General features: G+C 41.9%; 7 protein-coding genes across 13 annotated transcripts; 2 read left to right on the forward strand and 5 right to left on the reverse strand.

Annotated features, from left to right (window-relative positions):
* Window positions 1-25,346: 25,346 nt before the first annotated feature.
* On the forward strand, window positions 25,347-42,054 carry thrap3a (thyroid hormone receptor associated protein 3a). Of its 3 annotated transcripts, none has more exons than XM_078287358.1 (11): window positions 25,347-25,467; window positions 30,864-31,008; window positions 34,372-35,304; window positions 35,851-36,546; window positions 36,887-37,059; window positions 37,577-37,688; window positions 37,995-38,079; window positions 38,850-39,031; window positions 39,171-39,354; window positions 40,165-40,302; window positions 40,439-42,054. In XM_078287358.1, exons 2-11 carry the CDS (start codon window positions 30,887-30,889, stop codon window positions 40,667-40,669), a joined length of 2,856 nt encoding a protein of 951 aa, XP_078143484.1. In that variant the 5' UTR covers window positions 25,347-25,467; window positions 30,864-30,886; the 3' UTR covers window positions 40,670-42,054. The 3 variants fall into 3 exon arrangements, with proteins under 3 accessions (XP_078143484.1, XP_078143485.1, XP_078143486.1); XM_078287359.1 differs by lacking the exon at window positions 25,347-25,467 and adding an exon at window positions 30,634-30,742; XM_078287360.1 differs by lacking the exons at window positions 25,347-25,467; window positions 30,864-31,008 and adding an exon at window positions 33,062-33,134.
* Window positions 42,055-43,264: 1,210 nt separating this feature from the next.
* sh3d21 (SH3 domain containing 21) lies at window positions 43,265-56,563 on the forward strand. Of its 3 annotated transcripts, none has more exons than XM_071904551.2 (17): window positions 43,265-43,455; window positions 44,055-44,212; window positions 44,334-44,391; window positions 45,050-45,159; window positions 45,842-45,926; window positions 46,048-46,109; window positions 46,195-46,240; window positions 46,785-46,879; window positions 47,337-47,438; window positions 47,853-47,904; window positions 50,649-50,699; window positions 50,808-50,925; window positions 51,961-52,111; window positions 53,180-53,260; window positions 53,493-53,689; window positions 55,031-55,094; window positions 55,244-56,563. In XM_071904551.2, exons 1-17 carry the CDS (start codon window positions 43,452-43,454, stop codon window positions 55,274-55,276), a joined length of 1,467 nt encoding a protein of 488 aa, XP_071760652.2. In that variant the 5' UTR covers window positions 43,265-43,451; the 3' UTR covers window positions 55,277-56,563. The 3 variants fall into 3 exon arrangements, with proteins under 3 accessions (XP_071760652.2, XP_071760651.2, XP_071760653.2); XM_071904550.2 differs by having other exon boundaries at window positions 43,266-43,455; window positions 51,961-52,123; XM_071904552.2 differs by lacking the exon at window positions 53,180-53,260 and having other exon boundaries at window positions 43,266-43,455; window positions 51,961-52,123.
* Window positions 56,564-58,172: 1,609 nt separating this feature from the next.
* On the reverse strand, window positions 58,173-73,026 carry eva1ba (eva-1 homolog Ba (C. elegans)). 2 transcript variants are annotated; one of them, XM_071904555.2, is made up of 4 exons: window positions 72,767-73,026; window positions 61,787-61,954; window positions 60,010-60,105; window positions 58,173-59,850 (listed from the first exon to the last, which is right to left on the reverse strand). In XM_071904555.2, exons 3-4 carry the CDS (start codon window positions 60,074-60,076, stop codon window positions 59,420-59,422), a joined length of 498 nt encoding a protein of 165 aa, XP_071760656.1. In that variant the 5' UTR covers window positions 60,077-60,105; window positions 61,787-61,954; window positions 72,767-73,026; the 3' UTR covers window positions 58,173-59,419. The 2 variants fall into 2 exon arrangements, with proteins under 2 accessions (XP_071760656.1, XP_071760657.1); XM_071904556.2 differs by lacking the exon at window positions 61,787-61,954.
* A 24,515-nt stretch (window positions 73,027-97,541) lies between these two features.
* stk40 (serine/threonine kinase 40) lies at window positions 97,542-115,862 on the reverse strand. The gene is made up of 11 exons (XM_071904573.2): window positions 115,679-115,862; window positions 111,986-112,112; window positions 111,413-111,498; window positions 110,609-110,752; window positions 109,260-109,484; window positions 108,852-108,904; window positions 104,609-104,724; window positions 102,650-102,794; window positions 101,951-102,070; window positions 101,620-101,704; window positions 97,542-101,317 (listed from the first exon to the last, which is right to left on the reverse strand). The coding sequence occupies exons 2-11, from the start codon at window positions 112,101-112,103 to the stop codon at window positions 101,099-101,101; spliced, it is 1,311 nt and encodes a 436-aa protein (XP_071760674.1). The 5' UTR covers window positions 112,104-112,112; window positions 115,679-115,862; the 3' UTR covers window positions 97,542-101,098.
* A 2,239-nt stretch (window positions 115,863-118,101) lies between these two features.
* oscp1b (organic solute carrier partner 1b) lies at window positions 118,102-124,681 on the reverse strand. 2 transcript variants are annotated; one of them, XM_071904562.2, is made up of 11 exons: window positions 124,500-124,681; window positions 123,628-123,669; window positions 122,875-123,029; window positions 122,182-122,349; window positions 121,631-121,711; window positions 121,366-121,469; window positions 120,621-120,749; window positions 120,288-120,357; window positions 119,808-119,947; window positions 119,622-119,685; window positions 118,102-119,252 (listed from the first exon to the last, which is right to left on the reverse strand). In XM_071904562.2, exons 1-11 carry the CDS (start codon window positions 124,609-124,611, stop codon window positions 119,133-119,135), a joined length of 1,185 nt encoding a protein of 394 aa, XP_071760663.1. In that variant the 5' UTR covers window positions 124,612-124,681; the 3' UTR covers window positions 118,102-119,132. The 2 variants fall into 2 exon arrangements, with proteins under 2 accessions (XP_071760663.1, XP_071760665.1); XM_071904564.2 differs by lacking the exon at window positions 123,628-123,669.
* A 7,836-nt stretch (window positions 124,682-132,517) lies between these two features.
* LOC144541928 (cornifelin-like) lies at window positions 132,518-134,453 on the reverse strand. The gene is made up of 4 exons (XM_078287160.1): window positions 134,143-134,453; window positions 133,242-133,393; window positions 132,934-133,070; window positions 132,518-132,647 (listed from the first exon to the last, which is right to left on the reverse strand). Exons 2-4 carry the CDS (start codon window positions 133,351-133,353, stop codon window positions 132,543-132,545), a joined length of 354 nt encoding a protein of 117 aa, XP_078143286.1. The 5' UTR covers window positions 133,354-133,393; window positions 134,143-134,453; the 3' UTR covers window positions 132,518-132,542.
* A 288-nt stretch (window positions 134,454-134,741) lies between these two features.
* Window positions 134,742-142,474, reverse strand: mrps15 (mitochondrial ribosomal protein S15). The gene is made up of 9 exons (XM_071904571.2): window positions 141,371-142,474; window positions 137,092-137,160; window positions 136,885-136,960; window positions 136,671-136,719; window positions 136,401-136,485; window positions 136,184-136,242; window positions 135,406-135,597; window positions 134,936-135,046; window positions 134,742-134,895 (listed from the first exon to the last, which is right to left on the reverse strand). The coding sequence occupies exons 1-8, from the start codon at window positions 141,531-141,533 to the stop codon at window positions 134,942-134,944; spliced, it is 798 nt and encodes a 265-aa protein (XP_071760672.1). The 5' UTR covers window positions 141,534-142,474; the 3' UTR covers window positions 134,742-134,895; window positions 134,936-134,941.
* Window positions 142,475-142,624: the final 150 nt, after the last annotated feature.

Genomic DNA, 142,624 nt, shown 5'->3' on the forward strand with positions numbered 1-142,624 from the left:
ATCAGGGCTTCTTTCATTGGGGAGCTCCAACATGTGTGTGTGCAAAAGACTTCAAGTCAGAGAGAATAGTGGTCTTTGGACCCACTGATACATTGTAGCTTGGCAGTTTTCAGTAGTAACCATGCTAGTGCCAGTTCTGCTCCATGGATGCTGCTAGGTAATTGTATGCAGGATGGGAAATTATCCCCCAGCCACCAACCAAATGCTAGTTAATTTAAGCTGTGGATAGAGCATCAATCTACTTTACCTGCTGCTTTTGCAGATCACCAACCAACAAAGTTTAGAATAGTTTTTATTTGACCTGAAATAATGGGGCAACACCATCCCATAGCCAAAATCAATCTGCAACAGCCAGTTGTCATTGCAAGTTTCCTTGAGCAAGACACCAAACCCATACCTGCTCACTAATTGTAAGTTGCTCTAGATAAGATGGTCAGCTACATCTAAAATATAAATCTACCTCACTGGTTTAGCATGTGGCTACCTCAGTTGCCCACACTAGAATAGCCTTCTGTTGAAAGCTGTATTCATCCACCCCACCAGAGGGTGCAGCACTGCAGCACTGAGGTGTTACACCACATATCAAATTTCCTTGGACTCAAGCCTGTTCTCAAGCCCAGTGAAGATGGTGTGTCAAACACTGAGATTTCTCCCATACAAATCTATATGTCCTCAGAATAGAACTGCATATATATATTTTTTTACTTCATAATCCATCTGTAGTTTTTGACCCGGTTGATCTGCTAGTCAGAGCCTTGTTATGTGTAGTACTTCCCAGAGGGGACTTGAGGATTAGTGGACACTATTTTTAGGAAGGTGTCAGCAGGGCAATGCGCAATAGCAGGGTGAGCACTGCCAAGTTGCTGAATTAATTCACACAGAATGAGGAGTGAAAAAAACAAAGGAGGAGGAGTAGAATTAGGAGTTGGGGAGTGGGAGTTTTACAAACAATTAACGACATGGTTGAGAATAAAGGTCCTGCCAGTCAAAGTTTGTGGCTGTCAATCAGACGGTCCTGGAATAGCCAGGCTAGCTGGCATGGTAGCGCCCCCGTGTTTACGTCACTGTGATTGATGGATGTATTATCTCTTCAGGGACAGCCTGCAAGCGTGCTGATAGGTGTGTTGGAGGTGTTGCCATCCCAACTCTATTCTTGGCTTACTCTCGTCCCCACTGGGCGAGGAAAGATAAGTTCTTCTTGTTGAGGTTCACAGTAAAAAAAGAACTGGCCACATCCTGCCATGTGTGAGGACTTTATGGGCGCGTAGCCGCACATATGTGTTAAAGCGACTCTTGTCTTACAATGTGCAAAGTCCACCGCCAGGCCAGTTTTGGACATACGCTCACTGTTGCTTCAGTCGTAAAGCCCTGCACATCAGGACCGCATGGAATCTTGCAAATGTTATGGAATGGCAAGAGTGCCGTCTGGGCCGTCATTTTTAACGAGATATGGGGGTCAGCGTGGGGTCAGCGGCGGGGTCACACCGCAGACTGAGACCACCACTGCAACAGATATGCAGCCATCAAAGCCCAAGAGACCAACCTCTGTTTAGTGTTTACGCTCACACACACTCTCCCCCCCCCCCCCTCACATTGAGCTGTCTTTATCTGCTCAGCAACAGGGCCTCTTAACACAGCTGCTCTCTGATGGCAAAACATTAATGAGCGGCCACAGAATGGCAGGCACTCAGAGCAGAGCCTGTTTCTTGATCCCTGTCGGAGCTGTCAGAGCGGGCCAACCTCTCAACTGTTCCGACGGGAGATGCAAGATTTAAGAGCCGCCCCCGGTCGCCCGGCCCGCATCCCCCGTGCAGGGCCTCTGTCCCACGGAGCTGCGCTGTGAAGTGGCAGAGAGCACCCGAAGGCCTCTCCTCACCGTCAGGGGTGGCCGCCCCGGGACGAACAGCAGCTGAGTCTTAATCGGCAGCTGCTGGAACCATTGTCAGAACCTTTCAGATACCCATGTAGACCCCCTTGTGGGCGCTGTATGATGAGATCCCTCCTGAGTTTATGATGTTCCATGAAACCTCAAGTATTTCAGGAGTCTGACATCAGCGTTGCCCTCTGCATTCACATTATTGTGAGCTGAGGGCACGCAGTGTTTCCTTTGGGTACTTGTGAATAAAAGCATGCAGAGGGAAAGTGGGAACAGATTTATTGGGTGAGTAGGCATTTTCTTTATGGGTGCATCTGCTCCGCTGTTGACTGGTGCGGAGATTCCTTTGTTAATGGCTATTATCAAAATGGAGACTTGAGAGATGGTGACTGAATGTCTGAGTCTCTAACGAACCTTGCTTTGATTATTTTGGACTTGCACCAGGTCAACGACATTGATATCATAGTATAAACTGAACAGAGTAATTTACTATTCTTCTCTGCTACTTGCTTCTTCCTTCTTATCAACCTCTTAGAAAACAACAGCCATGGATTGCTGAAATCCCGGCCAGAGTAATATGGAAAGAATGAACAGGAAAGCAGATATAATTCAGTGAAAACCGGTGTGGAGATATGAAACGGGTGAGAATGTCCAGTAATTTTTGAGACCAGCATCTTGAGGAAACAAAATGGAGGTCCGTGTGCAGATCAGGTGTCAAAACATGTCACAGGCACACAGTAAACTGTGGTATAACAACACCCTATACCGCGGTGTTCAGAGGTTTCACATTCAGACAGTGACACAGGCTTGATTTGCTGGATGTGTTGTCTCTTCATCTTGGAGCTGACAGTAGACGTGTTTTACAGCATCGCCCCCGGGCAGCACAGAGGACAGCGGCTTCAATTTTGCCAGCTTGCAGGCTCGGTTATTTTCAGTTCAAGGGATAGCTGACGATTAATCCCTGGTGCATGGCAGTTGCCAGCTACAGTAGAGGCCCTTGGGTCTTCTTTTTGTTCCATTTGGAAGGAAAATACTGAAAAGAGGGACCGTGAGGAGTAACGGCAACGGCCAAATGCGTGTATAGTAGAAAGGGGATCCTCCGCGGTGTAGGCCTGTGTTGTTATTGGCTAGGTGAGGTAGGCCCACCTTACAGTAGCTATAATTCATGGAGGTAAAAGAAACAGACTTCCCTCTCTGTTTTACAGGCAACACCTGCAGTGTGTACTTTCTCTGCGAAGCATATCCTCACTCCACTAACATGTTGGGTCTCGGTTGCTGCGACACCATGGAACATCTCAACCGCAGGAACAATCAGCGAAAGACACACTGAATCACATCTTTTCCATTTGGAATTGCTGCCTGTCAGATTTAATAGCTGTGAGATATTCTCCAATATAAAACCCCTCTTTGGAGTTAAAATGTGTCTTCTCACATTGTCTGTATCTCTGTAAACCTTATGACCCCATTACAAGAGCAATTTTTCAAATTGGTTTGAAAATGATCACCCGACACTTAGCAAGCTTCAGCCGGTTTAGATCATGTTGCTAAGGCTCTAACTCCTGTTGTTCTTTATTTATCTTGCCAGGAAGAACTACATGGAAAGATTGCCATTTTAAGATTGCGTTCATTTATTCCCAAGGGGTTAATAATGTGTGTGTGTGTATGTGTGTGTGTGTGTGTGCGTGTGCGTGTGCGTGTGCGTGTGCGTGCGTGTGTGTGTGCATGAGTGTGTATGTGTTTGATTTATGTATGCATGCGTGTGTGGATGTGTTTGCTTAAGTGGGGGAGTGTGTATGTGTGTGAGACAGAGAAAGAGAGTAAGCAAGCGAGTGTGTTTGCATGACACATGAGAACAGCCGTCCTGGGACCTTGAGGAGCATGAGAGAGCAGCAGGGGGGGCCGAAACTACCGTCCGCCCGGCGACAGTGGCCCTGAGTTGTCAACACTGTCAGGGTGAAAGCATTTGGGTACTGGGAGGAAAGTAAAAAAAAAAAAAAAAGAAAAAAAAACTGTGACACATATTTCTGTTTCACACCATACCAGGCCCAGAAACTAAGAGATGAGGGTGTTTGTGAAAAAGAGATTGAAAATCAAATGATATTTGCATGAGTTGCCATAAAACCCCAGGTGAGCATTCACTGATCTTGAAAAAAAAAAAAAAAAAATCAAATCCAAAGCACCTGCACTGAGACTTTGAAGGTTGTTTTTAATGAGCCATGTATTTAATGAGCCAATATCAAAATTCTTTCTGAACATTTTTCTTCCTCTGTGGTGTTCTCTCTACATGCTGTGATTGTTGGCTTCTCATTAGTTTTCTCAGTCTGTTCTCACAGACAGAAAAATAGTGAAATGGCCTTCAGTCTGGAGCTCTTGTGGAAGCACTGTGACTGTTCCTCTTTTCAGGAGAACTGAAATATGTTAAGTCCTGCTACCTCAGTAACAAAATGCTCATGTAAAAGAAAAGCTCACCAAAAATATTCAAGTAATATTGTCATCTTCCTCCCCCAGAATTGTCAAATTATCTGTTTTGTCTACAAATAGTTTGCTGGCTTATCTGCCCAAAAATATAATTTATAGTATACCCACAAAGCTGAAGTATAAGTTATGGGAGGTAAGTGTAAACATGAAAAAATACTTAAGAGTAAATGAGAAAAGCAGTGTTACTACCGCAAGTCACCGGAGTAGTTCCTATCTCTCCGTCTCTGCTTTCATGTTATCTAAACCTCTGGGACTGACCTTCACTCTGACCTGCGCTTTTACGCAACTGATCTTCATTGCCCTTTCACTCTAAAAATTTAAGCGACACTCTAAATCATTCAGAGATTTGTTTTACAATCTCTGCATGGGGGGGAAAGGTTAAGGAGCTCAGTAGGTATGGCTGAGGTTACTGATATTTTCCTTTATTCTTCACTGATTTAAACTGAACTGTCTGCTAAACACACAGAGCAGTTCCAGCTGTGTCGCTGTGAGGCTAACATGAAAGAGTGTGAGTGTGTGTGTGTGTGTGTGTGTGTGTGTGTGTGTGTGTGCATGTATGGTCCTACTGCAGCCATTAGAGAGTGAAAACAAGAAAAACAGACAGGAGATATAGCGTGACAAGTGTGTAAAACAAAAAGCAGAAGTTTACTTTTTTGTAAGAATGTCTGAATTTCCTCCTATCAGCACATGAAACACATTTCAACAGTGCATCACAGTTAAAGAAAAGAAGGTGTAGAATCAGGCTACATCCTGTCCTTCACCTCCTCCAACGATCCGCGGAGAAGTCCCTCATTATCGTTGTCCCTCCTCTCTCCTGATTTACATTTTCTCTCTCCGTTTTCCCGATGGGGGAGTCAGGCACAGATGGTTTTCACTCTGAGAAGTGGAAAGTCCCCTCTGCATCATTGTGCTCATCCCGTTTCTCCGTTTCTTGCTCTTTCCTTTCTCACATGTGAGAGGAAGCCAGCGCACCGGTGGATTTGACTGTCTGGGTTCTCTGGTATGGTGCTGGGGCTGCTGGGTGTGACGTGGCCGGGCCTTTTTACATTTGTCTCTCTCCAGATGACTGAGGATGACTGATGGCGTCTGGAGGTGTCTGTCACTGACTGGCTGCCATATTGTTGTCAGCGGCTTCTCTCAGAAGGACAGACAATTGGGGAAACGGTTTGTTATACAGTAATATCTCATATGTGTGTCTCAAGAAGCATTTTTCTTCTTTATATTTGACTTAGAACTGTTACATCTTGGTGCTGATGTATCTGATGTATTTTTAGATCTTTTTATGTACCGTTATCCTGTCTACTAGTCTGTGCCCATATAGTGAATTGAAAACAGATGCTTGCATTCATCCTGCTCTGTGGCCCCTCACTGTCTTCAGCATGTCTTTGCCTCAGGAATGGGCAGAGAAGGGAGGAAGATCCAGATAAAAGAAGATATACTTTACTTAAACTAAGCATGTCTTTGAACAAGGAAGCAACATTAACATCAACAAAGTCCTTTAGGTCCCTACATGCTATGGACATTCAGTACAGATGGACACAATATACTGTATAATGTAGCTCTGTCCTCATGGCGCTGACTGGAATGGCATACCTGCATACCCATGCTGCATACACACAGACACATGGTGGCTGCGGTCAAAATGTTCTCCCATCTATCTTTCATTAGCCCAGCTGAATGTACTCATCACGTAAACCACTGGTCCAGAAATCTAAACATTTTGCCTTGCATAGCTATTTATCGGCTGCCCATTGAAGAGGCCCGTCCACGCCGAACTCCCTCCGAGCGACACTTCAGGCCGTTTTTCTCCTCCATCCTGGCAGGCCAGCGTTAATTAAAAATAAACAGCAGCTGCCTGCAGGACACCCACCAGGCTGATGATTCCTGGGGCCATGAGATCGGTTTCTACCATCGTGGAGACAAAAATGCCTGCACCCTGCCTTTGCATTTGCAAGTATATTATGGGTAGAAGCCGGTGTTTTCAGAGAAATGTCACAAGTACTCCCACTGCAGGGTTCTGACCCCGGGCCATCTATTTTACTCTCCGCCTCTGTCAGCACCCTTGCCCACTTTCCTATGTTCTCCGATTCTCATTTTGGAGGTGTTTGTTCAGCAATGTGGCAGCTGACCTAAAGTCAACAGCAACTTCTCCTACATAACCAAGTTTGAGGCATCAGCCTCCATTTTGAGTGATGAAGTGGTATCAGGTTGCATAACCACTCCAAGTGGCTCCAGACGCCTTGGTTTTAAAGCTGATTTGTGCGTAAGTTTTGTTCTACCGCTGACATTGCCAAACAAGGAAATAGCTGCCGATGGTTGGCATTATTAAAGCGGTGGGGTTGGCATGGGGCAGAGTAAGCTGGTCCTGGTTACTTGCAATCGCTTTGGACTTGATTTAATCCATGAACTTGCATAACTCATATCCAAAAACAATGGTACAGCCAAGATTGGTTACAGAGTGCCAGTCTGGAGCTGGTGCCTGGGTGTGCATGCAGAGAGACATTCTCATACTGTTACGGCCTTGGCCGTACCCCCAGAAGTTTCCCTAGTGTTTCCTTGTGTTTCCTCTTCCCTGTGTTCCCAGTGCTCCCCTGTCTGTCTCTCTCTCGTTCTATGTTTTGTTTGTGTGTGTATTGGCGTGGGCGTGGTCTCCCTTCCTCGTTCTCCTGGCTCCCGGCTCTGCTCATCCTGCACCCCTGTCTGCAATCGGCTCATCACCTCTCCCAGTCTGCTCACCTGCCTCTCATCAGCTCACCTGCCTGCAGTATATCTGCCCCGGCTCTTCAACCATTCTTCGCCAGATTGTTGTTTCAACCTCAGTGGATCATCACCCGCCTGCCTGTCCTCCTGCCTGTCTCCCTGCCTGCCTGCTAGCAACCTCCTAGCCTCCAAGCTGCCCCTGCCTGCCACGCTTCCCCTCATCCCACGCTCACGCCAAGCCCCGCTCCTCTTCACCATCACTCCCCCCTGCTGCCACCGGATTCCCATTCCCTGCCATCAGCCCCTCATCCAGATCCTCCCTTACAATAAACCTATATCCTTACCAACACCACTCTGTCCGTGTCCTGCGTTTGGGTCCCTCCTGTGTCCGTAACAAACACACACACACACACACACACACACACACACACACACACACACACACATAGATGTTCTCATGTAGGCCATGTTGGTAGTGCTGCATCTGTCAGTTAAAAACAGAATATCAGACTTTCTGCTGAAGAAGCAGTAGATTGCAATAGATCACAAGGAGGAGCACAGCGAGTTTCCATGTGTATCTGATTCTCCTTACACAACAAACACGAAATGACTTATGTAACTGGGGGAGGCTGATTATAGGTTATGGGAACTTGTAGCGTTTTCTTCGCTGGGTTCAGCTTGCATTGTTGGAAGACAGTCGTGCAACAAATAAATTGCTGTGTAATACAATTGGCAATGCTTCCTGGTGACAATTGCTTTGTGGGTGCAGATTGCACATTAAGGTCAGCATAGAGCACACAATATTGTCCGGGAGAAATGAAGGCCATTATTCCTTCTAAAGCACCAAGCTAAGCCAAACATTACCAAGTGAAACACGTCACACGTCAAACACAACACTGCTTGGTCAAGTTCATGAGGCAGACCTTCTGAGAAGCCTGTTGAATTTCTTAGGAACCAGTCCACACAAACTAATTGATGTTTATTTATTCCTTGTTAAAAAAAATGGCCATGAGGAAGTTTTACCTTCTGTACAAAAGAGGATTGTTCTGTCCTCTGTTTGTCTTTTTCCATCCCCAAAACAAAAAAAAGACATGGGAAACAGGAAAACCGGAATTGAAAGTCATCTACATGTGTTCTTCATCTGGTGTGAAAATGGCACTAAATCAGCCGTCTGTAGATGATCTCAATAGGCTTTGAGACTTGAGGGAAAATGAAAAAACTTGATGAGAACAGTTGGATGAGGATGGGAATTGAGATCTGCAGGCCAGGGCAGTTCCTTATTATAGTGGTCCCCCGCAAAGCCAAGCATCTCTACACACAGTGATCATAAAATGACATTTGCCTTGCGTAAAGACCGGTCCTGGATAAAGACACGTTCGTTAGGCCGCAGTGGAGATGTCCAACATTTGTGCAACATTTTGCATTTCATCGGGATCAAGGGATCTGAGTGAAAGTTTGAGAACTGGAGGGAGACCAGACTCATGTGGATCTCAGACTCTGCATCCTTTAACAAAGCCAGATCTCTCAGATATACTCAGATTGACAAATTAATAGTATGATCAAGTTGCACAAGGCAGATGTCCATTGCATGTGTAGGCCACTTTAAGCTAGAGTGTGATTTCACAAACACTGTTGCGCAATATAATAATAAAAAAACCCATCATAAAGATTGTCTGGCTTTTGATATAGACTCATTACGCCAATATTGTACCAATGGGGTCTATGAATCGGATATTATGGAGATGAAAGTTGTGGAAGAGTTGGCTGTGCTTAAGTGTTGTTTTGAGGTCCGAGAAAAAAGAAAGCATTTAATAGGTGTAGGGGTGAGAAAATGTAGGAAGAGGTAAAGTATGTGCCCTTCTATTGAACCTGATACGATTTCGTCATTCAGAGCTTTAGGTTGTTTATGAGAGGAACAATTTCAGAGTGCCCTGCGAGTTTACAACGGTGTTGCATGTCGCCATTGCTATTCCTGAAAGCCAAAAGCTCTCTGAGTTGGATGTGATGTTGACAGACAGCTTGCCCTCTCCCTCTGCCCCTCAACAGTCCCTCCTCCCAGCACAGGCAGGGAGGAAACTGTGAATACCTCTGTTGGCTTGAACGTGTCAAAAAAAAAATGTGTGTTTGTGAGCTGGTAGGCAGCGTGTGCGTCAGTGTGAGTGAGAAACTGAGAAAACACTGTCTATGTTATGTTATCTAGAGACTATGTGGCTGCTCTTTGCATTATGTGTATAAGAGAGTGTGTGTGTACAGATCGTGCGTGTGTCTGCAGCAAAGATCAGAGGGGGAGAGGGGGAATGGGGGGAACACTGCTTAACTGAACTTTGGACTGGAACCAAAAACCACAAAAGTAGCTCTGGATCCAGCATCCCCGAGTCCTGTTGAGACGTCGAGCAGGACAGAACAGAGCAGAACAGTGCTTCTATTCAAACCAAACCATTTTTCCCTGGCACTACTCTGGACGGGTATAAAATGAGATCACTCTTTTTTTTTTTTTTGCGTGTACAGAGACGTCAAAAAAATAAGAAGAAAACGGAAAATAAAGTATTTTTCTGCCTTCCAAAACAGCTGAGGCTGCTGTGTCTTGCAGTTTGAAAGTAATACAGCTATACAGTATAGGTATGAAGGTTGCAGAAAAAGAAACAAACATTAGTTTGGGTTGTATATATAAATGTTAGGTGGAACCTGATGGGGCCTCATTCTTTCCTGGTTGGGTCGTTTCTTTTCGGAAGTGGAGGAGACAGGAAATGTTTCCAGAGAGGGCAGCAGAAGAATAAATTCTTATTGCTATAAGTTACGATTCCACTTTGATCCTCTGCCTTCCTTCCGTCACGCCTGTTCTTCACATGCCTCACGCCTCTCTGGGCAGTGTGTTAGCAAGAAGGTTAGACTTATCTTGCAACTGGAGGATTGTTGGTTCTCTCTGACTCACTGGGAAAAGTAGTTTGAGCACAGACATACACACATCTCAGTGGGTGGAGAGTGAAAAACAAATAGTCTTCCCTCCTCAAAAACCACTGTGGAAGAGTAACAAGCGCACTTGCCTGATTAAATTGACCCCATGAGAGAAAACAGGATCTTGTTGATCATGGTGGCCTGGCTCATCACAAGTTCACTTACTGAATGATCTCAACAGACAACCACAAGCTAGCTTTCCTTCCAAGTATTTTAAGCTAATTATGATATATTGAATTTGGAAGGCTCAATAAATGGCAAATTTAAATTCAATTTCCTGATCAATTGCAAAAGTTTTTGTGCTCGCTTGAGATGGAAAAGTTTTTGTTAGAGAAGAAATTATGCAATTAATAGTGATGGAAATGCATTTGTTGAATGAAAAATTGCATATAGGCTTGGCCTGATTGGCTTGGTGAATGCTTCAATCTCATTGCACAACAGTTCCAAAGAGGCTTTGGACATTCTGAAGTACAGCCAAAGGCTTTTTGTAAAATAGCTGTCAACCACAATTTCTGGAAGTGTTACATGTTGTTTCTCCCATGAATAAGGTGCCCATTGTGGATATATTAGTGGTGCAATAGAACATTGCCAGTTGTGTTTCTTTGTTTTTGTCTTTGGATGAAATTTGACAAGAACAACAACTTGCCCAATACTAATCAATTCTTGAAAGGCTTTTCTCATTCACATTTTAAGTGAATGTGTTTTCTGATCTAGATATGTTCTGAAGCCTACTTATTTGTTTCAACCCAGCACCTAACCTAACACACCTAAGTTGCATTTTGATTTTTGCAACGTTTCAAAAGTTTGCATGGAAACATAGCAACAAAAAGAGTCTGATTGCTGTCTGTGAACATCCAGTAACAACAGCTCCATCATTACAGAACACAGCTGCCAAATGAGGTGTTAATTAGTCTCAAGCCAATTTATGGTGGCAGAGGAATAAGGAATGTTAATTTGACCAAATCAGGATTTGTAATTACAATAAATCTGACAGGGATAAATACATTATTTATTTATTTATTTTTTTGCATGTACTCTCAGTTTAAGCTGTAGATCTATGGGAAATGATTATTCTCAGTTAAGTAACCAAATGTGGAGAGGAATCAAATCCAGATGGGATTCTCTGGCACTTGACTGAGGATGGGAGCGACTCCAGGAAAAGAACCGATCGCCAAACTGAATACTTGGGGTTCCTTCACTGCATCTCTTAGATGTCCTGTCTGGTTCTAATTAAACAGAGCTTCTACCAGTGAATTGTATTAAATAAAAGATTTTGTCTGATTGTCATGACCAATCTGGGTGTGAACATAAAGAGTAAAGACAGGAGATGAAGCGAGCTCCTGAAGTGTTGGGATACGGAAACATGTTTTGATGTTTTGCCTCAGTGCACTTGTGTTTATTTCACATGATACAATGATTATGAAGTTAAAGTAGTTAGAGTATTTTTCATTCATACTGGAGGAAGAGATCTAGGCTGTTTTTGTGCATGGTGTTTCACCATAAAACACCATAAATCTCCTTTCTCAACGTACTTTATTAATATTTTGATATCAGTCTCGATCTTTGGGAGTTCTTCCAGTCAACAATACAACCTCGTTGCGTTTCAGTGTTTCCTCATGAGAACTAAGCTATGGACTACACACTGCTCTAAGCTGCTCTGGGATGGTATCAAATGCATGGAGAGATAAACTGTAGTTAACAAGTAAACAAGAATCTGAGACGTCAGACTCAAACCAGCATGAATCTCTTCCCCAGTCATTTGTTGTAGAGCCATAGAGTTCCATGGAGTGGGCTGTGAAGTTTCAAATTCATGCAGTCAACAAGGAAATTGGTCAAGTGACTGAATGTGAGAATGCTTTTCACATTCAAAGCCACAAAGTAAAACATCTGTATATCTGTACAAAATTGATGATAAAAAGACATTTTTCCACACACTTAAGGTTTGGCATAAAGCCTCCAGTGAGGTTAAATTTAGGGTTAGGTTTAGGGTTATAAACAACTTTTTAGGTGGAAAAAATATGTTTTATAACAATAGCAAAGGTGCAACGTGGCGAGACAAGAGCAAAGCTCAACTATGAGAGTGGGACCCCAACATCAAAGTTTTTTCAAAGTTTAAAACACATAGACGTCTACAAGATACAAATACATCCAGGAAGACATATCTCGGTCATATGTGGCAGTGGTAGATGAGTGTGTGTGTGTGTGTGTGTGTGTGTGTATTCACATTGATGATTTCCCCTCAGACGCACTCATTAAATGTCTTCTGGGGTTAAACGCACTGCCAAACAAAACCAAGTCCAATCAGCTTATTTTAGTAGTGTGTCGGATATCTGGTAAGTGTTTCAGCTGATGGTTTTGAACAGCGGAGGTTAAATATTGCATTACAAGTAAGGGTTTCACATCCTTCCTGTAATTGTCATTCCTTATCTCCGAATTTAGCTTTCACTCCAACAGCCCTATGTTTTTGGAATGTGTACAATATAGCCAGCATGATCATCGGTCAACTATGCCTATAATATTATGCCTATAAAGCTTTCCAACTGACAGATGCTGTTCCTCGGAAAGCCTGTCATTAGGCAAATCCTTATCTTAAATCAAATCATCTTGAATATTATTCGCTACGCCTTCAGTCAGAGCCACACACTGCCGGCTCTTCCGCAGTCCCACTCAGCCATGTGAAGTTAATTAAAGTATTTGTTTTCCTTGTGTTAATAGCAAACCACGACAAGTGTCTTGTCTATCATTTCTGTCCTCAGCAGCCAGCAGAAGGTTATGTGCAGCAGAGACTGAGTGAGAGGCCGATGCTCCAGGAAACAATATAATCCCTATTGTGAATATACATCGGCTCCTACCGGCTGACTTGACAAAGTGTCAGAATTGCAAAATGCATTACGTCCCGGCAACGCAACAGTTTGGCTTTTCATTCCTATTCAGCTATCTTGGCTAAAAAAAAATGGGAACGCTATTGGAATCCCTTTTCCAAGGGTATTATTCATACCAGATCTTCTGTTTATTGCAGGCTAAAACGGCTCTTTGAAGATCAGAATTTTTGTTGACTTGGATCAGTCTTCGTGTACAATAGAGTTGCTAAGTTGACAGAAGTACAGACAGTTGTTTAGGTCTTGTGAAACTCGGCACTTGCCTTGTGCAAGAGACGTTTTTATTCTGCAATAGTACAGTTCACTCTGTACTACAGTATATCAGCAGATATCTGAGATGAGACTTATTGAATACTAAACAATACTTCAGGGGATGCTGGGGCAACCACAACTGTCACCATTCAAGTTCAAATGTATTATTATAAAGCACCATGGATATGAAATTAGATGCTTTTTACAATTGAATGCAGCCAGCATGTAGCTTAATACTGCAGGATAACATACACAGAAAGAGAGAGAGACACAGAGAGAGAGAGAGGGAGAGAGAGAGAAAGCTGTCATTTCCCACATGGTGCCTGTGCAGCACACTGCATGAGAAGCCTGAGGCCAACACAGTAAACAATTCCAGTCAGCTGAGACTAATGTCTCCTTGGTTGCAGTTGCAAGTTGTGCTCTGGCATATCCTTGCAAATCACACAGCATCCCATTCAGGCCTAACAGACAGAGAAGTCGGCTTGTGACCAGCTGGTCACTGGTTTTAATCTCCGAACTGGCGGTGAAAATCTGGGCAGGAAAGCGATTGAGTAATACTCTTTGCTCCCTCAACAGCTACCGTTGACACGCCCTTGAGCAAGGCACTTAGCTGCACCAGAGGAGCTGGTCAGTAGACAGCAGTGAAAAGGTGCGGTTGCTGGACAGTTCCCCCGTGTGAATGTGTGTAACTGTATGAATGTGGAGCGGGATATTGCTTGAAAAGAGCGTGTGTGCTGAGCAAACCTTCCTTATGTAAATAAATGTTAAAAATAATAATGGTGAAAAAAAAGTTCCTCTCACTGCATGTGGTATGAGGATGTTCATGTCACTTTTAGAAGATTTCATAACACCATTCATCAACTGTGAGGCACAGGTGCTGTGGAAACACACTTTGACTATGTGGCAAAAACATCACGTGTGAGTTTCTACTGAGTTTCAGTATAAGTTGGCAAATGTATTGCTATTCATGCCTACTTTATTTTGGCTGTGAATTAGGTCCTGAGCTCTGCTGGTGAAACAAGCCTCTGTTTTATCGTCAGGTCACAGCCTGTCCTCTGCAGAGGCCACATGCAACATCCTTATAGCCAAAATAAATGGAACAGCAACACCAAAGAGTATTAATGAGGATGGAAAAAAATCCAAATGAGCTTGGACTAAGAAGCTCTAATGCACACCTTGCACAAATACAGTAACTTTATAGATGTTCTTTGATACATGTATCTAAAGTGCAATGTTGAAGTCAAGCTTAAAATCAAAAGGCTTAATATATAACTGCATACCCTAACTGTTGTGGGATTGGCATTTCAGTCTCGTCTGGGACAGAAAGTATTTGCAAGTTGAGTAATTTTTGGCCTTCCTGCAGCATTTTGAGACCTGGCTCAACTCAAGTTGGTACAATCATGGCTAAGGCATGCTGAGGCTTTGGTCTGACCTCCTTCATCCACCCATTTCATGTTGAGAGGGAATAATTTAGCCCCTGTTAGCAGTCTGTAAAGGTCTTCAGTCCAGCATTCTTATAGCCGCTGGGCCAATGAGAGGCATCTTGTGTCCAGACAGTGGAGAAGAAACACAGTGTGCCTTGTGAAGCAAAGTGGTGTTCTGGCCAAGTATTATGACCATTTTAGCCACAGGCTAAATGGATCCACCCGGATCTCTATCTTGTAGACAAGTAGTATAGCTAGGACCTGGAAGTGTCAAACATCAACATCTTTAAGTACACATATTCAAATTATGGTGAAAAGTATAGGTTTGAAGCATGGCACAATAAGAGACATGTGTGATTTTATCATTTCCCTGTTTCTGGTGTTGTGGTGGCGTTGGAGGGACTTTTTGACCAGAAGTGACTCATTGTGGTCTTCCAAAAGTATTCCTCTGTTGCCTTGCATCTCCTGAAGGGAAATACTTTCTTTTTCTTTTTGAAAAGCTGCTAGCTGTAGAAGAAGGAAAAAACCACTGAAGCAATGCTTTTGCTATCATGAAAGATATTTACCATTGTTTGTAGGCATATCGATGGTTACAGATTTGATGCCAGTGATCGTTAAAAGCAGCTGCGCACTACTTTTAAAAAAAAAATTATTTATTTTATTGTGTGCAATTTCTTCTTTTTGTTTGTTTGTGAGCGTCTTACTTTTATCCACATCTTTATTTCTGTTTTTCTCCACCTGTACATTAAGAAGAAACCCTGCAGTAGGCATCTGTCGCCACTTAATGAATCAAAGATTCAGTTTAATTCTCTCCAAGAGGGATGTTTATCTCCTGCAGCCTGTTGTGTAATATTCAAAACAGAGTGGGTAAGGGACACCACCTTTGATTTATATGGTCAGTTTGTCTCTAGTTAAGACTTTCCCATGTTCGGATCTCACAAGCATAGTAGAAGTATCAGGTTCTAAAACTTGAGGAATTGGCATGTCTTCCTTAGTATTAGAATCAGTGCTTTCATCCATAAAATGTTGTACCTCTGATCAGATCAAATAACTTTGGATCACAGATACAAGGGGTCCTTGACATTATCACATTCTTCACATCCTCTTATCATATTTGCAGCTTTTCAAGTGTGAACTTTTCAGAGAACACGTGATCGCAAGTCTATTTGGGGTGTTATGTGTGTTTTGACCGTTGAAATGTGGAGATCGTTAGTGCAAGCGAGACCTGGTTCAGGTCTATGAATCCGGTTTAAGGTCACACTAATCTGCTGACCAAATGGCCTTAAGGGTGAGATGTCTGGCTGTGAGACCGACCTCCAGGACTGGCATACATAAAAAAAATATGTCATCCATTGATTGCTATGATTAAGTTACGGCTAAGGAGATGACCTTTAGAAAAATGCAGCCCCATAAATGCTAGCGGGAAAGGATCACCAAATAAATATTATTTATCTGATGTCGTCTACCCTGTCTGATTTTCACGGCTGTAAAAACAAGGAGCAAAACTTTTCTGTGTGAGGATGACTGAGAAAGGCATCAGTGCTCCTGAACAAAGTTTTTGGTGCTAGAAAAGGGTTGCGGGGCAAAGTCTCAAAGGTCTTGTAGTGAAAATAAACCACCGGGCATTGATATAGCATGCAGGCTATGTTTATTTTAACTTCATTTGACCCTATGGATGAGCGCATAAGCTCTTGCTTAAGCTACCTTTTTCACTGCCAGGTCATGCTTTCTGTGTGTGTGTTGTAGTAGAAGTGAATTAAAGACGCTGTATAACTCTCAGGCCTTCAGAGAGAAAAAAAATAAATTACAAGCAGAACAGCTTCTCGGGTGTCACTTGAGGCCATATGCACGTTTTATGATGGAAACTGTAGGCTCTTTCTATGCTGGCCTATCTCCCCGTCATGTTCTCAGGTTACCAGTGATACACTGGAACGCTAACTGTAAGTGAGACCGTTAACAGCCTGTAACACTGACTGACAGCTCGGGGAGATGGGGCGTCCAGGGTTAGGTGGATTTGCACAGGCACTAATTTTACCCATGGTAGACAGAAGATAGGGGGTGTGGACCACAGGAGTGCACCTGTGTTAGGATCTGCGTAGAAAGTGCGTGCGTGAGTGCGAAGCCAGGCCAAGTGTCACTGCCAGCGCTGTGTCCTTTCACCTCAGGCAAAAACAGCCCTTGTTGACTGCGGCAGAGGGAGGGAGAGGTGAGCTTGTAATGTTCTTTATTGATATAACAGATCACCAGCTTCTCACCGTGGGACCGAGCCAAGGACTAGGCACTTGGATGGCTGAGTAGAGAATGGCAGTCTCAGCTGCTCTCTAACCACGAAGCCCATCCTGTGGGCACCTAGCTGCCCCGAGGGACGCTTCCTGGGGCTTTGAGGAGTGCAGCTGTGTCGAAGACTAAAGTGTTTTCCTCATGCACGGCGAACTCCCCTGTGTATTTCACACACACAAACACACATGTTGTGTACGAGCTTGCGTGCACATACACGCGCATTTTAGACGTAAACATAAACTGCAGCTGAAGCACAATGCATTTTAACCATGTAACTTAAGTGGTTCTAAGCTAGGTCTCAGGTCTTGGCTTTGCATCTTGCCAAGGGTAAAACATGGCAAGGATATGGAGGTCTTATGTGTCTGGAGGCTGATGCAGAAGCCGTTTTATCAATTAGAGGAGTATGCCTCATCTTATTCTAATCATTAGTATCTATGTTTAATAAAGATCAGCTGGGGCAAGTCTGCAAAGTGTGTCATGCGTAGCAGAATGTGGTTTATCAGCACAATGTGGATGGAAATTTCATGTGTCAGCTGCTACGAGGGCTGAATCACACCACACATCTGCACTGTACGATCTGTGTGGTGCAAAACATCCTCAGACATGCCAAGGTGTTGCCATAGTCACCTACTACACCTAGTGAATATAATAAGCACCTCCATTCTCAGCCCATTGCGCCGCCCCTCAGTAGCCTGATAGAATATCAAACTTGAGAAGCTGTAAAGTAACAGAGGGCAATCGACAAGCTGGATCCAGTTCCTTAGTCTGCGAAGTATTTGGGGGGATGCCACAAGAGGTGTCATGTGGCCTTAGACCCCTGCTTGGTTCACTTTCTGGTCATTTATTAGCCATCGTTGGCTGTTTGAATGGCCTTGCCAGCTGCTGGCCCTTCCTGGTGAGTTGAGTTACAAACAAAGCCATCATAAATCTAATCACATTAGCGTTGAATTTGCCCCGCTCCAACGCATCCACTTGCCTAAGCATGGGAGTTCATATAGGTCACATATTTGCCTTACACTTTTAACACAACATTTTCCCTTCCGAGTCCCTCAAGTACTGATTCATCAAAACCTCATTCGTGGAAACCTTGCGCACCCCCACCAACACTCTCCTACTTGATGTAAAGGCTGCTCTTTAGCAGTAACTCCAACTGACCCAGCTGCTGCGCTGCGTGTGTGAGCAACATGCAGAGGGAGAGTTCCTCTTTTATGAGTCTGCTGTGGTGCATCATATGGGCAGTCTATTTAGGTCTGGGCTGCTGGCATGGGCTCTAAGTAGGGGCTTAAGAACCAAACTTAGTTGAGAGAAGAGGCCCGGCTGGGAAAACTGATCGCCAGAGAAAGGAGCATGGGCTCACCTTTAGTGTTTTTATTCTTTATTCAGACAGCGGGAAACAAGAGAGGGAGACAGATTAGTGGAGACACAGCAGAGAAAGCTCTGCTGGGATTTAATCCAAGGCCAGCAGGGCTACATTTGGACCCAGAGGCAGCAGATATAACCAAATGAGACTCTCTGGAAACAAAGAGAGAGGTTTTACTATGTTGCTAGATTCTCTTTCGCTTGGAAAGGGAGTGTGCAACATGTTCGAAAGTTGTCTTACAATGTGGTTTTCAATATTCTGTGATGGGGAGCTAGGAAAAAGCTGATGCGTGACTCAGCAGTAGGAAAGTTGAACAAATCCCAAGATTTTTTCCAGTTCAGCTATGGTTGTTACGGTAGTTATAGAAGTTTCATAACTCCACATGTTACCAGTCATGATGCTAAAGCTAGGTCTAATCTGACAAATATGAAATATGTGCTTCTAGTCTTGAGACAATATTACATAAATGTGCAAAAAATTCCCATTCTACTGAGTATAGCTAGACTTTTCAAAAAGCTATTTTTTTCCTTTGGCTTTTTTGCCTGACATGTGCTTCCAATGCAAAGGGTAGATTTTTGAAAACACATTAGACTCCTTGTTCAAAAAAATTTTTTTTTCAAGTACTGGCGCTTATTTGACATCTATTAGAGCTTTTCATCATCTCATAATATAAAACAGAAGCCTGAGCCTCATACATTTAATCCCAAGTTTACATTTTCCATCAGAGTTAATAACATCAAACATATCCCTTCATTTCAGCACTTTCAAAGCCCACATAATGTAGATATATTTTATATGTTTAAGAGTAATTGTTATTTGTTAAAAGATAGTGGGTGCCATTCAATGACTTCATTTCTCACTGTGCTGAATCAATGTGCCACTGAACTAGGGCAAGGGTAAGACCCACGTTTTGCTATTTTGCTCCTAGCCAGCTTGCTGGCGTGCACAATTTCAAGACTGTTTTCCATACATATGCCTATGGCTTATGTTTGGGCAATATGAAATGAAGAAAATGATAAAATACAAAATAGGTCTTCATAAAAAAACAATGTTAAAAAAAATTGTTGAGAATTTGCACAGATGCTCAGACTTTTGATAGAGCAAAGTGACAATGCAAAGTGGGTCGTGCTGATGTGCATGTACTGAAAGATCACCGGACAAAACTGCACTTACAATATCATGATTTTAAGTCTGACCCCAGGTCTAACTCATGTGAGACTTTCCAATGGTTCTATAATTCTCCCCTATAGACTATCCAATACAACAGAAATCCAGGGATACAATAATAATTATGATAACAACAGAGGAAACAGCCAACAAAATTTTATAGGTAAACTCATCAGGTTCTTCCAAAAGCATCGAGGCACTTTTATTTAAGAACATAAGGAACGGGCAGTCAGAGGAGGCTGCACTACCGCAGCAAGCCTAAAACAAAACCCAAATCACTACCATACCTTAGACATGTTAGGGACAGCCAGTACTTGCTATTTGGTTTCAAACAACTGCACACTTGTAAAGCTGTGTACCATTTTTATGGCATTTTGGCTCTCTTTATTTGCCTACTAATCACATCAGGCTCATAATCAAAGCTCCAATAAAACCCCTGAGCCAGCGGCCCCCTCTTGGGTTCCCACCTATCTGTCCGGGAGTGCTGACACTGGGGACCGGTGTGCTTCAAGCCCTGTAGAAGCATCTAGAAGGCGATAATAGGCTCTGGACAGGGGTCACGGAGCCCTTTGGAGTCACAGACAGCTGTCTTGCTTACGTTTTCATCCTCTCAGTCAGATCCAGCTCGGGTCGGCTCTGTTCACAACAAAGAGGACAAGTGAGACATCCATCTTATCTTGGAGAGGTGTCAGATGACCAGACTTTTATGGTTACGGGAAAGGACAGTGCAGATGGTACAGCCATAGCGCGTGTCTTTTGACTTTATAGCCAAATATCATCATTTACAAGGTGGGAAAGTTGGATCTGAATGGACGTACCAAAAATGAACTGACATTAAACCCCAAAATATAATGATCGTAAACACTAGCTGCATTTGACAGCGATATGAGCGTTGAAGGATTTATAATTGCTGTGTTGAAAAAGAACCTTGCATTTATTTTCCAAGAATTGATTTTCCATTGTATCTGCAGTAACATTAAACTAAACATCCAATGGTTTGCGAGTGGGAGATCTTCTTCCTCTAAAAACTGAACAGAAATCCAACTAATGCTGTCTAATTTTGATTGAGAAAAAACTGAGTGTTCCCTCTCCTCAAATCATCACAGTTGAAGCAGGACTCTCCTCCTTCTCCTTTGAAGTTGACCTTTTGGAGCTCCTTGGTCTTTGCTCATCTGCGGGGGGCTCATGTAAAAAACACCACTGATTGAAGATCAGTACTTTGTGATGGGTGGAACAGGTGCCAGGGTTGTCGGGTGGATTACAGTAAGTAGAAACTGAATTTGGGATTAATGTGGGATTTGACAGTAGTATTTATTGTGGCTGTTACACATATTTATTCTGTTGTTACCAGACAGGAAAAATCAAATGTGAGTCTAGCCATGTGCTTTTCACTAGCAGTGATGCTATTTAGGCATGGAGTGAAGAGGCTTTGGATATTTGAATATGGCTCTTGTGAAAGACAAAAAAAAAAGGATTCTGTCTCCAGAACAATAATAGCTTTATTCCAAAACAATTATGAAATTGGTAACACAGTGCCCTACAGATTAATTGAAGAATAATGCAGCCAACTGTATTATTAAGAAGAGATGTGGATCTTTCCAAGAGGTAACCATATCCAGATGGACAATATCAAACTAACATTATGCAAAAGGACTGGCAGGGACTGGCCCAACATGTTCGCCAATGTGTCATTACTCACTCTATTCTAAAACTACTACTGAGATCAAAACTACATCTAATGAAAATCAATCTCTTCCCTGATTCATCAGACTGAACTTAATGTGGCAATAATGTGGCACTTCATGTAATAGGAATATTGGAAGGGGTACTTCAATTTAGTTAGAAAAAAGTCCAGTGTACTTGATTGATTATGTGCAATCTCTTTAAATGTGCCATATTTAAGCACTGGTATTGATAATGTGTGTGTACGTGGGAGAGGGAAGTGTAATGGCACCAAACAGAGGGATGTACTGAATCTTGAGCCAACCCATTCGACAGTTGCACAATTGAAAATGTAAAAAAATTAAATAAAGGAAGGAAAGATGCTTCTCTAAAATCCTCCACATTTGAGCCACCGTGGGGAGTTTGAAGTGCACTTATTGGAGGTAATGGTGAAGGCCTGTGAGTTCTGACCTGTCAGCATGGAGACAGACGGCTCTAACAGGTGGGACGGATATACAGAAGGGCAGTAAGAGCTCTTTTATCCAGGCACAGAGGGAGAAAGTGGTGTCAGAGGGGTTGCCCAAAATAACTCGCCCGGTGTCTGGACAGTGGCGATATAATGGAGAGCTAACAGGGAAGGAGCAGTGGGATGGGGAGGGGTCAGAGGGCATCGGTGGTGAAGCCAGGGCCACTGCATACCAGGACTGACTTGGAGCAAAGCCAAAGTCAAGTTTATATGTTGTTTTGTGCAGTTTCAGAAAGATGTAGCGTCCTACATTACACATGGCATGGGATTTCACAAAAAACAAAAATCAAAATGTTTATTGCTGCTTGAAGAAATGACAATAGCTAATCAGTTATAAAGCAACTGTTAAAACAATGTGCCATATGATACTTTGAGGTCAAAGGATGTATTGACTTCATTCTTTGTGGTTAGTAATGATAATAAAATAAATAAAAACACTTTTCCAGGAGACTGGAGGAAAAAAAATCAACAAAACAAAACTGATTCAACATTGCGCTCCAAATTCTTGTCAACAACTTGTTGTAGAGTGAAAGCAGGTGATGGACCTATTAGATTAAAAAAACTTGATACTCACAGGCCGGTTACTAGACTAAATAAAGAGGCAACATGAGGTCCATTTCTTTCACTGGCACAACCCCAAAGTGTTCAACAGATAAATTTGAAAAAGCGAATTTATATTGTATTTGACGAAGATCAGTGCAACAACACATTTTACAATACAAACAGGTACTTGTTTGCAGGGGCAAAAGACAGAATGCGGTGAGAGACTCCTTACTCTGAAGTTATAAACTTAAAAAATAAAAGCATGCCACTTCCTGCTTCATCTCGTCAACATTAAAACCTCTTTGCTGCTGCTGATCTGCACTTTGCCCACATTAGCAGTCCTGTGTATTGTACTGTATCAATTTCCTGGCAATAATATTTTGAATTACTCAAATGAGCTCTATAAAGGAACTTCCAGAATATTTTTTAATGGCATGTGGTTACAGAGACATTTAACTGCATGATTGAATATATTTGCAATATGCAATACAAACTTGAACTACAGCTGTTTAAGCTGCAGGATGTTTGGATGAGTGACATGAAGATCTACAGTAACAATCAAGAGATATATTATTTTTAAGCGTTGTTGTAACATAACTTTCCAATGTGTACATTATGAGATACCATATACTGTATGTTCTCAATAGCTTTGAGGTAATTTACCATAATCCTGCATGTTGCTAAAACAATAAAAGTGCAGGGACACACACAGCAACAAGCACATATAACATACTGAGAGAGTAGTTGACTGGGCTTCATGTTGGCTCAGTTGGCTAAGATTCATACCATGTAACGACCTGGGAACTTTGCTGCATATCATCCTTCACTCTCTCTCCTAATTCCTCCCATCTCTCTCCATTGTGAATAATCAAATAAAGGTGAAAATTCCCCAAAAAATAATATAAGAAAGGAGCAGATTATCTTTCTGACCATAACCCCACACAGCCAAAAAACTTCTCTATGTGAATAAGCATTAAAGCATTCAGGTAGAATCTTTTTCAGTGAAAAGTTGTCAGGATGCTGAACAATGACCAGCAATTATGGGAAATTCTACAAATGGCATGGATACATTTTTTACACACGTTTTTACACATTGTTTTATTTTGCCGCCTAAGTCTCAAGCTCAACTTCCATACGTCCAGTACTATAACCTTATTTAGTGCTGCTTTTATCTCTCCTGCAGATAAGAATATTATCTCTCTGTACAATGTCTGTTCTATGTAAGATTAATAGCAATCACTAAGTCAACATCCCATGGGAAGCCTTTACTCATGCAGCAATCCCATAATATGTGTTTTTTTGTAGGCAGTATGCCTAGGTGGAATCTAGTAGCTGACCAGTGAGTCTATGAACTCTATCCCATTGTGATGTATGCATAAAAAAGTGTCATGACATTTTATTTCTGGTATCAGCATGTTCAACAATAGTTTTTCCAGTAGAGCTGCTAAAGAGAAGTGTGTCTTTCTAGAGTAATTTCTTCACATTGAGGCATACACAGTAGTAAAGTGAACCTTAACCTCTGGACTGTGATGCATGTACAGCATACTGATACTGAAAACAGTCCATGAAAACGAAAAGATAAGAGATCCAAGAATCATGCCTTTGAATCATGAATCACTCCAAACTGACACACACCCTTTCTGTCATAAAAAATGACTGCTGACATTAAAGTAAAACCCAAAATGGAAGATTATTAAAGGGACACTTCACTGGATAACACAGAGGATTTATTATGCACATATAACCTCACACATATCCCCCAACTGGAAACAGTCTTCCACAAAGTCTTGCTTCATTTGATTTGACTTATTGCGAGTTAAGGTTTTTGAATTTGTCTTCCGTACAATGACATCTGGTCTTCCCTGCTCTATAAAATACAGCTCAGTGAAATGATGAGGCCTCAGTGAGGGACACTGCTGTCAACATTTCCTTTTCAACTTGTAAATTACTTTTTTACCAGGGCTCTACCGACATGCGTTTTCGAAATCACCAATATTTTGTGCCGATATTCAGTATCTTTAATTTCGACCAGTTTCATGCCAAAAACTTACAAGTATTCAGTGTTTTCCCCAGAACCTTATTCTTGGGAGGGTGGAAAAGCCTCTGAAACAGCATTTAGACCATCGGACACTTGAAACCCAGACTAATGAAATTCTTTTAAGTGGGTTAGCAGCTCTTTAATGCAGGGTGAACCATCCCACCTACAGTATTGGTAGGGGAAACTGTGGGATCCATTGCTATCTGTAAATGAAGAATTAATTTACAAAAACATTACTGAACAATTGCATGGATAAATAAAATGTGCAAAGAAAATAAAGCTTTGTAGCAGGTTTTAAAGACTTTTATGTCACTGTGGTCAGGAAGGAACCTCCATCATATCGACCATGGATGTCAGCTGATATCTGATATTTAATAAAAGGCCAATATCAACCCCATATATTGGGTAAACCCATATATTGCTCTAACCCTGTTTCTCACTACAGTGAATAGCCTTTTTTGGGGAAGTCAAATCACAATTATTATAACTTATTTTTCAATGTACTAAAACCATACTAAAAACTTATATAGATGGACTGAAGGTTGGGACAAAATAGATTTAAGAGGGATTATGGGTGAAATGGCCCTTTAAAGTTATTAGTTGTTTCAAGACAATTGCCATAGTAGCCTACATTTCAGCTGTAATAACCTGGATCTTTGAATAGGCATTAAATAGGTACAGCTTGTCTCCTTAATGCTCCTTTAATCCTTAACACTTTATGAAAGAGAACTGTAATGATGCTATAATACATTTTAGAGGGATAGGATACAAATGTCATGTTAGGTTTGATACTCAGATGAACTACTATGGGTAAAAATATATTAGCCTACAGACAATATAGGAGATAAAAAGTAGGCTACAAAACTCACCACAGACACACTTTAAGCCACTAGAGGAATATTACAGGGACATTATATTTTTTTCGACAGGTATTATCATTAGGTTACAGTAGCCGATATACCAACGTGTTATAATTGGGCGGCGGGCTGACTAATAATATAAGAATCATACAGCTGACTAACAATACAAGAATCCTGTAGAACTGGAGAGGGAGTGGCGCTAAACGGCTGTCCCGCTCAGCGCCGCACAGCCTATCGAAACGTGTTTTGACAGACAGTGGTGAAGGAGGAAGGAAATATGAAGCTGGAGCCTGCAGCCAGCAGTCACACCCCCCGACTGAAGGCTCCAGCCGACACACACTCGCCATCAGCGGGACACAACACGGCATTGTACACCAGGGAGAAACTCTCTTCAAGTCATTCCTACTATAATTCTCTCACTGTGCGCGTGAATGCAACTCGTCATTACTGAACGTCAACGCCGACAGGTAGGTCGCAATAATTTTTGCTTTTTTTGGAATAATGAATAGCGTATCATTTGGTCGAAAAAGAAAGAATATACTGTATTTCAGAGGGAGTAACACAGTAGGATAAACGAAGCTTGCGGCAGGTCAGTCGAGGGAAGCTGAGCAGCACTAGGGATCCCAGGGGCGTCAGTTCACTAAATCTTAAGATATGGCTGCATCTAATATCATTTGCCACCAAAACTTCAAAACCCGAACTACATTTCTGGTGACGAGTGGAACAACTATTGATGACTGCCAAAATAATAATATTTGGTCCGTTTGATGAATTATTTGACCAAAAGTCGTCACCAAACTGTCTTTCATAGAGACAAACATCTTAAGAGTGAGCAGCTGGTTCTGTTTCCCTGTTGTGATTTTATTTTTATTTTTTTTTGGGATAATGAGGGACTTCCAGAGGGATACACTGCCTATCCCATCTAGTACTGAACATCTGTTGCGGCAGGTTATGGCTTGGATGTGTGCTTACATCTGGCATGGGGTGCTTCTGACTGATGTCATTTGAACGGGTTTAGTGAAAATATCTGTGAAATAAGAATTGGATTATTTACTGGAAGCTCAGCAATAATGCCATTGATGCATAGCCTATAAATGCCAGTCAAGAGTTACATCTTGAATAGTGTACAACAAGGGTTTCCAAAGTGGCACCACCAAGGATCCTCGAGAATCACCTAATATTGCTGATTTTTGAAGTTAGCCCAGTGAGAGAATGACTGTTGTGATTGTAGTTTTCACTCCGCTATCCCTCCACCTACAGCTATAATCCTGTACCAAGCCATATCTAACAATAAATGGGGGCTTTTAGATGTGGTTTCCTTGGAACACAGTCTTATCAAATGGGGGTTTGTGGTCTAATGTGAGTATATTTTTTGGGTCCTTGAAGTGAAACAGTGTGAGAACATCACCATGCCTCATCCTGTTGGAATCCAGGATCCTGGTTGAGGTCGATCCTCTTTAACAAACACCTGCTGCCCAAAAGTACACACAGCTAATTGATTAGGTGTGGCCACAGTCAAGGGAGTGTGCTGGCACATACTGTAGTGGCATCACAAGACATTCATTTTTCTTTTCTTTTTCTTTTTCTTTTTTTCGTCTATTTTGGTGATCATGAGTCAAAGCGAAGGGGCATGTTGAAGCAACTTGCTATGTGTGTGTCCTTTAGTTGACTTGATCACCACAGTTCCTTTCCTCCAGTTTCCTCTACTGACTCTTTTTGTGCCATTTCTTTTCAGATTATAAAATGATGAAAATGGCAAAGTCCACATAAAAGGTCAATATTGCCATCTCAATCTATCACACTCTCTCCCTCTCTCTCTGAGTGAAATAACTCTTGCTAACGTCAGCTGGTGCCTCCACAGGATTGGTGAAAGCATTCTGGATTTGCTTCATGTCTCTCATAATCAACAAGAGAAATACCAGTTGTGCCCTTGATTTTACGTAGAGAAGTTAAGGCGTGGTGCCAGGAAACACAAACAACCATTGTACACATTGTGGAAAAACAGAACTATAGCTTGCCATTTGCCGGTCTGTTCACATCTGACCAAAATAGAGAGGACCTTTTAGCTGATGAGTTCCCTCTTGATAGCAGCCGAGCCCCACGGACGCAGTGTTGACAGAAAGCTGAGAAGCACGTCAGTGTGAGGATGCTCCAGTGACGCCCTACCGTATGCCATTTTCCAGACAAAAGTAGCCTTGAATACCATGCAGAAACCCTATAGTTTCAAAAAGCGTGGATCCTTCCACAGGCTTGGATCCCAAAGGATTACCCTGCTCAGAATAGAGTGGCACTGTTAGCAAAAAGTTAGTTGCTGCTGGGATCATGTTGTCATTAAGCCTGTAGTCAACCATTCAAGTTTGATGACGACTTGAATGGTTTTCTCATCTGTCATTGTACGTGATTAGCGATGGGTAATGTTGCAGAAAAGCTCTTGGTGAAGTCGGCCAATGTTTTTTTTTTCTTTCTTGCAATTAGTGAAGCTGTAGGATGACAAAGTTCCCTGAAGACAAACAGAAGCCAACTAATAAAATAAACATTCGGACATAACTGTCAGTGAAGCAGGCTGGCTAGAAGCAGCTGTGTTTCATTTAATAACCCAAGGAGGAAGTCATAGAGTTTATCTTATCTTAAACAGCACTCTCAGTGGCTTTGCCATCCATGAACCGCCAGGGTATGTGGAGCGTCTTGAGGGAAAACTGACAGCGATGCCCACATTTCAATAACCAAAGGCCGTGCCAATGACAGTTGCTGTGGCTTTTCCGAGGGGGGGTGTTGTCTCAGGGATACATATAGATGGCAAATGTGATTCCAGCTGCCACTGTGGCATCCCGGTCTTAATGATAGGGCAGTTGATTGAGTGGAGTGTTTCTGCTTATACTCTTTGAGCTATATCGAGTTGCCCGGCCATTGTTGATCACAGCTACTTTTGCCGTTACATGAAATAAACAGGTGATGAGGATTGTACAGCTGTCGCTTTCTGCTCCCAGGGGCCTCTATATTGTGTGTGTGTGTGTGTGTGTGTGTGTGTGTGCTCTTGTACTTCTATCCTTGTGAGGACCAGTTTGCATTTTAGATCTGCAGAGTGAGGATATTTTTGTGAAGTGAGTTCATCTTGGCCAGTTCTCATTTCTTCAAGGCGCTAGTGTAGGATTAGGTTAGGCTAAGGGTTTAAATTCAAGTTAGGATTTGGGTTTATGGTTAAGATGAAGATTAAGTTTAGGGTTAAGGTTTGACATGTAGTGGTGAGGGTTAAGGTTCGGGTTAGTATAGTAAGACAAATGTGTCTGTGTTTGTGTGTGTGTGTGAGTAACTGCATTTGTGTGTGCCAATCCAGGAGTGAACGATTAAAGAACAAGCCGCAGCCTTTTTGAGAAACTAAAATGTCAGTGATTAGGCTGCAGACCACACGCTGTGACGCAAACAGCTGCAGCTGGTTATCAATCGAGTTTCAGACTGAGGCTATTGAAACAGATCCCTCCATTCCCCTCTACCAGCACTTATTGGTTATTAGATTTAGGCTACAGGAGGCAGGGAATGTATTGTGCACTGCTTATCCTTTTCAATTTCTCACTAAAATAAACAATTCACACTCTCAGGTAGAGCATTCCTTCGCTAAATAAGACTCTGTGAGTTAATAAAGCAATAAAAAAAATAGTAACACTATCAACCCCAGCTTTGCATAATTGTGTTTTGTATGCAGTTTCTGCTGACAATCTTTCAGGAGTTTCTAAGAAAGTATTTTCAGCCCTATGAAACTGACTGAAACACAGATGTGCTGGTTTTGGTATAGGCATTTTATTACAGCTTTAACAAATTCAGTCATTCATTAGAATTTCTTTTTTTGTTCGAGAATTGCCTACAAGACCACGTCCTTCTGGTGTATAAAGAAAAGCTGAAAAAGTTGTCGTAATGTCAGGGTTTATTTAATTTACTGTTTTGCTACATGCTGGAAATGGGCACATCTGAATGCCATTCTTAAAATGTGCACTGCAAGCAAAATTGTGTGTCTCTTTAGGCAGAGGCCTTCAGGAAATTATACTCTGAAAGCCAAAAACAACACGCTGCCTGGAATGAGGAGAGTGGGAAGTTCATAGAGCACAAGGAGGAGGCGGGGGAAGACAGATCCATTTCAATACTCTCCAAAATAGTAGCAAGGATACACACTGGGACCACCATGTGCTAGCGTGCACTGTTCCTGAAATCCCTGTCATGTATTAGTCGGCAATTTCCTCCTTCCAAAGCCCCTGAAGAAGCCTCTTGAAATGAAGGATCAATTATTTGATCCCTGGCATTTACTGTACTGTGAGGATCGCATGTCACAGAGAATGCCTTGTGGACACCGGAAAGGACTAGATGCTTTATCTGCAGTTAAATTAATATTTAACAAGTGAAGCCCTTGAGCAGTCAACTCTAACATCCTTTGATGAAAAAAAGTGAGTTGTTTGAGATCTGTATCCACTGATCATGCAATCCAGAGACGGATCTTCTTCCTTCTTCGCCACAGTGAATGTTAGTGCAAAAAGCCCAGAGCAGATCATTAACCGTGAGCAAATGTTGTAATGGTGAGGTATCCGTAGAGGAAATTAACTATTTTGTCATTTATCCAGTAGGATAATATTGACTGACTTCTAGCATTTATCTCTGGACTATAGTCAGTTCAAAGCTCATAATCTGGCCTGGAGAAGAGTGAGTATAAGATATATAGAGTGAGTTTTCTGTGCATTTAATCATAATGACAAGGCAAATGAAAACCAGCCTATACACTGACAAAAAAAAGAAAGAAAGAAAAAGGTTCTTCAGATGGAAAAATAGGGTTTATTTTTTTAACATTCGATGTTTTGGCACTCAAACAATCATCAGTTTTTTCAGCAGATTTTTAAAAGATTAGCAAAATCATTTAATAGTAGCACCGGGTCTTTATTCAGTCTTAAATCTCCATCTCTTGTAACTTTGTTTAATGTGGTTTTCCATCAAGCTGAAGACTGTTTTCAATTTTGCAAACATAAAACATAATCAGCTCTCTCATTACTTCCTCAGTGATATAGCTCTTATCTTCATATCTCTTATCTTTCACTTTCTCTGGTTCTCACATTCATGGAGGTTGTGTGTCAGAATTATAAAATTGCAACTAAATGCAAAATGTGGATAAATAGTGAGACTTCAGGAAACCTTTTCTTCATGTATGCGCCAATCATTCTAAGAAATCAAGTGATGTACCTTTGACTCGTAAATAAGAGAGATAGCATTGAACATCCCTTTTCTTTTTTTCCAAGGTGAAAATTCATTACCAGTTTCTTGGATAGCACAATAATCAGTGGCAAGGTTATAGGCTAGTAGTATTTAAGGTGATTGATATATTTTGACTCAAGCAATGGCCTGAATTAAAAAAAACATTAACAAAAAATAGTACACTTACTGGTAAGTGTATTTTTTAATACTACTTTGCATGCTATAGTTGGCTCAAATGTTAGGTCAGATCATGACTGAAGTGAGACTGCCTTCTATGCAAATGATCAGCGACTGAATAAGGATGCAGCTGCAGTATAATGACAGATTGCTCTCGTCCGTTCTGACTGGTGTCCGGTTTCTTTACTACTGAAGTGCCTCTTGAAGGCTTCATCTCAATCGGATGTTTTGATTTCATGGATTTTTGACTCTCAGGTCTCCTTATCTTAAATTTCTTCTTCCTCTGCACTGATTGTAAATATTCAATCGGACGCCTTCTCTTCTTGCTCTGTAAAGGTGATCGACTAGCCATTTACTGTTCATGTGTACTGTTTCTTGCGTACTGTTCCCAGTGAACTGTTCCTCGAAATACTCAGTCTACAACCCTAACCCTGACGTGCAACTCTTTGTCTGACAGTTTGAGGTGGGCTGGCTGCAGTGATGTCCAAATCCACAAGATCAGCCTCCAAGTCTCGGTCCCGGTCAAGGTCCCGGTCAAGATCCCGCTCCACCTCTCGCTCCAGAAGTCGCTCCAGATCCCGGTCCAGGAAGCATCGCTACAGGTAGATTCCATTTTCTGAACTAGTCATGTGTCTTGAGTCTACGGGTGTTTTATAGTCTTAATTTAGTTTAAAAAAGTTTCCTTTTGTAGTTATGCCCTAAAGTATATGTTAATGGAAAGTCACCAAGCCTAATATGATTGTGAAACAAACAGTATTTCCCTTGATTAGTGGAAGTTTCCCCTATTCAAGCATTGATATTTTTGTCCTGAGCCCTTGTGTATGGAAAGCACGAATTGGTGAATTGCGTTGCCATGCCTGCCAAACTGAAACAAGGTCAGGATTGCTAAGTGAGTCTTAACAGGTGTTATACATCTAGATGAAGAATGGCTTTGACCCACCTGAAGCTTAAAGTGTAAATGCCTTTGACCCAGCAAAGCTTGTTACCATGAAGAAAAGGGAAACTAGCAGGAGGTGCTGCGGGCATAGAAGTTCTCCCTCGTTATTTCATCCATACGCCTTGCTCCACTCAGTTTCTGTCTAGTAAATCTGAAGTTGTGTAATGGGAGGGTTAACCGTTAATCTATGTTGTCTTCCTTATGTTTTATGTTATCTTAGTTTGTTGTGTAAAAAATGGAGCTTACTTGTAACACTCTGGAAATGTGTCAACAATCAGTTCAATTTTCAGTTTGGACTTTGATTGTATAACATGGGCTTAAGGATAAGGGGGTTATTGTGAGCCACAAATCTGTTGATTTCCTACTCCAGAGCCGTGTCTTTCCTGCGCTTTATGAGTTTGGTTCTCATATCAACTGACAGGGCTGGTGCAGCATGCTAATGGATTTGGGCCTAACCCAAACTCTGGAGCACTTTATCCAGAGGAAATTGATGTTTGAGAGAGAAAGTTCAGCAGGTGTTAGTGCATTTGCTTCACTTAAGATTGAATGCTCGCTATTGGCTACTGCAAGCTTTATGCGACTGTGAGGTCCTCTAATAGTTTGTATCGCATTGGAAAAACACAAATTCTTTACATCATGAACATGCTGTATTAGCATACCTCAGCGACATATGGAAATATTCTCTCAAGCCACTGCATTTGTTGTTTGTTGTGTTGCCCAAATGGAAATTCCTCGGCTGTAAGGTCATCCGCTGGCTATGATGTTGTGCATTTGGAAGGCAAAGTGTGGTTTCAGTGTGATGCCACTGCTGTTGCTGGCAGAAAGACTGGCACGGCAGTAAAGTGGCATGGCAACTCATTTCCTGGCAGTGGCACGGCACGTATTTAAGACCAGCATGAAGAAGAGACTTGGATGGAACCTAGGTTATGCTTCTTGAACTCGCCTTGTACATGTGCGCATGTGCGTGTGGTCACACTGTCACACACATGCAAGCATGAATGCACACAGATACGCATAAACACTGCATGCACATATACACACAGAGACACACAGACACAGAAACACACACACAAAATCATTTCTTTGTTTCTATCTCCTGGGCAGAGCATCCCAGACACTGATCAAACACCTCTCACCGCAACATTTTGATAGGTCTGATAGTGGAAAACAGAGAAAAACAGGGGAGCTCAGAAGTGGAGATATTTCTTGACTTCCTGTGTTGCTCTTACCACTCTCACCTCACACAGGACTTTAATAAGCCATGGGAGTAGAACTGTGTCTGGATCAGTGATTTTCAAAACATTCAGCTTACTTCCTCTCTCAACATCACAATGACTTGGGCAATAAGAGATACACTTTAGCGGGTCTTGCTGAAAGCTGAAAACACATTAAGATGCCAGTTCAGCGAAATATTGTGGGATAATTAATTTGGCAGCGCTCTTTACTGAAACTGCTTGTGTGTTTGAGGAGGACATAACAGGATTTTTTTTTTAGAGGAACCACTCAATATGAATTTAGCAGTAGTCTGTAGAGGCAGTCGTAGTAATTCAGTGTGTCTTGCCCTTTTTTAGCCAAGGTTTCTAAACTGGCTGGCCTGCCTGTGTAATTGGCAAGCGTAGAGTCAAAGGATTCGAGTAGAAAATTTTTTCCCATATGGGCCATGTGACTCGGCTCTCCACCGGGGCTGGCCATAAGAGATGCAGAGTCTGAAGCTTGCACAGTGAGTGTGCAGTGCTGCTCGATGCGCTGCCTTCTTTAAACACTCTGTATTCCAATGAAAAAACGCACTAGGTGAGTCGTGTGTGTTTTTTTCAGCATGTTTTTAAGGTTTTAGAATGCCTTTGCTTGCAGTGTGTCACTGGTTTGCTCTGTCAAATGGTGTGTTATGTAGCTGTAATATAGACTTTGTATACTTCTGTAAGTAGTGCAATTTCATCAGATTTTCTTAAAGTCCTTTTCCGATTTTTCGGTAATATTGGTCTTTATATGCATCGATTTTTTTTAATGGGTAACCAACTGAGCAGTTCTTACTTACTGACTGTTTTAGAGACTGGAAAAATAAGTCATACAACCTAACTAGTTTGATGTCTGGTCTAGATTTGTCACATTCATAATTCCAAAGATACATGTGGCTAGTTTGTTGTGAGTTTTGTCATGAAATGTGGTGACACTATTGTCAAAGGGAGCATGTGCGTTGATTAAAACAGAATATATCACGTTTAGACTCTGGAGACTCGTTCAAGGTTCAGGCTTGAGTACATGGAGTTTTATCAGAGGAGCACTAGAGCCACCGTGTGGACTGGATTGACCTCACAGCCTTGTTCAGAGCTGACTCCTGTTGTGAAATGTCTGTTTTTCACCAGTGCTCCTTTGTGGGCTCCTCTCAACATGGAAGTTAAACATGAACATGTGTTTTACTAATTCCACCTGATATACAGTATTTGTTGTATGCAACTGCATTTCTGTGTTTTACGGTATTGTGGTATTTCCTTACCAGCTGTTAGGCTACAGCTTCGCTTGAGTTGGTTGTGACTTGTTGAAAGAAAACAAATAGATTGGTTTAAAGTGGTAATCCGCAGAATCTGTGTTTTTGATTTTGGCAGCATCTTTGGTGTTAAGCGCTCACTGCTGTGGTGTTTCTGCACTGCACTTCCCATAGAGCACCTGTCAATCAAACAGTGTGTCCAGCGCCTTTTTCCTTGGATTTTCTGTTGATGAAGTTTGAGTTTCTGTAGGTGGCGCTCTTTTCTTTGTCTGTTCAGCCATGGTGGCTATCGCTGCTCATGCTAACTACCCAGCTCTGCTTCTATTTATTCCAAACAAACTCCTGTTGCTGCTGCTGGAAACATGAAATGCATCATTCCTTTGCACCAGAGGATTTTTCCTGGAACAGACCTGCCTGTGTTTAGAACAGCAAATGTAAAAGATTTCATGATATGGGTATAGGATGAATCAGAACTGTGTTAAAAACTAAGGGGCACTGCCAGTTCATCCTGTGCTTTCTCTCTCCCCTTACTTTCTTTAACAGCTCTAGGTCTCGGTCACGGTCAAGATCTCATTCTCCGTCTCATAACCGGGAGAAGAAATATCCGAGGGGATACCAGAACAACCGTGAGTTCCGGGGCTACCACCGCGGCTTCCGGAGGCCCTACTACTTCAGGGGCCGTGGGCGGGGCTACTTCCCACGTGGACGCTACCAGCGTGGTGGAGGTGGTGGCTACAACAACAACTTCCGTCCCAACTGGAAGAACTACAGACAGCACCCTCAACAACAGCAACAACATCATTATCATCATCAGCAGCAGCAGCAGCAGCAGCAGCAGCAGCAGCAGCAGCAGCAAAACCATTCACGAGGACGCTCACACAGCCCCAAGAAACGCTCTGGGAGCCCTCGCCCTCACAGTCACTCTCACCATTCTGACCGGTCCTCTTCACCCATATCCAGACACTCTCAGCAGTCTTCCTCATCCTCGCACTCCTCCTCTCCAAAATGCAGGTCAGCCTTGGGGCTTGCTAAACAGAACTCCAAGGATGTGAAAGAGGAGCACTCGGCCTCCAAGGATGTCCAGAGGGGAGGAGGAGGAGGAGGAGATGGGGAGCCGGAGGAGCTTGCCGGTGTGTCGGCAGGAGGCGTCAAAGAAGGATCAGCTGGTGGAAAGACTGGAGGGAACTGGCAGGGTCTAACAGACTACAGCAGCAGTCCCAAGAGGGACGGCACTCAGGCATGCTCAGCTGTTATTGATGGTCAGATCACCCAAACTACTAACCAGTCTAGTCCCTCCCGTAAAAGCACCAATGACACCAGCAATGGTGCCCCCTCGTGGCAGATGGTGGGTAGCTCATCTTCTACCAAAAGCCCCTTGCAGGAAAGCCCCACAACTATGTTTTCCAGTTTTGACTTCTTCTCCAAAGATGACAACCTGGATGGAGATAAAGCAGCAATCTCCATTGCCTTCAAAAAGTAAGCCTGATTTTGCTCTTCTTTCTTAGTCTAAATTCCAACACTTTTAGCAAACGGAAGGGTTTATAAGTGTAGATTTCACATTATGAAATAAAACTTTATTTAGCTCTTAATTGCTTTCACATGCATTGGTCTGGGGGACTTTTATTTGCTTTCAGAAGTCAGTGTTCCCTCGTTCCTCTGATTTTTTTTTATACACCACACAATAATTTGCCCCTGGTATTTTTCCTTGGCTCTACACCCTTTGGGGAAATGATGGTAGTCATAACAAACTAAAATAAGATTTAGTGAGATGAAAAGTCATATTTGCTTTGCCAATCAGCACTGCTTTTCTTTGCCATCCCTTATGTCATTATGTCTTTATTTTTGCAGATCAAAGATTTTCCTGACATATTTCATTGCTATTTTCCAAAATGTCTTATTTGTAGAGGCCCCATTGAGACATCTTGTAATATAATGAATTCACTCTAAGTTCGATTCATGAAGTTGTTTCTTAAGTAGCATGCTCAGTTAGATACAGCTCTTTTTGTCTTTGCTATTGTTCAGGTTTTTGGAGGAGCACAATAATAAGAAAGCAAAATCTGCTTGGGAAAAAAGCAACAACATGGAAGCAAATGATGTGGATATGGAGAAAGGGAAAGCGAATGGCAAGACGTCTGCGGGTATCTGTGACTCAGTGTCAAGAAAATACAAAGAGGACTTTGATGGCGATGTATCTTTGAGCAGCTTTTTGAAAGCTTCTCCTTTTCTGTCTGGTGATGGGGAGGAAGAGGAGGAGATGATAATCAAGCCCCAGTCAAAGTCACTTCGCAAAGACTGGCACAATGGGGACGAGTCTTCCAAGCCAAAGAGCAAGGTTACTTGTTCAGCCCGTGAGCTATTTGAAGAGCGCTTTGGCAAGTGGGAGAACTTGGCCTACCCACAGGTAGCTAAAAACAATGACCTTGATGCCATGGCAGAAGAGATATACCTCAGCCGAAAGCAGGACAAAGCGGCTGCCATTGCTGCTGCCCTTGCCAAGAGGGAGATAGCAGGAATGCTTGAGGATCTCTCCCCAGAGAGAGGCTGCAAAGCCAGGAGGGTGAAATCTGCCTCTAGCCCATCTCCTACACCACCGCCAAGGAGAAACTCTGACAGGGAGATGTTTATGGTCAGGGGAGAGGACTCGCCTCTCAAGGCCGCAAGGAAAAGAGAAGCAAAATTTAATGTCAGAATGGATTTCCTTGGAGATAGCCTGATAAGGTGAGCATCATACACATGGCTTCTGATCCTCTGTTCGCTATGGGTTTCCCTCAGTGAGGAAAACCCAGAAGTCATAAATCACCAGTCATAAAGTATCTAGCTGTAGCTTAGGTCATTTTTTTTAGTAGTTGTACTTGATTTCTATATGAATGAACAAAGAACAATAACACAAAAGTTGAGACATAGTTGGATAAAAAACACTTTCTAATTTGAATGTTTTATCTTATTAGGAAACAACGTGCTCTTTGTTCTTGGCCTAATTTTGTTCAAAAAAGAAAGAAGGGCAAGAGACAAAAGCCAAAAGAATTGTCATTTTCATTTGTTTTTTTCTCATTTTCAGCCCCTCTGATGTTTTGGCTGAAGAGCGACAATTATCTCAGGATCTTGTGCAATCCTCAAAAAAGGATCAGGAGTTTCGCTCCATCTTTCAGCATGTTCAGGCTACTCAGTTACAGAGGAGTCCCTCTGAGCTCTTTGCTCAACACATTGTCGCCATCGTCCACCACATAAAAGGTGAGCCCTCTCTCTTTCCTGCTCTCTTCAGACATGTTTTTTTTTACACAGCTCAATTGAACTAATACAATAACATGCGTTTTTCAGGAATGAAGAAAAGAATGCTTATTCTCTCACCGACACATTTTTGGAATTACACTATATTTGGTTTTTAAACATTCTCAATGGCCCAAGTGTCTTGCAAGACCATGTAAATTCTCAAATCAGTGCAAAAACCAAACACAACAAAAGCTGCATGGTTTTTCCACAACAGCAGCGATATGCTTTTTTGAGGGGGATGTAAAGCAAAGCAGCAAAGGCTTTCAATATGAATCGATGCAAGCATGATAATATTGGTAACCATCTAGGCCTTCATCGGAAATAAATCAAATCATTTTCAGTATTGCAAATATTCTCATTTTCAGTACTGCAAATATTCAGTATCTGATAAGCTACTAACCAGCAGCACTGTTGGATGGAGAGGTGACTGAGTTATCAGTTTAATTGAAAGCCTTATTCTTGCTGTTTACCTGTATAGCTCAGCACTTTCCACCTTCTGCAATGACTCTAAACGAGCGATTCGCCATGTACCAAAGACAAGCTGCAGAGAAGGAAATGATGAAGCCAAGAAAAAGTCCAGAGATACACAGGTAGAGTCGCCTATTGAGTGACCCTCTCACCCTCAGTGTGCTGTGGCTTCACCTCTTCTTTTAACAGCTTTCAGGTATTTCTATTGCCTCTCCTACCTGAAAATCAACAGACTATCTTGGCTTATTTGTGTTCATGCTCAATGGAGGTCAGGTTTTTTTTTTGCTGTGCCTTTTGTCTTTTTTTCTATTTTGTTTTTGCAATTCAATTTTGTTCACATCTTCCTTTGTTTTGTTTTGGCACCTGTGCTATGACACCTCTGTATGTGCATTAAATTACCTTGTCTTGAATGTGTTTCTTTCTTGTAGGAGAATTGATGTTTCACCAAGTGCTTTTAAGAAACACTCTCAACTTTTTGAGGCGATGAAAAGCTCTGAGGATGGCAGTTACAAGGTGACTGAACATTTTGCAGTATGAAGTATATTGGAAAACGACAGCAAACGAGTGAGCCAGATGCCTTTAGACTGCATTCTCTTTAAGCCCGTGGCTTTCCTCGAAGGGAGATGCATAAAGTCTAAGAAAAGCAAATGCAAAATGAGGCACATTCAGTTTGTTGTGTGTTATATATCGCCTCCACGTATGGTGAATTGGTTATACTGTGGGTACAAGCCTGCCCAAGGCTATTGAATCAAATAATGTGAGGGGTCAGAAATGGAAGCTCCTGTGCCCAAGCTGTTCAAAGGACTCTAAGCAAATATCATAGTAAGTATTCTTTGAAAAATAAGGAACGGAAATAACCAACAGCAAGCACTACATGCACTTGTGCTTATATTTACATGCTTAAGTTTTGAATTAAATCTCATAATATTTCAGTTATTGATGCGCATGGAAACAGACACTCAAGCGTTTCTGAATGAAAAAGGCAACTATTACTAAAAAAACAGCGTGAAAATGAGTAAACTCAAATTAGCATGAATGGTCCTAGCTTGTTGTAGTTCAATATGTTTAGTGCACTGGAAAACTCATTCCAGAATGGCTTGTTTTTAGTCATGCCAGTCAAACTCCCACCATGTCCATTAAACTGGCTGTTACCAGGGTTTTCCCTTCTCCCTTGGCCCCTCTTATTTAGTTTACAGGCCAGCTTGGCTGAGAGCGGACTGAGAGCATCCCCTTGCTAACCCAAAGTCTGTCCACGACGCTGTGTTTTGTTTTGATTTGCTCAGGACGTTGGGGAAAAAATGAAGGGTGACTCAATGGACCTGCGTTTGGATATTGAACGCCGCAAAAAATACTCTGCCCATGAAAGAGATTATAATCAGGACGGGGGGAAAGATATAGGAGGTTCCCCAGATTCTAGTAGAGAGAGATCTGTGGAAAAATCCTCCAAACGCCACAAGAAGTCAAAGTATGTGCACCTGTCCTGCATTTTTTATTCTTTCAAACTATCCACAGTTACTTTGCATACTGCTGCTCATCTACCCTACACTATAAACTTACCTGTTGGGTGTTTGGGGGGGTATTGTGTGTATCATTTCTCCTTTTAGGAAAAGTAAAAAGAAGCGCTCTCGTTCCAGTTCGTCGTCTTCTTCCTCATCCTGTAAATCCCGCAGGGAAGAAGATTTCCCCCACGACAAGTCAGACCCCAAAGAGGAAGGCTTTAACAGGGCCCGATTGGGTCCAAGGAACTCTAGTGGACCTGTTGAAAGAGGGAGGCCTCGTGGAGGATTTGTAAGTCCAACTCCTGGTTTTTCTCATGGAGTTCACCCTCCTCTGTGGAGGAACATAGTTTGGAGCAATGTGATCTCATAAAAAGTTGTGAAATGAGCACATGAGAACAGATTTACATGCTGTGCACACAAATTATGTGAAAATGGCATTCCTCCACCACAAACTGGATTCTGTGACAACACAAATTGGACACGGCATTTTCAGCTAAAGGTTAGCTAATGGTTATGTTTAGAAGTAAAACAACTTTGGTTAAGGTTTGGGTTAAGGTGATGGTTAGGCAAGTAAACCAACTTGGCTAAGGTTAGGAAAAGGCTTTGCTCGTGGCTAAAGAAGAAAAACTTTAGCTAACTAGAAGGGCACTCGGAGAGCACAGACCTCCGCCAAGGTTCGTGCTATTATTGCTTGTTCGTGAGTCGGATCCGGATCCGCTCCAAAATTTAATGGGTTCTTCTTTGGCCCATGCTACACCCTTCCACGAAGTTTCATGAAAATCGGGCCAGTAGTTTTTCCGTAATCCTGCTAACAGACAAACAAACAAACAGCACCGAAAACATAACCTCCTTGGCGGAGGTAAAAATGAAAATTTCACTCACAGTAGGAATTCCCTTCATACAAACTGGGAGTTGAACCCCAGTCGCTAGCATTGAAGGCATTTTGTGTTAACAAGTCGTGTTCATTTCACATATTTTTGTGACATCAGGTTGGTTTGGAGTGCTACCTTCAACATTTATGATTCACAATGAATGTAATCTTTAGTCCACTCCATCTCAAGGGTCTTTTTCAATTCCTTGTCCTTTCCTCAAATTACAGCAATTCAGAATTCGAGGAAGGTGCTGGAACAGAGGGAATTATCAGGGAAACGGCTCACATAATAGCTCTGTGACCATGCCACCAAAGAATGAAGACTGGGACCCAGAGTACACTCCCAAGAGCAAAAAGTACTACTTGGTAGGGTTGATGCCATTCTTCATTTATTGCCACACATCTCACATGCTGCTCATATTCCGTACAATCTAGCACAAGGTAATCCTTCCAAGTATAACCCAAACTAATTTTCTGCATCCTTTCTCCGCCTTTCTCCCAGCATGACGACAGAGACGGGGAGGGAGAGAACAAGTGGCTGGACAACCGGGGGCGCGGACGGGGAAGCTTCACGCGCGGCAGGGCGCGGTTCATCATCCGCAAAGCCAACGTCGGCCCCAACAGGGCCCGCGAGAGGTTCCAGGTCAACGGGGAGCAAGGTGACGCACAGGATGAGGAAACAGAGCAGGACCATAACGAGGGAGAAACCGACGGAGGCCCAGAGAATACTTGAGCAGTGAGAGTGGGAATCCTGATCGTCTTCTGTGTCGTTATGGGATCTGGCCCAGTGATTTTATCCCTCCGCAGTGGACGGATAAATGGGAAATAGAAAGTTTTACGTTTTCTGACATTGTTATGAAAACGGAAAACTCCATGCTTTCATTTCAGTGTACTCACTTTGACTTGATACAACCATTACCCACGTCAGGGTACAACTTATATCTAGTAGAAGCACTGTCTAACGGTGAATTGCTGTTTTTCAAAGAATTTTTTCATAACCCATCTCTTTGCTTTGTATGGTAAATTCAATCCTCTCTACATTTGGGTAACATTTACACTTTCCTTATAAGGATGATAAAAAAAGTGTTTATTTTGAAGTACCAAGGAGAAATCACACATGCAGTAGATCATGTCAATTTGTGCCTTAGACCTGTGCTCATTATGAATAGGCTACCTGATAAACTACTGTAGTAATATAATATATACTGCATTAAAAAAACACCATTAGATTGACAGAAGGCATGTTGTTTTGTGTCATGTTTTGTCTGGATTATCGTGACAGTAGTTCATGTTACAATAAATAACATTATTTCACTGACGGGAGTTTAGCCAAGTCAGCACCCTACAAATGACCCCGATCTAACAATGGGACCAAACTGTAAAGGGTCAAAGGTCATGCTCTGCAGTCTTGCATTGTGCAACACCCAACAGATCAACTAGCTGACAGCATAGACTGTAAGTTTAAATAAAATAAATGTGCTTTCTTTTCACTATTAACTACCTGAACATTTATTATATTGTTCACGAAACGGTTTGCTGTCACAGATTTCTATACGTTACAGTAGCTTTCTGCTTGATCTTGGATATTACTTATCAGTGTATAATATTAATAGTAATTGTAAGTATGCAAATTGGAAGGTTTTTTTTTTTCTTCAGACATTTATTGTACTTTTTGTACTTGGCCAGATGATTAGCAAACAGCATACAACACATTCAGGATTTTGACTTTGTAAGGGGAATCTGATCTTGTTGCGAAAGATTTTGATGTGATGTTTTATTTGTTGTTTGCAAACTTCTTTCCTGTCACAACTAAGAATGATTTCATGAATTATGTACTTTGTGTGCAACTGTGTCAACATTACGGTATAAGAGGGTCAAAATTAGCGGTTGTTTAGTTTGTAGTTTGTAAAAATAGAAACATATAACGTTGCACTATACGATTTTTGTGCCTTGCTGTGGGTGCACTGTTGTTAATTGTACAGTATAGGCCTACAGATTGTGATTCCCATTTAATTGTTGAAAATGTACCTGCTAGGGGAAAATTGCTTTTTTTAAATAGGTCTTGTTACTGAATTTTTCTTAGAGATTGTAAATTAAAGAGACAATGATTTACTTTGATGTTTGCTGAATGTGTTTTATTCTAATTTCTCTTGAATATTAAAGAATTTGGGGTTGACTATTAGAGGAGCAAGCTTGCAACCGGTCTGTTTCAAATCCCTGAACTGGAAAATCTAAGTGGAAGCTGAACATACAGTTGAACTGCCTTTGGGCAAGATAGTTAATCTCCTGTGGAGTTGCTTAGTGGCCAACAGTGTGGTTGTTCTGAGCAATTCCAAGTTTTCACTGCCTTGCAACTTTTAACTGCAACAGTCAGATTGTTGCTCTAAATAAAAATGTCTTCTTAATCAACTTGTCTGGTCAATAAGGGATAAAATGTTTGTAATCATTTAAACGCAGCATCCCAAATGAGTTATCAAATCGTCCTAGGCTGGCTATATTAAGCACATCATGCAGACACACCTCTAAATTGCAGAGTTTTGATCGTGACTCAGTTGCTAATATTCAACACGGAGGACAAGGAAGTGCTTGAGTGGAACAATTCTATATTTGATGAACAACCCAGTAGCTTGAGCAAGGGAGAGGGACAGAGAGCCTTATCTACTACTACCACAGCCCATAAATAACATTTCAGTACATTTTTCTCTTCCTGTAAAAAAGCATTATGCAATTTCTTTTTGTTGCTGTGCTCTTTTCAAGCACATCATTGAAGAGGTTTTCAAATCCAGTCTAGCATAGACTCTTGTTCTGCTTTCAGTGTAAGGCATTCTATAAATGGCCAGCAACTTTGCCTCAGGGCACATACTATAACAGGCTGAGCAACAATATGGACACATACATACAATCCTTCCAAGAACACAAAACAAGCCATTGCCTTTACTTTAAATTTGTATGTGAGTGTGTGTAACTATTTGTGGGTATGTCAGACACCATATGGGGATTACATTTTAATAAAACAGGCCTGGATCAAAGAGTATTTGCAAAATACTTTCCATGGTTTGTTTTTGTCTACTAAATTGCATTATCCTCAATGTATACGGTGGCACATTCACCTTTTATTTATTTTTTTGTAGCTGCATGAACTATGTGGTCATGTTTCATTTCACGTCACCCTTGTTATCATGAAAAACCAGTCTCACCTGTTTTTTTTTCTCTCTCTTCCTTCTCTCTCTCTCTCTCTCTCTCTCTCTCTGTGTCTCTCTCTCTCTCTCTCTCTCTCTCTCTCTGACCCATCCTACTCCTTACTGGTGACTTGCCATGACTCGCCTCAGGAAAAGTTGCTCAATGTTAATGTTTGACAAGTAGGAAGAAGGGCCTTGGCTGCCATATCTCTCAGTCTTAGGCAATACGACCGTACTCTCTCAGTTCTCATTCTATTTAAGAGTTCTTTGGCTGCTGTGAGAAGAAGAGGAATTACACATTCAAGTCTGAGGGATAGAGTAGCTTTCTACGAAACCATGGGTAAGTCAGTGTTGTCACATAATTCTTACAGGCTGATCGACTTTCCTGATGTTTTCTCAGTTATCTGTTTGCTGGGAGTTAGAAGGTTTAATGGTAGTTTTGCAACCACAAGGAGTAACCGCCAAGTGATGATAGTGTGGAGCGGCTTAGTATCTGCACAGAATGCAGTTGATTTTTGCAAATATCAGTTGCATGTTTACCACTGCATAACTACTCACTTTGCATACACCTCATGAATGCATTTGTGTTTGCTGAGGTTTAGGCAAGTTAGGCTTATTTTCTTAATTTATTCAAAGCTTTTGCATTGGCTCTGGCAAACTTAATGTAACCTATTCTTAAATTGACCTTCCTGTAATGATGCTGGTTTCCTGTGTTCAAGGAGAAAACAATGATTTGCATTTGTTACATGATTAGGCAGTGACTTTAGAAACTGTATCCTTTGCTCTCCACTGCTTAGACGTCTCCCATAACAACACATACCACAGCGACTGTTGAAACAAGCGTACATATCTTCAGGGCACGTTACTTGTGAAGCAGGTAAACCAGTGTTGTCGGTGCAAAGAATCTAACTTTCTGCCCCATTTTCAAATGCGCTGCAGAGGTGCTGGTGCTGATGGACTTCGAGGGCACCATGGGAGACGAGATGACGGTGAGGACGGGGGATGTGGTCAAAAATGTCACCAAGGCCAGCGAGGAGGGATGGCTGGATGGGGAGCTGAGGGGCAAGAGAGGCATCTTCCCTGTCAACTTTGTCAAGGTTTGTTCTCATTATTGCACGTCATTGTACTGCTTTGAATTTTGTGCTCGATTAATTTGTGTATGTGTGTTCATGTGTGTCCAAGCATATTTAAAATGCTTTGTCTTGGTTTTCATTACAGGAAGTGCCAGTCTATTTGATAGGTGACAGCAAGAGGGAACCAAGAAGCTTAAGGAAAAGTAAGATGATTTCCCTTCTCTTAAAACATTAGCAGCTATCCAGATCTGGACCGAATAGTATTTGAAAATGAGTATTTGTTTGCAGAGTTTACTGCATTTTGGAATTTCAGTGTCAGGTAAGCTGTCAATCAGAGGAAATCCTATTGAATTGAATATTTTTCCTGTGAAAAAGTGGCATATGTCTGGCACTGACCTATGAGAACAACCTCACCCATCTGGCACATAAAAGGTATTTGCAAATACTGGCTGAAGCCCAGGTCTTCAGTAATCTGTCAAATATGAACTTTATGTTCCAAAATAGAAGAAGTGTTTATAATTGCGGTCAAGTGTGATGCATACACTTTGTCAGCCAGACAGTGCAGCAAGCAATCACAGTCTCACTGTAAATATATGTTGACCACATCCTTGGCAAACCAAACTTAATTATAATGTATGAAAATGGAACCGATAAAAACAAACACAGTGCCTTTGAGGGATTAGATGTGCTAGAAACATGAAGGAGCTTCTAGAGCTTTGCAGTGTCAGCAGTATCCTGTTGAGACTTGCCTACTTCGCCTTCCATCCAGCTTCAAATCTCATTTCCCTATCCGCTAACAGCAGACTTTACATGTGACATCTGTCTTGTTTTGATGTGGCTGGTGATGCTTTGTCTCTTCAGCAAAGAGGATGAAGCAGGCGAGGAAGTGCGAGGTGGCGTTTGCCTACAGCCCCATGAATGAAGACGAGCTGGAGCTGGTTGTCGGGGAGACTGTAGAGATCATCAGAGAGGTAGAGTCCGCTCTTAACGCCGCTCTAACACCCAAGTTTCAAATCAGATAACCAAGCAGTCAGCCAGCTTGCCCTGCAAACAAGCTGCTGTAGCCTAAATGGTTAGAACAGCAAGCTTGTGATTGGAGGAAACGTCGAATCCTGCTGGGAAAATCAGTGAGATGTGACATTGAACATTGAACTACTGCTGAGTTGCCCATGAGCAAGGCACTTCAGTTGCTGAAGTAGAAGAAGTCCCAACTATTATAGACGTATGTAACTGAATGAGTATGAAGCAGGGCGTCGCTGAAAACTAGTGCTCAGCAATTGTTCCCTGGGTAAATAAAGACTTTTTTTTTCATATTGTATTCATTATTTGTGTGGGTATTATTTCCCTCTATTTTTGGAAACCAGGCTTACAAAGCGTGTTCCTCAGACACATTCCAGCTTCACTGTAACACATGTGAACTGATCTGACTTGTTCTGAGAGTTTCTCTGAGTGTTTGTGCCAAGTAAGAGAAAGAACTTAAATTATATACCAGATGTTGATGTTTCATGTTTTAGCACTGCTTTGCAATGTTGCTGCACAGATCTTTAAGGGTGAATGGGAAAATAGAAGTCGCTGCACTTACATGTTAATTCTCTTGCACCCTTTTGTTTTCATCTTACATACTTTGTTGCTCTCTAATTTCCCATGTAATAGATTGAAGATGGATGGTGGATGGGGATGAAAGGCAGTAAAGTGGGAGCATTTCCATCAAATTTTGTCAAAGAAATCTTTGTTAAAGGTGGGTAAATCCAAACAATCAGATAAACTTACTGTTCTTTATTCTTTCTACATACTGTAGAATCTAAACTAATGTTGTTAAAACGGAGCTGAACTGATTAACTAACGTTAATCTTTTACAGATGCCAAGCTCAGTGAGGGCAAGGCAAGACCCAAACTCACAGATGCAGTTTTCAGTAAGGAGGTATGCAAATTTGCTGAGAAATAATTCTCCCCTAAACACATATGGATTCTCTTCCTTTGATTGAATATATTTTGTTTTCGTCCAGATAAAGCAACCTCAAAGAACAAGTGTGAGGAACAAAGCAAGAAATGGTAAGTTCACAGGCTTCCTCTTTGATCAGTCAAGTCACCATAGAGACATCCGTGTACTAATTGAGAAACCTTTGTTTGTTTAGAAGTACAATTAAATCCTTAGCAAAATCATGAACTCAACGCTAAGGCGCAACATGGATTCTATTTTTGAACCGTGTTTGAAAAGCAATTAGACCAGTTTACAACCGGACACATCACCGGCATGTGATTAGTGGGTAATTCCTGCACTTTAATCTAGAAGTGGGTGGGGTCCCACAAAAATACTCACAGTGACTTGGCTTGACGTCATACTTTACATCAGAGTGGAATATCTTCCAGGGGCCAAAGGTTCGCGACTTAATCTCCAGTTGCAATCACAACCTCTTTCCGATAATGCTTTGAGTCAGTGCTGTGAATTCCTCCCACAGCCTGCATGCAGGTCTGATGATGTTAGTCATGACATTGTTGTAGAAACCTCATATTCCTGTCACACATTTACTTTCAGGTTGTGTAATGAATGACAGAATACTACGTTACTAACTATGTTTCTGTCATGTCTCCTCAGTGACAGAGTGTTGCCAAGTCATGTTTGACTATAAGGCCCAAACAGAGGATGAGTTGGAGCTGAAGAAAGGAGACATTGTTACAATACTCAGCAAGGTTTGATCACATTGTCTTATTTTTATTTTCTAGCATGTTTCCCAGGTGCATTCTCATGGTGTCATGCTTTTGAAATGCTAAAAGTAGCTCATCTTCAGCTTTATCCTCAAACAAACCCCAGGGTATAATTTATTTTCTTTCAAAGTAGTTGCAGGTGTATAATAAAATTGTTCAGCCAGCCAAACCAGTTGTATAAGTTTGTGAGTAATTCAGGGAAAATAGGTGCCTCAGTCTATGACGCAGCAAGTAAATGTGGCACTTGTCCAAATCATATGGTATCAGTGGAAAACAAAGATTTCTGAGACAGCTTTGATGACAAACTGATAAGAACCACTGTGACCACAGGCCACCATGTTTTGCTTGACCCTTTGGTAACTTCTTATGCAGCAATTTCACGTCCCTGTGGACAGTGCGGCCTTTGAGGTTGTAATTTGACTGTTTTAATCTCCTTCTGAAGGAAACAGAAGATGAAGGCTGGTGGGAGGGAGAGCTGAACGGATGCCGTGGTTTCTTCCCTGACAACTTTGTCATGGTGATACCGCCGATGGACAGTCTGCAAGTGAGTGGACCTGAGGCACGTTCTCAACAATATCCTCACTGTATCTCTGTACTGGGGTTTAGACATTGCATTGAGCCGCCATGAAACCATGGACACGTTACAGAGTAATTGACACTGGCTATACTTTTTTTTTTTTTCTTCTGAAATGGTTCAAAATGCAAAGCTCCTTTATCTGTAGCTGGCTGACATTTAACTCTCCTGTATTCTTTGGCAAGTGTTTTGTTGCGACACAAGTCTTCTGTGTTATTGCTTCTATAATGGGCAGTGACTCAGGGTTGTCTTCAACATCCTCTGTTTTGGAGTTACTCACTGAAAATTCCCTTAGTGGAAAGAGTGTGTAGAATAGAAGTGTCTTTGAGGCACAAGGGAGACGTACTTGCCAACTTGTTGAGTTTGCCATTTCTCCTCCTCTAGCCTGGGACCACAAGCCAACTGCCTGCACGCAAAGGCAGTGAGAGACGCTCAGGTAAGAGAACAGTATCTACCGCTTTGATCAGATACATCAGTACAACAGGATCTGTGACAGGAATATGGGTTTGATATTACAGTGAGTAGCTACATGTTTTAGAGGTTCTGACTAAGGACTTCTAGCTACAGTTGTGTTTGTTTAGTCTGGCAGTGTGTTGACAGTTTGGACTGTGATGAACTCGTTTTAGCAGATGGAGAAATTGGCAGCATCATGTTTGGTTGGGTACCTTTCAGCAAAATGGTTTCCTGATAAAAGTCAATATTTCACAACCATGTGCTGCTGAAGCCCTTCAAGCCATTTTTAATACGGTTCTACATATAAATTCACTGTATTGGGAAATGATAATTATATATATGGCACGGAACAATCTGGAAATTAAATTTTACAAGGGCATTGATTAGAAAATGACATCAATGCTTCACTGGATTTGCACAGCCTGTCTATTCATGACTAAAACCACAATGTTGTTTTTTTTAATCAAACCAAATCTTGGATATTATTGTGCTGCATTACAATGGGTTGGAGTTCAAAGTGAGTTGTTAGTCTGTGTCTGGTAAGTCTCCACATGAGCCTTGGCCTCAGGGTGAAACTAAATGTCTTAAATTTAATTTATATTACATTATGGCATTTAGCCCGCACACTACAGTAACTTACAGTGAGTGAAACAGTAAAATAAACTTAAATGATTAGGTTCCAAGTTGAAAATGTTTATAAATCCCTTGTTATAGTGCATTCACTGAGTGCATCAGGAAATGACCCCTCACACACACACACACACACACACACACACACACACACACACACACACACACACACACACAAACAAAAAAGTGCTACATTTGCCCTTATGGATTATTTATGATTGTTGCATTTGCACTGTGTTGATTTTTGAAGTTGAAGCTATACTTTGAGTACTTTGCTGCCTGTTTCAAGAATTTCCCCTTTGCCATTTGATGACTTGTTAAGGTACAAAGATGGAATCGAAAGAGTGAATGCATATTAAGAACATTTAACTAAAACAAGAGGATGTAGAAATCCAATCTTTAGTCGGTCAGAGCCACAGAGCAGGATGTGGCTTATAGTCAAGCTTCATCTGAGGAGCCCCATATGCTGTCTCAGGCTTTTTTTTCTACCATTTGCAAGTTTAGCAAATTTCTTTTAAACTTCTTTTGGCTTTTTTTTTTGCACACTGTTAAAACATGTTTTTCAGCAATTCATCTGACCTAAGGGAATCTCAGCGCGGTCTCACATCTCATATTCCCACGCCATTACTCTCATTACAGCACTTTTACGCACAGTATCACTCGCAAGAATGTCACAGGAAGTCTCAGGCTATGGTGAGATGGGGGGATGGTCGGGGCGGTCATGTGACCTGGTTCAGGAGTCTTGGAGGAAGTCAGGGGATGGGGGGACTGAGGAGAGCTCTGTCACAGAGATTTTCACAGCCAGCCCAAGAAGCAGCACTGTAGCTACTACTACTGTGGATGGTTTTGCCTGAGAGGGAATGTTGCATAATGCTCTGAACACACAAGGTAGGCTGCCTCTACTCTCATTTGGTCTGTTTTTCAGCTCCAAGTCTGAGTTCATTGTTTTAGTGTCATGCGAAGTCCGGCTCTTTATCTTAAGGACTATGCAATAGAGCGGTTCTGCTCCTTAGATCTGTGTTTGTATTGATTTAGTAGGATTGTTGGCAGGTTCCTCAACTTCACCCTTTCAGAATAAGCACTTGTTTTGCATGGCAAGTAGGGAGCAAGGTAGGGCATCTCTCACACTGTTCCTCCCGTTCACTGAAGCTTCATAATTTAAGCATCTATTCTCTCAGTCTCCAAGACCAGGCCCTCTCAGAGGCAGTCACTTTCAATGTATATCCTATAAGCTGAGCCAGAGCGACTGTGCCTGGAGAACTTGTTGAGACCCTTGGGAAGGATAGCTGCAGTCCTATTGGATACAGCTGTGACCTGGTCCGCTCCAGTGATGTGCAGATCCTCGCCTTCCCATGCTACTGCTATTAAACTGGAATCCAGTTTGATTAAAGACCATTAGCGTTTTCACTCAACCACAGTAAACCATAAAGCTTGCAGTTTTAAATTCCTCTCTCGGTGTAGTAAAATACGACATTTGTGCTTGTGGCTTTTAGGAACAGTATTGTTTTGTTCTCCCAAGTCACTTCAGTGAAAACAATATGAGACTAACACGAGTGGCACTATCAACATTAGCAAATTCTTCGTAAGACATCAGTTTGGAATGGTATCATCTTAGAAAATGGATACAGTGTATCAATATTTTTTATTCATCACAATTGAAGCCATACCTGTGCAAACTGTGCAAACTAACTTTGATTTAGCCAGGGAAGGTTTGCTGAGCGTGCATTCTCTGTGACAGCAACACCTTGCTCACATTCATGTTGTTGCACACGTTCACACCTGGGACAACCACATTTCTACAGTTGGCAGCGTCACTGATCATTTTGAGGTTCAGTGCCTTGCTCTAGGGAACTTTCACTCATTCACTTTCACTCACACATTTCCCAGCTGGCCCAGGAACTCAAACCGACAACCTTCCTGTCATGAACCCACTTTGTTTAAACTTTAGGGTATCACTGCCTCACTGTGTGTCCAACAGTTCTACAATACGACCACAAACAGATAGAATATTGTTACTTTATTACCTAAAGTGCAGCCCTGTTGTTTATGTCCAAAAAGCAACATTGTGATAATTTTTCATGCACTATTCTTTTTCAGTGAAGACAGAGGCCTCAGCAATGGAGAGGGGTGCTCCAGCAAAGACAAAAGGTAGTACTACAATAGTACTAGCTTTCATTATATTTATAACACAATTGGATCATATTCCTCTCAAAGATAAATGTTGCTCTAGAATAATGCAATATGTTTGCTTTACAGATGAAAAAACAGAGGGTAAGGACCTGAGAAGCAATCCTCCAACCAAAGTCAAGCTGCCGTCTATCAACAAGCCCAGTCCACCACCAGTGAAGGACAAACCAAACAAGATTTTGCCCAAGTAAGTGACGCCAAAACATTCTCTTTCTCATTACTCATCCCCATGCATAACCCAGATTTGTACATTGTTGACTTACTGGAGAATACGTCTCTCAAATCAAAAGGGACAACTAGGGCACTCATAGTGAAACTTATTCAATTGCAAACGTTCTAATGAGAAAAGCAAAGGGTCCTTAGAAAATGTCAGGAACACTTTCTCCTCTTTCGTCTGGCTCTGGCAGCAGGGCCTTTAGATGTTCATAGTTTTGGTTGGTGCCGCTGGTTGCCATGGTGTCCTTAAAGAAGAATGCCAGGATGCCCGACCTTTAGTGGCGCAGTGGAAACTCTGGGATGAGTCAGATCAGGCCTAAACAGACGAGAGCAGCCCATTTCCTGTTTCCTGAGAAAACACACACGCACGCACACACACACACACACACGCACACAAGACTGAGAAAACAAAAAAGGCCCTGTCTTAAAGGGACTACTAATGGAGAAAAGGCCATTCTGACAATTGTTTCCAAGCCAACATGTTTGGAAGGGACAACTTTCCAACTTTTTACAGAATCATTCGTAATGTTTACAAAAGCTTAATCTCCTAGGCCTTTACCTCCAGGGTGATTATTTGTAAACTTCACATTGGATCAAATCACTATATTGAGGTTATTGGAGTTGAGATGTTCTTCCTGGCATAATTTCTTACATGTGCGGTAAAAGGGAAACATATGCCAGTCCAAAATAAGACACACACAGACGTTTCAAGCGGCAGCGCTCTGCACCTGCCCGCATCACCAAGAGTTTGCAAAACTGTAAACCACATTCAAAGTGTGCACATGACCACACTGTGAAATACAAACTGTGCTCAACAGTTTGCATGAGCTGAAGATGTTAGGGTAGAGATTTAAAGAGATAATGATTCAAAGTTTTTTTTTCTTTTGTCTCTCACTGTTGTACATGCACTTTTTGTTTGCTTGAAGTCTGACAAATTGAACATTTTTTGGGGGAAAAAGGACAAATGTTTGCATTTGATGACATTTTACTGTATTATTTTCCCTAGAGCCAATGGTGATTTGGTTCCTGTCTCACCAAAGCATGCAGAGGAGAAAGACTCTGACCAGTTTGATGGAGTGGACGTGTCTACGGATAAGCTGAGCCATCCCACAGCGAACAGAGCCAAACCCCCACAGAGGAGACCGCCGTCTGCCCCGGTCACAGCAGCAGTATGTCCACTATAGTGACACAATAATATCATAATGACTTTTTGTCCGAAGTTACCAACAATATAGAGTTCAATTTTATTGCCATGTAATCCCAGCCAGGTTTGAACCCGAAACTGTGGTATTTGAAGAGCCATTGATAATCTGCTAAACCACACAGGTTCTGGTAACCAATGTTCCTGCAGATAACCAAAGTGAGATTATCACAAGATTAACAAGGCAACTCCCTTGTTTATCTTGTGCAGTCCTGTCAGTCAACATCGCTCACATTTTGGTCATACAGTGGAAGATGATAGGCCTCCTTAGAAAACATTCAGGTCAGTCGGAGTGATGAGAGTTTTAAGGGGAAAATCCAACCTTGTCACACCAAGATATTTCCAGCGCAGCTAGAGGTTTGATAGCAGAACATTCCCCAGCTATCTAAAACATCAACGGTAAACAGGTTTTGATGTCAGTCCCTTTGAATCAAAGAGCAAGGGCTTTTTTCTAGACTCACCATTTTGCACCAACGTTTAACAATCATACAGGGAGAAATCCATTGTAGAAGAGGCAGAGATATTAATTTCTCCACCAACAGTAGCCACAATAGAGAATCTAACGCAGCCACAAGATGTGTTTGAATAAGGGGCGCAGCTGCGATCATAGACACACCCCAGTGTTCACAAACTAGTTGGCTAGCTAGTTATATTTATATGTCCATACTCCCACCTTTGATTGAAAGCAACAAGTTCACGCCCCATCTCTGGGGGTTGTCGAAAGGCATTCTGGGAAATGTAGGAAATCACTACTGAAGCAGTAGTAGACGAAGCAGATTGAGGGAAAGTGGGTACACCAAAAAAGTAAATTACAACACTTCATCACAAAATAACTCCTAGAATACGCTGAGTATCTGAGGTTGGATTTTTCCTTTAAGTGTTTTCTTGTTCCTTCCTGACCACCCCAAAGACAGGCCTGGTTGATAAATTGGCCTGGTTGACACAGAGAGTAGTGAAGGAATGTTGTGAGAGATGAGTCTTAACAGGGATCCTCATTAAGGTCATGGTCGATGCTCATCCGCAGGCTCAGACTGGCACCGACCAGGTGGAACCAGAATTATTGCCCAAAAAGCCCCAGATAGAGAAATCACCTGTCTTGCAAAAGGTTTGTTAAAAATATCACTGGATATGCGTCACATTTGCTAAATTTAGGATGAAACCATGATGCCCACGCAAATGATACATACAGTAACGAGAGCTTATTAAGGGATTATTGCTATTTTAAAATCATGAAAGAAAATAACATAATATATTTTCTATATTCCCAAGGTATAAGCATCATAGTTCCAAGGTCTGTACAATGCCTTATAATTCCAATGTCCCCTAAATCATTGTAGGGTGCAGAAAATCTCACTCCATCACCTTCCAAGCCCGATCATCTGCCCAAGACTCCTCCTCCCTCTCAACCAGCACCGCCCAAAGTAGTGGTGGATAGCAGAGCTGTGACCCATAAACAAGAGCCGTCTCTGGACAGCCTGCAGGCTGAGATCAAGGAGATGAGGATGGCTCTGGAGCTGCTGCAGGCACAACATGAGTGAGTAAACCTCATTCGGTTTATCTGACAGTTGTTTATCTGAAAATTCAAACTTCACTATTTTCAGGTAAAAATACACCTGTCTTATCAGCCTAAATCACAAAGTGGGGCTGCAAAAGAGAACAGTGTCCCATCACTCCAATTGAGATACTATACATTCGCCCAAATTTGCCCAAATTAAATTCTGGTGTTGGGTGACAAATCAAAGCTTAAAGGATAAGGCTGGTGTTTTTTAATGCATTGCTTACCGTCAACAAATCCTATGAAAATAACAAAATCAACAATGCATTTGCTCTACTCCCGTTACTTTCTGACATCCCACGTACCGTTTTTAGCCGTCAACCCGGAAGTCATTGGCTCCAACTGTAAGCTAATAACCTTGAAATACAGCTCACAAAGACATAGTTTCAATTTTAAAAATCGCTAACTGTTACCACGAAAAGTCAGGCTATTGTAGTTATTACCAAATCAAATTCAAATGGGAACAAATTCTTCATTACGCTGGGGACTATTTTCGATGCTATGGAACTACTTTCCTGAGATCGCAAATGTGTTTACAGCCGGCTTATTAACTTGTTAGAGGAAAAAGTCGGCTGGCCCGGTGCATCGTGATGATGAAATATGCTGCCAGAGCAACGGCATGGCTCTTTGACGTGTTTTTAACCATTTTTTTAATACAATGGAGTTCTATGGCTGCTGGGACATGAGGCTTCATTGGGCACCGGCTACATGGACGAGACTTGTTGGCAAAACAAAATCGTTGCTGATTTTGTTATTTTCATAGGACTTGTTAACAGTAAGCAATGCATTAAAAAACACCGGCCTTATCCTTTAAGAGTGAAATATCAATCGTCTCCTAAATAGCAGTGAGCGCTCCATCTAGAGAGACTGGTCTCACCAACATTAGATACAGTATTTAGCCTCTCTCATTCCTTTTGTATCCTTTGGTATGAAGTAATTACAGACTGGCCGTGTTGGTAAACATGATTGTAGTGTATGCAGTTTACTGACATCTTAGTCACATGGTTTCTGGGTAATTAAAGTTCAAAAATTTCAAACAGTTACCCAACGCTGCCATTTGCAGTCGCCAACATGCAAAGTTGCCTATAGTGCAGCTTTAAGGGTGTATATACGCATATGTCCATTTATGCTTCATGAAAATTATCTAAAAAATATACATCCGCTACAAGTAACTGAAAAATATCTAATTTTGGGATGAAAATTCAAATAGATTGCAATGAGATTGTAATGAATGAAAAAAAAAACTGTCATACATGTTGACCTACTTAGACGTGTCCTTGTCATTAACCTCTTGTGTTTGTTTCTGTCTCTTCTGATCAGACGAGACATGCAGGAAATGAAAGAAGAACTGAGAGAGGAGAGAAACAAACGAATGCTGCTACAGGTCAGTCACATGCGTCTTGAGTTTTGCATGCATTCATGCTTACTGCTTACCGTGCCACAACAAAGCGTACAGAAGTTGTGGTTCCCATGCTGAATGCGAATGCTGAATGTGGTGTAACTGATTATCAACAAAACATCCTTCCCATACAGGACGAGGTACATAGTTTGAGGATGAAACATTAATCCCAGCTGAAACTGTGACTGGGCTGGTTGTCTGAGATGATGCAAGGCCCTTGAACTGCAAATTTACACGGGAAGAACATTTTCCTGACACGGAGTGCAAGATGGGAGGAAAACAGACGAGCAACTTCTCCCTCCGCAGACACACAAGCGAGGGCTACATTAGAAAGTACAGCTAATCCTCCTTCGGATTGGATGAACTAGATCCTCTGAAAAGACTTTAAAAAAAAACAATGTACTGTTTTGTACATATTTTAATGCTGGAACAATATTGGGGCTAAGCGGGTTGTATTTTGTAACAATGTCTTGCATTACTTTGTTTCATGCAATTGTCTAGTTTCCCTTTTCTATTACTTTTGTCATAGGGATGTTTTATGTTTATTTACAGAACCAAGGCCTCAGCAGAATATGTAATAATATATGCAGTTGTACATAGGAGGAAATATTTTTGATGTGTCTTTTTAAAAGAACTAAAATATAATTTTGAGACATCAAAAGGGGGCGCTGTTACCATATTAATTGAAATAGTGGTCATAACTGCAGGTACATTTTTAGAGAATAGGCTGCAATAGCGCATCAATCCATTGGGGAGCACTGTATGTCTACTTTTGTACATGAAAAGAAACCCTATATGCTCCTCAATGGGTGCTGGTTTGATGGAGCTGATCTGTAGTTATCTCACATTAGAAAAAGTAAACAAAAAAGCATGAAATTTCACCCAGAAGAGTAAATGCGTTAAGATGTAATATTTGAACAGTCGACTTAAGTAAGACGGGTGAAAGTTGTGTTCTGCCTTTTATGAACTAAAAAGAAAAAAGCTTGAAAATGCTGTTAAAGAATGCCTCAGAAGTTATAACGACCAAAGTTTGTGCTTGACTGTGTTTTCTGCAGTTGGGTGAAAAAAGGTTTCTTGTGTCACTCTGAGAAAAACTGACTCACTCCGAAACTCAAAACACAGTGACTCATCGAGATGGATATAGAGAACGTGGGAAGAGAAATAATGAGAAATTCTTTGCACCCTTCGTACTTGTGACCATATTTGGACCATACCATGTTCTGAGTGAGGCGTATAGATCTGGTTTCTGGTCCAAGCGGTGGTGGTACGCTCCTGTCTCGGCCTGCCAGCGCTGCCCGCTGCACAGCAACATCTGGACGACATCTGGAGCTCATCAGAGACAGGGGGCTTCTGAAACTGCCATGGGAACGTACTATTTTTAAAAGAACTGTGTTCAATATCGGGCAAGGGTAAGGTGAAATAAACAAAAGTAAATAAAGGGTCAGTTGATGTTGCAGCATTTTCAGCACTTTTTGAAAGATGCATTAAAAAGTACTACTTTATCTTGAAGGCCTTGCAAAGACAAGTGAGCATTTTACTTCATTTCTTTCCACTAGGGGACCTGTAAGCAGATCATTAATCACGTTGATGGTGGCTGTTGCTTTCACTACAGCCCTCCTACAAATTATAATATTATATAACTTGTTACAGCTTTCATATTTGACTCATTTGGAAGTAATGGACCTCCCTTTATAAGTCTCACACAAGCTGCTTTTTTGGGAGGACAACACGCCACAGTGCGTTGTAACTGAGGAGGAAGTTATAAGAGAAGTGAGATGGAAATGCTGGGAGTGCAGAGTGATAAAACTGAAGGATGTTGGAGATCAGAGGTCAGATCGCTGTACAAAAAACAGATGAGTTAAAATTAGAAATGACGAAAGAGGAGCTGAGCTGAAAAAGAACAGTTTGCCTCTGTCAAAGGAAAGGGTTGGACGGATGCAGAGTTAGATCAGATGCTTGACCTCCGATAAACGACGACAAAGCTCCAATATGTTGCTTCTTTAATATGGAGCCTTTCACTGGTGGAATTATAATCACATGGGAATTACTCAAAGGATTGTTTTCTATCCTCAGATTAATTTCAGTTGTGACATTTTAGAAAAAGGTTCAGTTGCGAATTGGGCCATTATGCTTGTTATTGGAGCCTGGTGTGGTTCATTTAACATTTTAAAGCGGGAACTTGTGCAATGCTTAAATAGCGTGAATGTAGCTGTAGATGTAATTATTTATGAAGGGGTGTTTTCTCGAATCATCCAGAGAACCACAAATTACAGTCTTACCCCATGTATGATGTTCGTCTTTGTGGAGATGTTTCCCACGCTGCGTTGTGGCACTGAAGCCACAGCTTGCCCTAATTGGTGTTTCCTCATGTTGATGTTCTCTCAGTTTTATTGATGTATTATTTCATAACTGCATAATTACCGAGTCGAAAATACATCACTCCAAATTACATGTATGTCTTGTTTATATCCTGCAAAATGAAAAGGGGCACTATTCAAAATATTGAGTAGTGGGTGTAGTGAAACATATTGTGTCCTATGATTTCGAGGTATGACAGACACCATTCACAAGAGGTTTATAAAAATGTAATTACACAGCTACTTCAAAGAGTCCACACCATCAACGCCGCTGATTTCTGAAAGCCCATAACCACATGACAGGCTTCGCCAAGACCTCAACAGAGAAGACTTCACTGTGGGCTCTGCCGGAAAACAGACCGAGGCCCAAGGCAAACCTGAAGCCCGTCTGCTTCCCCGGCACATTGTGTACTTTGAGGACGACTCAGACATCCAACGGAAGTTCTTGGCTTTTCTCCTCTCCAAGCAAGACCTTCCTCCCTGCAAAGTTACACCAGACTCACAGCAAGAACAAGGGCATCGGAATCAAGTTTCTGGCTGCCAGGTTGGCTGGAGAAAAGAACATGGACACAAGCCATACACTGATGAGTATATTTCCCCTTTTTGTATGGCTTTATTGAAGAGCCAAGACTTCATTCTTTAACTTGTAAATCAACAGACTTGACTGACTTGTGAATATATCTAGTACAAACACACACCCAATTTGGGCTATTCTTTAAGGTTCTGTAAGTCTTTGTGGTAGCCAAATAATATATCTTCAACTTTTCTTTTCTTTTTCCTTGAAAGAGGAAAGGAAATGAGTTTCACTGTGAGTTATACCAGTCTCTGTGTTATCAGGACATTTAACTCAGATCTGCCTTTTATGACCCTGTAGGCTGCATCCAGCAGGACTTTGTTAAAACATTTACTGTCACAAAGGGACTGTATTAGAGTTCCCAGACATTTTATTATAAAACTGTATCGCTTTAACCTTTTAAGGCACACACGGGACATTGAGCATGAATAACAAATAACAAAGGACGACCTTTCCATTAATTATACTGGTAAAATGGGGCTTTCTCATGTCCTTTTAAAATAACAATAAAAAAAAGTATTTTATCCTGATTCTAAATCCATGGCCCGAAGGTATGTGGAAGAAGAGCTCTGTTGTATATTTGTCTGAGCATTAGGAATAGAAACAACCATGAATTATTTCAGCTTAATACTTTAATTCTGTCATTTCCTTTGGTGGAATTATTTCAGAAAACACAGACACTGTAGAGATACTGTATTGTACTCAAACTAAAGAATCCAATTTTAAATGTCTTGACATTATGTGTAAACTGACCCCATGAATTTATTGATATTTTCTTGTTTAAGCAATGTCATTTCCTTTAAGAGGACTCCTGAGGGTGTTTTCCTGGAGAAATTACAAGAACTGCTTTGAGTTATCCCTTTGTAAACTCAGTGATGAGGAAATATCCTCATTGCAAACACAGGGAATAACTCCCCATTGCAACATACTTGGTCCTTATTTCTGCCTTCTGTCTTTACTTAATACAGTACATAAACTTACATTTGTTGTGCTTTTCTCATTAAGCGCCATACATTCTACTCAACCCTCACTTCAGTCTTCATCAGCTCTCACATTCATACTGCATCTTTACCACATGGACAAAATTAGTCTTTAAAGCACCTTGTGGTTTCATTCCATTCAGTCAGGGGAAGGCAACAAATGGCTACGTAAGAAGTGCGACCACACAGTTCAGCTCTGACACAAAGAATCAGAGTTAAGTATATCAAATGTAGCACTGCTGACCTGTTTGCATGCTATTGTTTTGTATCTAACACATGTCCAAGTCTTATGATCAGGCTTCAGGGACACTGGACCCACCCTAAGGTCTGATTCTGAGTGTCTCTGTCATGGTTGCTGCAGTCAGCACCACAGCTGGTCCCCTTGCAGCCTTGAGTATGTTAGTAGTAATGCACTCGTCCAATAGTCCCTGTTCCTGTCCCCAGGATATCAGGCTGGCCGTTCCTCCAGATCTCACGTATGATCCGCTCCCTCTCCTCCAGCCGCTGCGCCCGCTCCAGCTCCTCAGCTGAAGTAAACACGTTCACGCTCAGCGTCCCGTCTGACTGGCTGTGATGATTATCAATGGGGATCTCTGTGCTGGGCAATGGAGCGGGCGCCTCGACCTCATCTCCTTCCTCGTCGTCTTCGTCCTCGCTCTCCTCGTCCTCATCGTCCTCGCTGATGTCCTTTAAGCGTTTTTTCTCGGGCGTGGGAGGGGCAATGTTGGTGCGGGGTTTACAGGAGATGCGGATGACCAGGAGGCAGAGCGTCAGCACCAGGCCGAAACACACTCCGATCACAAAGTACAGGCCAAAGCTCTCTGGGTTTGCTGCAGGAAGGACAAAAAAATGACATGAATTGGAGTTTATATGGTTAAAATATGTTGTTGTTGTGCTGGAGGCTTTTTGCTATTGTACTATGTTTGATAATTACTTGATTAAATACTTTTATGATTGATGATTTTGCAGACTTGCTGAGTGTGACTGACCTTTGATGTGTGCATATGCAGCAATGCTGTTGCTCAGGAGGTCCATCTCTTTTTTCTTCACATCCATGGTGAATGTTGACTCTGCTTTTTTCACACCTAGACAAACAGCGAAAAATACCTCAAACCTCATTGCACACCATATGAAGTCCCACTGTGACACCTAATGGCACAACAATCATCACACATGCTCATGTGTGCCACAGACTGGACAGTTGGTTCAAATGACACAAGCACCCAACCAATGCACTTGCAGGTGCTGCAAGTCCCCTGCTCTGTGGAATGTACTTAAAGTGTTTTTTACGACCACCCTGCCTCCGATGTCACATTCTGTGCAGCTCTTGCGCGCCAAACCCACTGACCACAGCACTTCTTCGTGTGCCTTTGGGTGGGTGGGATGAGGCCTCCGACTGTCAAACAAAAGCTCCTCTGTGTCCTCCTTAAATACTGGCTTCAACTGGGATCATCATAATGCATTTGGCACATGGCGCACTGCCGCTCCCTCTCTCTCTGAACCATGACAGGCCTCTTTAAAGAGGTCAGGGGTCAACTCTCCTAGTAGCCAACAAGGACTCCTTCCTGCATGATGAGACTCCCAGATCAATTGGTGAAGCCTAGAGGAAAAGTCCAGTGTGTTGTTTATTTTAATCTGTATCACTTTGGACTTTGTGTCCCTGACATCGAGGCTCATCTAGAGTGACGCTAGTCTGAGTCCTTTCCTACTTGCTTCCTGTCAGTTTAGCTGTATTGTGTTCTCAACCGTTCCTTTGCCCGGTTGTGACTCCTTAATTTCCCGAGGAAGTCTTTCCCACAGTAAAACCTGTGGCGCCATGCATCGGATGAGATACAAGGACAGCCAGTTCTTTTTACTTTGCAGTCTGTTTTTTGTTTTCAGTCAATTATCTATAGGCGAGCCCCTATGTTACCTCCATGCTACCTCCTCTCTCAATAGCTTTTGTCTCTAGGAGAGACAGGCTGTTTCTAATCTGAGAGAAACTTTAGTTGCATTTGCCAGCATGGAACACTATACCAGGATCATATGGCCTTGCTGGGTCTTCCTAAGTTAACCCCCCCTCCCCATCTCCACTCCTCCTCCACCCTGCCACCCTCGTCACATAGCCTTTTCCTGCTGACTCTGGCTTTTCTCCTCTGCTTTGCCATTGTTTTACCAATTCCCACCTCCCTGGCCTGATGACATCATGGTGTTGCACATGACTCAGGGACACATAGGAGCGTTGATAGCAACACAGTATGGGCCAACTCAAAGAAAGGAGGTGCCTTGAATCCTTTCAGTGTGTAAGCATTAGTGTTAGCGCCAGTTCCCTTTCTTGTTAAACATGTGCTTTGTGTTATGGCCTTATCCTGCGGAAAAAACACTCTGTTCAAATGTGAAATGACGACTGACTCCAAAGCAGTCCCACTCTAACCTGTGCACTAAGTCGAACCACATGTCACAATGCCTACACATGGATCATATGGATATCCCCAAATTGCACAAACCACATGTTTATGTTTTCATTTACCTCAAAATTGCATCCACTGATAACCTCAGTCTCTGATTTCTATCGTGATGCAAATACCTCAATGATTTATGCAGCATTTATCATGCTTATTTGTTGATGAAGCATTCGCCAAACTTGAAGCATAAAACCACACACATGTAAACCATATGTAGTAATGTGGCTCACTGAATGAACTTTAAAAACACAGCTAACGTTCTCCTGTAAAGCAGAGGTGGACAGAAAGTAGTATAGCGGTAAAGATAAGGTATAAATCTTACCACAAAATGACGCTCTGGAAATAACTCCTTAGTCCCAGTTCATAGTGCGATCAGTTGGAGGTGAATGCTGAATGATCAAGCTTCTCTCTCTTTCTCTTTATCTCTCTCTTGCTTTGGATCAGTGCCTGTGATCTTTGGTCCTCAAGCTAAACAGTTCATTTGGCCACCCTGAGACAAGAGCAAACACACACACAGACACACACACACATACAGACGTCAAGCTACATTAGATCCAAACTCACTGAGGCATTTGCAATGCAAACAATGACAGGCCTTTTGCAGCCGCCGCAGGATACACGGTCCAGAAAGAGACTAGAGGCAGGCTTTCAGCTTTCAGTTCAACTGTGCTGTCTTGAATACATGCAGGGTAAAATATACAGAGACTGCAGAAACACAGGAATGTCCAAACTGTGTGTATGGCAGTATAAAAAAAGCAAAGTGAAGAATAAAGACCAGTGACATTTCAACACGTACTTTAATATGACAGTATATAAAGTTTTCCTGGCACAGTCGAATATATAGGAGTCCCTTCACATCTCTAGCACCTCAAACCGTAACAATCTCCACAGAATACTACAACCAAAACCAAAGGCCTGCATCTAGCTGGAAGTTAGCGCTTTCCATGCCAGGTGGGGATAGAGGGCTGTGAAAAATGCTGTGCTGTGAAGTTTTCTAACTTCTCCCCTGTTTAGGAAAAAGCTCCCCTGCCAGCTTGAGTTGTTTTAGCAGAGCCTCTATGCTTTCCAGTGCAGATTTTGATCTTGCTGACTCTTGGCAGATCCTATGTACACTACAGTGCCTGACCGAGAGGGCGGCCCGCCCGGGGGCTAGCGACAGAGCGGTCGCTATGGCAACCGCTTTCCAGGCCACCCCCTCAGTCCCCACGGGAGCGAGACGATGGGCCTTTTGTTTCTGGTCCCCACCGTCTGGATGGATCAACGCACTGTCTTCCTGTTGAGCTTCCTTCCTTCCTTTTCAATTATGGACAAGGTCGTCTCCTCCTTCCCGCAGCCCCCCCCCACCCCCCCACCCCCCACCCCCCCTATTGGAGTCTATTCAACATTATCCAAGCAGAGCTAGAGAACATGGGCTTTCAATGAGATATTTTGTTTTTGTCTCAAGGGTAATAAAGTGAAAGGCTCGGATGACTACAGTTGTTCTCCAAGACAAGGTCAAAGCTAATGATTGGACACCTAACTGAGCTTCTCGCACACTGGAATGCAGCGAACCCGAGCTTCGTCAGGACTCAGGCATCTGTTACTGCTGGTTAATGACAACTGGAGACCAGTTTAAAGCCTATCTAAACACTAATTATTCTGCCCTGTTGTGTTGTTGTGTTTTTGTTTTACCCCAAGGAGGAAATTATTAACAGACCTTCTCCTCCCCAACTACGTACAATCCCATGACTCAACTTACAGTCATTTTCTCCAAGTGACCCAATTTGCTTTTCTATTGCAGATGTAGCCTTGCAAACTAGACCTCCCTTACAACGACGGAGTCATGCAATAGCAATGAGGGATTTGATCCCTCATTGCTCAGATTGTTTTGCCCAATCATAGTTTGCTCAAAGCTTGAGCTTCATGATAAATTGGTTGGTAAATATTTTGAATAAGAACCACAACAGTCCTCCCATTAGGATACTGGCATAATCAAACAATATTGACATTACTGATTTAAAAAGGCGGCATCTAGATCGGAACAAAAGCAACCTCTAACTTGAAAGAAACAAGCAAAAAAACAGGGATAGAATAGAATAGAATAGAACTTTATTGTCCACCGCAATGAAAATTTGCCTTTTGGCTTCACAGGTTGGTTAAATTATGACTCAATACAATAAATAAAACACAATACAATGCACAAAAATCAATAGACCTAGCCACCAATATCAAAACATGTGAGCAAGAATGGAGTATGTATGAGTCATTTATGGCTGTTTATACAAGCTGTCATCAATGCCTGTCATCTAGAGAGGAAAAAGTGGAGGGTGTTCAGGTCGTCACAAGAGTCGGAACTAAGGAGACAAGACAGCTGCAATGAAAATTTCCAGTGATCTGGCAGGTTTTTCATACAAAGTGAAAACATGCCACAGCACGTGTCTTCATGCCAGTTCTGGGTTCCTGTGACGTTAATGTTTAGTCCTATTTTTCGTCCCTTCTAGCTTATCATTTGCTAGTTCCTGACCTCATATCCTGAAGTCAAACAATCTGTCCAGGCATCCGCCTCCTGCATCCTCGCAGCGTGCCGACTATTAAATAATCAAATAACGCATCCTGACATGTCTTCAGCTGTGCCGGAAAAGTATGTCTAAATCTCTTTATTTCACATTATGTCAGATAAACACAATGTCAAAAGACAATCCCAACGACAAATGATGAAGAGTGCAAGTATCTTTAAATTCATCCCAGGCTCTGTGAGTCTACGATGAGTTATTTATGTAAGGCCAAAGCAGCAATTCTAATCTAACTGATGCTAACATAAACACAGTATGGTGTCATGTGGCCTGAGAAGAGGTCAGGCACTATTTCTGACTGAGTATTGTTTGCTTTTGGTTTGGACGAAGGAGCTGGGTGGAAGAAAAACCCCAAACTATCATGTTGTATGATATTTCTGTTGTCATCCACTTGAAGAAGACCACAATGGCCCTTCCTTCCCACAAGGTTTGTCCCTTTCCGCAAGGACAGTCTTAGATTGGAGTCCAGGCCAATGCCTTGCTTCCAGTTAAGAGCAGCAGCATCTCCATTGTCTGGGATTGGCATGCTGTTATTAGTAAGTAAGAAAGGATGATTGAGCTGTCTGCTGTCTGTGTGCACGGATGGCAATTGGGTGATTTATCAACCGCGTACTGACAGGGGCAGACCTCCAAGGCAAAAGTTACCACTGTTTGTCACTGAACAGAAGCCCTTTTCCCCAGATATTTGCAGTTCACCAGTAATAAACGTTTCATAAACCATCCAACCACAACACTCCTCTTCCACCATGAAGAAATCACAGTCATAACCCTTTGGTGGAATTTACTCAGGGAGTCAAGCCATATTTGAATTATAGTACGAAGATGAAAAAGTCAGATTACACGAGGGAGCAAGCCGGCCTCATTTCCTCATTATAATGACACACGTTGAACCACAGAGGGAAAGAAATATTTTTGATACCTAGAATTTCTGTGCAGCCGCAGGAATCCTGGCACAATGGATGGGCTTTCTGTGGTTTGCCTGGGACAGGGCTTCAGAGAATGAAAATAGCCAGATTCGAATTTAATCACGTTTCATTGTTTTTAAACACAAATCCGCCCACAGGCTCTGGTGCGGGAGATCACAGAGGCTGTCACTAGAATTGAGAAGAATTTATGGCATCGATCAAATTTGCCCTTGATAATCTTCATTAGAAAGTTCCTCCTTTGATTTTGTGGCTGCTACTGAGAAAAAAAAAATCCGTCTGGACTTAATGATCCATGGCATCAAACAAACCAATCTGGGTAATTTATTCACTATTTTCAGCTTGTGGAGTTCATTCTAAAACTCAACATGTGCATCTTGAATAAATAGACTGAATTAGAGCAGGTCTTGGCTGAGTTATTCTCTTTTTCACAAAGAAATTCTTTCCCTGACATTCTCTCAGTAGCTGAATAAAAGATTAATAGCTACTTCCAAGCTCCCAAATGCTTGTAACTCCAAGGAATCTGAATGTGTATCACAGAAGTATCTTTTGGATGTCTCTTTCCAAACTCTAAATTTTAATTGAAATGGTCTCTACAAGCAGTTTACCATGCACCTGTAATCAAGCCAGAGAACGCTCTCCAAGGCTTCCAGCCAATTGAAATCACCTGACCACCAACCCAGCCAACCAACCCCCAAAAAACAGCTTAATGGAACTTCAAGCTCTCCCCAAAACCACAGAGGTCCAGGCGGTTACTTTCCACTCGATAAACACGGACACATTGTCCAAACCAAATTCTCTGTTCACGGTGTCTGTTGAAGCATTCAGGGGGGGTGCATAAGGTGAAGCTAATTTCTCATGTAAGGCACAGCTAGCTTTCTTGCCAGCCATGAAGGTTGCAAAGGACATTTTTGGAGGGAAAAAAGAGTGCATTTCTTCCTTGTTACTCTTGACATGAGATCTTGGGCATCAAGCTGTGCTCACTGTTAGTGCTGTTTCCCCTTTGTCAAGGCCTGCCAGAGCATCTGACTGAGAAGAGAGTTGTTGCATTTGGAAACGGGTCAGACATGTGGTTGCCATCAGAGCAGGGACACGGTGCACCAGGTGAAGTTGACCCCACAGCAGACCGGGCTCAAATAGTAGTTCCAAATACTTTTATGTTTTATCCAGTGTTATGACCCTGGGTCATAGTTTGTGTTTGAGTGTGTGTTTTTGTTGTTTATCCCTCCCTGCCTGAGGGTGGTGGTGTTCACCCCGTTTGTGTGTTCTCCAGTTTGTTGAGTTGCAGGTGGCGGCTGGTGATTGGACGGGAGACTGATGGCGCCTATTTTAAAAAGGGCGTCTGTCCGATGCCGGCTCACTCCTTCTCCTTCCTGGCTCCCAACCGGACCGTGCTGTGCTTTGCCACATGAATACTGTGTTGACCTAGTGGTGTAGATTGACGTTGTTATTAAGAATGTAAATAACTTTTGGAAGAGCAGTCCCGGTAGCCATAGGGGTGAGAAGCCTTTTTTCTTTGTGTTCTTTTCTCTTGTTTCTGATAGGGAGGCAGGGAAGCTGATTGTACTTTTGTTTTCGTTTGCTTAAGTTAGGCAAGTTAGTTACCTTTTTTTTCATAGATCGTTTTGTTTGTTATTTTGGCTGTGCTCCCCCCGACGTTTTGCTACCGTATTGAAGAGTGATTAAATAAATCAATTTTGTTTGGACTGCACCTGCTGTGGCACTGGTCATCTTTGGGAGTTGGGAAAGAGGGGAGTCATTTTTATGCTATGCTCGGTTTTCCCCTAGGCCGGGCGTAACATCCAGATCAGTGGGGTATGCTACTGATAGTATGATGAACTCCAACAATTTGAAACAGTCACATATAAGATTTTGAGAGTCAATTTAGGAGACTTTTCTGTGACTGACAACTTCCCAAACACTGAATTGTCCTGATGTGATAAACCCCACGCATCTAATACTCCACACAGGTAGAAACAAACGTTTATTGTTTGTAAGTAATATTTGTCTGCACTAGAGTGCACTGTCAGCTGTAAAGTCAGACAGCTCCAGCTCCAGTGTGTGCAAGGTTTAAACTTGCTCAACTTTTATTGAGTTTTCTCTTCAATACGTCTGGACTAGTAGTAATTGTAGATCTAACCCCCCTCCCCGTGTTGCTTGTGCAGTATTCGAACTTGACGTTTTTGTTCCATTAGGCGATCTGATCTTATCCAAACTTTTAAGTGTTTGATATCTAGCTGAAAGAAAGCTTTGTTTTTTTTTCGTGTGTTGATGTATTTGGCTTTGGGCATGTACTTTATTTGACAGACTCAATGAACAACAGGTTTAGCGCACTGCAGCCTTCAAGGACGAAAAACAATTCTAGGAGTACACACAAAACATTCAAAATCAAATCAGCGAGGCATTCTCCGCCAGCTATTATTTGGTTTTCGACGTTGCACTTTTCAGAGAGGGAGGGGTTGCGATTTCAACATGATTGGGTCTGCCAACTTGACGCTAGCTTGGCTCACGCACAGGCTTCATGTTTTTAAGGGTGTGTAACTGCATCCCTTGGCCAAATGAAATGGGTTATCCTCATGTCATAAAAAGGGAACCACAGTGCACTACTTGTCCTGTGAAGAGCATATTTTGTGGGCTATGGTAGGTAATGGGAGGGTAATGGAGATATGGGACTGAGCCGGGGGTTAGGGCAAGTGGTTAATAGCGCCCAGATGTGTTCCTGATGGGAGGGAGAGGCAGCTTTGCTATGTAAATCAAGAGGAGATATCCCATGCACCATCTTCATATTGACTTTATCATACACAGTACAGCATCTCTTTTCTCTCTCTCTCTATTCAAGCAAATAAAACGGTGCCCATGGCGTAGCGAGCCAAATTGGAACCACAGCTCCATGTGTGTGTGTGTGTGTGTTTGTTGACAATTTTTTTGTCTGTGTGTGTGCCTCTGTGTTAAAATTTATTTGTGTGGTTGCGTGTGCATGCATGTGTTTGGCCATGCGCGTGTGTGTTGACAGTTATTACTTTGTCTGTGTGTGTCCCTGTAGGTTCAAATTGATTTGTGTGTGCGTGTGTGTGTGTGTGTGTGTGTGTGTGTGTGTGTGAACTCTTTGCCGAGCAACCATGTGATTCAGTAAAGCACAGTGAGCCTCAGATGATCCTGAACCCCAAGCTCCAAAAATAGAGCCATGATCTCACCCTTCTGATCGATCTGGGCCAGCATCCAGCAGCCGGCCAGCGCAACACACTGTACTCATTACATGGACCCTACGGATTACTCTGTGACACAAAACACGTGTTTGCCCTTTCCATGGTTGGGCGGGTAGCATTACCCCCGTCCCGTTCACCAACAGCTCCATCAGATGTTTGTGACAAACATGTTTGTGATTGTTGTCACAGATGTTTGTGATTGTTTGCGAAATGGATGGAGTTTATATGTAGCGTAAGTGAAGGCTTTTGGCATGTCAATAGTGTAAATGTTTTATCAGATTGGCTGAGTTCCTCTTAGTTTCATTAAAGTGGCAGTAAGTAATCTATGACTTCTATCGTCTATCCCACCCCCTACACCTCTCACCCCTCCCACCCCTCCCACCCCCGGAACTACGGTGGCCTGTAATTGACACAAACAATAAAGTCACATTTTCACAATAGAGACGAGTAAGTTAGTTAGAGGAGAGATCCAGCAGAAATGTCTAGTGAAGTGCAAAATACTATAATAATAATACTGATTTTTTTTTTGGCTTAAAGAGTAACTAAACCCCAAACCCAAATCTGTGGCTGATCTTTGGTTCCAGGTGATGTCATCACCTGTTGTAGTGTACAACAGGTGATGACATCACCTCAACCTGGGGGTCAGGACCCCCCAGGGGGTCGCAGGATAAATTTTGGGGGTCGTGAGATGATCTATGGGATAAGAAAAAAAACATATCTATTGTTTCTGATTTTACTCAAATTTTTTCTTTTTTTCTTGTGAAATACTGAATAATTTTAAGCCTCTGATAACTAATCAAATGATACAAGCTGAAAAGGGAAAGTCATTCTTCTTTGTTTGAACTGTTCACCACTCTGCATACAGCCTGTGACTGGGGTCGTGAGTAGGCATCGCTTCATTTTAAGGGGTCAAAAAAGCCAAATAGGATGAGAACCACTGCTCTATGGTAGGTGACATCACCTGGCATGAAAGATCAGTCAACAGCAGATGTCAATTTCAGTAGCACCTTTAGATGTCAGGCTTTACACATATTTCTTTGGTGTTAAGTTACTCTTTAAGAATGAAATGTCTGTGAATGAAATGTGATGTCGCTTGTAGCTCCGTCCTCCATTCTTCCAAAATAGAGTTTCGAAAGCCAAAAATCTCAGCACAATCATTCAGTCATTGGTATTGATCTTATGGGGCAGTAAAATATCCCATAAATGTTGAGTTGATAAGACAAAGTCGTACCTTTGTTGCTGGGGCTCTTGATCAGTGTAATCAGTGATACCACGTCCAGACTGTGACTATCTAATCTTGCTTGTGTCCAGACCTGGGTCAAATCCCCTTTGTCAATATTGCTTGTTTTAAACTGCATGGAGTACCAAATGGGCGGGGTTTATTGTCCTAGGTTGCACCCCACCCACCTGGCACTTCAGAAAAAGAAAAAAAACCTTGAAAAGTATTTTGCAAAAAAGTCTGCTGCAGACTTTATTAGATTTAAAGTGCATAAGGGTTCTGCCATGCCAAGCTTATTTTATGTTCTTGGAAGGATTGCGTATGTTATGAGTGTGCGTGTGTGTGTGTGTACGTGTGTGTGTGTGTGTGTATGTGTGTGTGTCCAAGACAGCAGAGGAGAGTAAGCTTATGCCAACCCTCTGGACTTAACATGTCAAACATCTCCCTCAGCCTAAAGAGCGGAGTGTCTGGACCAGGGAGACGCCCCTACTGGAAAGCAAGAAGCCTTGATCCCTGTAAGACAGCAGTGGTTGATGGGAGTCTTGCTAAACACAGTTTCAGAGACGTGTCATTCAGCAACCTCCTATTTCTCAATGACTCTATAATACCCTCTCGGTAACTTAATGTTGCATGAAGTTGGAGCAAGGAGGTTTTATATTGGAGCTGCAGTAGGCAGCACAGAACTTTTTGTCTTTCAAAAACTTTATGTAGACCTATTCATAATTCCACCACTTACAAATAACCCTGAGTCATATTTGAGCAGTGATTTTATGAACAGGCCCACATCAACATTAAGGGAACACCGTTAAAGGTGCAATAAGTTCAATTTTTACTGTCCCATAGCATGAAGTGTCCCATGGAAATATCATAATGAAATGATCATAATAGATCTGTGGTGCTTGTTGATCAATACCAGTGACTTAATAATTTTTTTTTGCTCACACCTACTCACATATAAAACTGCTCAACAATGGAGGATGGCACTGCAAGACTTTTTTTTTCTCAAGCAAAAAAGAAAATGAGAAAATACTATTATTACAGTATTTTGCATTGTGATAGATTACCTCTTCACTAGACGTTTCTGTTGTATCTTTGTTGTAATTAGCTAGCTTACTTGTCTCTATTGTGAAAATGTGACCTTTTAAATTATGTAATTTACAGACCACTGTAAGCTGCTCCAGAAACCTGTCGACGTTGTTGCAATTCCTTGGTCGCCGGTAGAAGTCGATAAAAGTCATCAATTAGCCTACTCACTGCCCCTTAATTGCAAAATCTCTGTGTTATTCCTGTGGTCTAAGACAGTCTAAGTCAATATTTTTGAATGTGAACAATTCTTTATATATATAAGACAACTTAAACTTGTGGAGCTGCTCCATAGAGAATCCACTGGGGAAGAGGGTAAAGGTGACTGGGAAAGCATGCATGCGGATTTTCTAGGGATAAGGGTGCAATTTATGGTTCAGAACTGACAACATTACTATAGAATAAAGCTCATTTGTAAGCCCTGTAAATCAGTCTCCCATTCATTATCTATTGAGCAGCCCCAGGCCTTATACTTGATGGCATCACATGCTTGAGTCTCAGTTCTCTGGTTTCTGTGCTTTGGAGAGAGTTGTTCTTGTTCACAAATATTGATTAGGCTGACCAACACCATAGAAATAACATCTATGAGAATTCTTAAATTAAGTGGTATTCGCCTTTAAGGGTATCTTCATACAGCGTGCATCACCCTATTCCTTGCCAGAAGTTGTGTTGATTTCTTGTTGCTATGTGTCTCTGTCTAAAAGGGAATGTTTTCTCTTGGCCTTTCCCAGCTTTGTGTTGATTGAAATGTTCTGTATCTCCCCTGCAAAAAGATTGGTACCATGGGAGTTTAGACAAGCGTTTCAAGCCAGAGATTGACCTCTGACCTCTGGGTATATAGAGTAGGTTAACAACCATCCTCAGGACAGATAAGACAGGCCCACTGAGAAATGAGTCAGTTGGATTTGGGACAGAAGAAAGTTTGCTGGGATGAATAGCTAGGAGAGGTCACCCACATGTCAGCTGTCCCCAAACAGCCTTGAAGGGGTTAGTTAGCTAAGCGTTCACACTTATCCTGCTATTTGGAAAGTTATCTGATTGACTTGAGGAGGCACGGCTAAAGTGCTGCCGGCCCACTCAGATAATGTTAATTAAAGGAGACTCTTGAGAGCAACCCAACCCAACCCACAACCCCCCCTACACACACACACACACTGCTCTTTCTCCCTGATAAGAGGTGCTAACCACAATAGTCCAATGGAGAGAGCTATGGGAGCTGAAGCATATGGTTAACTGGTTTTAGCGTGAATGCTTGTATGCGTATGCGTGTGTGTGTGTGTGTGTGTGTGAGACAGAGTGAGAGAGTGAGGGAAAGTCAAAGAGAAACAGATCCATATGCATGATATATACACGGTTCATGCCTCTTTTGGAATAATGTTCTCTTAGTCTCCACCAACACAGGACTCCACTGTACTGTGACGTCTCTCACCTCAGTTCTCTCTGATCATATTACGCCTGCTCACTCTGTCCTCAGAAAAAAAAAATACAAAAAGCGACAGGATGTTTGCTTTTATTGCGGCGAGGTGACAACTAATTAATCAACACGAGGTTAGCTAACGTGCAGCTGCACAGGAAAGCCTTACCCGGGCTGTCCTGCCCTGTCTAAGTGCTGCGTCAGCTCCTCTTTGGCACTGGCTCCTCAAATACATGTTGCAAACACGCATATTTAGCAGGACTACACTATGGTGCACAGACATTGTTTGGAAGGACATGGGTGAAAAGTTCAGTACGGGACAGAGGATGATAAAATAAAATAAAATAAAATACAAAAATACGAAAACAGCAGTAACTTTTAAAGTACTAATTAAATTACTATAAAATAAAAGCGTCAACTTATAAAAAGGGTGTCATCAAGGAGTGAAAGCGACCTTTCTCCAATGTTGCCATAACTCATTCTCTCCTCTGATTTAATCACAGTGGATTAAAATACTCACAACGGAAGCATGAGGTTAGCTCTCATTTGAAAACAAGCACACAAGGAACTCATATTTCATGTCAATGGAAACTTCAAGGGAGAAGATTACTACCTAGAGCTGTAGTGATGGAGACCAGATATCAAAATTTATAGCACATGGATAGCTTGGAGGAGCTGACAAGTTCTCCCAAACACATGCGACCCAAAACAAGGCTGCCTTGCTAAAGTTTCTATGTGCATCAGCTGCAAAGCATGGAAACTTTGTGAAATCTATTGTGACACTCAATCTACAGAAAAGTCATGCAGCAATGTCCTTCCACTGTAAAGTACAGTGATAGAACAGCTGTACCTCACTATTTTTCCTATGGTATTGTCCATACACTGATACAAACTGTCAAACTCACCAGCCTGTGATGTCAAGAAGTCCTTCCAAAGCTGTTCATTCCACACAGAGAGTTTTAGGATTATTGCAAATCTCAGTCAAAATCACTTCTCTTCTTTCCCTCCAAATTTTGAAAAACAACGTTACAAGCAATCCTGACTGTCTCAGTTGATTCCCTGTTGCTGCTGTGGTCCAGTCCTGAGGAGCGTGTGTGTCTGCGTGTGTGTACGGAGTCTGGGGAAGAGGTGGTAACTTCCTCTCAGAGTTGGAGACGGAGTGAGTAACAGAGTTTTTCTCTCTCCCGGCTCCAATCCACAAGGAGCAGGAAAAGCTGTCATACTATCCCCTTTTGGAAAAAAGAGGAACAGCCTAAAATGGGCAGGCTTGGGGAAGAGGGGAGGGAGGAAGGGAGCGCTGGGAGGGGGAGTCTTCCCCTCTGTTGTTAAGGAAACAGGCAGAAAAAGCCAACTCCAGACAAATTAGCTCACCGTTTTTCCACATAGAGTCCACTGTGACGACAAACTACACAAACAAGGAACAACACTGATGTCTAGCTGTGTATGTTTTATAATAACCATTGATAGGCACAATGGAGTGGACATTTTATTATGCATTTTACTGTACATTTAGAACTAAATTTCATTTTTATTGTGTTTTTGGAGGATGGAGGTAAGTCAAAAGATATAATCAGAATTAGTCACTTAATTCACAAAACAAATTTGTCTTCCATCCAATCACTATGTGGATTCTTGAGTATGATGAGCCTATAATTTATTCACAATTACATTCACAAGAGCATCCCCGGAACAAAGTCTGAAGTTAGGGTGAGGGTTGGGTTTAGAAAAATATGATTTCACTGTAGTGGCATTATCCTAGGGTTAGGGTTAGGTGTTAGGTTTAGGGTTCTAACACATGCTAATAATACAACGAAGAATCTTCTACGCTGTGTGTTGCTTTATATTTTGGATTTGTGATCAATTTAGAAGTACATTCCAAGCATTTGCAAGTGATTACTCAAGTCATTCTTTCCCCCAAACTACATGGTGCAGCTATAATGAGAAGTTTAAGGGGTTTTTGGTGAAAGCAACCCCACACAAAATATGGTGAACATGTAATCACAATACTATGTCAACTCCCTTGCTGAAGGAACGTTCTAATTGCTAACAGTTGTGAGCTATACTAAAAAAAAAAAACATGAGCCTCTATTATAATATTTTATTTTAGCTTCACGTGAGATTGTATTGATGCTCCTACCACACAATTGAGGCAACACCACTGACCATGTTGGCTTTTTTCTCGCATCAGCATGTTATGTTCTAGTTCACAGCTCACACTCTGAGCTTGAGCTTGTCATATTTTGCAACCAACAGTTTTACTGCCAGTGTTTCCTCAACTGCGAGAGCCCTCTACCATCTTAACAGGCTCAGCTGTAAATCTTCTGGGCCACCAAGCTAAGCCTTGACCAAATTTGATTAAAGCCATACGCTTGGGAGGGCATGGCATTTTTCATCAGTGTTGCCCCTGGTCTTGGGAGGGCATGACATTTTTCATCAGTGTTGCCCCCGGTCTTCATGGGAAAACGGGGAAGAAACGCTGAGAGCTACGAAATCAAGACTTCATTTTATTCCTCCAAAGGGTCAGTGTCAGAGCAGAGCTGTTATTGTGCTACACCCTGCTGGGGCTGGAAAGAACATCTTGGTCCTCAGCCCACATATTTCACTCATTAACCCGCTGACAAGAGGCACAATTTGAGTACCCATGAAGGGCTACAAAATCTTCTGGTGATGGACTCACTTCAGTTGGAATCCACACTGTGTATTCCACCCATTGGGCTTTCATGCTCACGCTCCAATTCAAACATCTTCCCTCTGCCTCTTTCCCAAATTTTTGCTTTTCCCCAGCCGCTAATAAAAAAAGCCTGGATGCGAGCGAGAGAAAAGAGGAAGGCGGCACCTCTCCAGTATCCTTCCCTATCACTGTCAGCTCAATCAATGAAGGGGGAGGTGATGGAGCTGGAACAGGGGCTCAGGGAAGGCTGAGTCCCCCCAATTTCAGTGCCAGGATTTGAATACTTTACTGGGTTCATCGGGAGAGAGAGAGAGACAGAGAGAGCTGCATCGATGATCGCATTCCTGCCTGGATCTACTCATGGCTGGCAGATGTCCACCTGTCCCTGGGGCTGATTTATACTCCAGCACTGGGTCGGTCTAAGAGGGAGGGTGGAGGGCTTGGAGGGTAGCGGTTGATGGAGAGAGACAGAAAGAGGGAGTAACCAAGACAGACAGAGAGAAAGAGAGAGATAGAGAGAGAGAAAGAGAAAGTAAGTGAGGAAGAGAGAGAGAGAGTGGGCGATAATGAGACAGAGGTAGAAGAAGTGAGAGGGTCTAATTGCAGAGTACTTATGGTTGTCAAGGTAGACTTATATTGGACCATGTTAGACAAACCCAATGCCTCTCCTTAAGCAACTTACTGATAAGCATGCCTCAGACTACAGTGTGGTGCTGTGACTCAAGGTAATGCACATATATCATGATAAGCTGTTTTGCAGGAGGAAACAGTGAGGGCTACTTGGTTGATGACTGTGGAGGGTCTGTCTCAGGGGGAGTGCAGGTGGGAACGGATGAAACAAGCAGTGAAGGTGTGTGTGTGTGTGTGTGTGTGTGTGTGTATGGAGGAGGGGGGCTGTTTAAACAAGATTGTACTCGTTCACTGAGCTCGCTGCCGGGGTGAAGTGAGGTGATATGCTCCAAACAGGTTTCAGAGGAACAAAAGCTAACTATACCGTCTCTAACCTAGATTAATATTTGCAGTGCATTTCATAATAGAGACGGCATCGCCCAGCCGTTTTCAAAAGGTTACCACAGAGATCCTTTGTTGGTCGTTGTCTGCACTGGATGGCTGGATGTGTGAATGAATGGAGCATGGAAACACTTGTGATGAAAGGCTGGATTGGGCTGGCTAAGACGCTTCACAAAGAAAAAAAAAACACTTAATGTCGTTTACACTGTACATAACCTCATATGGATCTACACACATGTGCAACAGCAATATGGAAAAATGGCCAACATCCTGCAAGTGCAAGCACAACATGTTCTTATTATAACACAATTGAGAGGAGATTTAGAAAAGAAAGAGCAGTGATTTTTTTCAACAAAGGCAATAATCTGATAATTGACATGGATAACATAATACTGTAAGTCAAGTTTCACCTCCCATTTATAACCTCAGAGAAAAAAAAAGTCGAAAACACTTTGCATAGATGAATTAGTCATCTGGCATAAAACACAGAACTGAAATGAATATAGGAGGCTCCCTGAGAGAATTAGACTAGTTCTTTCTTAAATCAGAAGCATACGAGGATATCAAACAGCAAACACATGTTGCTAAGAACTCTGATTGCTAACTTTAAGTGGCAAAAAAAATCTTGTGAGCAACATGGAAAAATGGACTGAACTAGGGAGGGTAGAAGACAAGCGGAAAACTGTTTCCATGACATTTTCATGCATCATCAGGCTTGTCAAGCTGCAAACACCTTGGCACTTGAGAACTGCTCATTAAAACTGCCTTGACAAACCTGAGGATGGATCTAGTCTAGATCTCTGCCTTCAGGTAAATCCCGCACCTTCTCTCTGATGCATGAAAACACATGTCTCTGTCTCTTGCCCCCCCCGACCCCATAAAAGAAAAGCACACTGGAGGCATCTGCCAGCAGTAGCTTCTTTATGAGACAGATGGGATCCCATAGCAGGAGCTCCTGTGCATGAGGCTTGTTTTGTGATCACAAGGCTGATCTCCTTCCTGCTGTGATTTTCCACTCCCTCTGCATACATAGATAACAAATCACCTGCACATATGGATTCACACACACAAAGAAACACGCATGCACACATGTATGAAAACATACACACACACACATACTGATTCACTGTGATCCTTGCTGTGACGAAAATCTGGTCTACAATACCAGATTGAATGTACTATGCTTTTCATTATCTTAAAGTCATTTTGATCTAGAGGCTTATGATTAAATGCTTGAAATTTGTTTTTAGACAAATATAAATAGTGAAGTTGATGCCTTTGTATGAATTTCTTTCCAAAGCTTTTGCCGTTCCATCAAGGCAAAGGGCGGCTACTTTAAAGAATCTAAAATATAAGATAGTGTTGATTTGTTTTGGTCACTGCATAATTCCATTTGTGTTATTTCATAGTTTTGATGCCTTTGATGTCATTTTATTATTCTAAAATGTGAAAAATAGTAAAAATAAAAATAACTTTTGACAGGTAGTGTATACCCCTACCTTCTCCTAAATGACAATCCCAAGGTAAATTGAATTCAGTATTTAAGCATTTGGAAACGTATCAAGAAATGGGCGGAATACCTAAGTTCCGGCACACCCATGCAGCGTGTTGAGCAGAAAGGAGACAGAGGGAGAGGTCTGTTTGGTATTAGGCGGGAAGCCTGCATGGGACAGGAAATGGTTCAGGGGAGTGCTGAGAGACCAAGGCGGTCCCTCTACAGGGTGGGCAGTGGTCCCACAGCTCCAGGGCCGTGGAGGCTGGGATAAGGCCCTAGTGTTCACTTCTCTTCCACACACCCCCCTCTCTCACTCTCCACAGAGAGGTTGACAGAGATTAAACCAGTGCAGTTCCAGGCGCTGATCTTGGAACGGAGGGATTGGAGAAGTTGAGGGGAGAGGGGTGGGATTACATAAACATCTCAACACCTTGGCAACGCGGCAACGCTCTCCCTCCCTACCTCTTCTCCAACCCTTCCACTCTCTCCCTCGCTCCTTTCTCCTCACTTCTTGACACTCTGTGCCAAAAGCCCTCAGGGCCCTTTGAGGATCCAAGTACATTAGCTGCTGCACCGCTCGCATTCCTCCTGCTCAGCGTGTCATGATGATGATACTGACATCAAGTGAGGGTGCTCTGGTCAAATTAAAAGAGTGAGGCTTCATTCATTCAAAATGTTGAGGAGCATTCCTTGCAAAACATGACACTGTCAACAAGGAGGAATGTTGGAAGCCATGGATATTAAGGATAATAATTTCTCTCTAAGGTCTCATAAGGTGAAAAATGAACTGAGGCAAGGACAAAAATATTTGTTAGATGTTCATGTGACTTTGACTCTTGCACTCCTTACTATTGGTTACTTATAGATGATCTATGCACAATCTATGATGATCATTCTACTGTTACAAGTCAGCTATTCTGAATAAGGCCTTAAATGTAATGTAATGAAGATTGAAAGCATTATATCAGTGAAAATGTTGTATGTATCCTATATGGAATAACATTCCACTCAAACAAAGCGTCCCATTGCTGAAGCAAAGTGTCCCATTGCTGAAGCAATGCACATCTGAATAACATTACAAGCACACAACACGTATCTCGTAAGAGACCAAAATTGAAATGACTGTTTTACCAACCCTTCCCATTTACATACTCAAGAATAGCTCTTTGTGTGCAAGTAAGTGTGTACTACAGGAATGTGTATTACAACATGCTTGTGTGTGTGTGTGTGTGTGTGTGTGTGTGCGTGTGTGTGTGTGGAAACTATGTGACTGGCCGGCTTCCTCTGACAGCCTTGAAGTGTTGGATATAGAGGGAGAGCCTTATTGGATTCCTCTATGTGCCATTATCAGCTCGTAATAGGTCCCAAACAACACGGCTATTAACAGCCAATCACATCAATTCACTGTCAATCTGCCTAGAGCACAGAGAGAGAGAGCGAGATCCAGCCGAGGGATAACGGTCAGCTGCAGTCTGAGATAATGAATAATTAACTTCCACTATTGTCCAGCGCCAGCGCCACTCCTAGCAACACCACAAGTGCCCGCCTGTTTACACTTAAGGTATAATGACGGCCTTTCTTTTATGAGGAACAGGAAAAGACACAAAAATATAGGGTCAAATATACAGCCAAGAATAAGCATGAATAACGCTGTGCTGTGTTTATAGCCTCCTTCATAGAATTACTGAAGCTTGGTTGGTGAAGCTCAGTTACTGAAGCACTAGTTTCTATTTCAAGTTGGAGAGCGAAAATACTGGAGTTGTTTGAAATCAATCCGCTATCCACTGTGTTATAGATGACCAACAAAAACATATAAAACTGTTTACAAGCATTATGAAAAAGGGTCATTATGTCTAGGCATTGATCCATTGGTCACAGATAGTTGAAAGACTTGTATTATTCTGTCTTGTGTGTGTGTGTGTGTGTGTGTGTGTGTGTGTGTGTGTGTGTGAGTGTGAGTGTGAGTGAGAGTCGTGGTCGTCCAGGCTGACGTACGTCCTCCTTGTTAAGCCTTATGAAATTACTAGTGGTGATGACATAAAATACATTTCATATTCCACATAAAATCTTTCTCTTTTCAGTAGCTATCTTGGACGTCACTGAAATGAAAAGTTGCGGGTGCCAAGGCAGCAGAATTTCAGCCAGCATGTCTCAAAGATTATACCATAGTTTTTACAGGACAGCACAGAATATTATGGGGCATAACCAAGGCCACTAACACTTACACAGTATAAGATTTGAGGCTGACACTAAAAACAGCAAGAGTGGTGATTTTGGTTTGATAAAGGCATCCGTCCCAGAGCAAGCTGGAGCCAGATAGCTGGCCCCCACCGCTGCACACACACACACACACACACACACAGACAGATAGACAGACAGGCAGAGGGGGAGAGAGAGAGAGAGAGATAGAGAGTGACAGAGCAAGAGACAGATAGAGAGTGACAGAGCAAGAGACAGAGAGGCAGATAGAGAGAGAGAGAGAGAGAGAGAGAGAGAGAGAGAGGCTGTCTACTGTCAAAATGACAGTGTCCCTCTTTGGCCACCACATCTAGAAAATTCTTCTTCTTTGGCCTCAACCTTAACCTCGCCACCACCCCTGACCTGGCCTCCAGTCCAGTACTGCTTCGTCGTTATAGCTACAGTACTGCCAAACAGATGCTTTCCAAACAGTTGTCGGGTGAATTCTTAAGAAAAATAGGAATACGATGATAAATCTCTCTAAGGAACGTTGTGTCAACTGGCCATGCAGAGAAAACAGAGAGATAAAGAAAAATGGACAAGACCTCGGATTCCACTGCTGACCTGCGCCTTGACTGTTTAACTTGATTAACTTCACACAACACCAAGATCACACAGACAGTTCATCATTAGCCTGACACACATGCAAATTCGTCTTGTTAATCAAACATCAACTTGTTGACATTGTTGCACTGTGAAACCAAAACCCTTAATTTTATCCCTCAAATGCCCTTAATTTCTCCATTATATTAACATGAACTATCTATTAAAATAACAGCTTTAAAAAAGTAAGGGTTAGTATCATGGGATTTTAAGGGATCTATTCATGGGTTGATTAGTAATTAAGGGTTTTGTAAGCCTTTTGTGCATGGTTTACAGGGTTATTAGTGCAAGTTGAGTTATTAATGGAAAGTTCCTGTCTCCCCAAATTTTTCATTAATAAGTCAAAAATTAAGGGGGTTTAAAGGTCTCCTCCATTAACCATAACTTCCTTAACTAATTGTAAGGGGATTTTGCATGAAGGGGTGAAATAAGGGATGAATTAATGTAAATTAATGTAAATGTAAGGCTGTTTTAAGGGATTAGTGGTTCACAGTGTTGAGTGAACTCACAGGTCAGTAAGTGAAAATGACTCAGCCTTCCAAATGGAAACCCAGCCAAGACCCCAAGACCTCAGACTTACTGTGAATTTTAGATACAACTCTAGGCAAAAAGTTGCATCATCACCCACTACAAGTCCTCATCCTCCGCTCCCCTCTGAAGCACCATGCAGGACCCATGAGTTCAGAGAGGAAGCCCCAAAAAACTGTGTGGGTGTCTTAAGGCATTCTGAGGCGGCAGTTTGGTTTGCACATAAACAATTCAGGCCAACCAACAGGAAACCAACTGCAGACTGTTTCAAATCCTTAACTATTTTAACTGTTTCTGGTCCACAACACACAAACAAAATGGCAACACTTTAGAATTAAAGTTTCTAAGTTTGGGTTATTGATGAATTAAACAATACAATATTTGTAATTATGTAGTACATATTAATTAGTAATGATATGAGTTACAATGTATGTCTGATTCAAGTGCAGAATACTATTGCTAATGCATTAATTTTACATTATTATGATACATAATGTGTATCAATGTATGGTTAGACCTACCTACCCTTCTTTAGGAATCCGTAGTTAGGAACTATCATTATTTTTACTAATGATTTGTTGATCAGTAACAAAAAATCAATACTTCAATACTTCAAAAAATATCTCTAAATGTTAAATTGTTGCTACAGATGTTTCTCTAATGAATTATAAATGATGTTTGTGCATTTGTTACACATCTGCTGAACAGTTGTACAGGTGTTTGCAGCCCCTAATCTAAAGTTGAAACTGTTCATCTGGTACCAACATGTAGGGGTTTTTGAGAGCCATTTGTATTAACCTTCTGATACTTTATGAATGTGTTGTTGTATTCATAAAATGTTTGCTACTCATTACTAAAACTGTTTGCAGCCCCTAAAACAAAAGTTGCAACAAATAACTCTCAATAAACAGCCTATAAACATTTGATCTCCAAACCAACTACATCAAATTATACTCAACTGGCAGCTTTAACAGCCTTTATCTTTAGCATTAGTGAAACGTTAAAGTCACAGTTTTGAGACCTCTCGACTCCACCCAACACAGGACTAGCTTTTCTCCGCACCAACTCCAACACAGAAGACCAGGACAAGCAGGAATACAAAAATACCTTTTTATTAGAAATAGTTTAAAACAATTATTTACTCCCCCCCGGGTTCCCCCACTACCCCCCAGTGACCAGGATGACAACAACCTCAAAGGCTAAAGGCAGAATGAAATTGGCTAGTCTGGATGGTCCTGCTGCCAAAGGATAATGCACCGCAAAACTCAATGATAGGGCACTGCATTGGGTAGAGCACACCGATCCAAGCGGTAGGGCACTGCAAACTTAAGGCACTGCAATTCACATGATAAGGCACTGCAACTAGGAAGTGGGGCACTGCAAACTTATAAATCTTTTCTCACTGCATACCAACACCATTAAATGGTCCCACAGGCCCACCCTTAGCCCTGGCCTACACTGCCGACCCAAGTTCTAACTGGGGAGAACAGTGGGGAACAGAAAGAGGGAGACAGACAGGACAAACAACTTAAAACAGAAAAGTGGGGATAGGTTCTCAAGGCCCAAAGAGAACCAAATCCCCACAAAAAAAACAAAAAAAAAGAAATCAGCCGTCAGGATCCAAGCAGCGCCTCTGGAGCAGCCCCTCTGGAGATGTCATCAACCACAGCGTACGGATGGCGTCCCCGTCCCACCAGCGGCGCTCGGCAAGGAACCTGGGAAACACGGTGGCTTTCAGTCTCTAGCAAATCATCAGCACAATGTCAAGCTGTCATGTAACCAACAGCACGGGGGGCTTACTGCCCTGCTCCACTACAGCCATCGGGCGTCAGGCATTGCCATCAGCCGTCAGCCATCGAAGAAATGATTCCTTTACCAGCAGTGAAAGACGCTCCACTGCTCGCGTTGCGTCCGCGTTACATCAGATGGCTGCGTTCAAGCAAAAAAAAAATCGCCGAGGTTCAATTCTCGATGGCTGACGCACACGTTCTCCCGCATTGGAATAAAGTTGAATTGATGGTTTTCTGGTGAATCCATTCAAAAGTCAACACGCTCTGTGGAGCAGGGAGAACGTCACGTCGGCGCAACTCTGATGGCAACGCGACACAACGCTGGTAGTGGAGCTCTAACGTTAGAGCATGACACGTTACTGTCAAACAGCCTATCCCCAACCCCCACTCTAATTAGTAAATGAACTACAGGTGAGTCTAATCAAAGCTCTTTGGCAGAGTAGCCTACTAGGCTCTTCTCACCCTTTGACATTAACATTTTGCGTCACATCCTTGGTGGTGCATCTTTGACAGTCAAATGCTTTGTTAGTGTCTGCTAGCTAACACTAGTGCTAGTTGACTTTAGCTGGTTAAAACTTAACTCCCTGCTTCAATTTAGACAATAGATAATTTAGACCCAATAGATTTGGAGATAAATATAATGTTGACAGCATGAATTGTTAGGGTTAGGGTAATTACCTAACCTTAACCAAACTTGTTTTAGTTTCCTATCCTTAACTATTAGCTAACCTATTAGCTAACCTTTCATATGACGAACAAGTGAGAATGGCGTGTCCAATTTGTGCTATTGTCACATAATCCTTTTGTGGCGGAGGAGCGCAATCTTCACATTTTTTGTGTCCACAACACATGGCCTGCATTTCAGAGTGTGTTGCTCATCTCTCAACAAAATATTTACAATAGACCAATAGCCTAACATAATATCTCTGCTCGAATAAGGGACTCCGGATCCTACCTCCTGTTAGACTAACATGATAAAACACATAGGGGTGTAATCAGAGGGTAACATTGACTATTATTTTGCTAGAGATTTTCTCTAATATGGATTTCTTTATTTATTGTTATGATAGATTTTGATCAATTTTGAAGACGCAATCCAAAAAATCAAAAATTGCTAACCATAACCTAGTTTAGCATCCCAGCATTCGTCTGTGATATCACTTGTTTCAGCTCATGCATGACACGAGTGTCCATTTCACTGCATGCATTTCCTCCTTGTTTGCTAGCAGAGAGATGTAGGCTATCTATTTGCTGACCTGACATCTTTTTTAAAGAGATCTAAGATTAAGTCACTAAAATCTATAATAACTTCATCCTGTGTCATCTCTATTTGCATGATTGCAGTATTTATATTAAGGATGGAATGATTAGTAAACAGGAACCAAAAATTCTATTAATTTTTGCCATGGGCAAAAAGGATCCAGATAGAATCTGAAAGTCCCGAAATTATGACAACACTATTCTGGTCTATAAGTAACTTATCATAAAAATAAATTTCTAGTCCATGCAGTGTTCTGCTATTTGCTGATAGACTGTTTAACTTAAAGACCTTGTGCTGTCACTCAAAAACTTGATGCCAGGGCCAGTGTTCAAATTTATCAAACCTTATCTTCAAAGGATTTCCTAGCTGATAGAGGCTGTTGGAAGCACAGTCCCTCCAGGTCAAGGAGTTCTCTGAAAAGCCTTCATTTCTTGTGTGCAAAAAAAACAAAAAAACCTTGTGTGGCTTGTCCAATTAAAGAGTCACTTGTTTAACTGTTGGTGATGACCCTTCTCGTGGCTCTGGCCTACAAGCGAGCATGGCATCAATTCACTCTGGCAAAAGCCTGAAGGCTGTGAAGGTCTTGTGATGATGTTGAACTATCGGCACAAACAGATTCCTATTGACTTGGTTTCCGTCCGTCTTGCAGAGAGAAAGGGACATGTTTTTTTTTCAGATTGCTATGCAAGAAGGAGGTCAGTCGGTTCATTTAGAAGCAATCTACCATAGAAGGAAAAAAAGAGGGTGGTGAGATTTTAAAACATCTGACCGACATGTAAACAGACAATATTTCTAGCCTCCTTCACCCTGCCAGTCTCTCCCTCCGGCCATGCAGTGATCACCCTCGTGGGACTCAACCTGCCAATCAGGTGCCAAATAAATCTACAAGGCCCCTCCCCTTGTGCGTCCATGCCCCAGTGATATACTTCCTGGAGCCACTGGTTTCCCAAAGGATCCCTTTTATTAAAAAACACAGCCACCCCTATCCTTGTATACACTGTATATACACAGAGAGATAGACTTTCAGAAAGGGGACTTGAACTATCCCACAGATATGAACTAAAAATACAAGCCCGCAATTGTCTGCTGTGAACGATATTTATGTCTATCTTGAGAACATTTTGAAGTGATACGTCAAACAGTGATGTGGGGTAGGCCTGCTTTTTGCTGTAACCACAAACAATTGTATAGCGCTGGGAGCGCAGCACTCTCAAAAGCCTCTGCATAATGACATAGAAACTGGCATCAATAATATGTCAACAAACAATCTGCTTCCACTCATCCTTTTCCCACAGTCAACTGTCCAAGAATGACTAGGCGAGTACAGAGTGTAGGGTATGAATATTGAGATACCACACACCAGCATGCACAGCGCATAAATGCTTTGCAGAATGAAAATGCGTGGAAACAATTGGTGTTGAAAAATCTATTTCCAGATGAGAGGACAAAAGTGAGTGTGTGTGTGTGTGTGTGCGTGTGTGTGTGTGTGTGAGAGAGAGCGAGAGAGAGAGAGTGAGAGAGAGAGACAGAGAGAAAGTGGATATGTGTCCGTAGGTGTGAATATGTGTCTGTGTTTGTGTGTATGTGTGTATACTGTACATTTACATACATGTGTGCAATTATCTGTGTATCCAAGAGTGTGTGTGTGTGTGTCTGATGACGTAGGCCACAGCCATTAGATGCCGTCTCTTTTCTCCCTCTCATTAAGGTGGAGCCTGGAGGAGTGTGCTGGAGGAGTATAATCAGGATAATAACAAGGTTGCACAGGCAGCTGCTGATGGGGACTGGAGAGGCGAGCCAGGTTGGCAGCCGACGCGGCCGTGCGTTAGACTGCAGGTTCAGGTTGACTCCGCAGCACATTCTACAGACAGGACCCGACAAGCCAGGAGCCAGGAGAGAAAGCAGACTTTTAGGTGGATGAAGCGGTGTGCCTGTGCAAAGGTCCACTCACTTTTTTGTTCCTACAGTACACTCCTATGTGTAAACTGGAAGCAGGCGCACGTGTGCCCATGCACGTACTCATGCATATAAACACATACGGCCTTGCATACACATAAGCACACACAAACACACACAACACAACACGACACAACACTTGCAGCACTTCCCGCCCACATCAGTTGGTACACACCACTCACATTTTTGCCTCTGAATCATTCAGGCATCCGCTTCCTGCTTGCCCCCACTGCAGAAGCTTAAGCCCCATGTAATCGTTCAACACCATTGCACTTCCCTTCCTCTGTCCCTCCATCCTGCCATCCCCCTCTGCTGGGAACTGTTGACTCATGGTTGACTAAATCAACAGTTTTGGGCCAGAAGCATCCATCTGGACTGTGGTCGCTGCTGTGGCCTGCTGGTCACTTACCTCTTTACCGGAACAGCTCCTGCAGTTACAGTCAACAGACAGCGACACTTGTGACGACAAGCTGCGCAGCTTTTCATAAGTGCTTTGACACCCTTGCACAACCAGCAGAGCAACGTCATGTCAAAAATAAGCAGCTTGTAATTGGGCCAAAATAAGTCGCACGGTCTGTTCTCAAGACCCAAGGGTTTTAGGAAACAAATGGCTCACTTGTCAGAGAAGTTCTCTGGCCTGCAGATAGAGACCCATGAGCGATTTGGAGAGGGACTTTACTTTCTTTGAACAGAAATAAAAGAGCAACAGGAAATTCATGCGGTTGCAAGCCATTGGCTGCATGTCAGAGCACAGCAATCCCCAGTGCGCACATCATCATCTATCAACATCTAGTCTTGATCTTCAGTGCGTGCATTCACACCTCTCGAGTCTGTATTAACAACTAAAGGATTTAATGATTTACTCCGCCCGATGAGGTCCTACAGCAAGAACCAACATGCAGGGCAGATCTCATCTGCACACAGTCAACCCATATCAAAGCATCCTGTTACTGAAAGCTACCGTTTCCTTCAGGCGCGACCGAGAATAGACAGTTCCTTCTCATTACTGTCAATCACAACATAGAGCTCCTGAGTTCATGGATCATTTCATGTGTTTTGTTCATAGCATGATAGTATGTCTGTAACACACACAGATGGCCTGAGTTAGATGATATATTTAGTGCATGGGGATATTCATTTTTGGGATTCATCTTCAAGGCTTAGATTTGAACCTCAGTGATTTAAGTAATCTACATTGTGATACAATTTGTTCAGTGCAAAGCCCTGAGGTTTCAAACAAATCTCTTTCACAGCTGAAGTTGTACATACAGCCAAATTGTTAGAGAGATAAATCACTCTGACCCTCTGTGGGGAATGTATACACAGCCATTACTTTTTTGATAGGCTCCCCTTTAGCACAGAATATATCAACGCCTAAGAGTACAGGGAGTACAGTATGTGAGACCTGCCAGTATAAATGTGTGCGAGTGTGTCTGTGCACGTGTGTATGAGTGTTTTGTATGTGTGTTTATGAGTATGTGTATTTGTGTGTATGCATGCAGCGTGCGCACAAATGTGCATGTGAGCTGCATTACATTTTTCAGCCCTGTGACAGAGGAATGCAAAAACATGACTCCCTCGGAGTGGGAACCATCTGCCTCACTTGTAATCAGCTTGTGCAGTGTCAGGGTGTTTACATTGAGGCTGCATGGTTTGAAGAAAAAACCTGCAGGACTTCATAAATCAGTTTCCTGTGTAAGCCCCCAGTGTCTATGTGGCCTCAACATAGTATGATGTTTATCGCTGATGAAGTCAGTGACCTGTCCTCTGGGAATTAGCCAAAAATTGCCCAGAAACAGGAGCTGTGCAGTTTACTGAGACTTCTAACTGCCATGGTCTCCATGGTTCACAATACATTTTATACACAGTTTACAACATCTTTGAATGGTTTTCAGATAGTATCATTCACATGACACATCATTTTGGATTGTGTTTATACGTATTATATCAATAAATAATTGAATAACGTATTATATCATAATATTAAGGCTGATAGCATAAACCCTCTTCACATCAATTTGTCATGGAAATCTGTACAGATGTTTGTAATTAGAAATAAACTGGTGAGCCTGCTGAATATATTATCTTGATGGATTTCAAAATGTCTAATATTTGAAATGCTTAATTGGAATGGTAAATTCTGAAAGATTAGTGAAGAATGCTGGCCTATTATCTTCATGCAATGAACCTCATGGCATTCACTGAAGCACTCCATCCAAGGAAATCTCCCTTTTTGCTTCACTGGGTGAAACGTAATAAACATCTCCCCTTACAGAATGAAATTCCAGAGCTGCAGCTGTGGCCACCAACTACAAAGCAAAGAGGGCAAGACGATGTGATGCATACGTCCCCCCTTCCTCCCAGATGCTTCACCTCTTTAACAGCATGTAGTCCACTCCATCCCTTTTAGACCAGATTTCTCCTGGGTCCAATATGGGAAGCTATAGTATTTTATTTGATAGCTGTAACATGAGGATGAAGCCAATGCATTAAGTGGGAAATTAGATGGATATACTGAAATGTGTTCCCAGACGAAGTCCAGGAATACTGAATATACATTGAGCATTCCTCTATGGGGATTCCAAGCCAAACAGTTCCTTCCGATTAGGTTTCTGCACTGAATGTTGATTTGTTTTAAAGACCTATACGAGGTTAAATTCCATTTTCAGCCTTTATTCATTCCAAAGAACAAAGCATGGCTATACAGACTTAAATTTTTGAAAAGAATTCCAAGTTCCACAGGCCAGCGAACATTTGACGGATCAAAGATTGTGCTTTTTCAACTTCAAAATGTTCTCCCCGGTTATGGGCCCAAACAATGTTTCACATACAAACTTAAGGCATGTTGCCGATCAACAGAAACGTGTTTGTCAGCATTCTGAGGTCAGGTTGACTCATCGTCACATCGTATTCAGCATCCAGGAATAGAATGAACAGCTCTGTTTGGTTGGTCAGTGCAGGGGGTAATGTTTAGCCAGGAGGCTCAGTGAAGCCAGACCTGCAATCTGGAGAGGTAGACTGCTGAGTTCACCCCAGGACACAGGAGCGGGGAAAATAAACTATTACAGGCTCACAAACTATTCATTGGAAGCACTGGATAGTTTGTGTGTGTGTGTAGCGGGGACAATAAGCACAGCTTGAACTCTAAACCACAGGTGGTTATGCCAGGTTTTAAAAAAATTTTTTTTTTAGATATATATTGGAGCATAAACACAGCTGACACCTTGTCAAAGAGTGAGGAAAAAGATTCCGCTGATCTGCCAGCACAGCCTTGGCTCTGGAAAGGCTCTGAATATAAACAAGCTGAATGAGGGATGCACAAATAAACAGTGAAATACAATGTTAGCACGCACTCTTTGCACCTCAATACGTACACAGGTACAGACAAGCACAGACAAACACCACACACACGCACACAAACACACACCGACACACGGCTATAAACTATTCGTCCGACCTTTGAAATATATGTCTGAGAGACGTTGATGCATCCTCACACACTTGCCCTCTGCCGAACCTTCACCACTCTCATTAATCTCTCCTGGTCCCGTCCGCTGTCTGAAGGCTCTTTCTGCCTTTCTGAACCCCCAGCTGCTCCTGATGGACCCAAGTGTTTGGAATAGAGGCCTCTGTTCCTCTCAACCTGGTGCTGAAGTGGAGAGCATGTGGACGATGGAGGAGCCGGATCAGTGGGGGCCTAATAAATAACAGAGAGACCCTCTACTGCCTTTAAAGCCCGTTTTACAGTATAGGGCTCCTTTTTCAACAAGAACACTGCAGCAAAAATGTAATCTGGGCTTTGGCACCAAGTCTCTAAAGCATTTCCACAGATGGAAGAGGAGAGGTTATACTGGTGAAAAGCAGGAGTCAAACTTTCTTTATTACTGTTTGGAGAGTGGTTAGGCATTTCAATATCTGTTTCGCTTGAGGTGTAGAATTCCAGTGCTGCCTCCCCGTTGTATTTCACTGCTGAACTTGATGACAAATAGTTTTTGTTTATGGCTTGGCTTGCACCATTCTTCAACCGATCAACTTACTGATTATAACTTAAAAGTGACTGTGTCCAAATCAAACACAGAAAAAGGGGCACTGGAGGGTTTAAAATGTTCCCAGAGCTGAATTCAATTAACACAGGAAGAGATGCTATCTATGTAATATTCAGGCTTCTGAAACTGTTCCTTTATCCATGTTATTTCAGTGTTCTTAACACGGAGCAGTCTGCGTCACTTCCAGAGAAAATAAAATGATATGGCTTTGCCCCCACATTTTTCAAATACATACATTATCTCAGGGAAAATGATAGCCTTTCAGGAATTTCAGCCACTACAGCCTTTAAAAAAGGTTTGCAAAAGGTTTGCAACAAGCAGAGCCCCTTTGAATAAAATAAGCAAGAAAAAAGCATGTCAAAAAGTGAGGCAGTGTGCGCAGCCTTTATGTTCAGTGATCTATGCTGTCATCTATTGGTAATAAAAGGTTAAATGATTTTCCAGCAACAGATTTCTGCCACAGAGTTCTCATGAATAATAACTGTAACTTAGCTTGATGAATGTAGGGGAAGGAGTGAAATCAGTATGGCAACCCAAAAGAGAAATGGCAGATAGCAAAGTTTGACAGGACACATTATATTTTATTATCTTTTCAGATACGGTAGCTCCAGAATGCATACATAAACACACTGCTAACTGCTTGGAGAGTCAAGGACCTGCTATGATACAATCCAGACTGTCTAACCAAACTTCCCAAATGATTGACAGCAACCACATGACCTAAAACCCAAACACTCTGCTGTGTAAGACGCAGGTAACCTCACAGTCTAGCTCCAAACATGGACATGATCTAGACTCAGACCTCAGGAGACTTCAGTCCTGTTTCCTATGGCCTGCTGCTAGAACTGTTACAGCCCCCCGCAAAGACCTGGAACTACAACGCAAACCAACAGCCAGGATGGGACAGATCCCAAACCAAACTCCCTGTGGAATTCACATCTGGGCCAGCGTGTAGAGTGAACTTGGTCCAGACTTGTTCCTGCACCATGGGTGCCTGGCACCACTTGGGCTATCCTGGCAGAGGTTTGAGTAAGTGGCACTCCACCCATGCCTCATTGAGGCTGAAGACGCAACCGCAAGAATTACACCCTATGTGATTGTTTGTCACCCAACTTCTACTAAGAACCACCCTGCACCCATTTCATCCTGACGGAGCTAGAATAGACCTGACCAGTCAGTCAAGCATTACTCTGGGAAGCCTATAATGACTACCTCTAGCTGTAGCTCTGTGGGAAGAGTTATGGCTCAGAGAGAAAGAGACAGAAAAAGTGCGTAAAAAATATGATTTCCAGCCACAGTGCTCGGTGGGTTGTTTCCTGCTCTTTTCTTTTTCTCATGTTCCAAAGTCCAAGGGACAAGGTAACATGGATGTCAACAGTAGCACAGGCATTCAAACTTTCCAAAATGCAATAGTTTGTAATGGAAGAGTTGAAACTAACTAACAAAGAAGAAAGTAATGCAGACCTAAATTGAAGACTGAGACACTAGCAAGATTTCAAAACACAAACCTCCATGGCCAAGGCAATGCTATAAGACATAAAGCTTTGTGGACATGTAAACTAGTGAAATTGGAAGCATTATACGGTAAAATACATAGGCCTTTTGTGCCTGTGAAAGTGAAAATAAATCAATAACACCTCCTTACCACACACAGCATGCAAAGTAGGAGAGACGTGCACTCTCTCTCCCTCACTTAACTCATGTGCTTCATCCTGTGCTTTGATGCGTGTCTTAGTGATGGGCTTTCGGAGATTAGGCCGGGCTCTGAAGTTCGACTCTTTGATTGCAGAACATATTTACAGTATACAGAGAGAGAGAAGTGCCTCCACCGCCCACACCAAAGCCCACTTTTGAAGGGGCAGTTTGAGATAGAGGAAGTCCAAGAGCTGTTTCCCATCACTAGAGGATGAAGGAGGGGGGGGGGCAGAAGAGAAGAGGAGGAGGAGGATGTGAGAGTCAGGATATATTCCGAGCTTTGGTAACCCTTGTATCTTTACTGGCATTATGATCAGCACAGCCGCAACAAAAGCCTTGTGGTTTCTTTGTAACACAGTACTGGTGGGCTTTTTTTCCCTTTGCACTCTCATATTTCAAGTAAAATCCACTGATTTCTGTAAATGATTCAGCTGTTAAACACCCACACGACTGCCGCCAAAACCCATTGCTTCATGTTTTGTCACATTGTAGTTGCCTTGTGTTGGTGTAAATGCAGTAACACGATAAGGCTCCAGGTATTTTAAATATGTTCAGCAGACTTACAGTATATCCACTTTCCTTAATATGGTGATGGCTCAAGTGAAAAGAGCTGTTCCACACTCCATAAATGTGTTGAAAGCGGTGGATACAAGTCAAATTTCAAAGCCTAAGGCAAAAGTAGCCCTTGTTTTTAAACGCAGAAGAATGAAGGCTGCCTAGCTGAGTTTTTATGGACCACAACGGTTCATAAAATCTCAAAAATATTTTGCCAACCAGTTATGAAACAAGGTTAAATGCAGCTATCTTGTGGTCACCATTAATCATAACGTCGCTGTCAGGTGAAAACCTTGTATCTCCAAAATGTTAAATTTTCAGGAACTAAGAAAAAAAGCCTTGTTTTTAGCTTTACCACCATGCATTTTTGAGTTTATCCAATGGGGGCTTGAAAGGGTTTCATAAGCCCAAGTGTCATAGGATTTTCTCAACCCATAGAGAAGCATGTAATCCTTCAAGTGAAGTGAAAACATAAAAATTGCAAAAATTGCAGTTGTGAGGTTTTCACATGACATCGGCGATAATGTCCATGCAAACCCATTGGAAACCTCACACTGTACCCCTCTGCACTTAACAGCAGCAGCCACTGGGAAAAAACAGTATCTGATTTAATAATGAGTCTGTGCTGTTTCTTTCTTTCTGTCCATGGGAGAGAATGTGGTGTGAACCCAAACATCATCAGGGATGAGGAGGTGTACGACAGCTGAGTTTTCCTGTGCTTTTCCGCAGCATTAGCAGCGCTCCAGGAGTTTGCTCCCTCCCTGGTTGCTGAGCTGGCTGTGTGAGTGGGGACAGCTGCTAGAGTCGTAATCACCACCGATGGACAGGGGCTCCTTTCCCAAGAAACACTCCCTTTCCCCACAATTGGCCAACGCTTAACCTCTGTGGGATTGGCATGTGTGTGTGTGCGCGTGTGTGTGTGTGTGCGCGTGTGCATGTGTGTGATTGTGCACATTCATGTTTGTGTGTGACATTCATTTCATTTCATACAGTACAATGGATAAGAAGGATTTAAGACTATATGGCACAACACTGTTTTCCTTTTCAAAAAACGACTGCAGGCCAGGACCTAATACCATCATATTTCAACATGTGGAATTTGGCTAAAACCAAGCAGCTTATTCATTCAAGTGGCGTCAAAGTCTATGTGAGATTCAATCTATTATTCTCTCTTTATTCCAGCTTGTCTCATCTTTCTCTCGTCTTGTGGAACGTCAATTCCACGAAAAGCTTAGTTGAAATGTGTCATATAATTCCCCAATTTGAATACAACTGAAAGGTGCACTAGGCAAGAGTTTTATGTAAAAATGTACCCGTCTCATCAGAATAAATCACAAAATGTGGCTGCAACAACATTTTCTACACCACCTCCAGCCCCACCAGCCACTAAGAAGAAGAAATTTAGTTCTGAGGAGTGCACAGTTTACTGACCTCACATTACATGGTTTCTGGGTGTTGAAGTCCTTAAAATTCAAACAGTGATCTCTTGCTGCCATTTGGGGCCGCCAACATTGTTTTTAACATCAAGGACCCGATGGAAATAAGTGACTTAATTGTACTATCCTTGGTACCTAAACTAAACTATGTGATTGGATGAAAGTAACCTTAACCATAAGGAACTAGGCCTTCCAGGAAAAGTAGTTTTAGAGGATGCTGCACATTGTCAAGCTTCATAACTTTAAAATCACATAGTTCAATTCAGTCTTTGTTAAGGGTAACGGTCAACATTCCTGTGGCAAGAAACGGGACATCAAGGTCAATTTAAAAACAACCTGTTGTAGTCTAAAGGCACATTGAGGAAAACATATCCATTCAAACCAGGTCTCTCCACCAATACACAGAACACACAAACCATGAAACATGCCTGTTATACATCATTCCAGTAAGTACAGTGTCAGTGCATAACATGGACTCAGACACACAGCCACAACACACACACACACATACAACACACACATGCCTCCTTGTTCACCTTGTGGCGGGCCGTTCTCATGGTGCTGACAGGGTGGACAAGGGCTCCCATTGACAGGGTCGCCCTCCTCCCCCGAGGACCAGATGTTCAGAGTTAGCGGGCAGTTTGAAAATGACAGATCCACTCTTGCGCCATTTTAGATTTCCCGCATCGCCCCTGACGCACGATTTGAGGAGGTCAAGAGAGGTAGGAAGAGAGGAGGGATGGGAGATTGCTTGTTGCTTCTATTCAGACAGATGTTAAGTCTACTCAAGCTACTTATCGCTTGGATGTTTAGGGATAAAAAAAAAAAAATCACCTCTGGAAAGGACTGTAGAATGTGTCGGTGCTTTCTAAATGCATCTAGCCAAAAGAGTCTTTAAGCAAACTCCCAATTTTCACTCCTTAATACTTCACCAGCAGTTGGCCTGGCTCCTCTCAGCCTTTTCCACTGGAGATTTATGCAAGACCATGCTATTTCTCAAAGGTGGAATGAAGGCTTGTGTAGGTATTAATAGGCAAGGAATGGATGTCCATCTTCACTATCCCAAGATATCATCTCTAACAAAGACAAGAACCAGCAGTGTTTCGCTCTCTCACCGAACAGGACAAGGTCAGAGAGAGAGTGAGAGAGAGAGAGAGAGAGAGAGAGAGAGAGAGAGAGAGAGAGAGAGAGAGAGAGAGCAGCTGAAAACAATCTTCTGCCATGGGCTGATGGGTTTCAGATGATTATGAGTAAGAGGGGTTATGCCCTGGGTCCATGTGAAGGTTTAACAATAATAATACCTTCTGGTAAGATCCCAACCCCCATCGGACACAGAACTGGTGGTGGGTGTTGATGACAAAAGAGCAGAGAATTTGCAAATTAACTTTACATCATGACGACCACAACACAATCTGACTTCATTGCTATCTTTGATTTTATTCATGCTCAAACTCTAACCCTTGTTAGATAAATTAAAACAAATCAGACTTCGCAATTGCAGTTAACCCGTGGAATATTGAAGTCTATGGTGAAATGGACTCCACGGACTGTAATCTTGGAACATTGTGCATTACATTACCGCAGTTTTGTTATGATTTTAGAAATTGCTTGGCCAGTAAAACAGTTAATTCATAACAGATAAATATTTAATCAACTTTATTGTATTTGACCACCATCCTGTGTAGCTCTCTGACTCCATTACACTCCATGTCTACACCCCACAGTGCCACAACAAAGCATTGCTTCTGCTGGCACCAGTTTTACAACTACCTCCAAAGTCACTGTCTGTCACTGAAGTAGACTGTGGGGAGAATATGAGGACTTGTGGTTTTGTTAGCTCATCTGTTTTATTGGCCTGAACTTGGATATTTGGTATCACGTTAAGGGACTTTCAATGGTGTCATGGAACATGAGCACTGATTTCTAAATTAGATTAAATCAGTTTCAGAGAACATGGCATCATTCAATTTTGTGGCAATCAACAGAATTGCTAAAACAAATGAAAACAAAGATTGTCTCGACATTTAAGATGCTTTAGACGTCTTTCTAGCAACTGTAACACTGTTACCCAGTGGTCGATGATGCCTTTATTGCATCTCAATATTCTTTCAGATCTTCGGTTTTATTCGCTGCATTTACAACGCTCAAAAACTGAGGGCCAAGACCAAAGGCAAAGTCAAGTAAAACAAGTTAAAAACCTTCCTTGCTGCTTATATGGGGACCTTGTGCACGTTCTGTGTAGAGGCCTCTTCAGGCGATAGCTGCGCCATGACAGTTTGCCAACAAAAATGAACTTTGTCCAGCATGTCTGTAAACGCTAATCTTAATGCTGTTAATCTCATTTTCTCTTTTATGAATCATTTTCTTGGAGGCATATCAACTGGAAACTCAACTGGAAATGTTTGTGTGGCATTCTGACTCTCCAAATAGGATACTGTGTGTAGATACTGGGCACTGGTTGAAGCTTATTCTCAAGTTGCATGCACACAGGAACAGAGGATTTGATTATTCTTTATTATTGAGTGGGCAGTCTATTTGCCTTTAGTATTTTTTATTCATTCAGACAGAGATAGAGATTGGATAGGCCAAAAGTGGCTCCAGAGGTAGGAGACTTTTAACTCTTTGAGGCACAGATCTTCAAATTCCACATGGTCTCTTCCTGTTTAGACATCCGTGAGAACTTCACATCTGTGACCCAATGCTGTAAATAATCAGATGTTTTGTTTTTTGTGCAAATGCAGCATAAACTGGGGCCAAAGTTTTGTGTGTTTGCCGGTGTGTCTGCCAGTGGAAACCATAAAGCCCCAGCAGGCTGGACACAGCTGGAGACTCACATTCACACACACATAAACACACAATGTAATAACTGCATAGCAGATGCAGCTTGGCACTCACTCTCAACATCAATTATTTCCCATACATTTTTAACAATTAAATAAACTGTTACAAGTACAATACACATACACAGGCTATGAAAACACTGCTACATACACACATCTGGAAAAGTGCATCCCTGTTCATCCTGTGTCATATGCGTCCAGATGGATGTAGCCTGTTTTTCTCAACTGAAAATGAATACGTAATACTCTAAGGTAATTAAGTAACAATATCACAGATCTATGACGTAGTGTTCAATGAACCATCTCCTGTTTGAGACACACATGAATCCTGGATGGACCTCCATCAGGCCAGCTGGTCGTAGTTTATGAGGACGTTGCATCTGTGGAGCTTTGACCCCTGAGACCTCCAGACTTTCCCCCTAATTTGAGATCTTAGGAAAGGGGTGTAATTCTCCAGTGGAGAGACCCGGCGATGACATGCTCCGATATGGGCGTCTCAGAAGGGTGGGAGAGTCTATTCATCCCCATTTTAGTGAGTCAGCACAACGTTTTCGCCATTGGTGAGTGACTGGTAATTGAGGGATACACTGTTCTGTCAGGTCTTTTTGTGGCATTCCAGTTGATTATGGATAAAGGTTAGAGAGACCGGCCTGTAACAGGTAGTTCACAGGTTTGATCCCTGCCAATGTGTCTATCCCTGTCACAGTTTTCCTCGAGCAAAACACTGGCTGTCCCTGTGCTTTGAACCCTCCCTGGTAAAATGCATCCATAAATTGTGTGCATCAGTGGGATATGAAAAGAGATAAATGCCTGATTATACACTGTGTAATATAGTGTTTGTTGTGTGTCCACGCAACAACTTTTGTGCATGTCGTAGTCATGGAAACAAACCAATCCTGTCTAGATTTGAAATGCAATTCAGTGTGCCTGACAGGCCGGCTAATGATGAGGTTTCCATGTGTCTGTGTGTGTCTCTGTGTGTTTTTTGGCAGGCGCACTGCTGCCTCTAATGGAATTAATGCCCTGCTGAAGAGGGTGTGTTTGTGTTCAAAGGACTGAGGTGAGGCGGGGGATCAGGAGACCAGCCCACAGGGTCCCATGGTGCTGTCAGAGTCAGCAGGAGGCTTCCTGTTTGAGCATGTCTACCTCGGCCTGATCCAAAACCCCACTCACCGCAAGTCTCAGGCTGTATAGACAGAGAGTCTACTATATCCAGATACTCTGATTCTTCATGCAACTTTCACTGTCTTCACCCCATAGACTTAGGAGATCTCATGACACAAAAAAGCACATACACAGACACACCTGCACAGCACCAAAGGCCTCAAACACACTGGACATTTTCTGTAGACTCTACAGTCCACACATTTACGAAACTATGTGAAAGTCAACAAAAACTGCACAAACACATTCAGTATAGTGCTTCACAAGAAATATACTGCTTCTACTCCTTTCTTTGGTTCCATTTTTTAAGAAAGTGCCCCACCTGCTGGCAATGAAAGGAACTACTGGGATACAAAGTCACATGTCAAAAAAAGTCAGACATCTCAAAAAGTAATGTTTCCATATCAAAGTTTATTGCTGACATGCATGTAGAGATCTGATGAAGTACAAAAATATGTTTTTTATACAAACGTGTTTTCATCTGTACAATTACGCAGTTTTTTGTATCTAGATGCCCATGTCCAACCAAGCAGCTTACAACACATTATCCCATTGGGTTTCAACTATCTACCACCACATATATCCTACACCATTACCTAGTTTCCAGTTGAAATAGTCAGCAAGTTCAATATATTGGTTACATATTGAAGACTAAACATTTTAGAATCGGGGTGAAAATCATTATACAAATTGAATGTTTTGAAAATTAAAAATAACATTTTATCAGTGATCCAATTGAGCAAAAGGTCTTTCTTGGAGATTTTCCTGTAGTACCCAAAGAAGCAAATTATTTTCAAATTCATAGTGGTTGTTGTGGCACACCTTGCAAGTTCAAAATCATGCAATAGTCACATCTTTCACAAAGAGTTTAACCTCACACTATTTCCATGCTTTTCAGTCCACAGAACATTGCAGTCTACCAATACAACTCTGTAAAACAAACATTGAATGTGGTAAAAATCCACTAGCTAGAATGTGAAACACTTTTTGATAAGGGGAGACAGATAATACATCAATATCAAGGGTCTATTGAGCCTATAGTTACTATTCAACAGTTGGGCTATACTGGGCCTCATGGAAGATGGTGTCAGACGTTTGCCACAGACGATCACTTTATGTTAGCGTTCAACGATGGCTACGGTGTTCATGAAACACCCTTTTCTGATGAGCAACCTACACTACTACAATACTGCTTTATACCCATGGAATTCACATTGAGGTGGGAGAAAGCTAACAGTTGTCATTACATTTTCTGTTACCTCCAAATGTGGTGGTTGATGGCCAACGTGGCCTCTAATGCATGTCAATCGGTGTGTGTTGAAACAGAGTTGGTATTGTTTCATTGGCCGGCACTACATACAATATGACTGGCGCAGTCAAGATGGTACATATTTACATACTGACCAGACAGTGCAGCCTTGTATGGGTCTACGGTGATGATAGTAAAAACACTCAACATCACTCCCGTAAATCAAGATAATGTGCGAATATCATTTTGTTTTCTGTAAAAAATAGAACTATGCAAAAGTCAGTCTCATTATTAGTGTAGCTTAAGTTGACCACAGAGTCTGTGGCAAAATGGCAAGAAAAATGATTTAAGGAAAAAAACAAAAACAAACAAACAGATGGTGTTCTTTCACAAACGTGGCTGAAAAGGAAGTAAACGCAATAGCTAAAGTTGCAACATTTTAAAAGAAACTAATGGAACTGCAAACACTTCTTGCTTAAAGCTGTGAGAGCAAAGATATTTGGGGCCTGTTTCATGGGCATGAATTAAACCTAGTCCTAGTCTATGAAATATTTATCAAAAGATATCTCCATTAGAAGGAACTTTTTTGACGAAGCATAATCCATGTCTGTGATAACGGCCCCAATAGCTCGGGAAAAAAATAAGTCTACACAAATGAATAAATAACAAATCAACTTGCATGAAGGAAAGCAAGGAAGGAAAAGAGGAAGTAGTATGAAAAGACATTTGGAAATAGGCCAGAGCCTCTATTCATGCAATCAGTTTGGATATAAATAGGAAGAAGTCAAGATAGCCTAAAGCAGATACCAATACGCAAAGGCAAGTTGCAGTGTACAGATGCCTAACATAGTCACAGGTTAGTAGCTTTGCCATGTTTGGGAGAATCCCTTTGATAAAGATGAGAATGCATCAATAGACAAAAGGATCCACCAACTAAACTTGAAACCTATGAATTTATATTTTGATTTCTCTATGAAATATTACAGTATCGATTACCACCAGCCAGCTAGTCTCTCAGAGAGCGAGATAATACAAGCATGTACAAGTCGAGCTAAAGAGAGGGCTTGTGAATGGCAACAGGATGATATTAAGTGAAATTTTCCAATCTTAACTAAGCATTTATGACAGAGGACAACTGCTGAACCATTCAGTCAAGCCCCCTGTCTTAGCAAAGCCTGCTCTGGTTTTCACAGTGTCTGCCACTGAGGCAGGCCAGATAAAAGAGATTGGAGGATAGCTTAAAGGGTCTGTGACTGTCAGAGCTTAACAACCCGACAACACTGCAGACCCTTATCTTTGCCTGACACACACTCTGGCCCAAAACACACACACACACACACACACACACACACACACACACACTCACTCACAGATACTGCACACAAACCAAAGCATTGCATGATAGTTCACATTCATACTGAAAACACTTGTCCCATGATCTGTCTTGATAAAGAGAAACAGGGAAGTTGTAATACCTGGAAGCCATTTGATTCTGAATGAGGCTGGAGGTATCAGTTCCTTGGCTAACAATCATTTTTTAAGACATGATTTTTGGCAAGAGAAATATGATAGTGCCTGATCTTCACTATAATGGCACTGAGGAAGTGTTACCACCAACATGCCTTGGCAGGGAGGATCCAACAGTGTTTCCCCATTCAGTTCTTGGCATTGTGACTTCCAGGTACCTGACACTAGCTGCCTAGGTGCTAAAAATAGATTTACACAGGGATGAGCAAAAGCAAGAGACAACGCATTCTGCAAATATCAAAGGATGCTTATACACATACTTTGATATTCAGTATCTTCAATGTCAAAAGAAGGGGTAAAATGCTACTTATTAAGGTTTATATGAAAAAAGCTTATTCAGATTGTGAGAGTAACCCACTGAAAAGGTTTCAAACTATTATCATTCTGACAGAAAACATTAATGCTTTATGTCAATGGTGGCATCAAGACTCCCCTTTTACAATCCCTTGTTTTTCTCAAGAACAGTGAGCATGGTTTACTGACAGAGAGGAGAGACAGAGAGGTAGATTGATTTGAAGTCATAGTTACAGACAAGACCACTCTAGATCATTTTGGATACGGGAAAACGGTAGAGAGGAAGAGAAGGAAGGCGTGAGAGAGGGAGGATGGGATGGAGGTATAGAGGAGTGACATCTGTGATCTGGTGATCTGACTTGAGGCAATACCATTGACAGCTAGGAAGAGAAGGGGTTGCTACATGATTCTGGTCCTGTATTGCTCAGGGGATCCAGAGTAGATGGGGAAAGTGTTACAGTAGGGAGAACTCAAAGGAGTAGGAATATGGGGTTAATAGTCTCTTCAACACTCCAGGCAGAGCATTGTGGTAGCCCATGTATGACTGTGCCATTAGGTTGGTTGCACAGTGAGATTTGACTGAGGGCGAGGAACCTTTGGTTCAGATTTTCCTCCAGGCTTCCCCCACTACATTTTACTGGAGGATCCCAGATATGGGGAGTGAAGTCCAGGTTATCAGTTTGTTCTGGTACCCTCCTCATGCCTGCTCCACCTAGCTTGCCCAAAGCCCACTTATGGGGGCTCCCCAACCCAGGTTTGGGCTGGGCCCCCTGTAAGTGAGTTCAGTTTTGGGGCTTATCCTCCTCAGTCCTCTCTGGACTCCGTGTGTCTCTCACCCCCTGGAGGAGGCCAGAGAGTCTGGGATGGGTGGTTGGGGGCTACTTCCGGAGGAAGCGCTGTGCCAGGATGGCGGCGTCTAGGGGGCTGACAGGCTGGGCATCGTGGCCAAGGCGCCGTACGGGTGGGATGCTGCCAAACTGGCGCTTGCTGAGGAAGCTCTTGGCCTCATGGATAGTGTTCTTCTCCTCAGCCAGCAGTAGCTGCTGGCGCATGTAGTTCTCAAACTCGTACTGCGAAGACTCCTCTGTCACCTTGGCCTGGGGGAGACAAATTAATTCTGCTCAATGTGCCTGCAGCGTTTGAGTTAATCTGAATAAATTGGTCCTCTAAAATGTGTCTGAAAAATACTGTAAAAACAAATATGCTCTCTCCACTGGATTTAAGTGAATTATAACAACCTGTTTAGTGTCATCATGGTACATTAGCATCAAGAATTAGTCCATGGTTTGTTGATTAGTGTTCCCTGACAAGCTCTGGTTGAGTGGCTCTTTGGATTCGTCCTGTGGGCCTACAGACTACTAGCAGAGGCCTGGGATGTCATGCTCTTCTAGGATCTTACCTCTTGCAGATGCTCTGGGTGGTTGACCTGGTCGTCAATATCCGGCACCACCTGGAGGGGACCACTCAACGATGAAACCGACTGCCTGTGATAGAAACAAAGTAAACACAACAAGGTTGATTTGACAATTGTGAGCCTGAAATTTTAGAATGCCCTATATGCAATCACTGTATGGCTAATGGCTACATGTATATACATCCAATCAAAGTGCCTGGAAAATCTATATCAGGTTATACAACCAACGGAAAGGTTCTAAACAACTCATGGCATCTAGTAATAGAAATTCTTTGTGATTGTGATTGTTCCAACATCCAGCAGGTGGAGCACCTACCAAGAGGCAATGATGGCACTGAGGGACTCCAGTACCTCTCCTGCAGTGAGCCTCTGCTGAGGGTCCAGCACCAGCAGCTTACGGATCAGGCACACCGTGTTCTCTGACACACGCCCATCCCTGAGAGAGAGAGAGAGAGAGAGAGAGGGGGGGGGTGGGGGGGGTTAAAACTGATATTGAAAGTATTGTAGTATATTATCAGCAATGCATTTGTACTATAAATGTATTTTTCAAGATATATTTAGTACATTTCAGTACAAGTCTATACATACACCTGGGTTTACCCTGTGATTTTATGTAGCAGTGGAACTTGGAGGTAATTTCAGTTTTGGCTGCTTGTGTCTCCCTGCTTTGGTCATGTTTATAAACCATTTGCTAAAAACGACTTTGGATGCTTTATCATAACAAGCATGAACAAACATTAATTTCAAACATCTGGACTGAACTTTGTGTTTGAGAGGGAAATCTGGCAAAATTACACTGTTCGTATAACTGCAATTGTGGTAATTGTAATGCTGTGGTGGAGAACCACAGCTGAATGAATACAGAGGAAACACTATAAACTGTGTGCTTTCAATACGCTGCGAGTGCAATCCCAACGAGGGCTTACCCCCCGTTTATGAAATGCATGTATTCATGGTACTGTGCTTTGGATAAAAATCTCCACCAAATACACATATACACGGGACAAGTACTCACTCTGGGATGGAGTACTCAGCAGCCTTGATCTTGCGGAAGAGCTCTTGAGGTATGCTGTCATAAAATGGGAACTGGCCATATAGCATGGTGAACAGCACCACACCAAGAGCCCACATGTCACTGGGTTTACCACGATACGGCCGACCTGCAGACAGGAAGAAGAGGATGCAGGATCAGTGTTTCAGATCAACAAACGGGACCTTTACAAAAAAAAGATGTGTTGTGTCAAATGTTAAGAAAATGTTACGCTATAGTCCACAGAGAATCCTAAACAGATTTGCTTCCTGTCAATCCGCTGGGTCAAATGATTAACAAGGTGAGTAAACACAAGCACAAGTTGTGACGCCACATCCATCATATTTCCTGGAACATTTCTAGAACATTGCCAACATGTCGAGATAGGAGCATTGTTATGATCATTAACCCCCGAGCCGTTAAAACGGCCATGGAGTGGTGATGAGTAAACCGGGGCTGGTGAGGGTGGAGCATGATGGCTGTGCAGGACCATAGGCGGTGTTGTTACAGCCAGGCAGGCGGCAGCAACAGCAGCAGGCAATTATGTTAAGGCTTATGACACACACGCACACACACACACACACATACACGGGCGGGGGATGGGGATGGGAGGGGAAGAAGGGGTAGATGGGAGTAGTTTCCCTCCAGTGAGTCATCGGTGCGTGAGTCACTGAGGCTCCGTTTCATTGTGTGCCTGTCACGTTATGCTGATATACACGCCCGGCTTCCATCTACAGTTTTTATGAGTTGAAGGCGAATGATTTTTGCTTCGATTTATTCCCTTCGCTCTTCTATAGTGTGCAGGATAATTTCCTAGGAATCAATGTTTAAATGGATGGCACATTGGGGGTATACCGTGAAAGCGTGTGCTCAAACATCCAGTGGAATGGTGTGTGGCTCTTAGGTCTGCACATTCAGTCTGACAAAATGAGCAATGTGAGGCTGAACAATAAAAAAAAAAAAAATTCCTTGTTTTTCAGAAGGCAATGTTTCACACAAAAAGAGAAGAGAAATATGTAGCTTCTCCTACACCTATCATCAGAAAATGCAATATCACAATTATCAAACCAACAGAGGAGAAGGCTATTTCTGGCTTTTGCCAATCATCCAAGATTGCAACATGGCCTCATTCTTGTTGCCTAATAACCGGAAAATCAAACACAAGACCGGCTGCTTAACATTACGCAATGCTCTTGAATGACTCCCAGCAACCCAGCTGGACCCAGATTAACCAGGGTCACTCTTCTAACAGGAGCTGCCTGCCTTTCAAGTCTGGCATTACAGGAAACAGAAGCTTACTGTGTGCTTCTCTTGCGGTAAACACAGGGATCACACTCGACACTGAAAAATATTTCACATATCTAACATTTACCATCACCTGAAGAGACCAGCATATGATTCAAAATAAGACTATACTGTATCCGCTATATTGCAAGATGAGCTGTTACAGGACTGGTGCTGTGTTACTTCAGTACTAGCCGTGTTGACACTTCAATAGAGGTACAGCTCAATTTAAAAGAGGTCTCCCCGTCTCAATGTGTTATAGAGAGTAAATATGAGTATGCACGTGGGTGTACATAGTAACCATTCCCTCACTACGTAGTTTCGAAAGGATAAATGAAAACCCTGCTGATGGAAAATGTTCCTCTGTTAGTTAAGTTAATGCTGTCAGTTTTGTGTGGATGTATTGGATGCATTTGTTGTCAATATATACATTGTTCCAACGTTCCATTCTTTTCCACTCTGTATCATTCAGTAATATCCCAAACTTGCCTGATGACAGCACCAACGCCATCTCAACTGATGACCACATTCAAAACAAGACCATTTGTGCCATCCACAACATAATCACATTTTTGTGTTCCTGCTCTTAAAATTGTTCAACAAACAAACAAGTTATTAGTGTATGCGACGATGCATGCAACATAGCCATTCTTCTCTCACCACTCAGTACGTCGGGGCTGATGTAGGCCGGACTTCCTCTCTGGTCTTTCAGCAGGTCGTCCTCGCTCACCAGGTGCTTTCCCAAGCAGAAGTTGGTGATGGTGATTCGGTGAGTCCTACAAGCACACAAACACGCCTGATGAACACACCTTCAGCATTCTCTACTTAACTTGATCAAAGCCTAGCAAATAGTCCTATGGGAGTTTAAATGCTGGTACAAACAGTCTTAGTCATCACAACAAAGATATGTTTAGAATGTGAAATGCACTCTACGATTCAAAGCATGAAACCGACACAGGCTGACAGCGAAATTACCAAAACGTGGAACTTGCTAGCAGGCCTAGTTGATTTGACACCGATTCAGTGGGCCTGGAAAACTACATCGGTATCTCATAAGAGCCCAGATGCAAAGCAGCCAGTGCAAACCAAGACTTGTCAGAAGTCACCCATCTCCTCATTTCTCTGTTTCTTCTGATTTTATTTCATACAGTAGGTCCTAGTATTTTTTTGGTTAAACTACTTTTTTTTTTTTAGACTCCATAGCACATGGTCAGCCCTTTTCATATTAGGTCTGGCCTCTAGCTACATTGCAAACCTCTTATTTCCCTGATGGCTGAAAGCTCGGGCAGGGCCGTTTTGACTGTCCTTCAGTCTAGACTAAAGGTGATTGTGCTTTCGTAATGAGGGCCTCTAAACTGCAGAACACCCTGCCTGAAGGATTTAGGCTAGATAATTCGGTATCATCTCTTAAATCACTTCTTAAAATGCAGTTTATGTAATTGTTTATTTTGCCCACTTATAATCTTGATCACATTTTTTTTTTTAAATCCATTTTCATTTTCCCATTTTAATGCTTTTCCTATTTTGATCTCCCTGTATTCTTGTTTTTATGCCTTCCCGTAAAGCACTTTGTAAGCTCTTTTAGATACTTTAACATTCATGCTATATAAGGGTAGGTTTACAATTATCATCATCATTGCAGCCACATCCAAACGACCATCCCCCTACATCAGGCCTGTGATATCTCCAGAAGGTGAACGCACCAGACACACTGGCGCTTCAAAGTCTGAGGAGCTCCACTGCTGTTACCAGGGATGTTTGATTAATTTGGTTTCTGTGGAAACACAGTGGGCCTATCAGATTTTTGCCTGACTCATCCAAGGTAAATTTAGTTTGCGTGTGGCAGAGTGAAACCTTACAGTATTTAAGCCAAGGGACTAAGGACTGTTCTATCTCTCCCTGTTCTTTTGAGGGAGAAAGAGAAAATAAAAAAGCCACACTTTGACAAACATGTGAGTCAACCTGTGGCTTGGGATAATTGTCTGGATGACTAAGCCGGCATGGTGATGGGGTGGAAAACGAGTATATAAAGCTAAAGAAAAGTTAAAATATGTGCACAGACGCGCAACTTAAAGTGCACGCACACACTCACTCCCATTCTAAATATGCACACACCAGAGAAAACATGCACACAAAAGCACATGAATACATATACATTATGGACCCTGGGTCCACTCAGGATCACGCTCCTCACCCACATCCGCTTTCTAAAGAGCCTGAGGTCAACAGCTTCCCCTATTCTCTCTCACTTTCACACCCTGCTCCATCTACATACTCACTGCTCCCATTATAGCCATTATAATGTCTGGAGCCAATTCCTGTCAAACACCCACATTCAACTAAATGTTCTGGTCTCAATCCTCCCTATGAACATTCTGTCCAAATAATCATTTCCATCTGCTTATGCGTTCCGACCATTCAACAGCTTTGTGATCCAAGTCTCTATAACCATACAGTGGCCTTGCGATCTGCACAAGGACGGGCCAAAGAAACAGAGTGCAATGCTTCAAGGACCCTCGACATAAAAGCTTCCTTTATGGAGGAGTCTGCTCTTTTGTCCGTGTGCATCACGACCGAGGCTGCTATTCTTGCACCGGAGATTGGGTGAATGAGATTGCATGTTTGCCTCGTGAGGCAAGGGTCCCTGAGGACTGGGGAGACCACACCATGTCCGCTTCCTAGTCATGTGACCCGGGTAGTCAGGAAACCAGAAACCTAAACACCACCCCCCCATGACTCTCACCCCTTCTCTTCCCTCCCCACAACCTCCTGCTGAAAATAACCCTGCTGATGAGAAACGAGGTTAAACACGGGGCATCCTTTGCACAGAGACCAGCAAACTGCATTTCCCAAAATACATTTCTTGAAGAATTAAATGTTTGGAGCGTCTCTCTAGGATTGAAGTCATGGTTGCTAACAACTGAGAGAGAGATAACATTGTGTAGCAAGGATCTGTTATATTAAATTCTAAGGTACTGTATGCATTACTGCATGGCTACTGCTTGTCTAAGACAAAAAAAATTTTAATTTAGAATGAAAGATGTTTGCCTCAAGGCCTTGAAGGATAATCTCTGAACTACAAATTAAACATTGAAGTTCATCAGTAAAGAATGAAAAGGTTGTTGGGCGCTTTGGCATTTCAACATAGGCAAAAATGCAAAATAGCGCTTCACTATGCCATTTTTCCAAGGGATAGTAAAAACATGACAGAAAATACTGACATATAGCCAGACTGTGCACTGAAAGACACAGTAGACTTTGGAAGGGGGGGGGGGTAAGGGCATAAAGGTGTGAGCTAGTCTTTGTGGTTCATGAGAGCCTGCTGATGTAGACTGACAGGAGCTCTGTGAAAAACAAGCCCCATTAACACCTTGTTGTGGCATGTGTATGCCTAAGAATGGCTATGCGTCTCCATCCAAATGCAACTCAATACTACAATCAAGGAAGTCAATACAGCTCAACATAAGTAGTCAACAACCCTGCAGATTGATCTACAACGTCCTGCTTTCATAAGAGCTGGCTTTGCAAGAGGAAATCGCATCATTGTTGCCTAAACTGCTGAGCTTGTTGACGGTGCATTTCCCAATGTGACGACAAGCGGCGGGAGAGAAGATTTTGGGAGCGGTCTTCCTCTCCACTGACCATGTTCTTCCTGTACTGTACATTCATGCACATCCAGGGTGGAGTGGAAGAGGAAACATGCAAGCAAGCGACGTACAAGGCAAAAAAAAAAAAGAAGACAAGAAAAGTGAAAAGAAGAAAGGAGCCGTGACAAAAGGGATAACAGGAGAGCAAAGGGAGGGGGAAGGAAAAAAAAAAGAAAGAGCAGAGGGTAAATAGAGTGATGACTGTGTGTGCGCGTGTGTGTGCACGTGTGTGTGTGTGTGACGTGCATCACGGTGTGAGTCAGCCCTGAGCTATGGGGCCTTTGGCAGGCCTCTCCTTTGTCTCCAGCTGGGACGGAGTGTTCCGCTCGTCTGCTCCGTTCCCCGCCACCCTCCTCCCTTGGCCAAAACACTCTCCTGTTTCATCACCACCACTGCTGGTGGGGGCACCAGGCTCTAAGCCCTGAGAAGAGTGTGTGTGAGAAGATAAGCTGGGAACTTGACATTTCAATGCATGTACTCACACATGCAGGTGATGTGCCACGAGTGAATGAGTAGTACTATAGAGACAAATCCATGATTATGCACACACCATGTGTCTGATGCAAGCATAGACGTTTGAATGTGAAGGTGTGTGTAAGCAAAGCAGGAGCAGAGTGTGTGAGTGCCTGTGTTACTCATGCAATCCCACAGAAAGACTGGCTTTTGCGGGGTGTTTTTCCAGTATCTCCAAGCATGCACATGCAGACCTCCGCTGTGAAAACACGTGTAGCAAAGGGAGAAAACAGCTACAGCTTGCGCTCTGGTAAGAAATACAGATGAGCAAAACACAGAGGCACACTACCACCACCCTCCTCCTCCTCCTCCTCCTCTCTCCCACAGAGAACAAAGCAGTGGCACGTTCTTTGCTCTGTTTTGCACCAGAGTCCAGTTCCCCCTCTGCTTCCAAATATCCAACCATGGGAGATGAATCATCAGTCCTTACTCAACACATAGGCACGGAGGGCCCAGAGTCAAACGGAAGAGAGCAGGGCATAACGTTGCTATAGCTGGTCTCACTCTTGGTCTGAGAATTTGACCCCTGCTTAGGTTTAAGGCCAACTGTACACTGGATACAGGCTGCTGGGGCTGGCTGAGGCCTCTCACACATGACCGGGTCTAAAGAGAATAGTTTACTGGCAGGCTGACTTGGAATGACCTGGTCTAATGAGTGAGGCAACTGGCTAGCTAACCGGCTGACAGGGCCCAATGAGAGGGATGGACTGACTGGCTGGCTGAAAGACTGAGTTTCATCTCACCGTTTGTTCAGCACCATGTTGCCCAGCTTGAGGTCTCTGTGCACAATGTTTTTCTGCAGGCAGAAGAGAGAGACAGAAGCAAAGAGAAGATTGGTCAGATTGTGCTCAGTGAATCATTGCTATCAAAACAAGCTTTCATCTTGTTTCTGGGAGTGGCACATGAGCATGTGAAATGAGTCATCAGAAAGGATGTGTGATTAGCAAACAATAACAATGCAATTGCTCCTAAAGCTGACAAAAAAAATGTACGTTCTACTATCCAAGCTTCCTTCATTGATAAAAATAGACAAATTAATCACTTGCTCATTCTTCTTTCAAGCACACTGCCAACAAGTATGGTGGATAACAGCATAATCTTTCCACAGAAGCACAGTTTATGTTAGTCTACCTCAATCCAGCTAGATTTACCTTATGCAGGGCCTCCACCACACGTACTACGTCGTAGAAGATGACGATGGCCTCGCGCTCGCTGAGTCGCTTCTCCTTGATGACGTAGTGCTGTAGATTGATTAGGTCGGCTGTCTTGTCGCTGAAGTCGTGAGCGCACAGGCAATCCAGCACTAGGCAGATCCGCTTCTTCATCTTGCGCACCTTGTTGGCCTCCATGTCCTCCACTATCTCGTAGGCTCGGTCCTGGGAAAGGAGCAAAGATGAGTGTGAGGGTCCTTTGTAAGTTGACAGAGTTACTGATGCAATATATTTCCGATGCATTTTCCAATGGCCTCAAATCAATATCATAAGTTGAGGCACGCAGGAATGCATCAAGTCGAATGGATTCCTGTAGCATACCAGCTGATAAAGCGGATTCATTCAACTTGGAAGGACACAGACTTAAGCACTCAAGCCATAAATCAATAGCTTGCATGTAGCCATCTCCAACGTGAATAGAACACATCCACCCCTCCACACCAGGGGTGTGGTGGAGGACGAATAACAAAGGTCATTCCTCTTTTGTCTTACGACTCAAGCCATAGCAGAGTCACCACTCTATTGATTTCTGTATCAGGTTGTCAGTTTTTTAGATACAGCCAGAGCCTCTGAAAGCTTTCATTATTAACTGGTTCTCTCACAGTGGAGATGCACTATAATAATCCAATCAATATTGCAGGTCTTAAATGAATCACAGAGTGCACAGCTCAATGCTGCTATTCTGAGAACACCGCCAGAGTGGAATTGACAGGATGTGAGAGAGAGACAGAGAGAGAGAGAGACAGAGAGAGAGAGAAAGATGGAACAATAACAAAGTTAGAAGAGGAGGCAGACGGGAAGAAAGGCGGGGGGTGGGGGGTGACTCATTGTGAATGGATGGGGCTGTGAATAGAGAATGACTGCAGATAAATATGGCTTTCAATGGTACTCCCACCTCTCCACTGAAACAGCCCTCAGCAGGAAAATGAAAGTAACCGACTGGTCTAATGACAAGCTCACCTCTGCCGTTACTGACCCAATAAGAGCATGTTCTCACTTGTACTTGCTCATGATGACATCATGTTCTGAACTGAATATTAAGTGACAGAAACTTCTCCATGGTGATGTTGGCATATTTAGCATACTCAATCATAAAGAACGCTCGCCCACACAGGTGCTGAGTAATACCGCATAATCTACAAGACAAAGTCTCTCATTTTCTCTCTATTGCCTCTGACATTTTTGACAACCGTTGACAATGATTTGATTGACTGATTTGAAAACATTTAATATGCTCATGCCAGTAGAAATGTAATTTAGTTGCCAACAGTCTGCAGGCTCGTATCTACCTGGAAGAGGCCATGGTGGTGCACCACCCCATCCTGGTTGTGCAGCAGAGAAAGGAGGGAGTATTCCGTGTGCAGCAGCATCTTTCCCTGCCTCTCTTCCTGGGTCTCCCCGGCAGAGTCCACTCGCTCCTCCAGCGTCAGGATCTGCCGTAAGCACACAAGAGAGTGGGGCAAAGGTTAGAGGTCACAAGAGAAGGATCAGACAGGGGAGACAACCTTAACCACACAATATTGTGGAAATATTCAGTGCCAACACCAAAACCTTTGAATGACTGAAGACATGCAAATAGGAAACCTCAGCTTAGCCTTTAGCAGGGGGTTAAAATCCAGAGTGGGGGATGGCAAAATGGGGCTACAGCTTTGAAATAGTGGCACATGTCCCAATGCGAGGTAAACAAGCTGTGCAGCAGACACTGAGGCGCTGTAGTCACGGGTATGAGGGAGGGTCATGGAATGACTCACCACATGGACGTGGGGGTTAAAAGTTGACATTCCAGGTGGGGCGCTACCTTTCACCCTTCTTTTCCCCATTCTAAAGCTGCCCTTGTGTAAAGGGGCATTATTGGATAGCCCCAATAAACAAATTGCCAGGCTGTGGCTTGTTGTTTGCCCCAGACTGAAACAGGGGGCCATAAACTGAACACCAACAAAGCTGTATGTTTAGGAAGGTCAAAGGTTCACATGTCTATTGGGACATCGTAGCCTTTGTTTTTAAGGGTATGCTCAAATTGCTATTGAACTGTGAGCTGTGAATGCATTGCTATTGTCAGAAAGAACAGTGTGGAGTCACACACACACACTTACCTTGAGCTGATAGAAGTCATCTGTGCCGTCCTTCCGGGCCAGACACTGCACTATGCTGGGCACGGGTGAGTTGCCTAGGCGAGGCCCTGCAAGTGAAAGAAAGGGAACAGCTGCATGACCAAAAGGCAGGCTACATGCCGGAGTGTGTGCTCTCACTGCAAGTCATTATGGGCTGCATGTGCATGCACCCATTAACACCCTTAGTGTAATGTTTTCTTTGGCACTCTGCATTGCAAACAGTGGAGGAGTGGTGTACTGAAAAACAGAGAAGTTTGAGAATATGGGAAAGAGATACATGTTCTAGGAGGGAGGAAACAACAACTTTCCTGCAAACTAGATTCCGAGTTTTCTAGTCGATGTCATGGGGATCAGAAAAATTCTTCACATTCTTGTCTCAGGAGTGCGTACACACACATGCCCCCCCCTCTCCCACATCTTCCCTGGTTTCCTGCACATTATGCACACACACAAGCACATTTGTACACTAGACACATTCTCAGTCACACACAGAGCTCTGAGAGGCTACCATTTCCCTACTTTTGGGGCTTGAGCAAACCCCACTAGCTCCCTTACCAAGGACGAAGGGCCCGGCTCTCTTGCCGTTACTGCCAGATATCCCTGGACACAGGAGCTTGCTGGCCCTGCCTGAGGTCTCTCCAGCCCCCCTCTCCGACGAGCGCCGCTTAGACATACTGGAGCTCTGTGGGGAAATAAATCAGATTACATAGGATAAAGATAGTCAAGTTAAAGTGGTGAGTACTGACATGTGACTGCAAGGACACAAACTGCAGGACTAAACTAGCTCCACTAAGCATCAGATCAAAAATAGCATTAACGCTGTAATCTATAAGAACACATCAATGATTTCAAATAGTCTTTCTTTAAAAAGAAAGCCTATACCTAGGGGTTCAGCAGTAGTCCACCTGGCTGGTTGAAAGCATACCAATTTGTGGTATGAGAGAGGACAGGAGCGAAAGGGGGTAAACTTCAGGGCAGCTCCTCCCAGCCTATTTTAAATATCCCTCCCACACATTTACCAACACCTCAGTGTGAATGTGAGGCCATTACGGCTCCATTCAGAATGATGGCTGCTGGCGTCAAGGGTGACACCTCAGATTCAATCTCCACAACAGGCAATGAGAATGAGCCATGCTCTGCAATTCAAATGGCAAATGCAATCATGTAAATGCATTGCTCCAACAATAAATTCTTTATGGCCAGAGATGGTTAGAAAATGAAAGCATTTTCCATTTGCTTTTTAGCATTGCAACACATGTCCGGCTTTAGCTTTTCCTGTTGCAATGGCCATGCATTCTGAAAATCCTTCCGCTCTTAATCTGCATGGTTTTATCTCAAAATCTGTGCTGCCGGCTTATCTAGGCCTGTCTGGTGAGACATGCCTTCCTCTTAGAAAAGACATACGTGTCCTAACAGGGCTGAAACAAAAATGCCAAGCTCTTACACTATGATAAGGAACTAGATTTGCAAGCCAGAAGAACCAGTGACAAAGTGTGACACATCGTGACACAAACTAATGTAACTGCCACAGCAGACCTATGTCCCTGGATTTCAGGAACGAGAGGTAGGCTTTGTTTACCGATAACGAGTTCCTATGTGATGAAACCCCCTCTGGTTCCCGTAACAGGGAAGTAGTGCCTAGAACCGAGAATGATTCACCCTGCTGTCGTCCCGGGGTTCCCATGGACAGAAATTCTTAAATGCCAGGGTGATGACACCAATAAGAGCGTGAAATGTGCCCCTAAGCATCTGATATGTCATCAAAACAGCGCAGAGAAGTTAGGTCAACAAGAAAGGCAACACAAAAGGACATTTCTGAAGTGAAAACGCCACTGGTTGATAGCAGTCGAGTGGATACATTAACAGGCTGTGCCAGCTAGAAACATCCCAGAGTGAGGTGATCCAGACCAATAAAACCCAGAGCATCTGGTAAGCTGTAAACTCTGCACTCAGACACCTGCATGAAAGTAGACATTAGGAGGTGAGGTGACAAACACCAAAAACCTGCAGAATATGTACCCAGTCTTGCAAGTGAAACAAACTAAAATATAGTTGGTTAATGAATTCGGTCATCTTCCTGTTTTAAAACTCTCTGGTTGTGCACCACTCACCAGTTGGCGTTTTTGGGCAGAGAGGACGCAGGACAGTTGGCAGTCGGTATGGGCTGATATGAATTCTCACTTCCATGAGGCTTTTTGTGATCCCAGACAGCAGACAGTGTCATCATCATGTCTCTCGCCCATCTGTCTCCATCTCCACTAGTCATCACCCACTGAGTCTGATGAGCTGAGGTTTTCATGTGACAGCATTTATGGCACAAGCCAGAGTGACACCAAGTCACACTGCCAATAGTAAGAGACGAGCCTATTCTAAAACACCCAAAGCAGAGCAATGGCAAAAACAACTACTACAAATCATGAGGCTCCTGGGCAGGAAACAACTGAAACCTTTTCTGTCCAGTGGCCAGGCAGTTAAACTATTTCCAATATGTTACCAGACAAATAGAGACGAAATGAGCACAGAACCGAATTTATCAGCATTTGGCAACTAGCTGGTAGTTATTTCATACTTCTGACACGGCTATCTGCAATTCTACCTTGCATGTGTTCTGTAAAACCATGCACTTAGTGTTTACAAATCTTGATAAACTAATGCATGCACCTAGAACCTATAACACTAAACAGACTCAACGGTAGAAAATGCTACACATCACAGCATATGGACCCTAGGCTATCTTAACACCAGCTGTACTGCTGTGAAGCCAACTTCCGACACATCTCAAAAGCAAAGGTCAAAGCAACCAACTAACGCACATTGACCTAAATGACATCAGTGTGATGACAGCCCAGGCCTATCCTTATCTGACACTAGTTTGCCTCCCTGCACAGCCGATGATCTGGCAAGCAAGACTAATCTGCCTCTGACTGTACCAGAGGGAGGACAAGAACAGATACAGCTTCTGAATCATTTCACACAAAGGAAGAGAGACACGCTGTCGGTGCCCACGAGAATGTGGGCTCCTTAAATAGTATTAGAAAAAAACAACCACACAGGTGCCTGAAGATCCACCCACGAGACTACCTATTGTAGGAGCAGCCCTGGCCGCATGCCACTCGCCTGACTTTGCAAGAACATCTTCATTGCAAACTCAGATAATACCAGAATGGACAAAGAAAACAAAGGACACTTGAGGAGATTGTAAATATAAAAGATTATTGGTTTACAAAATCTAGGATAATCATAAAGCCAGTGATGGGGCATGATCAAATTGATCCACAAATTGATGAAACACACAAGCCAGGACAAAGAGGTGGCCAGCTATCCAGTAAAGCCAACCTCTTGCAACCCGAAGGTCATATGGGCTTCAATTCTGCTGCCTGATTGAAATGTCAATCAATCGTGCCATCTGCACGCTGTCTGTCTTGCCTGTAACTGCAGTCGTTGGCTGCATTGTTCTAATCACAACGTCCTTGGCCACACGACAAAACTGAGGCCACAAGGTCATATTGCAGATCATTCCATGAAAGTAATTACAATAAAGACAGATTAGACACATTGTTTGGTACCATTTTACGACCACAGGGTCTCAGACACCTATAGATCATGGCAACTAGTGCTGCAAACGAACAGCGAATACATTGCAAAGTTGCAACTTGTGCATAACCATTGTTCGGACAATAAATAATGTGACCGGCCAGGGGCTAATATGTTGTACCCACAACAATCACTACTTGCCCGCCTCGAGTCGTTTCAAAAGAACCACGCAGATCCTATTATACGGCGTGCCTGAATTGTGAAGCTATGTTTGACTGAGTGTGTTATTTATATACAAACGCACTCCGAATTTGGATAACACACACGTTCCTTTAGCACTACGGCTACATTAAGTTTACTATAACGCCAAAAGTGCAATTAAAAACTACAACAAAGCTCACTGAATTCCTCGGCTAAAGACGTTGCCACAGCAGCTGGCACATTGGCCACACAAAGGGGCACGTATTGCAACACAAGGAGTTGGGGTTTCGATGCAAACTACCGAAAGCAGCAACTGCGTTACGATTACCATAGAATATGTCCTTATGCGCCAAATAGATTTTAATACGATAGCTAGCTAGCCAAGTTATCGCCAGCTGAAGGCTACAGAACAGCCGGGAGGCCATTTAAACAAAGTAGGTACAGCTGGCTAGCCTTGTGTAAGCCAGCAAGCTACAGCTACGGCAACCTATTTCTGTTCGTCACCTCGCTTACCTCGAGCCAAAACCGCCGGGTAAAGTCTACGTCGTCTTGTTACAGCATGGACATGTCTTGGGTGAACGCCGTCGTGTGCATGTGGAGTTTGTTTCTCGACCAAACGAGACCGTGGTGGGTTGGTTTCAGGTTGTTTCAGCCTCTGTTACCGAAATGAGCAATCAAGGAAAAGCCTCCGCTCTTCTCTGATCGCATCTTTCCACAGCGACAGCGCCACCTGACAACGGAAATGACGCACACGATAACATGATTGACAGCTATTTTCAACCAATGCGACCCCCTAGTTTTATTCTAGTTTTTTTTTTTTCCTAGTAAATGATTGCGCACTGATGATGAAATGCTATGCATAATAAAAGTTGCAAAATGAAGCAGCATTACATCATGGTTGTTACAACTAAACAAATTAAAATGCAAGTTAGCCATTTGGTGCTATAAGGAGCAACTGCCCTGACAAATGTTACCGTGGACATACAATATCATATTGCACTTCATTCAGAATAACCATATGACTCAGTCAACCTGCATATCCCTGAGTTCAATCAGCATTTCATTTGATAAGTGGCCAAGATTAGAGAGTTGAGAGTCTCCCTGCTCCCTCAAAGAATTCCATACTATTAATCCCCAAAGATCAAAGTAGTCATGCATTTGGTATTGTTTTGTTGTTCAATACAATACCGCCAATAAAAAAATCTGACAATAACAATATGTCGTCTTGCTGGAATTTGCTCAGTGACTAAGTAGGCTACTATACTACCTAACCTTTTAAATGCCAGTGACCTTACTTGACATAAATAACACAGCCCACCTATAATGTTCCCAATTTAGACTCCCTTATTTAACTTAGATTCCACCCACACCTACCAGTTTCAAACCAGTGGGCAGGTATGAGAAAGACGTGTAAAACAAAGAGGGCAATCTAAATGGCAGAGGCTTACTTGTGTTGCGCTAGTCTTCCTGCCTTGACTCAGCAGAGCATATGCCCCTGGCCACATGAAACACTTGTCAGCCTGTGGCTTTACAGTGTCCTGCCCACAATTTTGAGGAGGAAACTGAATCATACCTCTAAACGCAGGGGTGGGGAGAAAAGCCTCTTCTAATTGCGCTTTGGGCCTGTTTAGGAAAGGCACGCTTAGGTTGAGTGGATTTTCAAACCTATTGTGTTATTATTCTGCTCTTCAATGTGCATTTTATATTTCTGTAATATAATATCTGGCCGCGATAGAGCCAGCAGTGCAAGCCTTGTCCTTATTGAAGGTACATGTTTGTTCATGATAGCACTTTGTAGAGCTCTACAGATATAGCTATTGTTAGTTATTATCTGAGAAATAGTAAGTCTATAAACTTGATTGATGTCATACTGAATTTTGTTTGTCATAAATAATATCATCCTTGCTTGTGATTTTCCACTGAAACAGGAGTAATTAACTTACTATGCAGTACATATCCGACTCCATAGCCCTTTTTTTTTTTTCACAAATCTTTCTAGTGAAGTGAGCTGGCAAGTTGAATCCAGTGCACAGTCTTGCAGAGTGATTGGCATGGACTGTATAGCTTCTGTGTCTGTTTGTTTTGAAGGTAGGTTGTATCCTCAGGGCAGGTAGTGTTTCTTGTCTCTCGTTTGCCAAGATTATTGGGAAGACCTCACCAGAATCCTCCACCCCCAGATCAATTCAGAGAAATGTCTCAGCATGTTTTGCCTGCATGGTATGCGCAGTGCTCATTTGTTTGTGTGTGTGTGTGTGTGTGTGTGTGTGTGAGTGTGGTTGACTGGGGGAGTGGGTTATTAGACGTGCGCAGACTGCACACAAATAACTTGGCCACAGATAGCTGTTGCCATAGCGATTCTGATTGTAAGTCTATGCTGGTTTCAGAGGGGAGTCTAATTTTGGATGACATTCATACATATTGCTTTCACTGTTCTGTTTTGATTGGAGTATAGATTGATATATCAACTTTAACCCATCAGACATTGTGATTTTTTTTTCTTTGAGTCCTTACATTCCTAAGGCCGGAGACTTAGTAAAAATAAATAAATAAATAAATGAATAAAAATAAAGTATGGTCTATGGAGTACATCCATCATCTCTTGGTGCATTTTTACAGAAAGAAAGTGTGATTGCATAATAAAATGCATCATAGGTGTCTAGACATAGAACACATAAATTATTTTAACAAAGCTCTGACAGACTATTCCTTCTTAGGGAAAACAATTCTGAACTTCATTTGGCATGTTGAATATAAAAACAATGGCTCCCCCTACTGTTATGTCTTCTCAACCACAACAACCGTTTTTTACAGGGTACAGGTCATCATTAACACCCTATTGCATCACCACCAAAACACGATTCATACAATAAAATGTATGAAAGCCATTAGTAATGTTTAAATTTATTTTATTCAACCTATGTATTAAAAATGGACATTATATATTCAACAATTTCACAATTGCAGCAACCCCAGCCCCCCTCTCCCAGACAAAAGTACACAGAAAACACAGGATACCTTCAAATAAATAATCTATACCATAAACATATTTACATATTAGACAATCACTCATATTGCATTAGTCTCCACAATAATAGGGCACCAATCAATAAGCTCATTTCTGGGCCATTGCTCAACATTCCAAGACCAAAGTCCAGTTTTCACAATATTTCACAAAAGGATGTCTTTCTTTCTTACAAGCAGCTCCTCATATACTGTGTGAAGGTACCACAACATAGTGCACCGTCAACACCTTTCATACCAAAATAAAAATTTAGGATATTCATACTTTGAATCACACTAGAAAGAGCACTTGGGTTTCCTCCAGTTCCCCCCCACAGTACAGTATCTTTAAGTCATTTGTTCATTAGATTACAGAAGAAGCTAACAAAACTCTCTCTGCATACTCTTATGAGAATGAACATGGAAACATGGACTACAGTAGCTTGAAAATGATCTGAAACTGTGATGCGTCATTCACATTCAAGAGAAATCTTTGTGTACGATAAAAGGAATGTGTATTTTGGGGACAGCAGTGAAGTCTGAGTGGATCAAAGTTTAAAAATACAGTACAGGGTCTTGACATGATACAAACTGATGTTTTTCTATCACCACATATACATGTATAATACACTGATACAGGCCTATATCTTACTGAAACTCTTCCAGTTTACAGCAAATGTACTACTACAGTGTATTGAAGCTTGAAGCCTGGTTCTCCACACTTCCTCCTTTGTAAACTACACACATCTGCAGTTTCCAGCTGATCCTTTGCCAACCAATGAAAACACCTGCTTACATCTGTTTACATGTTAAAAGCACTGAACACCCAAAGACAAGGCTTTCTGGCTGCGTGTGAGGCTGTCGCCGCGTGTTCGCAGGTACAGACAGCAGACTGGTCTACAGTAGAACGGACTGTCGATAATGCATTGTGCCCCACCCCCTGGGCACTGTTGCCACGGAGACCACGTCACAGGCCGTCCATCATGGCCAGAAGGTCATCGCCTTTGCTGCTGGAACCGGGAGATTGATCTCCAGCCTCTGTGAACTCTCCCATGATCTTGGCCAGCTCGGCATTGGCCTGCTGGTCCTGAAAGACAATGTCGTCCACCAATCACAGCACTGAAACGGTCAGCGGAAGGACTTATGCCTTCTTACAGTAAATCCTGTCAGACTGGCAAAGCCTCGCATCTCTGATCATTTATAGCCTATCACTGAGATAAGCCGTGTTTGGGCAGGGAGCCTGATCATGAGTCGCTTATCAAGGGTAGGAGCTTCTTACAGCACAGTCTTGACAGACTACATAACCTCAATAATATGAGTGATCATGTTTTTTTTTTTTACAACTTAGCTAGAGTAGGGAGATTTACATTCAATTAATACTGAAATCTCCAATTATTCCCTATATACAGTATATAGAGGGAGAAATAGTTTGTGTGGACAGATCATTATACTTTACCTTTGTTGCTTGGATGTTTATGACTCCATATGAAAGCTCATCTGGTCTTGATATCAATGCCTCTCTGTGATAAAGGAGAGAACAATGTCAGTTTTGAATAATTAAACAGGTTAAACAGTTTTCTTTTCTTTAGACAGGGAAAGAAGCATCAGTTTCACTCTGATGTAGACAAATAAAGGGGCTTACTCTTCTTCCTCATCGGTAGCGAAGAGGTTGACTCGGAAGCCACTGTCTGCGTTTCCAGGTTTCTGAACTTCTAAGCCTCCCATTAACCGAGCCAGCAGGTTCAGCTCCTCTTTGGCCAGAGGGTTGGGAGCGGCGTTGACCTGTTGACACACAATGGCAAAGTACATTACCTCATTTTTTTTTGTTTTTCAGGGCATTTGCACTAGACTTGCACAGTCCCTTTACACTGTATGTGAGGACCTGTTACTGATGATGATGTGTCAGGATGTAGTGCGAAGTCGTCAGTATGTCTCTGCACCAATGTCACTATGACACATTCCTGTGCATTTACAGTGCTTGATGGTTAAAGTGATTATTTGAGCAGGTCATAGCCCATTTGCTCAATTTAATTTGTGTGCATGAAGTTCAAGCACATTCTATGTATTAACAAATACAGGATTACTAATGTTTAGAGAGCAGAAAGTGAACCTGTTTACTCACCTTAGTGTGCTGAGCAGAATTTTTAGATGTTCCTGACATGTGAGTTTCCACTGGGCGACTTACACTGTACCTGAAAGTCAAGATGAAAAAACAAACAAATAAAACACTCAACTAATGTCAGTGCGAGAAAGAGGACTTGCACAAGTAGCACAAAATTACTTTAATTATATGAATTATTCAACATGTTGTGTTAAACCTCTGCTGTTTTGGTACAATGTGTCAGTATGTACTGTGTAACTATGCAAGTTGCACAAATACCACCAAGTCAAATTACTGTACATTTATTGTACTTGGCAATTAAATTGATTCTGATTTTTGTTGTTGGCGTCTTACATGTTTGTGCCTAGTTTGATCACTCTGTCTCCAAACATCTCGAAAGATCCCTCCCGGAGAGCACTGGTGTAGTTTCCTCCGTTATGGAACTGTAGCCTACTCACCTCTTCACCAGTGCAGCTAAACATCCTGGAGTTATCAAATACAAAAGCACAAATGTTTTGCGTTAACAAGCTTTCAACACCTTGTTTTCCCACAGAAAATATATTAGCTTTTGAATTTTTGTTGCTCATAATAAGCAATTTACCAAAAGAGGTGAAAGCAACACACTGATGACAATAGTAGATGAAACCAGTCCCATACTGTAGGGGCATTTCTGTATTTTCATTGTTGGTTTTAATACTTTAACATTGTTGAAGCTCATATAGCTGAACTGTAGTTTCCGAGACAGCGTTTTTGAGAATGTCTGTGCACACAATCCTTAGAGCCAAGCTAAAAGTACAACATACTGTACTGTACCTCAAACAAGAACATGAAGGCTTGTTCAACAAAACCCCTGTAATGCAATTAGCTGCAGCTAGGCCTACTTAACACAGATTAGAGCGTCTGGGAAAGACGGGCAACAGACTGTATCAAAGAGAAAAAAGTCCAAATCGAAAGATCATCAGAGGGACCACAGAGTAAATTACAACCATTTTCACTAACCAAGCCGCATGTTTCAGCTGTATTTCACAGTGTTCTTTATCAAGCTTTACTGTACAGTTTGTTTGGGTGTGAGTGATAATAACTGTGTATGCTGTGCCACCTGATCAAGCCAGGGATTTGTGTTCCATGGGGCACAGGACCAGTGGTGGGGAGGACAAAGCGGCCATTGGAGTTCTGCACTTTGTCTTTGAGGAAGATAGACACCTGACATAGAAGAACACACATACAGGAAAGCTTCTGAAATCTCAAATAATACTTATGGTAACTCCGCTAAACATAAGACCAGACATAAGAGAATATTCTCCAAGTAAAGTTTCTCGAATAGCTTTCTGATTATTAAAACATGGACAAGATAATGGACTTACCCTTATATGCATGTCTTGGAAGAAGATGAGAAGAGTTTGTCTGATCAACTGGAACTCACCACTACACAAGGGTGTGTAGATCTTAAGACATAAGTAAAAGTAGAAAAATAAATAAAAAAATAATGAGATAAGATACAAGGTATAAAATGTAATAACTTAAGAGTGAATATTAAATTGACAACTGACCTTTAATATTAGAAAACAAAATCCATGGCTGGCAAATGTATACATTATGTATGTATGTATGTATGTATGTTCATTTTCAGCAATGTCGTATTAAAGCTAGCATGATCATATATAGTAAGTAAAGGCGGCATGTACAAACAACTGCTGCTGGTAGACCCAACATGTGAGATCATAACCTAATATCTGTGATTATAATCCAACCGGCCTGATATAACACTTCTGTTAGACTTCAATTTAGTTCACATTTGACCAAAAACTCAAAGCACACTGCAGCGCACTGCATGAAACACCAGCAAGCCGCGCACCGTAAAGCAACACACTAGTCTAAACAGAATGAGAAGAAAATAAAGGTAAGCATGTCATACCTCTATGAGCTGTCGGTATGTCTCATCAACCTGGCTGAGAATGCTGGGAGTGTCCTTCACAAAGTCTTTGATGGCATCCATATGGTTGAAGGAGACTAGGAGGATGTCTTTGGGCCGGGGACAGAGAAGCACCTGGTACTTGAAAGCCATGGTCATCAAGTCATAGAGCTGTGAGAAGGAAAGGAACACAGATGCATGACTTTATTGACTTATCAATCAAAATGCTGTTGTTGTATAATAAACAGCAGAGGGAGCCACAGAGCACATATTGGATTTGAATGGCTATGACCAGCTTTGTCCTACATAACTATCGAGGGCGGCTTGCAGGCTGCATAATGATAAAGCATGGAGTTTTATCAAATCTGGATCCACAGCAAGCTTGACTATTCCAGAAATCCACTGCAATTTGTTCCACAAAGTTTGAAATGTCTGAGCCAAGTAGATTAAAACGTTTGACAGCCTAATTAAAAAAAATAGTCTACATACTCAAGGGTCTGAATGACGAATTGGCTTCACTGAAGGGCTGATAATAAATTAATAATAAATGATAAAATTTGTGCACTGAAGTGAAAAATGGATAAAAGATCTGAGGAATAAGAATGCTGACATCTGAACACATGCAGGCTCCAGCACAGTATGCAGCTCTAGGGCTACATCCACATACAGCATCAATGTTACAAACAACAACATTACCTTGTCCATGCTCGCCTGATTGAGTCTCATTATGGAGGCGTGGGCCAGTCTGTCGAACACAGTCCGTAGGGCCTTCTTGGAGTAAAGCTCCTGTGGCTTGAAAAGCTCCTCCAGAAACTTTTTGTTGAACATGGTGGTGATGATGTCATTCATAACTAGTCAAGCAAACAGTACAATAGAAAAGACCTCAAAAGGTTAACTGAGGTTACACATAAGCACTTGCCATAGTGTTTGGCTTAGAAGCAGGCAGATGAGCTTTCTATATGCTGGGCAAAACCATTTCACCCTAAGCCTACTCCCAAAGGCCCCAACAAAGCAGCACCCTGGAGAGCCATCAGCCATGTAGCCTACTTGACAGCCTGGAATACTCTGGCTTGAGAATCATGGAATTTGGACTTATCCAATGATCATAACTGGGCTCAAGTTTTTCAAATAAATTCCCTATGTTATTAAATGTGGCTATTCAATAATGACATTTATAAAGTCTGTGGAAATCAGTATCAAAACTGAGTGTCCTTGTGTTTGGGGGTATCTAGATTTCATGGAGGCCCAGCCACTCAAATGATGTACTCAGGTGCAGAGCCAACCATAGTACATTATTTGAATGCTGATCTGTGCAGCATGTGAGATCTCATCTGGATTCTGTTGTCCATCCATCAAGTCCTCTCATTCACCCAGCTTGTTGGTTTGCTCTAGGCCAAAGCAGAGCAGAGCTACTGATGCGCCGCTGCATTATAAGCTATGTAAAAATACCTCTCCTTCTGTCCGCCTCTATCCAGTCAGCTACAATGGAGACTTTATGAATTAAAAGGAGACAAATATATGAACTCAATATGTTCTGACTACCAGACTGTTGACACCTCAAGACCAACATCACATGGACGGGTCAGTATTTCACCTGCTAGACACTGGATGGAAGAAAGTATTAGGTGACATTAGCTGGAAACATTAATGGGGAATACCACTGAAGTTCTACTGTGAAACATGTGATATCTGATCTCTTGAACAATTCTGTCTGGATTAATGAACAATTTCCTCAGGTCTCCCATAGACATAAACAAGAGAAAAAGAGTTTGAACCATCACTCCTTGTGCTGTCACATTGATGTGGAAGCTCCACAGAGTATTAATCTGAAAATATGTGGTGACTATGTAGTATCCAGTATGGCTTTCTGGAGGTCAGGATACATTTTATGGTCTGGAACAGACAGTGTTACTTAAAACTCACTTGGATACAACAGTTCAGTTTGCACAAAGTTCACAAGTCAGTCTCCCATTCATTGACAATGGAGCTGCACCAATTTGTACACTGACATGGCATTACTAATTGAAGCCTGATCTGTGCTCGCTATTCATTAGACTGTCATAGGCAATGGGAATAATATGTGGATTATTAAAATATGTGGAATTCTCCTTTAACACAACAAAAGCCACTCAGCTGACTAACTAATGTTAACTCAATTCTATATTTTTCTCTGTCTCTGAATCAACGAAACTAATTGTCAGTCTAACTATTAGCAAAAGAGACGAGCTGACCAGCTTTCATGTGTAACTTAGCTATCTCAGTATAACGTTTCAATGTAGTGATGTTAGCGTTGTTAGCTAGGTAGCTGCTAAGCTAGCTACCTTTCTTGGCTTTGTCAGCAGGGATATTCTGAGCTCGAAGGCGTTGATCCAGGATGTAGAGCATTTCTCCACCGAGATTGATGAAGAGCAGAGGCAGTGTCCTTGAAGACATGGTCGTAGTGGGTGTTTAAATATCTCCAGAAAAATTAGGTAGCTAGCGAATTTAGCTAGCCTGCAAGCTAGCTAGTATATGCTTGATGATAGGGAGTCAGTAAGCCTCTTCTGGTTGCCAGGCCACGAAAGAAAGAACCAATCAGAGCTCTGTGCGTTGGCACGTACCAGGAAGGGGAGGAGGCCGGGCGCTATGTATGCAGCTTGCAAGACAACCATGGTTTAAACTTTTTTCTAGAGTATATATTACATGAATATTGATAATGCTGTGTTGTAATGTGTTGTAATGCAGTAAACTATGTCATTAATTATTTCACGATGTCATTTTTATGCAGATAATTACACATACTCTACTACACTGTTATACATACAGTCAACTCTAGAATTGTTAGTGTAAGTGTAAGTGTGGTCAGATGAGACCAAAATTGAACTTTGTGGCCATGCACACCATGTTTGGCAACAAAAGAAAACGTCATACAAGGAAAAGCATCTGATACCCATGATAGTGGTGGTGGTGGATCATTGTTGCTTTGGGGCTGTTTTGCTGCTAGTGGTCCAGGGGCTCTTATTAAGATCGATGGCATCATGAATTCCACTAAATACCAGGACATTTTGGCCCAAATCTGGTCGCCTCTGCCAGGAGGTTGAGACTTGGCTGTAGATGGACCTTTCAACAAGACAGTGACCCCAAACAGATATCAAAATCAACATAGAAAGGTTGCGGGAACACAAAATCAGTGTTTTGCAATGGCCATCTCAGTTTTACAGACTTTAACCCTATTGGAAACCTGTGGTCTGAATTGAAGAAGGCAGTCCACATGGGCAAATATCAAGGATTTTGAAATTTTCTGCATGGAGGAGTGGTCCAAGATCCCTCCAAAAGTGTCCAGCATTACAGGAAGAGGCTCAATGCTGTTATCCTTTCCAGGGGAGGCTTCACCAAATATTAATTGTAGGGGTGCCAATAATTTTTATGTTTTGCAGAAAATTTTTTACTACTATCCTCAGGGAGGATAACATTTCATTCATTGCATTACATTTTCATATGAAAGTTGCGATTCCTTTTTTTGTCTACATTGAAGCCTGCTGGAGGAGTGAATGGATTACTTCAGTGTATGGATTACTTCAATAATAGCAAGCCAGACAACAGAAAATGGATAGTGGGTCATGATCCTTTATTTTTAATCAGGATGAAACTTAACCATTCCTGATGCGGATTTCTCGCGCCATCCTGCACACCTCCAAAAATCCACAGCAGCAGGTCATCAAGGCATCGTTGCATACTGTCCCCTGTGGTAACAATATCACAAGATGGAAAACCTCAACCTTTTATGACAAAACCTGATGCAAGTCAAGTTTCTCAGCCCTTCAGTATGGCCCATTGTACTGACAATGTTTGTCTATGGAGATTGCATGGCTGTGTGCTTGATTTTATATATCTGTCAGCATTGGGTGTGGCTGAAATAACCAAATCCACTAATTAGAAGAGTTGTCCACATACTTTTCCCCATGTAGTGTATGAGTAACATACCTGAATACCATAGGTCAGTCTCATATGAGTCCTAATGGCTGTCATGCCTCCTGGCACACAGCCCAAGCAGCAGTTTTCTCCATACTTATCTGCTGTGTAGCAGCTCAGAACCATTGGGCAGAAGGCACCCAGGGCACCTGCACAACAGAAGTGTACTTCACTGTGAAATCTTGAAAGAGAAAATAGTATTTATACCATAGGAAAAGTTTGTGCATTTGGTGTGTGAACATGAAATAAGTAATGTTAGAATAGGCATAGAGTTTGTTGGGGAAAGAATCCCATTGAAATGTACTCACAGACAGAGATGTCGCTGCAGCAGGAGTTCAGGCCTGTGCTCCACTCCCCGGTTTTAACATTTGTCCCATGAGAGCCTGCGCGTAGTTGCTGGGTGATCACTGGGTTGGACATTTTGATCACTGGACTTGCTTGTTTAGAATCAGCCACCTTGTAAAGATCACCTTCAGTTGTTACCACTGTGACAGAGCAACAGCAGAGTTTCACAATTTACTAAATGCAGGTGTAAAACTTATATGTAGTGTGGCAGACAGCTTCTGCAGACCTAATCTAATCCCTTCCTACAGTGATATGGGCCAAACATTCAAAGCCCCTAATTGCCTAAACCAATGTTTCCCAACGGTACAACAGTGTCACATTTTAGCCTGCATACTTTTATACGATGCTAATAATGTTCATGATTTCCTGGAGAAGCTAATTTCAAAGTTTGACCATTCATGATGATCATACAGAGGTATGAGCAAAAATATTCTGCCAAAGTGAAATATTGCTTTACTAGAGGAGATCCACCCTGAAACAGAATTCATGCGTTATTCATATGATACTGCACAGCTAAATCAACATCATGAACATGAAAAACTCCCTTCCAAATTAGGGCTGAAAGATATTGACAAAAAAAATCGAATAGCAATTATTTGACAGAATATTGCAATTGCAATTTAAACTGTGATTCATATCATCACAAGTTTTTCTTGTCATAAATTTTTTAGAACTTTAAAATTGTTTAAAGAAAAGTGATTTTGTAAAAAAAAAAATAGATGTCAATGTGCAGGATTTACTGAGTTTGAGTATGATGAAAGGCTTTCACCAATGTTGTACTTGATTAATGGAGCAATGATTACCCGCAGCGCTAAAATACCCTGTCCAGAAATCCATTTTGGACAACCCTCTCTTAAGCAATTAATTGCAGCCTTTCATAGTGCCAATTTTCTTTTTTATTTTGATTAATTGTTCAGCTCTATTCCAAAGCTATAATGACATCTAGCAACATTTTCTAGAACTAGTCCATAACACTGGTAGAGATGCTGACTCTGTGGGCTCTGAGAACATCTGAGATTTACATTCTAATAAACTTTATTTCATAATAACAGTTCCTTATAGTTCTGAACAACAAATCTAATAGCTTTGCAAGCCAGGTCAACTTGCAAGATTCGTCTGGCTTGTGAGGCTAGAAATCTACCCATATTTCCAGAAAATCCTCCTACTGTCAGTGTCCAAGCCAGTCTCCCACCCACTAATGCAGCTCATAAAACAGTTTGTGTTTTGGCATGCTTGTTTCAAGCTTGGTAGACTCATTTGCACAAATCTAAATCTAATCTAGTGCTCTCCTGGTTGTCCCTTGTATAAATTCAAAGGCAGGAGAGGCTGCCCTTGGTTTCTATGCTCTCCGCAAGTGGAAAAGCCTGCCTGATGACCTGTGAAATTCCTCAACATTAGGTTCATTTAAAAATAAATTAAAAACATTTATTTTTACAAGCGCATTGGGATAGGTTTTATCTGGTTACATTGCTTTTGCTTTCATGTGGTTTGTGCTGTACAATGGTCCTGCTATTAAATGTACTACATAAATAAAGCTTGCCTTGACTAAAATAAACCATCTAAATATTACAGGAATATCATGAATGTCATCATTTAGGAAAAAATAGCTGTAGTTGATTAAAACAGTACCAGATCTAAAGAGAAAAACAGAGAAAAACAAAGGCATTCATCAATGTGTCATGTAACATTTTTGCTAGCACTGCCATTTCTTGGACGTGGTCTCTCTTGAAAAAGAGATTGCATCTCAATGAGACAACCTGGTAAAATAAAGGTTAAATAAATGAATAAATAAATGATGTGACTTAAACTGGTAAATGTCACCATTTCATTTGTAAAGCATAGATAGTTATATGTATCATAACAATTAGGCTACATCAAAAGGAATTAAAAAATAAATATGAATGCATTGATTATTATTAATCATCAATTATTCATAAGGTGAATGAGAGGACTTTACAATGAAGCAAAGCACACAAATATGAGGACTTACTCTTCCTAATCGGTAGTGAAGAAGTTGACTGTTTGCATTCCCAGGTTTCTGAACTTCTAAGCCTCCCATTAAAGTTGGGGTAGATAACTTTCTTTTTGTATTATTTGTCAAAAATTTGTCTGTTTTCAGGCTCTCCAAAATCTCACCGCTCTCAGTAGGCCTCAACCAATCAGGTGAGCTCTCTGTGAGGAGGCGTGCCTACTGCCTGTCAATCACACGCGCACATAGCTCAGTCTAGTTCTGCCCACCTGCAAAATGCAGAGCGAAAACAAATGTATCCACAGAACAGATGTCCAAACCAAACTGAATACTGGGAGTGGAATAACCTTGTGTAAGGAAGGAAGTTATTTTTTCTGTTATTTTTCTTTGTGTGAAAAAAAGGATTTTTTTGTATATTTTTTTGTTGTGTACTTTCAAATTCTTGCTCATTTCTCCGAATTTGCCTACAGCAGCTTTAACCGAGCCAACAGGTTCAGCTCCTCTTTGGCCAGAGGGTTGGGAGTGACACTGACCTATGTTGATGCCATTTGTTTTTGTTTTTTTCCAGGGTATTTGCACTAGACTTGCACAGATCCTTTACACTGTATGTGAGGACCTGTTACTGATGATGATGTGTCAGGATGTAACGTTAGTGTGAAGTCGTCAGTAGCTATGCCCCTGCACCAATGTCACTGTGAGAAATTCCTGTGTATTTACTGTACTTGATGGTTAAAGCGATTCTGATACTGTGCATGCCATACAGGAATAAAACCCATTTTCTCAATTTAACTTGTGTGCATGAAGTTCAAGCACATTCTATGTACTGAAGAAAACAGGATTATTAATGTTTAGAGTGCAGAAAGTGAACCTGTTTACTCACCTTAGTGTGCTGCAGAGTTTTTAGATGTTCCTGTTTCCACTGGGCGACTGGTTTACACTGTAGCTACCTGAAAGTCAAGATGGATGAACAAAACAAAACAAAACAAAACAAAACAAAACAAAACAAAACAAAACAAAACAAAACAAAACAAAACAAAACAAAACAAAACAAAATCGAAACAAAACAAAACAAATCAAAAAACACTCAATGTCAATGCAACACAGTACTAAAGAGGACTTGCACAAGTAGCACAAATACTTTATGTGAATTATTAAACACCTCTAATGATGATGTGATCATAATCCAAATGGTGGGTTGATATAACACTTCTGTGAGTTCAGATTCAGATTCAGAAACTTTATTGTCTATCACAAAGCATGACAGAAAATTGTCTAAGGGTAAGGGTTTCAGTCAGTTCACATTTGACCAAAAACTCAAAGCACATTGCTGTGTACTGCATGGACCACCAGTAAGTCATGCACAGTATTGTCTACAAAGAATGTGAAGAAACTTGAAAAATGAAGAAATGAAGTCAAGCATACCTCTATGAGCTGTCGGTATGTCTCATCAACCTGGCTGAGAATGCTGGGAGTGTCCTTCACAAAGTCTTTGATGGCATCCATATGGTTGAAGGAGACTAGGAGGATGTCTTTGGGCCGGGGACAGAGAAGCACCTGGTACTTGAAAGCCATGGTCATCAAGTCATAGAGCTGTGAGAAGGAAAGGAACACAGATGCATGACTTTATTGACTTATCAATCAAAATGCTGTTGTTGTATAATAAACAGCAGAGGGAGCCACAGAGCACATATTGGATTTGAACGGCTATGACCAGCTTTGCTCTACATAACAACTATCGAGGGCGGCTTGCAGGCTGCATAATGATATCAAAGATTTGTTATATGGATGTAAAGCATGGAGTTTTATCAAATCTGGATCCACAGCAAGCTTGACTATTCCAGAAATCCACTGCAATTTGTTCCACACAGTTTGAAATGCCTGAGCCAAGTAGATTAAAATGTTTGACAGCCTAATTAAAAAACTAGTTTACAAATTGAAGAGGCTGAATGATGAATTGGCTTCACTGAAGGGCTGATGTGAGAACATGCTTGATATTTGGTTAGTAAGTAAGTTAGTTTGCTAAACTGAAAAATGGATAAAAGATCTGAGGAATAAGAATGCTGACATCTGAACACATGCAGGCTCGAGCACAGTATGCAGCTCTAGGGCTACATCCACATACAGCATCAATGTTACAAACAACAACATTACCTTGTCCATGCTCGCTTGATTGAGTCTCATTATGGAGGCGTGGGCCAGTCTGTCGAACACAGTCCGTAGGGCCTTCTTGGAGTAAAGCTCCTGTGGCTTGAAAAGCTCCTCCAGAAGCTTTTTGTTGAACATGGTGGTGATGATGTCATTCATAACTAGTCAAGCAAACAGTACAATAGAAAAGACCTCAAAAGGTTAACTGAGGTTACACATAAGCACTTGCCATAGTGTTTGGCTTAGAAGCAGGCAGATGAGCTTTCTATATGCTGGGCAAAACCATTTCACCCTAAGCCTACTCCCAAAGGCCCCAACAAAGCAGCACCCTGGAGAGCCATCAGCCATGTAGCCTACTTGACAGCTTGGAATACTCTTTGGCTTGAGAATCATGGAATTTAGACTTATGCAATGATCATGACTGGGCTCAAGTTTTTTTAAATGAATTCCCTATGTTATTAAATGTGGCTATTCAATAAAGGTATTTATAAAATCTGTGGAAATGAGTATTTATCAAGAAGTGTCCTTGTGTTTGGGTTTATCTAGATTACATGTAGGCCCAGCTACTCAAATGATGAGCCAACCATAGTACATTATTTGAATGGTGATCTGGGGCCAGTTGCATAAAGATAGACCTAGTCTTAGACTTAAATGTGACCTTAAGTCAAACTTGCTATAGACACTTATATTTACCTGTTCATACTACTTCTTGATTGTTGTAGATCTCTAATGTTTCTGTTTCTAAAGACTCTCTCTCTTCTTCAGGCTCTTTCCAAAAACCAGAGATTTGCCATCTTTTATGAAATAGTATTTAAACTTCCCACTCTGACATTTAGGCCGACTTGTTGCCATAGCAACAAAATTCTTAACTCAAGATTAGCCAGGGGGAAGGTGGCTAACTTTCCTACCTCAAAATAAGTCAGTCTTAATATTTAAGTAACAGACAGTCTTAATTAGCCTAGTCCAACCTGAGAATCTAAGACCAGTCTAAGGCTTAGACCAGTCTTAAACTAGCTTTATGCAACTGGATCCTGTTATCTAATATGATTTGATCAGATTACAGTCAGTATTCTGAGAATAAAGTCAGAATTCTGATAATAAAGTCAGAATTCTGAGCTCTGGCTTTATTCTCAGAATTCTGACTTTAATCTCAGAATTCTGAGATTAAACTCAGTACTCAACTATATTTTATATTTTTCACGTGGCCCTAATCCTTCTAGACATGATCGTAGTGGGTGGTTAAATCTCTCCATAAAAAATTAGGTAGCTAGCAAATTTAGCTAGCCTGCAAACTAGCTGGTATGCTTGATGATAGGGAGTCAGTAAGCCTCTTCTGGTTGCCAGACCATGAAGGAAAGAACCAATCAGAGCTCTGTGCGTTGCAATGTACCAGCGCTATGCAGCTTGCAAGATAACCATGGTTTCAACCATGACAGCTTTTTCCCTGTGGCTGTCCGCCACCTAAATAGAGACCCCTGACATAGTCTGTTTTTTTAAGCTTATTTCATGTTAACTTATTTATCACTTTTAGAGTTCTCCTTGTCACACAATGCATTTTAAGTGACTTCTGTCTGTCCTGTTGTACACTGGCGTGTAGGCTATTAACCATGTCTAATTCTGATGTGTTGTCAATGGTGAATAAAGTTTGATTCTGATTCTAATTCTCTGACTCTGAAATCACATGAATGTTGATAATACTGTGCTGCGCAAAAATGATTTGAACAAAATGTCACAATGTCATTTATTTATTTACATTGATGCAGATCATTACACATGGTCACACTGTTACATATGTGTATGAGGCATTATATTTTCATATGAAAGCTGCACTTCCTTTTTGGTCTACATTAAAGCTTGGTCAGCTGGAGAAATGAATGGATTACTTCCATAATAGCAAGCCAGACATGATAAAGAAACAGAAAATGGATAGTGGGTCATGATCCTTTATTTTTAATTAGGATGAAACTTCTCCATTCCTGATGCGGATTTCTCGCGCCATCCTGCACACCTCAAAAAATCCACAGCAGCAGGTCATCAAGGCATCGTTGCATATTGTCCCCTGTGGTAAACGATTGCAACAAAATCAGAACATGGAAAATCTTGACCCTTTATGACAAAACCTGATGCAAGCCACGTTTCTCAATTAGAGGGACAACCCAACAATTTCTGAAGATGTTGATGAAATCTCATATTTCGTAAGAGCAATGTTATGGATAGCTAGTCAGTCTGCCTGTATGTTTGAGATTTAAAAGTGATGAGATTTATAGGCTCATCCAAGAGAGTACAAGAGCAACCATTCTGAAGAGTTTGAGACATATAGCATTTGTTTTGTATGAGTAACATACCTGAATACCATAGGTCAGTCTCATATGGGTCCTCATGGCTGTCATGCCTCCTGGCAGACAACCCAAGCAGCAGTTTTCTCCATACTTATCTGCTGTGTAGCAGCTCAGTGCTATTGGACAGATGCAACCAAGGGCACCTGCACAAAAGAAGTGTACTTCACTGTGAAAGCGTCCAATAGTAAATAGTATTTGTACCTTATAGGAAAAGTTCATTGATGCCCGAGTGTGCCTTTTGTGTATGGACATAGAATAATGTTAGAATAGGAATTGAGTTTGTTGAGGAAAGAATCTCACTGAAATGTACTCACAGACCAAGATGTCGCTGCAGCAGGAGCACAACCCTGTGCTCCACTCCCCTGTTTGGACATTTGTCCCATAAGAGCCTGCGCCTGGTTGGTGGCTGATCACTGGGTTGGACATTTTCAATCACTGGACTTGTAAAGATCACTTTCAGCTACCACTGTGACAGAGCAATAGCACAGTTTAATCATTTACAAAATGCAGGTGCAAAGCCTGACGTTTCCGTATGGTACAAGTGTCACGGGATACTTTTATACAATGCTAATGTCAAAGTATGATGATTCATGAAATCATAGGTATGGGTATGGTATCAAAGTGAAATATTGCTTTACTTGGGAAATCCACCAAAGATCCCAGGGAAATCTAAAGGGATCCAGAATTTGTGGGCTCTGAGAACATTTTAGATTTACACTCAAATAAACTTATTTTTTTTCATAATCATAGTTTCTTATAGTTCTGAGCCAGAAATCCACCCATATTTCTAGAAAATCTTCTTGAATACTGTCAATGTCTACCAAAATATAATTTTGCACAAAATAAACCATTAAAATATTACAGGAATATCATGCATTAAATTCTGTTTGAGGATTTCCCCTTTAGCAAGAATATGTCTGTAGTTGATTAAAACAGTATCAGATCTAAAGAGGAGTAAGGCTGTGACTTATGCTGGTAAATGTCATAATTTCAGTAGAAAAGCATAGTTACTCAGAGATGTGCATCATAACACTTGCATCAAAAAGAATAAAAAATTCAATGTGAATGCATTAATTATTCTTAAACTCAAAAGAATACTTATTTAGCCTGCAACAATGACATCAAAATGAATCAAGTGTGAGAGCAATAAACTAACGTAAAATAAATTTGTAAGTTTATCTACAACCGTGAGGAAAAAAAAAAGATGTCACTCACCAGAAGTCTGTTACTCTGCACTCCCCCAGATCAGACTGATGCACACCACACAGGAAGTTCTGACAACTTTGAGCTGTGAAATGCTGGTTACTAACCAACTGCTGTTTCCGAGGATGACAAAGACCTTCTCTGTAGAGATTCACAGACAAAATTCAGACCACTTACAAGAACTGCTGCTCCGCTTTGTGGCTACCGAATAGTTAATCTCACACAAATACAGTTCACTGAGAAATATCTTCAGTATACACCGTCAGTTCAGATGCCGTTCCAATCGCACGCGCAAGATCAGCGCAGTTCAGTTTCAGGGAAGTCGTGTGGTTTTCTTAATCTTACAGCATCCTTTATAAATAACACCCACAAAGCATCATGTTCCCTTCCTCATACCTCTTCATTAAGGCTGATGAGCTTTTTTCTCACCCTAAATAAAATGGATACAGATACAGAATTTCACCACAGCTAAATGATGAAGTGCCATATTCTAGTCAAATGAGTAATAATTGACAAAGACAAATCTTATGTCATACATTTAATTTATATGGTCACATATTTTTTTGGTACAAATAAACAATTACTATCTCCAAAGTTCATTTCAACACCACTGTCTCAGACATCTTTATTTCCATTGAATTCTGATGGGTTACATCAACTTGAAAGGTAAAACAAGAAATCATTTTGTATGATGGCAACAAATGAGACAGGGAACAATTATCCACTTCTCACAGTACCACATCTGAAGGGAAAAAGTATAGATGTTGTTCTGGACAAGCATTTAGAATAATATGCTCCAATATACTGTCTTCTACTGGGTTTTTGCAACTGTAGTCTTGGCTGCCTCTGCGCTGGCTTGGCTTTGCTTCTTCCTCAGCTTCTCCTCTGCTTTCTGTTTCTGCACCTCTTTGAAGACCTGAGAGAAAGACACATGACCTAGCATCAGTGGAGGCACAACATGAAACCCTCAACCTCTCCACATTAGTTTTGTCGTTCAGACGACTGTAGGCATCAACTTAGGTGAGCGTATTGCTGTCAGACAACAGCATGCACCAGCGTTTCCCTCAGAAGAATCTGTTAGTGTGGTATAAAGGTCTCTGAAAAAGCATTTAGATTGTGTGACACATAAGCCCTCCACTGAAACTATTACTAAGAGATTCTCCTTGGTGGGCTGGCTCACCCTGCCTATTCACTGGCAGCGGAAAAACCGGTATACATCTTCGTACTTAATAAAGACAGAATTCTCCACAGAAAAAGAGTCACTTTGATGGCTACCTTAATGCAAAAAGCCTTCTTGGCCAGCCAGCGGCGGGTGGCCCGTCGGTAGTACTCCGGAGGGAAGGTGTAGGTGATGCCTAGCTGCTGGCACACATTCTCAAAGGCATCATAGTGAACCAACCTAAGGTTCTTCAAAAGCTTCTTCCTGCGGTCGATGGCCATGAGCATCCGTCTCTTATTAGCCTTGTCCTGGAATGAAATGAGAAGTGGACGAATGGGGCCAGAAGTCAAATGACAAAAGAAAATATAAGTGTGAATTAAACAGGCTCAACTGGGGGGAGGTGAGGAAATGCAAATGGAGTACAGTTGGTACACTAACACGCATGACATGAGTTATTTTATTACAAATCCAACTGTGGTACAGTTCATTTCAGTACGACATCATTTTATGTGCCAAATAAGCTTAATTCCATAACTATGTCAATTTCAACGTTACGTAACATGAGAAAATAATTTCCCAGCATGACCGTGCTATGTACGCATTTGAGGGGGTGTACACAGGATATCCTGTAACGCATGAATGCCTCACACCAGAGGAAGGCAAGAGAGGAAATGTGGAGAGTTGTATTCATACATCAAAGTTCTAGTAGTACTACACAACTGTCCTCTGACATGTTACGACATGATGGATCTTTCTGAAATTTGTCCTGGCCCACCACAAGTTCCCCTGCTTAGTATGCAAGTAACAAACCTACAGAGCATCTCAGTGCGGCCATATAGAGAGTGAACTGTATAGTCTTAACTTGATTTTGTCTCATAATAATCCTTAACACACCTTGTGATGTTTTTGCAAGTGCTCCTGATAGTTTCGGATTCTTGCTGTCAAAACGGCCACTGAAAGAAAACACAATGGTTAGGGAAAGCAAAGGGATTCCATCAAAAGGGGAACTGAATGAACATCCAATTAAGACTGGCTAGATCCTACCAAAAAGTTTTTCTTTTTTTCCCCAGAGTGAAAACACTTTATGAGGCATTGGAAAATGGAAACTCACCCTTGACTTCTACCGAGCTGCGGTCAGTCTCATCCCTCTGGACCTTCGCAATCAGCTGTTCCCTTTTCAGCAGTAGCTTCTCACTCTAAGGACATACACAGAAAGTAATAGCCTAACTGTACAATAACTCCAATAAAAAAAGGATGGATATGGGCATATCAGTATAGGCCTTAACAAATACAACCATTACAATTCAAATTCAGTTACTGGAGAAAAAGAGCGAGAGAGTAAAAACACTGCAGGGCAATCTGTAGGGACATGAGTACTTACATGGCTCGCTAACTCCAAAGTAATAAGTCGTTTGACAAGATCATCAGTCCTATTAACACAAAATACAGCAGCATTAGAACAGGACATATTGATTTAAGTCCATTAATTAATGCAAAAAAGAGTTGTGAATGCAGATTTACACTGATTTATGAATGCGAGATTTACAGAATTACTTATTTGATGTATAGGCTCCAGTATATATATGTATGCATACGTTTGAGCGAGGGGAACGGCAGCATAATCCTTCTTCAACATTGTTGGGGGAAGATCACTTAGCTGGCTGTCAATAACTGGAATAAAAAAAAAAAAAGTTGGATAAACAGTGAGTATTTCAAAATGCTACTGATTATACAGATGACCACTGTTAAAATGTGGTTTGCTTGCTTGTTTGAAATGACATTTTACTAGCCTAACAACATACCTGGCTTCCTTTTCCTTGCAGCCCGGCCATAATGTCTCACTGCTGGCTGAATGGCAAAGCCCCCTGCATCTAAAGGATGAGAGAAAATATGCATACTGTATATATAAATATTCATGTTTATATTCATGCATGGGGTGGACAAAATAATGAAAACACTACCTGAAAAAAATACTAGACAAGAAGTCTGACAATCAGCAAAAAATCAGTTAAAAGCAAGTTTTCAAAGCAACATGAGGCAACTAACAGAGTTCCAAAGAGGCCAAATAGTTGGTGCCTGAATTGCAGGTGAATCAATGACAAAAACGGTCAAAAAATAATTTAATGTAGCAAGGGGAACACGTACAAAAATCATGACAACATATGCTAAACACAGATAAACTCTAAAAAAAATCAGCAGAGGAACAGTGGTTGCAAGTCAAAGCTGACAGAGAGGGATAGGCGGAAACTTCACACCATGCAAAAAATGACCACAGAACTGAAGCAACACCTCTGTGACACCGTGTCTCACTTTGTCTCAAAAAAAAAAAAAAAAATTGTATCTTGTCATCTTCACAAAGCTGGTAATTGTGTCAGGGCAAACACGTAAGCTGGTGTGAGGAGCACAAAAGCTGAAACCAAAGCTGAGCAATGGAAAAAAGTGATATGGTTTGATGATATGATGCCCTTTCTCCTACAACAATAAGGTTTACGATGCCCTTTCTCCTACAACAATAAGGTTTACGTTTGGAGAAAAGGATGCATTCAACCCCCAATGTCTCTTGCAAATTGTTAAATATGGTGGTGGATCTGTAATGGCATGGGCATCCATCTTGTGGGAGTCATCAGGTCTGAAGAGAAGGTCTGCTCTTTATGGCCGTATAACAGCCAAGGAATGTGATGTCATTTACAGGTCCAGGGACACTCTATAATCCAAACACTGTTCCCTCATGATGTTCCCATATTCCAAGATGATAATGCCCCATAACCTCTGCTAAACAAACCCAACAGTGGTTTCGTGACCGCCAGAATTAAATCAAACGCCTTCCATGGCCTCCCCAACTACCAGATCTGAACATCATTTGAGTCTTTATGGGACGTTCTGGAGCAGGGAGTGCAAAGTAGATTGTCTACCTCCTTCCTACCTGAAAGAACTGGAGGCTTTCTTTCTTGAAGGTTAGTTCAAGACGTATATGACAGCATTCTAAGGAGGATGAAGCTGTTCTGAAAGCAAAGGGTGCCCCTACTCCTTATTAGGTACTTGATATTCATATTGTTAAAGTTGTACTGAGCAAGTTTACATCAACACAATTTCATTTGGGCAAATAGAGCAAATCTACAGCATCTGGGGTTGGGACACTCTTCTGTGTGGCAGCCTCACTTTGTGATTTAGGCTGATAAGGTGGGTGTATTGCTACATAAAAATCTTGCCTACTGCAGCTTTAAATGTTTCCATTATTTTGTCCACCCCCTGTAAATAAATAAATACATAAACACCAAGCCATTTTGAGTGATCATGTTAGTCCTATGGTGAAGAATTTCTATCCTCATGGGAGTAGAATCATCCAGATTGGCAATCGCCCGCTCCATCCACACAGCTTGAGTGAGAATATGATTTGAGGAGCATGGGAACTATGAAAACTGTTTACTGTGGTTGTCCCGCAGTCACCAGACCTTAATACTACTAAGCACTTATTGGAGGTTCCGGAGTAGCGCCTGAGACAGGATTTTCCACCATCATCATAATTTCTTGTGAAAGACTTGTGTTGCATCCCTCCGATAGAAAATCTAGACGTCCTGTATTGGTAATGCATAGAGCAAACGCAAAAAGGTTAATGGAACTGCTCAGCTATTTGGACACAATCAGTCATTGCACATTCAAATGTCATTTGGAAATTTCCTCTAAGCTGCTGAAATATTTTTCCTGGTGGTGTCTGCTCCCTCCCCAAACTAACTGCATCAATCAGCTTGTCACTTCTTCCTTTTGTGCTGGTGAACAGAATACATTTTTGAGCCCAGGTGAGGCAATATTATCTGGACACAAGTATGACTGGATTATACAATTCACAAAAAGAAATTGAGTATATATATATTTTTTGTTGTTGTTGTTAATTTTGGAGCTTGAGTCTACTCCCTAATATGGGTCACTAGAACTGTTTTATTTTATAGTGTAATATGTAGGGGTTATTGGTGTGTTATTTCTAAAATGTTTTCACTACATGGCTGCTAAACAAAGATGACCCCATGGTTAAAATTAATAAACAAAATTGAACAAAGAATCAATGAAAAAGTTGTATGTGTTGTCAGACCAGTTGTTTGGTGACAACAGTGACCCGTGCTGCCCAAAGGCCATATTGCACCAAAATATACATCAGAATAGATATAACTGAAATAGTCATTTTATTATGAGGAAGTTTCATAAGGATAATGTAAATTTCTACAAATTACATGCATACAAGTATGTGTAAAATGTCAAAGTTCTGTAGCTGAACAAATGTGACTTTCCACCACAGAGGATATACCACGAAACATATTTATAACAGGTTAAAAAAAATAAGGTGCTTAATTTTTAGTATAAAACGCATACATATGCTTATACATAGTTTATGCGTAAGTTCCACCCAAATTCTACTTTTTATCATGATTATTTCCAGAGAAACTACTACCTGAAAATATTGTCCCAACATTCTGGACTTAAACTGAACCTTTATTTCTTGTAAACTACTTGGGCCCCAAACTCTGTATTTATTCATCTGGTTGGTTAAAGGATGTGTTCAAGGAAAACTGACAAAGTTTGATACATAAGTGTGACAGCCTGTCTGATTTCAGATGTAATAGCCCTTTATGTTGGTGCTACCTTTATTTTGTCAGTGATATAAATTCTGTTTCTCATTATGTTTATATATTTATATTATATATTTATTATATTATATATATATATATATATTATATATTTATTTTATTTTCCTCAAAACAAACAGGCCCGGCTACTGTATACCCAACCGAAGGACTTGCAAACACATTGGGTTAAGAAGATGATTTTCCTGAACTGATGCTACTCATGTGACATTATACTATTTCTCTCCATTTGTCACGAGACTGTGGAGAAAATGTGTCTACAATAACAAACTCATTTGTTTTTAGTTGTGACAGTTGTGAAATAAAGAATGTGGATGCACATTTATGACTCTGTCAGCAAGATGAAAAGAGGATATACCCGTGTGAAAATCAACCGGCTCGCTGACTTGAGGGGGAAATGAAATTATAGTTGCCACATCCTCTTAATTTGGTCCTAAGTTCATAAGTTGCCACTGATGACAGGATTAATAGGTTCTCAAAAAGTTTGAATCTGTAAAATTAAATATTCTCACTGGTCTTGTTTCGGTCAAGTTAATCAATAATAATAACAGTTAAGTATTGAGTGGAATATTGAGTGTTTTGTTTTGTTTCATGCTTTGGCAATGTTTACTGATGTTAAACCATGCCAATAAAGCTCTTTGAACTGAATTGATTATTGAGTGAAAATAGGTAGCCTATTCTTCAGAGGTGTGACCAAGTCCCAAGTCAGTCTCAAGTCTAGAGGCACAAGTGAGTCTCAAGTCAAGTCTCAAGTCTAAATGTAGAACACCAACTCAAGTCAGAACAAATCAAGAGTCCAGTATGAATTTAATATCTTAAAGAAAACAAAATATCTAGGACTTTTCAATGCAATCTCGCTTTAATAGTATAAAAACTTAGTAAGTGCATCATGATTGACTGATTTGATTTCTATATCTATATCTTTCAACTTCAATATATTCAATCATTCCATACAAATTCAGACTTTAAAAACAGAATAAACAGAATTTAAATTCAGTTGTCTGGTGGAACAAATCGCATCACTTTTAATCTCAGAAATTTACACAGACACAAAATCGTTTGTAATAAAGACTTTAGAAACCTTCTCAAGTCATCAAAGTAGGCCTACAAGTCAAGTCCCGAGTCACCAGAACCAAAGTCAAGTCTCAAGCAAGAATTCTCAATCTCCCACAATAAAGTACATAATTATTCAGTTTGCTTAATCAGGTTTCGATATTACTACAGTCCTTATCCTCTTCCTTAAGATGATGATACAGTCTGTTGATGTAACAACACTGCCCACTCCTGTTAGCATAACGAGGCTCCAGCTACACGTTCAGATGACAGATGATGGGACTTCGTGAACAGACCAAGGTTTTTACGAAATACATCACTTGACACACAGCCAACTATCTGGTTAGCTAGAATCAATCTCCGGGAGACTTTTCCTCTCGCCCAGACTTACCGCAGCTGATTCTCGGTCGTGGTATTAAAGCTGAGGTGCATGTCCAGTGTTTCGACGACAGAGCCGAGCAAGAAGTCCCTGTTAGCTTCGACAAAACGCCGCTTTCCCGCAAAACCACAGCTGACGACTTCAGAGCGGTTCGTAAAGCGATGTTAGTGAACATGGCTGACAGGGTAACACGTTAAAAAACTCTCTAAAGTGATGAAAATGTGACAGGCAATAACACTCGTCCCCTACATGGAGTTCGCCATGTTGGCTAGACCAAACTAGCAGATTGAGCACGGGAGCTCTACGTTTTGCTAGGATGTGCTATCGATGGTGGAATACATCGATGTGGCAGATAGCGGGGAATTTTCAAAATATGTTTTCATGATGGTTCATTTTACATTATATTTATTTTGAATAATAGAGTTTTTGCCTTTGTTTAGTCTTTTTTACTTTTTTTGAGTCAGCAATACTTTTATGTTATGTATGTATGATTGAATGATTTAATTGTATTTTGCAACATTTTAAATTGCAATAGGCTCCCTATAACCATAAGCAAGCAGAGCAAATTGGCCATTTGTGAATGGTCAGTCAGCAGAGAAGAAAAGATTAATCAGGCTTTTCTTTCTTTATGTAGGCTACTTTATTTTGTGAAGCTTTTTTTTTCTTTTCTTTTTTTGCCTTTTTTTAATCTAATGGGAAGATCATATGTAACAATATTATCTTTGATACAAAAGTAACTCAGTATGTTACTCTGAGTACGTTTTAAATGAGCTACTTTTTAATACTTAAAAAAGTAGATTTTTACACTAGTAATTTGGTTGTGGGCCAGACCTCGATAGACTACACATCTGTATTGGGGTAGATGGAAACGCAGGCTTGAGCAGTTTAATTCGTTATGTTAGTGAAGGGAATCCAGTTCTGAAAAAAAATATGTTCGCTCTCAACATCAGAGTCTTGTAATTATATAGCCTACTGAACAAAGAAAAATATTTGCACTCTGAATCTATAAGCTTACTCCCATTGATCTTATAAAACATTTCAAGCCAATAATGTTCTTCTTCAGGCATATTAACTTCAATTCTTACTCTGCGCATAAGATCTATTTGTAATGTGTATGCACTATTTTCTGGGTCTCCAGTCCTGGAAGAAAAGGCAAAAATGGGCGAGGGAACTGGGTGAGGGTCAATTCCAAGATGTCCAATGAGAGAGGCTAAAGTAGGCCTAAATAAGTCTGAAGACCCAGCAGTAGTTCTGCATAGTGTTGAC

The sequence above is a fragment of the Centroberyx gerrardi genome, chromosome 12 (assembly GCF_048128805.1).
Source record: "Centroberyx gerrardi isolate f3 chromosome 12, fCenGer3.hap1.cur.20231027, whole genome shotgun sequence".
NCBI classification, from domain to species: Eukaryota; Metazoa; Chordata; class Actinopteri; order Beryciformes; family Berycidae; genus Centroberyx; species Centroberyx gerrardi.

Excerpts from the sequence above, each read along its gene's own strand:
- thrap3a (XM_078287358.1), top strand. The coding sequence starts at position 30,887 with ATGTCCAAATCCACAAGATCAGCCTCCAAGTCTCGGTCCCGGTCAAGG. Across the intron at positions 37,689-37,994 it reads AAAAGTCCAGAGATACACAG|GAGAATTGATGTTTCACCAA; the intron begins GTAGAGTCGCCT and ends TCTTTCTTGTAG. Across the intron at positions 40,303-40,438 it reads AGAGCAAAAAGTACTACTTG|CATGACGACAGAGACGGGGA; the intron begins GTAGGGTTGATG and ends CCTTTCTCCCAG.
- sh3d21 (XM_071904550.2), top strand. Across the intron at positions 45,160-45,841 it reads CTGTAGAGATCATCAGAGAG|ATTGAAGATGGATGGTGGAT; the intron begins GTAGAGTCCGCT and ends CCCATGTAATAG. Across the intron at positions 52,124-53,179 it reads CTGCCCCGGTCACAGCAGCA|GCTCAGACTGGCACCGACCA; the intron begins GTATGTCCACTA and ends GCTCATCCGCAG.
- eva1ba (XM_071904556.2), bottom strand. The coding sequence starts at position 60,076 with ATGGATGTGAAGAAAAAAGAGATGGACCTCCTGAGCAACAGCATTGCT. Across the intron at positions 59,851-60,009 it reads TGCATATGCACACATCAAAG|CAAACCCAGAGAGCTTTGGC; the intron begins GTCAGTCACACT and ends TCCTTCCTGCAG.
- stk40 (XM_071904573.2), bottom strand. The coding sequence starts at position 112,103 with ATGTCTAAGCGGCGCTCGTCGGAGAGGGGGGCTGGAGAGACCTCAGGC. Across the intron at positions 110,753-111,412 it reads ATGACTTCTATCAGCTCAAG|ATCCTGACGCTGGAGGAGCG; the intron begins GTAAGTGTGTGT and ends TGCTTACGGCAG. Across the intron at positions 108,905-109,259 it reads TGGTGGAGGCCCTGCATAAG|AAAAACATTGTGCACAGAGA; the intron begins GTAAATCTAGCT and ends TTCTGCCTGCAG.
- oscp1b (XM_071904562.2), bottom strand. The coding sequence starts at position 124,611 with ATGTCTTCAAGGACACTGCCTCTGCTCTTCATCAATCTCGGTGGAGAA. Across the intron at positions 121,712-122,181 it reads CATACCGACAGCTCATAGAG|ATCTACACACCCTTGTGTAG; the intron begins GTATGACATGCT and ends TTATGTCTTAAG. Across the intron at positions 121,470-121,630 it reads TCCAAGACATGCATATAAGG|GTGTCTATCTTCCTCAAAGA; the intron begins GTAAGTCCATTA and ends CTTCTATGTCAG.
- LOC144541928 (XM_078287160.1), bottom strand. The coding sequence starts at position 133,353 with ATGTCCAACCCAGTGATCAGCCACCAACCAGGCGCAGGCTCTTATGGG. Across the intron at positions 133,071-133,241 it reads CTGCAGCGACATCTTGGTCT|GTGCCCTTGGTTGCATCTGT; the intron begins GTGAGTACATTT and ends TCTTTTGTGCAG. Across the intron at positions 132,648-132,933 it reads GACTGACCTATGGTATTCAG|GGGACAATATGCAACGATGC; the intron begins GTATGTTACTCA and ends CGTTTACCACAG.
- mrps15 (XM_071904571.2), bottom strand. The coding sequence starts at position 141,533 with ATGTTCACTAACATCGCTTTACGAACCGCTCTGAAGTCGTCAGCTGTG. Across the intron at positions 136,961-137,091 it reads TGCAAGGAAAAGGAAGCCAG|TTATTGACAGCCAGCTAAGT; the intron begins GTATGTTGTTAG and ends TTTTTATTCCAG. Across the intron at positions 136,486-136,670 it reads CTTTGGAGTTAGCGAGCCAT|AGTGAGAAGCTACTGCTGAA; the intron begins GTAAGTACTCAT and ends GTATGTCCTTAG.